Source organism: Chiloscyllium plagiosum, unplaced genomic scaffold (assembly GCF_037043375.1).
Source record: "Chiloscyllium plagiosum isolate Xiang-an unplaced genomic scaffold, Cpla_swu_hap1 HiC_scaffold_4, whole genome shotgun sequence".
NCBI lineage: Eukaryota > Metazoa > Chordata > Chondrichthyes > Orectolobiformes > Hemiscylliidae > Chiloscyllium > Chiloscyllium plagiosum.
This window is the reverse complement of record NW_028270142.1, coordinates 98,761,724-98,894,015: the sequence shown is the minus strand read 5'-3', so window position 1 is coordinate 98,894,015 and position 132,292 is coordinate 98,761,724. Positions and strand designations below refer to the sequence as shown.

Below are 132,292 nucleotides of genomic sequence, written 5' to 3'. Positions count from 1 at the left end.
TCTTAGTTCAAGCTTCTGCTTAGTAAATAGTAATTTAATTTTCATATTCAGACAGATCAATCAATATTTAATTAAATTAAAGTATTTAAGAATAGACTGAAAAATGACAGAAAATTATCTTAAAATACCGATTACCATGAAATAACACTCAGCAATTGTCAATTTTGAGTGGCTGACAGAACGTTGTTCTCATTGACAAAACAGTATCAAGTTATAATAAAACATAGAACTGTGGATGCTAAAAATCTGAAACAAAAACAGAAATTGCTGGAAAAGTTCAGCAGATCTGGGAGCATCTGTGGAGAAAGAAACTGAGTTAATATTTTGAGTCCAGTGACCTTTATCAGAACTGATAGTAGCTAGGGATATTTATGTTGATGACAGGATGTGGGAGCAGGGTAATGTCCCTAATAAAGTTTATATTTTGGAGGTTCGAGATTGGTTTGATTTTCTGTAAATATTGTAACTGAAGAACATTACGAAAGCTTTTCATGTCTACATTTAGACGTAAGATGGTAGCATTGCCACAGTGTGCTTTTAAAAATATAAAAAGCAATGATAATAAAAGATATTGGAAGAATTTTGTTGACATATCTATTGCAGTAGTTCGCTGGAGATCGAGCTTGGCCATCCCCAAAGTCATCCCGAAAGTTAAAGATTGTATAAAAGTATGAAAATTACACATCTGTAAGACCTGTTGGCAGATACCATGGACCAGGTTTCTGTACTTAACAAGATTTGCTGTTTACTGCAAATAAATAGACACTCTCTGCAGGTAAACCCTTACAAACATTAACATATAAACCCTGCTAAAATTATAACCCCCTCATGAAACTCCCCCTACACACAGACACATAAAATGGAGGGAAATACTGGGAAGGCAGGTACACTTGTTCACAGGATTCACGGAGATGATCCTTTGGCTTGTCAGATCTCACTGCTTGCCATTCTTCCTTCTCTAGTATCTTCACATGCTTGCGCGAGGCACAGGTCAATTAGTTCACACTTGTAATGTCTTACATTTGTTGGTTAAGAACCACAGCCTACAGAAACTAATGAGGGGAAATAAACTGGTCTTCTGCTGGCTGAGGTATCATTTACTGTAGAAGAAAGGACAGCTCCGTCCTTTTCAGAGGTTTAATGGCTTCCACTCATTCACATGTTTGTTGGCAGACATAGTGCTTAGGTGAACAATAACACCGGACATTCTGGTGCAAAATGCACAACTCAGTGGCTGGGGAAGTGTGCTTACTGAGTTTTTATGTGCTTATGTATTGAATTCAAAGTCAGTCGTGGTTTAACCTCCAGAATAACAGGAGCTCTGGGCTGAGTCGGCAGCCAGTCCTCCATTGCTGTCTCTCAGTTGCTGATATGCTTTCCATGCAAGAAATGACTGGGCCCAACTCACAGAGAAAATCACTACTGGATGCTGACATCCTTGAAATTGTAACTCACATTAACTGATCTTAATGCCTCTGGACCACCAAAATGTGTGATCTCCTCGCCTGTTCTTCCTTCCTTAATTTTCTAAGTGTTGATGTACATGGTTGGAGTAGTGAAGAAATTCCTACGTGGTCTGAACTTTTTTTTGATAAAGCATATCTTTGAGTTCAGTGTAAAAGATTTCACTGAGTTTATTTCAAAAAATGAAATCTCAAAACCAAAGTTTGGTGAACACACTTCCACTTATCTCAGTAAGGGATGGAAATAAAAGGAGGAAGAAAGGAAATCAAACAATGCCTCGCTAATTCAGGCTCAAGAGGGGAAAAATAATATAAATTCATCCGATATATCGATCACCCCTTTGTCAGTGACACCAGTCCATGTAGACATCAACAGCTTGGTGTGCTGCAAACTCACACTAATTCCACAAAGTCATTCAAAGTTAGTAAAATTCAACCAGCAACTCTCTTGAACATAGCTGATAATCTTTCTGAATTGCACTGGTGGGAGGAATCTTCCTGTTGCTGAATGAATCTTTAAGGGACAGGAGACAGAACTATGCTGGCCAGGCAGGAGAGCTGAAATCACATAGATAGGTTATACCCTAGAAACTGTAGCCAAATTGATCAGCCGAAGGCGTGGATGTGGGATCATAGAGGGCACATGGATGCCTGAATTCACAGATGATGTTTTCAACAGAGAAGTCAGAAAGTAACATTTAAAATCAAATTGTAAGATGGCCTTTTGTAGTGTTTTGCCCACTCCCTTGAAATTAGAAAGTTTCTGTGGGTGTAACTCCACATGGCTTTGTATTTTTGGATATAATTAATCTTTCTTTTAGTTTTCCGTAAGGTGTGATTGAACAAATAGAATGACTTATTTGATTCTTGATGGAGCATCTTTTCTTTCTTTGAAAGATATCCAGTAAGGAACATCAAGCATGCAAAAATAATGAATAATTCAAAAAATTACGTACAATTTATTTTAAAAATTCATTCATGGGATGTATGCATCACTGGCTGGGCCAGCATTTATTGACCATCACTAGTTGCCCGTGAGTCGTGAGCTGCCTTCTTGAACCGCAGCAGTTCATGTGCTGTAGATAGATCTACAATGCCTTTAGGCAGAGAATTCAAGAATTTTGACCTAATGGAGGAATAGTGATTAAATTTCCAAGTCAGAATAGTGAGTGGTCTGCAGGTGGTAGTGTTACCACATATCTGCTATCCTTAGCCTTGTGTATCCTTGGGTCAAAGGATCATTGGTGAATTTTTGCACTGCATCTTGAGGGTTTTACATGCTGCTGCCACTGAGCGCCAGTAGTGGAGAACCTACATTACATTTTGGTCTTTTTGTTCTTTTGGGCATTTTCCAGGCATTGTTGACAATATCTTGCTCTACACTATATTTGTCCTCCATCCCCCACCTGAGCTGATGTGTTGTCCTTGACTTCACATTAACACACAATCATGAACTGCTCGAAATGTGTAACCACTGTTGGTGCAGTTGTTAGTCCACTGAGTATAGTAGAACATTAACCCAAGGTTTCAATTTGTTGCTAGGATTCTATTTATTCACTCCCATCATTCCTGAAGATGTGGATAGTCACTATCTATCAGTAAAGGTTTTGCCTATCTTTACATTACCTCACTAAATAACATTTTCTTCTTAATTATCATAGATTTTCAATTACTAGCATCCAGGATAAATACTTTAACAAAGCAAATGGAATTAAAAGATCTTATAGCCTTTTCTTTGTTCTTAAACTGTATCCAAATTGTAAATATAGTTCCCAAACATTTAATTTATTTCCAATCAAAATTTTGTTCCATATATACTAGCCTCATCAGCACTTTCCTTTTGCTATTTAATCCTGACATTTGGTAATTCAATTAAATTATATAATGATAAATGACTACAAGTTTTAAAACCAACACAAATTAACCACTGCCATCACAAACAAAAACAAACTGCAGATGGAGCATCTTCAGGAAGAAAACAGAGTTAACATTTCAAGTCTGACGACTCTTCATCAGAATCATTTCCATCTTCTCTTCTGTCTGAGACATCTCATTATTACCATTCGTTCTCATTCCCGAGTCTTTGAGAAGCTACAATAAAATACACGTTCATTATTCTCAAAACAGAAATCAAACATTTCCATTTGATTCTAGGCATTAACATCTCCTGCATGTTTATTGTTTACACTTAGATATCACCCAGATTTTCAAATGTCCATTGCTAAATTCTTTTAGACATTTTACAACTTAAAAATTATTCCAAATTTAAATAATGGTGATTTTGAGTTAGCTGGTTTGCTTTCATTTTAAACGTCTTATTATTTAGCTTGAGGCATCATAGAGGGTGGCAACGATCAAAATGTACACTGGGTGGGAGATTTCAATTTTCAACACCAAGATTGATTTGGCAGCAGCACTACTGATTGAACTGGTTGGGTCCTAAAAGACATAGCTACTAGACTGGGTCTGCAGCAGATTGTGAGGGAATCAAAAGAAGGAATAACATTCTTAACTTGCAGTTTACCAAAAACCGGCCACAGTGCTCGTATCCATGACAGTATCAGTAAGAGTAACCATTGCACATTCTTTATGTAAATGAAGTTTGAGGAAATAAATTTCATTACCTTTATAGTATTTTCCATCACGTTTTGTGGCACTATCACGGTGATAAATGATATAAACTCTGAACAGATCTACCAACTAAAGACTGGGCATCCATGAGGTGTTGTGGGCCATCAGCAGTAGCAGAACTGTACTCGAACACAATCTTCAATCTTATGGCCTGGCACAGACCCAAACCTACCATTACAATCGACTCAAGGAATCAAACCTGGTTCAATGAAGAGAGTCAGATATGTCAGGAGGACACTGGACATATCTAAAATTGAGATGTCAACCTGGTGAAGCCCAAAACAGAATTACCTGCATTCTAAATAGCATAAGCAAAAACTAATAGACAGAGCTAAGTGATCCCACAAATAATCTGGATCATATTTAAGCTCTACAGTGCTGCCATATTATTTTGAATTGTGGTAAACAATTATACAACTCACCAGAGGACAAATATTCTTGTCCTCAATGATGAGAACCCAGCACATCAATGCAAAAGATAAAGCTGAAGCACTTGCAACAATCTTCGCTCTTCAAGGTTTGTGAGAAGATTTGTAGCTCGGGTGCTCGTTGCTGTGGTTCTGTTCGCCGAGCTGGAAGTTTTTGTTGCAAACGTTTCGTCCCCTGTCTAGGTGACATCCTCAGTGCTTGGGAGCCTTCTGTGAAGCGCTTCTGTGGTGTTTCCTCCGGCATTTATAGTGGCCTGTCCCTGCCACTTCCGGTTGTCAGTTTCAGCTGTCCGCTGTAGTGGCCAGTATATTGGGTCCAGGTCGATGTGTTTGTTGATGGCGTTTGTGGATGAGTGCCATGCTTCTAGGAATTCCCTGGCTGTTCTTTGTTTCGCTTGCCCTATAATGGTGGTGTTGTCCCAGTCAAATTCATGTTGCTTGTCGTCTACGTGTGTGGCTACTAGGGATAGCTGGTCGTGTCGTTTCGTGGCTAGTTGATGTTCGTGGATGCAGATCGTTAGCTGTCTTCCTGTTTGTCCTATATAGTGTTTTGTGCAGTCCTTGCATGGGATTTTGTACACTACATTAGTTTTGCTCATGCTGGGTATCGGGTCCTTCGTTCTGGTGAGTTGTTGAACTGAGGAATCTACAAAAAAACAGATAGAGAACCAGGTCGGACCTACAAAGAATGAAACCTGAAAGCAACAACACCCCCAGATTCTATGGACTACCTAAAGTGCACAAACCAGACATCCCACTCAGACCCATAGTATCACTACCAGGGACACCATCACACAAACTGGCTAAAGAACTACAGCAGAAACTGAAACACCTGATCAGCAGATCCAGACACTTTATACAATCAACACAGGAATTCTTGGACATCATCAGAAATATACACATAGATAAGGAAGAAACCATGGTCTCATTCGACGTAACGGCACTGTTCACCTCTATTGACAAAGCCCTAGCCAGAGAAACAATAGCCAACCTGCTGAACAGACATAACAGACAACAGGATGTTGAACCCATCAACAAAGACGGCATACTTAAACTACTGGACTTGTGCCTCACAACACACTTCACATTCAACAACCAGATATACGAACAAATCAACGGAACACCCATGGGCTCACCGATCTTGGGACTCATAGCAGAAGCAGTAATGCAAAGGTTAGAACAAACAGTCTTACCACAAAGTCAACCCAAACTCTGGGTCAGATACGTTGATGACACCTTTGTAATCATTAAAAACACGGAAATAGAGAAAACACACCGGATCATCAACTCCACACTAACAGGAATCCGATTCACGAGAGAGGAAGAAAAGGACAACCAACTCCCATTCCTAGACGTGATGGTACAGAGAACACCAAACGGAGAATTCACCACCAAGGTACACAGGAAAGCCACACACACAGACCAAGTCCTGAACTATGAAAGCAACTACCCCAATACACACAAACGAAGTTGCATCAAGACACTATTCAAAAGGGCCACAACACACTGCAGCACACCAGAACTGCAAAAAGAGGAAGAGGAACACCTATATAAGGTATTCGCCAAAAACGGATATCCTCGCAATTTCATCAACAGATGCCTAAGGGAAAGACAATGGAACGAGGACATGCCACAACCCAAAGGACTGGCCACACTACCATACATCAAGAACATCTCTGAAATGACTGCCAGATTACTGCGACCACTAGGACTTATAACAGCACACAAACCAACAGCCACACTCAGACAACAACTCACCAGAACGAAGGACCCGATACCCAGCATGAGCAAAACTAATGTAGTGTACAAAATCCCATGCAAGGACTGCACAAAACACTATATAGGACAAACAGGAAGACAGCTAACGATCTGCATCCACGAACATCAACTAGCCACGAAACGACACGACCAGCTATCCCTAGTAGCCACACACGTAGACGACAAGCAACATGAATTTGACTGGGACAACACTACCATTATAGGGCAAGCGAAACAAAGAATAGACAAGGAATTCCTAGAAGCATGGCACTCATCCACAAACGCCATCAACAAACACATCGACCTGGACCCAAAATACCGGCCTCTACAGCGGACAGCTGAAACTGACAACCGGAAGCGGCAGGGACAGGCCACTATAAATGCCGGAGGAATCACCACAGAAGCGCTTCACAGGAGGCTCCCAAGCACTGAGGATGTCACCTAGACAGGGGACGAAACGTTTGCAACAAAAACTTCCAGCTCGGCGAACAGAACCACAGCAATCTTCGCTCTCTTCAGAGGACTCCAGCATCACAGATGCCAGTCTTCAGCTAATTCAATTCACTTCACATGACAACAAGAAATGGCTGGAAGCACTGGATACTGCAAAGATATGATGGAAGATGTCATCAACAGTACTATCAAGCAGCACTTGCTCAGCCATAACCTGCTCACTGATACCCAGTTTGGGTTCTGCCAGAGCTACTCTGTTCCTGACTTCACTATAGTTTTGGTTCAAACATGGACAAAAGAGTTGAATCCCAGAAGTGAAGTAAGAGCTCTGGATGTAAGTTTGCTCACTGAGCTGGAAGGCTCGTTTTCAGACGTTTCATCACCATACTAGGTAACATCATCAGTGAGCCTCCGGTGAAGCACTGGTGGTATGGCCTGTTTTTTTATTTGTGTGTTTAGGTTTCCTTGGGTTAGCGATGTCATTTCCTGTGTTCCTTTTCTCAGCAACAAAATCGAACAAGCAGACAAAATGTGTCCAGAAACCCTAGCCACTCTCCCCTACATCAAAGACATCTCAGAAATGACTGCCAGACTACTTAGACCTCTTGGCAACATGGTAGCCCACAAATCCACCAATACACTAAACCAGCAGCTAATGAACTTGAAAGACCCTATACAGATAACAAATAAAACTAATGTCATTCACAAAATACCTTGCAAGAACTGTAACAAACATTACATTGGACAAACAGGCAGAAAACTAGCCACCAGAATACATGAACATCAACCAGCCACAAAAACAATGACTCACTCTCACTAGTATCTTTACATACAGATGAGGAAGTTCACTACTTCGACTGGGACAACACATCCATCCTAGGATGAACAGAGACACGCGCGAGAATTCCTAGAAGCATGGCATTCCAACTGGAACTCTATCAACAAACACATTCAGATCCCATTTACCACCCCCTGAGAAATAGGAAATGACATCACTAATCAAACAAAACCTAAAAACATAAATAAAAAAAGTGAGCCATGCCACCAGTGCTTCACTGGATGTTGCCTAGTATGGTGACAAAATGTCTGAAAACGCACCTTCCAGCTTACATCCAGAGCAAACTTCCATCCAGAACCTCAACCCAAGCTACAAATCTTCTCAAAACTCGTGAAGTGAGAGTTCTGGATGTAAGTTTGCTCACTGTGATAGCCTTGACAACAAAGTTGTTTTTGATGAAGTGCGGCATCCAGGAGTCCTAGTAAAACTGGAATCATTGGGTATCAGGGGACAAACTCTCCGATTAGTGTCTTATCTGGAACATAGGAAAGTGGCTGTGGTTGTAGGAAATCAGTCATCTCAGCTCCAGAACATTGCTACAAGTGTTCTTCAAGGTGGTGTCCTAGGCCCAACCATCTTCGGCTGCTTCATCGGTGACTTTCCTTCCATCATGATTGCATTCATGACTCCTCAGTTACTGAAGTGGTCAATGTCTCAAATGTAATTGGATATGAACAGTACCCAGGCTTGGGCTAACAAGTGGCAAGTAACATTCAGGCCACACAAATGCTAGGAATGACCATCACCAATTAGAGACGACCTAACAACTGCCCCTTGACATTCAATGATGGTACCATCACCAAGCCCCCCACCATCAACATCTTGGGGATTACCATCAACCAGAAATTGAACGGGACACATGAATACAGAGGCTATAAGAGCAGGTCAGAGGCTTGGAATACAGCAGCAAGTAATTCACTTCCTGAATCCCCAAAGCCTGTCCAGAAGTCAGGAATGTGATGGAATATTCTGTACTTGCCTGGATGGGTGCGGCTTCAACAACACTGAAGAAGCTTGACGCCACCCAGGACAAAACAGCCCACTTGACTGGCACGGCATCCACAAAATCCACTCCATCCATCACAAGTACTCAGTAACAGCAGTGAGTACCATCTATAAGATGCACTGCAGAAATTCACCATTAATCCTTAGACTGGTCATTTCAAACCTATAACCACTATCATCTAGAAGGACAAGGGCAGCAGATACATGGGAACACCATCATTTGCAAATTCCCTCCAAGCCACTCACCACTCTGATTTGGAAATAAATTACCCCTCCTTCAATGTCAATGGGTCAAAATCCTGGAATTCTCTCATTATTGACATTGTTGGTCTACCTGCAGCACATGAACCATAGCAGTTCAAGAAGGCAGCTCAACACCAACTTCTCAAGGGCAACTAGGGGTGAGCAATCCAGCATTACCACAGTCCCAACTGCGAAGTGTAAAAAAGTCAAAATCCACATGTCACACTAACCCTGGCTAAAGTAGCCATGGGAGTAGTTACAAATAGATTTCACTGGACCTGTCCACTAAGTCAGTGAAAGGTCGATGTTTGGACATTATGGATCACTTTATGAGGTGAATGGAAGTTTATCTCACAAGAGATAATTAACTACAACTATTGCTTGAAAAACAGTAAGTGAGGTAGTCCCTGATAATGAACATAAGTACAGATGGATTCAGATCTGGGAGAACATATTTTACAGGAAAAGCAATTAAAGACGGTTTCTAAGTTGCTGACAATAAGATCTCAGGGTTCTTAGAGGAATGAATAGGACATTAAAGGGATGGTTAGCTAAAGCCATCTAGGAGACAGAATGGGTCTAGACAGATCTGTTGCCTAGTATGTTAACAGGACTCAGGGCAAAAGCAGTACAACGATCAGATTAACTCCATATGAGCTAATAACCAGAAAAGTGATGATATTGTCAGAGCATGTTGTGACTGGTAGAGAGGAAGTTGGATCCCAAACAGCGAGAGTTAAACCTTTTGCGAGTGCTGTGAAATTAACTGCATGGACTGAGACAAGAAATTAGGAAGCAGTAGATCATGCATGACATGGAAGTAGAGGCAGAATGAGGTGGCGAAGTAGGGGATAAGGTGTGATACCTGGCAAAACAGGTTATGTGCCTAAGTGCTGAGGAGCTTACAAGGTAATAATGATTAGTTATACTTGCATCTGTGTGAATAGGAAAGAGACGTAGAAGCACTTGTCATGACTGAACAAATCACTAACTACTTTCCAAAGTAATTAGTCATGGAAATAATTGAACCATGTTAATTAGGATAGTTGCCAACCTATCTTTCCAGCCGGTCAGCAGTGATTTCAGAACTGGAAGTCAATGCAACATTGGTAACAGTAGCATTGTGGGAATACTAACTGTCTCCCCAATAACTCCAATAAATAATGCTTAAAATTCATGAACTATATTACAATAGTGCAAGGATCCTCCACAGGTTGACCAAAATTGTGACAGTGACAAGAAATTTCTGCAGCTTTCCAGCACTGCCACTATCCTCATTTACAACCGCACAGAAACATTTCAATACAACTCCAAGGATGGGTTATGTGCCAAAACAGTTCAGTAATAAGCTCAGCAAAACTGGGAATGTTTATAGGACAGAGGCAGGTCTCATCCACAGGAGAGCACCACAACAGTAACGATAACAACTGCAGAAACCATCCATGAAGGAGCAGGGGATAGAGAACCAAAGGCACAAACAACTGACCCAATTTGACTTGCTAGAAGTGTAGGACAAAATAATGGAATAGCGTTGATAAATCATGATAAAATTTTATATGATAATGTACACTATGAGCTGGTAAGCTATTATTGTAAATGTCTCCACTATTTCCTTGCTTGAGTGACATTCAGTTCAAACCTGGGCTTTGTGTACAGCTTTGGTCAACCAAATTACTACACAGGAAACTTGGACTAATGGTAAATTAAAATTAGTTCTTTGGAGTTGCTCAGTTTTACATTATTCCATTGCTGCAGTCATTTTTAAACCCAAATCGCACATGTATGTCAATGCCTCTAAAAGAGTACCCATGTGAATTTTACGTGAGCATGCACAATAAAGGCATCTTTTGCATTTAAAAGATGTGATTTATTAGTAAATAATGTTCAGTGTGTGTTTGTTCTACGATGACTACTCTGAAATGGGTAGAATACCTGAGATTGACTCCTGAATTATGAATTATGTTTAAAAGAACTGAAATAATTACATTCATACAAAACCTAATCCCGTTATCATAACATCTTCAAATATTTTAATTTGTAATATTTTACACAGTAATAATCATGTACATTTCAAAATTGTATTGAATTTGGAAACATTTAACTGAGCAGTTGAATTTATAAGGCAATAGGGATGGATAAATGCTGTGAAACTTATATTTAATTGAAACACAAATACATGATGATAACTTCAGCAATATACTTAAGAATGTTTGTTCGTTACTTCACGATTATTTTAAATTCAAGTTATAATTTTGTATTTATGTTCTGTTTCTAAACTGCTAAAGTTGAAGTGAACAACATAGTATACTTTATACTTCAAAAATATGCTATTTAAAGAGAGATTTGATCATTGCATTAAGTACACAGGCTGGATTTATCCTTGAACAGGTCTTTAAAGTCTTTATTCAACTTTTTTCACAATTAAATAATATGATGGTGCCTTAAAGTAAAAACACTAGCCATTCTCAATTACTTAGTAACAGCAGCTATTTCATATTTGAGTATTTGGCCCCAGTCTAACAATTCAAAATTGAACATTTCCCAACAGAAAATTATAAAATTTCAAAATAAAACATCTGCAGAATAATTCATAAATTTGTAGTACAATTTTAAAAAAACACTGCAATACTGGAGTATAAAATAACATCAGAAAGTCACCTTCAGTATTTATAAAATAGACTGATTTAACTTTTCAACAGAACAGGAACAACTCAAAGGACTGGGCATGTAAAGGACTAAGGATACAAGAGATGCCACAAACTAGGCACTTAATAGACTGTTATTTCATTGAGTGACAATATAATGTAGAATCATGCTAATTAATTAAACCTTGACAAATGTCATTATATTGTTTTATCAAGGTTATTCAAAATATTAACATGTTTAGATTCATAAATTTAGATTCATAAACATTTTTATATAAAATTTTTCATTAAAAAATCTTTAGTGGCTAACACTGGTAGTAATGAACATTTTTGCACTCCAGTGAACATATTTGTAGATCATGACTGAAATCAGATCAAACATTCAGATATTTAGGGACTTGGCTCATTCGGAGGACTGAGTTTGTAAGTGTTGAAGTAGGACATCACTTGCTGAGGTAATTCAGCCAGTACGCTTTGTGCAAGAACTTCTTTGGGTGCCTGTTGAATGAAATGAGAGCATTATCACCTAAAAGCCAACAACGATGTGAACAACAAACAGTAAATCATCATTAAAATGTATGTGTAATGTTGTTTAATCTGCAGTGTTTTTATAGAATCATACAACACAGATGTCATTCAGCCCATTGTGGTAGTTTGAAAGAACTGTGTAGTCCCACCCTGTGTTCTTCCAGTATAACCTTGCAATTTTTCTTCTTCAAGTATTCATTAAATTCATTCTTGAAAGTTTCTGTTGAAAGTTTTAGTTATGAAAAGGGGTTGGATAAACTTGGATTGTTTTCACTGGAAAGACGGTTGCTGAGGAGTGACCTGATAGAGGTCTACAAAATTATGAAAGGCATAGACAGGGTGGATAGTGAAAATCTTTTTCCACCCAGAGTGGAAAAGTCAACTACAAGAGGGCACAGGTTCAAGGTGAAATGGGAAAGTTTAGGGGCGTATTGCGGGGAATATGTTTCATCAGAGGGTGGTGGATGCCTGGAATGCACTGCCACTGGAGGTCGTGGAAGCAGGCACACTAGCAACAGTTAAAGTGTATCTTGATAGACACATGAACGTGAGGCAAACAGAGAGATAGATACCATGCATGGGCAATAAGTAGCAGGCGTAAATAAGCATTAGGAATCAGCACAGGCTTGGTGGGCTGAAGGGCCTGTTCCTGCGTTGCATTATATTGTGTTGTATAAATTACTTCCACAACCTTTCTAGGAAAGGCAGTCCAGCTGATAACTTGTTGCTTAAAAGAAAACTTGTTTCATCTCTAATCCTTTTGCTAATTATGTTAAATCTTCATCCTTTGGTTACTGATCCACTTACCAGTGATAACAATTTCTGTTTCTTTCATATATATGATGCTACACAATGAAGTACACCTCATCCCCGTCCTGTTTGGAATATACTACATTTGTGAGAATGGATGAATATTTTTGCTTTTTGCTCACCAACAAGTGATTTAACTGAACGGACAAGGAGTTATATTCTGATGAGCCTAGAAACAGAAACTCCTAGCTAATAACTTTCAGGACATTGTCTGGCTGAACTCAATTATCTTGACAAGTAGGCTTCTTTCATATTCAAAAGCATTCTACCAAATCAGAACAATACAAAAACACTGATTGGAGCTTCTTCATTCCATTATCATCTGGGTGAAACTGGAATAAATACAGAACATGAAATAGGGATGCCCACTCTAAATTGGAAATGTACAGCATAGAATTTCCAACTGGAACTGACAGAGGATGCTCATTATATAGACTCTTACACAAGTGAACTTATTGAATTTTTCAACCAAAACAATGCATCAACCAACATTCTTTCCATCAATGGGTTGTTTACCACGGCATCCAGCAATGCTACAGCATCAGAATGAAGAAGGTTTAATTTCAAAAACTGGTAATCCTGGATAGTTTCCTCATTCAAAACTGTCTTATTAATCTTCACTGCATTAGCTGTTAGGTGCATAATAGAAACCGGAGTGTCATCCAAAATTAATTCAATAGTCCATGTCCACAAGGTTAACTGAGGTCAGAGGATATCTTGTGGTGCTACTTTGGCTTTCCAGTATCAAAAATACACCTCAATTACATACAAGTGGAAACTTTGAGCCATACTGTTCTATTCTATGGTATTAAAAGAAATTTTATTTCAATGATTTGCTGCAGCAACAAAATTACATCTTTTCTGGTATTGTGTTTCATGCACGTTTTGCAGCCTCATACTAAATGTCTATTTTTGGACTTCTAACATACATAAACTGGCGCAATCAACTTATGGTGCCAACTTACTAAGAGCTATTCAAAGATGCCACAACATCAACAATTTTGGCCTGATAATATTTTGATGTCATCTTATACTAGCATTTAAGAATTACCAGCTGTATTCAATTCATGACTCAAACTTTACTACATTGCCGTGATATACCACAATTACACTATCCACACAAGGTAGAAGTAGTTAGAACAAAATCCTTCCCCATTACATAGACAGGCATGCTTAAATGGACTACTTAGATACAAGCAGTTCAGATGTTTGCATCTTATATCACATCATCTATTTGTTAGAGGCATTACAAAAAAAATTTTAAGATCTGCTTCTTTCTACATCCTAAGAAATCCCAGCAGCACAGTATAGTTTTCTCAATTCATCAATTTTCAATTTTAAAATCTTAAAACCTTTGTGAATGTCATTTAAGATTTTACAAAATTTTAAAAGATTTGTCTAGTCCAATACTTGCTTATTTCAAAGCTGTGAAGCAAGATTCATAAATATAATTGGTGTACACTATTACATACTTACATTTTGAAACTTTCTAAATGGCACAAACTGGACAATATCCCGGACTGCTACTTCTCCAGTAGGTGATCTGAGAACACCATTATCACCATCCAGAAATTCCATAGTACTAAAATCTGCTCCACCAACACCAATAATAATGATGGACATCGGCAACTTAGAAGCATTCACGATGGCCTGTCTTGTTTCATCTAAATCCGTTATCACACCATCCGTGATGATCAACAGGATGAAATATTGCTGCCAAGATAATAACCCTACAATAAGTAATTTATTAAAATCACACACAGCAAATTGATTTGCTTGTTAAGATCGAACACAAAGCATAGCTTAAGGAACAGCATGGTTACAAAGATCATAAAACAGCTCGATGGAGATTTCTTCACACACCAACCACCATGTTGAAACTGATTTTATCATCTTTGATGAGCTTTGTATTTCATTTCATTTAAAATCAGATGGCACTCAAGTAATATGCTAATAGGTTCATTAGGTAACTAAATGGTAAACCAAAAGTAAAGCAGATTTACATATAATCTTCAGCCACCAAAGTTCATTCTAAATATATAAATAGAACACTAGAATAGAATAGTGAGCACTTTCAGCGATTGTCAACTACCTCAGCAGTTATGTGATGTTTGTAAAAAGCATCAAAATTGTAAAGGAGGTCAAGAGTTATTCTGGCCTCACAAATAAATGTATTGTTCCTAATGCAGAACATAGTCTCACAGACTAAAGTAAGACTATCTGAAAAATTGATGATTGATATGTAAACACACATTAGTAATTTTAGAATAGACAAAATGTAGCTATGAATAGCTAACCTAAGCAAGATGATAAATGTAGCCAAGTCCATGTGCATGATGAGATATGTAGTCAGTTCTATGGGAACACAGCTAAGTATGAAAGTTAAACAACAACCTTCACAAAGTTGAGTAATACCCTTGATGTGATAAGGGAGCAGACAAGAAGGTAAAGTAGGTAGACTTAGACAGTGTGAACAATAATAACAAAATTTCACAGGGCTAATGAGAACACATAAGGGGCATCTGCTGTATAGGCCTAGTTATTGGCAAAGATATTTAATTCAAGTGCGAAGACAATTGAAGACAAATGAATTATAAAACATTTTAGTGAAAAGTGAGAGTTAAGATTTAAAATTGTCAAACTAACTGGGATGTGGGAGAGAGCTTGGTAGACTTTATAACAAAGTGTCTCTCAACATATAGTTAAATAATATCTCTAATGACTCTACCAGGAGTCAAAGTTGTTTTTAAATTATCACCGCACAGAGCAAAAGGTTTCAAGTTCAATATATCTGCACTGGAAATTAATCCAGAATTATCCTCCAAGAAATAAGGACAAAAGCAATCATCCATTTGTTAGAGGCATAAGGATCATTCTCCTAATCATCAAGAATTGTAGGAAAATGTGTAGCCATGGACGAATGAAAATTGACCATTAGTTATGAAATAAAATACAACAAAAAATGATGGAAACACTTTGTAGGTCAGAAAGCACCTGTAAATAAAAACAGAAACACCGGAGTTCTGAAGAAGAGTCTTGCCAGATTTGAAATATTAACTCTGTTTCGCTCTTCACAGATGCTGCAAGATCTGCTCAGTTTGTCTGGCATTCCTTGTGCTTGTTTCAGATTTCCAACATCTGCAGTACCTTGCTTTTATTTCAGGTATGGAGGCTATTCCCTGTTCATACACCAGTAAGAAGCCATGTCTTCAGCAAAAGAAAAATTTTATCTAGGACCATTTGCCTTCCCAAAATTGTAATACGGTTTCAAATTTCAATCAGTCCACCCATGTCCAAAAATTTTAATCCTTTGTTATCAACAGCTTTTTAAAACCTAAACAGTTGTGTTACCACTTACCATTCCAGTTTTGCATATATGATTCTCACTGGCATAATGGTATAACGAGCTACTTCCGTTCAAAGCTGCTTTATTTCAAGTGTATATGTAAAAGCACTTACTGAAGCTTTATGCTGCTGTGCTGCTGCAGCTGCAAATCTTCCCACGTGGTTTATTATTGGAGAAAAGTTTGTGGGTCCATACAACTGAACTTGAGGAAGACAGTTGCGGTAGGCATCAGCTATCCCTTGGACCCCTACAGAATCCAAGCAGTGACGAATTTTAAATAAAGTTATTATCACCCCATATAATGCTAGATTGAGGAGAGTTACTCCATCATGCTTTATCGTGAGAGATACATTATGAGCTGATAATTACTTAACCAAAGTAACTAATCACACAGTGAAAAATGAAACGGAATACAATAATATGGAGAACAATTGAGGCTGAATCACTGAAAATAGTCTCGGCTAAGTTTGACAGATAGTTGATCCATAAGGTGGTCAGGGATATGGAGAGGTTGGCATAAAAGTGGTATTAAGGCCTTAATCAGTTCAAACATGACTTTACTAAATGGCAAAGTAAGCTTGATGCTCAAATAGCCTACTCCTGCTTCTACTTATCAAGATCTCATAATAATATACAGCAGGCTATTTATAACTTATTAGGAATTGAGTTTGTAAAATACATCCTTTCATTAGGATGCAAACATTTTGATGTGGGGGTTGCCCTTAGTAAACTACATAATGTCACAAAACACTTAAAATCTTAACTGGAACCACAGTAACCGCACTATTCCCGACCACTTCAATGAAGTTATATTACTAAATGAACAGGTGTTTCATACCTGCACAAAATGGGTTTTCAGGGTTGAAGTTAAGGGGAAACTCATGTGATACCTACAGGAAAAATGTCACTGCATGAAATGATTTGTGTACACAAATAAGGTATTTGAATACATCTTTTTTTTAATGAATGGTCCTTTGTTACCTGCCAGGCTGGAGGTAGTTTTGCACCGAATCCAAATGCTGGGAATAATTTGTCTCTGTAAATATAAAACCATAATTAGATATCTACCTGTAAATTCCTAAAGGAAAAGGTGTGATTAAGGATAAATTATTGCAGCAGCAACACGTAATAAATACTCAAGCAATTAGAAAACAGATAACTAACGGTGGTATGCAAATGATTGTATGTTAGTTTCCAAGGCAATCCTGGCCTATATGGCCATTCTACAAACTGCCTACCATTATAGCCTATGCTTTACGGATGGCAAAGACAGAGTCTAACTTTTAATGGCAATAGAAAAAAAAACTATTTAACCAGATCTTACTACTATTACAAAAGCACAGACCAATATAAAATCTTGAGCCTCACAAAACTCTGGTTGAGTGTTATATTTCCACAAAAAAGACTTTCAAAATAAATCTGACTAGCATTAGATAGGTACTGGAGACACTATTATGCCTACAGTTAGGAATATATATCATAAAGCTTTTATTTTCACATGGAAATTGAGTTTTTTAATATGGTTTTGAGGACTCATTGAAATAGAACATTAAATTCACAAAATATAAATTAAAGCATTACGTATCATAGTCTTGAATGATTATCCCAATAGACCAGATGGCCATCAGGTATTCATTAAATCCATTAGGAGCTATAAAATGTAGAGAATTGGGTGTACGTGGATCACCATTTGATGCAGTAAAGTCAATTCCAACCTGCAAATCAGAAACATGAAAACATTTGTGGAATACTATTGGAGAGAAATGTGGCATGCAGACACTTGGATTAACATCTATCTAAACAAATTGGACTTAAGTAACACAAGAACATTTATAGTCAGAACTAAGGGTGCATTCACAAATATTTCTAATATTTAAAAAATATAGAAAATGATAAATGCTTTTCTATTTAACATTAACATTGAAGAAAAAAAATGGATGTTCATTTACCGTTTGTTTTGCTGGACCAACACTGCCGTAAATCAAGATTCATGCTATATTTATTACAGATAACCTACCTTCTCTGTAAGCTTCTTGCTTGGAAGATAGCTTTACTTACAGATTAATTTTTATGACATTGTATCATACAGAAAAGAAAGTCATGGCAGAATAATGAGCTGGTCCCCAAAAGTCAGGATACTCAGAAATAAAAGACCAAAAATATAAAAGAAATTTGAAAGAAATGTAAATGCTATTCTAATAGCAGCTCATATCCTTTCAAATATCAATTGGATTTGTATATAATACTTAAATAAATTTTATTTAGAGAACTAAAACAGCCAAAGCAGTGACCGACTTTACATGGATTGATTTAATCAAAGAGGATGTTTTACTCACAATAAAGTTCAGCTGACAGCCACCCATGATGTAATCTAGAAAAGTGTACTCTTTCACAATCTGCAAATTAAACACTGTTTTAGTTCTTTCAAAAATATTGTCTTATTTCAGATTTTCTAAAGGAAGTCAGCACCATTATCGACATTTTAAGCCCCACCTCTCCCATGCACTAACAGGCAAAAAACTTACGATTAAATTTTGAAATAAAACTGGGTTTTATTAAAGTGGACACATGTTTGTTCATGTTTCCAGAAAGACAAAAGACATTTATTTATTTATGCAGCTGTGACATCTATTCATCCAATTTTCCAGTTGCAAATAATCAATACAAACTTTCCATGTATCCATTTGAGATGTAGAAGCCTGTTGTGTTAAATCCAGGTCCTATCGTAAGAAAAACAGTTAAGTGTTGGAAAAGCTTAGGTGGTCTGTCAGCACTAATACTGGGAAAAACAGAATTAACATTTCGAGTCCAGTGACTCTTTGTCAGAACATTGCCAGGACTAACCCCTACTGCTGTTAGATGCTTCTCATTTCCCCATCCCTCAAATAATAGATCTCCAGGAATCCACAGTGGTTATGTCCAATCTGATGAGATTTTGGAATTAGATGAAGCAGGAAAAATACCGATACTAGCATCAATATTAAAATAATTTAGCCATAGCGAAATGACAAGAAACCTCAGCAGGGGTAGGAAAGAAATCAAAAGACAAGAGCAAGGTAGACAACAGTGGCATACTTAAAACTCATGAAAGCCAACAAAGGAGGACATAAACAAAAACACCAGCTTTGGGTCAAATATTGGCAGCAAAAATTAAAGACAGACAAATATTAAGTACAGGAGTTTATAAAAACAGCATGTAGAATTAGAAACTATATTGAGGATTACAGTAATCAAGATTGTCATTCTGCTTATCATGGCTCTACTAATTCTTTGTTAGAGCAATCAAAATATAATCCATTGATTAGCTCTTTCCCCACAGTGTTATAGCTGTCTCTGTTTTTCCCTATAAATGAAGCAAACGGTGGTAACACTAGTCACCTAGTACTATCAATATTTAAAGTTTGTGAGAAGATTTGTAGCTCGGGTGCTCGTTGCTGTGGTTCTGTTCGCCGAGCTGGAAGTTTTTGTTGCAAACGTTTCGTCCCCTGTCTAGGTGACATCCTCAGTGCTTGGGAGCCTCCTGTGAAGTGCTTCTGTGGTGTTTCCTCTGGCATTTATAGTGGCCTGTCCCTGCCACTTCCGGTTGTCAGTTTCAGCTGTCCGCTGTAGTGGCCGGTATATTGGGTCCAGGTCGATGTGTTTGTTGATGGAGTTTGTGGCTGAGTGCCATGCTTCTAGGAATTCCCTGGCTGTTCTTTGTTTTGCTTGCCCTATGTTGCCCTTTGTGTTGTCCCATCGAATTCATATTGCTTGTCGTCTGCGTGTGTGGCTACTAGGGATAGCTGGTCGTGTCGTTTCGTGGCTAGTTGATGTTCGTGGATGTGGATCGTTAGCTGTCTTCCTGTTTGTCCTATATAGTGTTTTGTGCAGTCCTTGCATGGGATTTTGTACACTACATTAGTTTTGCTCATGAATTTGACTGGGACAACACTACCATTATAGGGCAAGCCAAACAAAGAACAGCCAGGGAATTCCTAGAAGCATGGCACTCATCCACAAACTCCATCAACAAACACATCGACCTGGACCCAATATACCGGCCACTACAGCGGACAGCTGAAACTGACAACCGGAAGCGGCAGGGAGAGGCCACTATAAATGCCGGAGAAAACACCACAGAAGCGCTTCACAGGAGGCTCCCAAGCACCGAGGATGTCACCTAGACAGGGGACGAAAATGTTTGCAACAAAAACTTCCAGCTCGGCAAACAGAACCACAGCAACTATCAATATTTCACTGTTCACAAATTCTAACGTCCCAACTCCCAAGTGTAGGGATTGTAAAGAGGTCAGGCAGGTGGACCTAATAGAATATGGGCTCCCTGACTGAGGATGTTAATCTGGTCCAATCAGGGAGCCCTAGCTGACAGGTAAAAACAGGAGTATCAGACATCCTGCTCACTCTGAGGGAGCTGGATCAGTTTCAATGACTCTCCATGTGCAAATAAAGGGTGACTTGGTAATGAGATACTGGCTTCTCTGGAGTTAGTTCAGTGGTGATGAGAGAAAAGCACACTTCTAAAGGAATTTGCTTGCAACAGTTGCCTTTGTGTTGGGGTAAGCATTTCTGGCATCATGCTGTTACTTGGGAAGCTTGAACTCCTTCGAACCTGACAAAGATTAGGCTCAGTATGTGGAAAGAATGCATGTTTTTTTTCTGGGGCAGATGAAAAGCCACGAGTAACTTTCCTGACAGCTTGTGGACCAGCAGCTTTTCCAGTTATTAGGAGCCTAACATTCCTTGAGGCACCAAATACTAAAACCTTTCAAGAGTTGATGGACTTAGTTAAGGAATATTACAATCCCAAGCTTTCTCTAATTCTATGGTGCTATCACATAGTCTTAGAGATGTACAGCGTGGAAACAGACCCTTCAGTCCAACTCGCCTATGCCGACCAGAAAGTGTTACTCAGTAATTTGAGAACCAGGGAAGTCTGTACCTGGACTTTTAATGAGATAAGATGACTGGCAGAGGCAATGTGACTTTGGTTTAATCCTTAATGAGATGATGAGACACCATTTGGTGGGATTAATGATATAACCATGCAAAAGTGACTACTAGTTGAAGTGCAACTGGACTTCAAACAGGCACTACATTTATCATTGGAAAATGTGGCAAGGGGAGCAGGTGAGTTGTAGGAGATTCTGATGGAAGTGTACATCTTTACCCGTCTGAACTTAAGGAATACCACTTGAGTGAAGGCAATTACATAGGCTCACTCAGGATCTATCCTGAACGGAGGATTTATATGCAGGGGGCTGTCCTACATAAAGTGGACATGGGCCATGCGTACTTGCAATTGCGGTTAGATGAGAGTTCTCAGAAGCATGCTACAATTAATTCCCATTGGGGTTTATACCAGCATAAGAGATTCCCATTTGGAGGTATCATCCAAATGCCTTGGCATTTTTCAGTAAACGATGCAGAACAGTTTACAAGGTCTACCCAGATTGCCATTTATCTAGATGACATGCTAATTCCAGGGAAGAAATAAGGAACACTTGGAGAACTTGGGACATAATCCTTTGACCTTAGTTTCTCCCAGACAGGCATACAAGTGAAAAATGTGTGATCCAGGCAACCCAAGTGATTTACTTGGGCTATGGAATCAACAAGATTGGGTATATTTGTTGAAAGATAAGGTAAGGGCGATCAAAGATGCCCTGGTTCCCATTCTGTACCGATCTTAGGTCTTTATTTTGGCTAAGAAACGATATGGAAAGTTCATGCATAACCTTACATCTAACCTGGCACCTATGCATCGACTCTTAAAGGGGTCAACCTTGTAAATGGTTTTGCAACCACTTCTCTAAGAGCTCCGACTTGAAGAAACACTTATCATCTCTAAGATTATGGCACTGTGATCCCCAAGTGAAATCTGGTTTGGCATGTGATACCTCCCTATACAGCATCAAGATAACATTAGCTCAAAGGTGACCCAATGGAGAGGAAGGCCCAATAGCATATACATCCAGAACTCTGGCTAATGTAGAGTGTAAATACGCCCAGATAGAAAAGGAAGGTGTGGCGGTCATAGTCGGAGTCAGGAAGTTCCACCAATACCTTTAAAGACATAAATTTGTAATAATAATAAACCATTAACTACTGCTTGGCCTACTTAAAGAGGACAAGGTAGTGCCACTTATAGCTTCTGGCCGAATTCAGCGATGGGCTCTAATGCGGAGTACACATAATTACAGTTTGGAACACCATTCGGGAGACAAGTAGCAAATGCAGATGCATTGAGCCACCTCCCACTGGCAGATACACCATGGGTGGTACCACCACTGGAAGAGTCTGTAATGGTTTTAAATTTCCAGTCACAGCTGACAATGTCAGATTTCGGATGCAGAAAGATCTAGTCCTTGAAAAACTGAAACAGCTAGTGGTGCTGGGGCAAACCAAAGGCTGTCACAACCAGAATTGAAACCATTTTGGACCCAGAGAGATCAGATCATACAGCATACTATTATGAAGCATGATTGTCCTGAGCAAAGGTTGCTGCCAGACGCTGACTGAACTCCACCAGGGGTTTCCAAAATGAAGATGTGGGCGAGAAGTTATGTCTGGATTGGATGCAGACATAGCTGCGTTGGTGGGGCAGTGTCCAGAGTGTCAACAAGGGCCAGTTAAACCCTGGACTCGGTTACATGTCGACTATGCAGATCCTTTCATGGGCTCAATGTTCTTAGCCATTGTGGACACCCCTCAAAAGTTGATGGATGTGCATAGAACTCATTCATCAAACATGGGGAGGATGAAAAATCTAAGCAGATCTTTTGCAATACACGGACACGGAAGTGTCAGTCACAGATAATGGGCCATCGTTTACCAGCTGGGAATTTGAGTATTTTCTGAAGTCATATTGTATTCATCATACAAGGACAGCTCCTTACCATCCATCATCCAATGGTCGGGCAGAATGAGCAGTCCAAACTTTGAAGGCAAGCTTAAAGAAACAACTTAAAGCTTCACTAGATAACAAACTCTCCTGGTTCTTATTTGATTATAAGACTACCCTTTGTGCAACTCCAGCAGAGTTGCCAACGGGGAGAAGCCTCTGCACCAGATTAATGCTGAACTTGTCAAACCTTGGGGGAAAGGTGAATCAGCATCAGGAACACCGATGCTGAAAATAAGAATCTGCTAAATGAGAGTGTTTACTTCAAGGGATGCAGTTTGGTGTAGGAGAGAGTTATGGTTGATGTGAGGTCAGGTCCAGTGACATATAAAGTTCAGGTGGGTGCTTCAGTCCTGAACAAGCACATGGACCATATGAAAGCTGCAAACTTGCAAATGGTGTGGAAGCTAAATGTGCCTCTTTAGCTCATCTACTGCCTTTCCAAATGTTCCAGATCTGTGGGTTCTCCCCATCGGTTAGGCGTTGAGATACCTCGTAATCTGAGATGGACATAGATGTTGCTACCTTGATCCCTTCTGCCTGAAGAAGAGAATGAATTCCATTCGAAACGCTCCAGGTGCAGAAGGCGTGCTGCAGCGTGTTGCACATCATGTGTATCAGAGGCAATGTTGGATGAACCTGATCCGGTGCTAAAATGCCCCAGGAGAAGGTATATATTTACAAAAAAGAAGAACCAGCCTGTCTTTGACTCAGAGGGTTATAATGATTGTAACGAGATCAGCCAGGTATACCTCATAGAATGAGCTCCTGATTGGGGCTGTTAATCTGGTCCCATCAGAGAGCTCTGGCTGACAGATGTCAGTTATCCTGTTCACTCAGAGGTAGCTCTGAAGGAGCAGGATCAATGCTAAGGACTCTCTTACATGCAAATAAAGGATGACTTAATGATGGGATACTGGCCTTTGTATTTTAATTCTAGCCTTACATCATAGAATATTTCCCAAAATTTCAAATCTTTTTCTCTGATAATTTAGCAGCAAAACAAGTTATCAGTCTCTAAAATACTTTCTCTGTATTTGAAGTCAAACAACACAGAACAATTAGTTCATTAAATTCAGCACCATTTTCTCTGGCACAAACTGAAGTCACAAAGCAAACTGCTGCGTGGCAGGGATTGTCACTTTAACAGCTGCAGCATGAGAGGGGAAACTCTGTTTTCTCCAAGCATTTCATGCATTACTCCTGTCACTGCTACACACTGTCCTATTGTAAAACTCAGCTTCAAAAAGATGGAACTGTAAAACAAACTTTTAATTTCTTTTTAAACATCACAAAAATCTATTTCCAGAGTCATGTACCAGGAAGAATGGGGATGCAGTGGATGAGAAACTGAATGATTGGAGAATGAGCCACAGATTATAGATCGAGTTCTGAATAGGTGAGAGGCCTGACAGTAGTTGCAGATGTGTAGCCATTGGCTCAAAATTTTAACAGGGAAACAGTGACAGAAGTCAATGGTTAGGGAGGCAGGACAAAGTTCAAAAGATCAAAGGGGCAGAAATGAGCCTTGTCCCAAATCTGAACAGGACAGTCAACAGGAGAGCTCCACATTTAAACATCAGCAGTAGCTGAGCTTTTTGGGGACAATTTTTCTCATGTTTCTTAGAGCTATATCTAGGGACCCAGGTTGAACTGTATGGTGATTTTGGAGAGATCATCATGTAGAAAATGTTGGCATTTGCACATGTCCCCTCATGGTCCTTCAACTCATCATCTTGTTGTCATGCCACCTTTTGTCTTTCTTTTGATCTTACATTTTGTTCTCCACTCTTCTTGTCTCTTTCTTTCCTGTCTTCCCCTCTACTGGCAAATATTTTCTCCACTTCCCTTCTCTAGTCACTGTCGCAATCCAATATCTCCTTATAGCTCCTCGGCCCAACTCACTACTTGCATCAGTCAACCCTCACAACAGGCCTATGGCACCTGCTTCAGTGGTTTGTAGTTGTGAGACAGCAATTCAGTTTTTAAAACAGGGAACACATTGGTTTGGTGGAAATACCACTGGACTAGTAATCCACATGCCCAGACTAATGCACTGAGGTCCTGGGATCAATTGTTACCTTGGTAGCTGGTAGATTTTAAATTCAGTTAAAAATATCTGAAATTAAAAAGCTCAATAATAATGCCATGAAATTATCAGCAATTGTGATTTTAAAAATTGTTCACTAATGTTGTTTAGTGAAGGAACTCTGCCAAGCCTACCTGGTTTGGCCTGCATGTGACTCCAGATCCAATATGGGTGACTCTTAATTGCCCTCTGAACAAGCCACTCTATTCAAGAGTAATTCAGCATGGGCAACAGTGCTGGCCTTGCCAGCAATGCTCCACAACTTGGGAAAGAATAAAGAATAAAAGTGCATATAATGTATTTGCCAAATAGACTGGTTGCTGGCATAAAAAAATAAGCTGCTGACTCAATGCTGCAGAATTTATGAAGGTACAGCAACAAGAAACAGAGCTAGTGAGGTCAGTGGCACTGCTGGGATTAAAACTGGAAAGTAAGCAGCAGCTGAGACTTCAAGCATAAACTAGCAAACTGAGAATAATGGGAGTGACACAATAGAGTGTAAGAAAGGAGAGAGATAGCAAGAGAATGACAGAGACAATGAAACAAATTAATTGAACAGATGAGAAAGAAACTAAACTAAAACAAATCTTTATTATAGTCAGAATAAAACAACTCAATTAATTAAGGATCAATATTTCTTACCTGGCATAATTTAAAACTCACTATTCCTGAGTTTTTGTAATTTTTCTTTTTCTGTTTCTTCTTTGGATTAATACACTCAAATTCTGCCTATGAAAAAAACACCATGAGCTTTGTGACTGTAAATCATAACATGAAAATACAATGCATTATGATAAATTATAAAGCTTTATGATCAAACACTAAGTTCAAATTATCATTCAGTAAGACTACAACAGCAGCATTAGGCCATTCAGCCCATTGAATCTGTTCCACCTGTCAATCACGGCCAATATGTTTCTTAACTCCATTCCCCCTCTAACCCTTGGTCCCTTTTCTAATCAAGATTCTATTTACCTCTGTCTTAAATACTTCCAATGACTTGACCTCCACACCCTTCTGTAGAAATCAGTTCCACAGATTAACTGGCCTCTAGACGAAGGCATTCCTCTTCATCTCAGTTCTAAAGGGTCTTCTCACTCTGAGACTGTGCCCTTGGCTCCTCGTCTCTCCTATTTGTGAAAAAGTCTTCTCCATGTCTATTCAAACGTCTTGGTATTCTGTAAGTTTCAATCGGCTCTCCCTCATCCTAAATGCCATCGAGTACACACCCAGAGTCCTCAACTGTTCCTCATATGACAAACCCTTCATTTCCAAGATAATTCTTGTAAACCTTCTCTAGACGCCCTCCAATGTCTGCACATCCTTCCTTAGATATGGGGCTCAATATTGCTCACAATATTCCAAATGCGGCCCAACAGTGCCTCCAGCAGTACATCTTTACTCTAGATTTAGATTTTATTGTCACATGTACTTGAACACAGGAGCACATTCTCTGGCACCATCTTAGTATACAAAAGACAGGATTCCAAAACAGTAGCAGAAATAAAAGAAAAGGAAATATACCCCTCCTCCACCGTGACTTCTCACTGCCAGAAAGATCTCAACCTGCAAACACGCAGGTATCCTGAGTTCCCACACACGCCGCTACAACACCATTACCTCTGCCGTCAAGTACCTGGGGCCCAGCCACAGTCTGGAGCCGCACCCCTGCTGTTGTGTCACCATTCTTCAGCCTCCAGCAGCATCATTGTCATGAGTGCATGGGATAGTGCCTCCTTCTGGCTCACACTGTTGCTGATATCACCCCCTCCCCGCCACCTAACCCCCTCCCCCCCCGCCCCCTGCAACCCCCCCACGTACACCACCTTCTCTCCATTCCCATGTCCCCACTCCCCCCACCACCACCACCCAGGCCTACCCCTCTTGAAATGAATGCTAACATTACACCTTCCTTCCTAAGTGCCATCTGAAACTGCATGTTACCTTAAGAGCATCCTGAACTAGGACACCCTAGTCTCTTTGCGCTTCAGATTTCTGAAGCTTTTCCCCATTTTAAAAAATAATCTATGCCTCTAACCTGGATTATATAAGAACAGATCCAGGCAAATACAATGACAATCCTGAAAAACAGCGTAGTCTGTGGTCAACCATGTCAAACACTGCAGACCGGTTGATAACAATGAAGGATACTTTACCATGGCCACAGTTCCATGAGCAGTAATTTGTGACTTTTATAAAGTAAATTTCAGTCCTAGAAGCCTATTGAGGGAATTGAAATATAGAGCTGTAATAAAGTTGGGCACCAATTTGGTAATGAATGATACTTTCAAGCAAATCCAGCAAGGTCTCAGAGGTAGGAGTTGAGGCTGGGTTTTTTTTTTAAATGGGAGCCTTTGAGACTTTACACCAAATTTGAACATAAGTGAGACAGTGTCTGAGTAGAAGGATCTATTAACACTATTAGCTATGCCAGGGGCCAGTATGGGAAGATGGATGATCAGCAATTTAGTGGGAAGATAATCAAAGGAGCAGGTGGTGGGTGCTATGGACACAGGATGACCACTTGTTCTCGACTTTCCAGGATTGTTGCAGAATTTTCCTTGATGGGTGTGTCCAGGCTTGCCATGTGTCCTCAGATTCTGCCCAGTGTCTTCATTTGTGCACAGTGCACACAGCCACACATGAACAGCAGCAGTGATAGCATCATGTCTCCCCTGTCTAACTCTTACGAAAAACCCTCCAAACTTCCATCTGTCGACACCTCCCAACCCTCTCAAAACATCCCACCAGACCTAGCAGGACACAAACCTGCCTCCACTTCTTCGATTCTGCCAACAACCCTGCACCCCAGCCCTCCAGTTTTACCTGCAGCCTTGCAAAATGTACCTATTCTTTCCCCTCCAGAGTTGGTCACCCTGTATGTATGAGAGGAAATACACAGAGAATGAAGCAAGTTCAGGGGCAACCTTAGGAGAAGCTTGGATCAGCGACCAAGGAGAAGAAAGAAAATGAAGAAATCAAACAGCTTCTGTAGAGGATATGCACATTTACATGAATGCATTTCTTACTCATCTTGCTCACTAATATACCAGCAGCTAATTCAACAATGTTAATAATGGCAGTGAAGAATATGTAGTCAAAATTCTGGTGTTATTCTTTTCCACACAACATACAGAACTAATTGCCACATCTACAGTATATCATCAACCGTAAATAAAAATCAGATCTGATCAACAGAATGATTACAGTTACATATAATGCCATTTGTGGCTATAATAATGTAGAACTATCAGAGTAAATTACTAAAATACTAGATCAATGTACAGACAGTATCAGCAGGACAGATTTCTCACCCACAATTTCACAGTCCACACTCACAGCAGTCGAGCTAAATCACATGCAAGTACTCAAAAAAACATTGTTATTGAAATACTTCACTGAATGCACCATTATTTCTTTTGTCCTTTAACCTGCCACTATTTGACTGCATCTACTAAGAACTACATTTATACTGATGCTGTTCAGATGTATACTGTCTTTACTTTCAGAGAACAAATTGCATCGTTGATGTTTACAATTCTCAATGTTTACAATCAATCTCTTGGCTTTTAGCTGAGGCATCAGTGGGGCCCAATTACTGAATGGACCCCGTTATTCTTCAACTCAAGGACCTTACATGATGGTCTTGCCCCACCACACTTTGGCGGCAGCTGCCCAAGCTTCAGCGCATCCCTCAGCACACCTAGACCTTGAAATGTGTCAGTCTGAACACTCAGGCAGGCTCAATTCCTTCAACTGGAAGACCAGCAAGTTTTGGGCAGATCAAAGAGCGCCTTTCACCGAGTGGATGGTCCTGCAGGCATAGTTGATGTTCATCTCAGTGTGCTTCCTGGGGAACAGACCGTAGAGCAAGGCGTCCCACGTCATGGAGCTTCTCAGAACGAACCTCGACACAAACCACTGCATCTTTCTCCAGACATCCTTTGCGTAGGCACATTCCAGAAGGAGATGTGTAACAGTCTAGTCCCCTCCACGGCCGCTTTGAGGACAGTTTATGGTGGCGCAGCGAGTCCAGGCATGCATAAAGGATCTCTCAGTGAGGGGCCCTTCTCACCACCAGCCAAGCGATGTCCAGGTGCTTGTTTGAAAGTTTTGGCGAGGAGGCATTTTGCCAAATGGCTTTGACAGTCTGCCCAGGGAACCGTTAGACAGGGTACCTCTCCTTTTCGTGAAGGGTCTCAAGGACACTGTGCTGACCTCTTCCTGATGAACTTGTGGTCAAAAGGTGTTTTTCTTCACAAGTTTCTCCATGAAGCACAGGTGATATGGAACAGTCCAACTACTTGGAGCGTTCCGCAGCAGGGAGGGAAGGCCCATTTTTCGCAAGACCTGGGATAGGTAGAACTTCAGTACCTAATGACACTTGGTGTTTACATACTGGGCATCGCGCATGCAAACAAATTAGCAACTTTGTGAAAATTTAAACATTTATCAAAAATGTGATTTTGTTACATGTTGCAACAAATTTCATCAGCTATAATTCAGGGTAGCACAGTGGTTAGCACTGTTGTGCCATTGCTTTGGATGACTGTCTGCGTAGAGTTTGCACACTCTTCCCATATCTGCTTGGGTTTCTGCTGAGTGCTCTGGTTTCCTTCCACTGTCCAAAGATGTGCAGGCAAAGTGAATTGGCCATGCTAAATTGCCCTATGCAGGGATGTGCAGGCTAGGCGGATTAGCAACAGTAAATGCAGGGGTTACAGGGGTAGGGGTGGGATGCTCTTCAGAGGGCCTATCTGTTCCATAGGGATTCTACGAATTCCATAAAATCATAGTCAACATGGGTATATTCAACATTTAAAATTATTTGGGAATTTAGGCACTATTAAAATATAAGCATTAGAGCAAAATAGAATGTGTCTAACATCTTTATGTATCTAGTGGAAATCCCTACTTGCAAACAGAAACTGTGCCAGTATATCTAATTTTCTTGACTTAATCTTGAAAAATGGGATGTACTTCAATATTTAAATTACATTCCTGATTGGAAAAGTTCTCTGGTAAATGTACCAAGTCTTAAAGTTACTCCTTTAGGGCGTTATAGTTTCAAATGTATCTACAGAGATATTGCAATTTTATAGCTGAACAGAAATAACAAAAATAAATGGACCTCAACTACAAGATATTTACTAATAAATCTAGAATACTTCAGAAAAAATGTATTTACTTCAGGGGTGGTTAGAACACGGAAACTCACGACTACAGGAAGTGGTTGAGGTAAATGCAGATTAATGCTTTCAAAAGGAAATCAGACGAGTATGTGTGAGAAAAGGAATGTAAAATGTTGAGATTAACTAGATGGACTGGGAGGAGACAAATGGTGAGCAGAGGCTTGTGGTTGAGTGAATGCTATTTCTAATGCTATACATTCTTACAATTTTATTCACAAACCTACCGGTGAATAGTAGGATGCTCCCAGTAGTTTAGTCATATTAGTCTCAAATATACCAATTAGATCATGTGAGCCATCATTGTCATAGTCATAACAATCCACCTGAAAAAGATTAAAATCACATTTTGTTGAAAGCCGTAAAATTGCTATTTTCAAGTTACCACACTCTGCTATCTTTTAATTGTTAGTATTAAACAGCCTATCGCCATTGATAAGTGCAACTTTCCTCCATGCATTCCCCTCTTGTTGAAGCATTGGTTTTGTATAATTCTCAGTGCAAAATTGCAAAAGCTTTGAGCAACTTGGCAAGCTGCAGGATAAATCATTATTGTTAAGTATTGAAACTATCAGATAGGTAAAAGCTGGTATCTTAGGTGCAACTTCATTCAAATGATAAGTTTTTCAGAAGTAATAGATTTGATCTATTGGTTAGATTTTATGCAAATTGGTCACGAAGTGTCATCAGCATTTGGAACTTGAGCACCTAAAACAATCTTATTCACATGTATCAGTATTGCTGATGTATTAAGAATGATAAGAATAGATGGCTGTACCAGTATTCACTTGGACACATTTGTTAATGTGTTTTCTTTTATTTAATTTTGAGGCATCACTAGCCAGGCCAGCATTTATTATCTGCCCCTAGTTGCTCTTAAAGTGATGGTGAGCTATCTTCTTGAATCATTGCAGTCCACGGGCTGTTGGTATACATCCAAGTCAAGACTGTAAGTGGGTTTGAGAGGAACTTGCAGGTATTGGTGTTCTGCCGCCCTTTCCTTCTAGCTGAAAGTAGTTGTGGGCTTGGAAAGTATTGCCTAAGGATCTTTGGTGAATTTCTGCAGTGCACTGTGTAGACAGTATCAGTGATGTAAGGAGTGGATGTTTGCAATGCCAATTAAGCAGGCCGTTTTGTTCCCGCTGGTGTCAAGCTTCGAGTGTTGTTGGAGCTGTGCCCATTCAGTGGCGACTATTCCATCATACTCCTGACTTGTATCTTGTAGATGGTGAACAGGATGTGGGGAGGCAGATGGTGAGATACTTGCTGCAATATTCCTAGCCTCTAACCTTCCGGTCTTCTAAGCTGTATTTATAGAGCGAGTCAAATTGAGTTTCTGGTCAATGGCAACTTGCAGGATGTTGCTAGTGGGGAACTCAGTGACGATAACACCATTGAATGTCAAGAAGTGGTAGTTAAATTGTCTCTTTTGGAGTTGGTCATTGCCTGTCATTTGTATGGCATGATGTTACTTGCCACTTGTCAGTCCAAATCTGGACATTGTCCAGATCTTGTTGCATCTGAACATGGACTGCTTTAGTATCCGAGAATTCAGGAATGATGCTCATTGGCGAACATCCTCACTTCTGACCTTATGATGGAGAGAAGGTTAATCAAGAAGCAGCTGAAGATGGTTGGATCTAGATACTATCCTGAGGAAATTATCACTTATATAAGACAATTAAATATACTAATTTTTTTTTAGAAGAAGTCAATATTCTTAAGAAAATGTGGCAAGTTTTTATTTCCGCTTCAATATACAGAAAAATGTAAAGTACCTTGATAGACCTCTCTAAGTCCCCATTACACAGAGACCGCAGAGGAATTCTAAAAGGTTTCCAACTTGGATTCAGGTTATTCTTTATTACCTGAAAAATAAGGTAGAAAATACAATAAGATAATATCACAAAAGTATTGCTTTAATTTTTTTAAAAAATCTCTCATAATCTCTTGTGGGATTCACATTACAGAAAAGACGCAAACACATTGAAGACAGTGCGGAAGCGATTTACAAGATCAGTTCCAGAATTGAGAAACTTCAATGAAGAGAATAGCTTGAAGAAGTAGGGGCTGTTCTCCCCGGAGAGAAGACAATTAACAGAAGATCTGATAAAGGTTTTCAAAGTATGGATAGGGCTAGATAGAGTAGATAGGGAGAAGCTGTTCCCACTCTTAAAAGAGAAGAAGAATGACAGGGAATAGATTTAAAGTGATGTGCAAACAAAGCAATGGTAATGTGAGGAAAAACCTTTTTCACATTGAGAGTACTCAAGGTGTGGAATGCACTGTCTGTACATATGGAGGGAGCAAGTTCAATTGAGGCCTTTGAGAGGGCATTGGATGATCATTTAGATAGAAGTGGTGTGCAGGGATATGGGAAGAGGCAGGTGATCAGTACTAGGTAATCAAATCCATGCTGTAACAATGGGCTGAATGGCTTCCTTCTATGCCATTACAATTCTGAGAGATTTGTACAGGAGTTCAATCAGATTTCTTCATTGATTTTGTGCAAACAGGTTTACACACACTGGTGTATGATCTATCCCTGGAATAAAGCTTATTAAAGAATATATTTTATCTGAAATAATGTTATCACATTTATTGCTATCATGAATATGATTTCTGGTTGAAAAGTGAAATGCTAAAAACATGAAACTACAATTTTCTTTTAAAGTCTTAAACTACCACTTGAAATGATCAACTCTAGTTTTGCATTGTCACAGTTCACGAATACTAACAATGAACACAGGTGTTTGGTTTGACTGGTCTCATGTTTCAGTAAATTTATAGATTTGAGGAGCAGAATCCTAATTTGTCAGAGATATTACCACAATAATTGAAAAATAATATTTGATCTTTATACAATAGCTATCACTTGATTTTAAAAGCTGTATTTTTTCCAATACAACGTGCTGTTTTATTGAATGACACTATTGCAGTTTCATTTGAAAAGATCAGTGAATTTGTTTAAGTGAGTGACCTCTTACTTTTAAGCAGTAACCACAAGTTCTTGATCCTCCCATCCTCTCCAGATTCAACAAGTTAGTTAAAATGACTTGCTTGTAGACAATAGTTCATTAGAAACAAGAGCTAACATGTTTGCATTAGCTCTTCAAATTGTAACTCTCACCTCTGTTCGATGCACCATTTGCCATCTTCCATCTTCAGTTTGTTTGTAGAATTCTAAATATGGATCTGACTTCCCGAAGAAATCCTAATCACCACCAGCACAAGTGTTATACAATGGAACAAATGTTATTACCAAATTGAAGATCTGAACTGACAATCACTGAACAAATAATACTCTTCATAAATCCCAGAAGTAAAAAGCTAAACTTATAATAGTGCTAATCTGAAACAAATGACGGAAAGAGTGTCAATAGAAGGGTTCTACCAATATCATTGGTGAATCTTCTGTCTTTCCTTAAAGGACCAAGTGCTTATTTTTAATTTCTACATATATATAAAAAACCAACCTTATTATCCAGAGACCGTGCTTGAGCTTCAAAGTTTACCACCCGGCTATCTTTCACTTCTTCTGCAAAAATCTTAGGTATGAAAATAAAGAACAGAATGCAAACCAATTAACAACAAAATGATCAGATAGAAGCGATGAGGAATTTGCAACAGCAACAGTATGTGATGGATGGCAGTTACAGGAAGGGGGGAAAGTCTCAGATACAGTCACATAGATGGGTTAACTCCAGGAAGGGTGAGAGAGGTAGGCAGCTAGTGCAGGAGTCTTTTGTGGATATACCCATTGTTTTGGAAAATGTAGGGGGTGATGGATTCTCAGGGAAACGTAGCACAAACAGCCAAGTTTCTGGTATTGAGACTGGCTCTAATGCAGCGAGGGGTACGTCGGGTTCCAAGAGATCAATTGTGTTAGGGGATTCTGTAGTCAGAGGTACAGACAGACGTTTCTGTGGCCAGCTGAGAAAAAGCAGAATGGTGTGTTGTTCCCCTGGTGCCAGGATCAAGGATGTCTCAGAGAGGGTGCAGAATGTTCTCACTGGGGAGAGGGGCCAGTAGGAGGTCATTGTCCACATTGGAACCAATGGCATTGGAAGGGAAAAGGTTGAGATTCTGAAGGAGATTACAGAGAGTTAGGCAGAAATTTAAAAAGGAGGTCCTCAAGGGTAGTAATATTTGGTTTACTCACAGTGCTAAGAGCTAGTGAGGGCAGGAATAGGAGGAGAGAGCAGATGAATGCATGGCCGAGGAGCTGATGTATGGGAGAAGGATTCACATTTTTGGATCATTGGAATCTCTTTTGGGGTAGAAGTGACCTGTACAAGAAGGACGGATTGCACCTAAATTGGAAGGGGACTAATATACTGGCAGGGAAATTTGCTAGAACTGCTTGGGAGGATTTAAACTAGTAAGGTGGGGTGGGGGGTGGGACCCTGGGAGATAGTGAGGAAAGAGATCAGTCTGAGACGGGTACAGCTGAGAACAGAAGTGAGTCAAACAGTCAGGGCAGGCAGGGACAAGGTAGGACTAAAAAATTAAACTGCATTTATTTCAATGCAAGGGGCCTAACAGGGAAGGCAGATGAACTCGGGGCATGGTTAGGAACATGGGACTGGGATATCATAGCAATTATGGAAACATGGCTCAGGGATGGGCAGGATTGGCAGCTTAATGTTCCAGGATACAAATGCTACAGGAAGGATAGAAAGGGAGGCAAGAGAGGAGGGGGAGTGGCATTTTTGATAAGGGATAGCATTACAGCTGTCCTGAGGGAGGATATTCCTGGAAATACATCCAGAGAAGTTATTTGGGTGGAACTGAGAAATAAGAAAGGGATGATCACATTATTGGGATTGTATTATAGACCCCCCAATAGTCAGAGCTGACAGATCTCAGCTATCTGTAAGAATAATAGGGTAGTTATGGCAGGGGATTTTAACTTTCCAAACATAGACTGGGACGGCCATAGTGTTAAAGGTTTAGATGGAGAGGAATTTCTTAAGTGTGTACAAGACCATTTTCTGATTCATTATGTGGATGTACCTACTAGAGAAGGTGCTAAACCTGACCTACTCTTGGGAAATAAGGCAGGGCAGGTGACTGAGGTGTCAGTGGGGGAGCACTTTGAGGCCAGCGACCATAATTCTATTCGTTTTAAAATAGTGATGGAAAAGGATAGACCAGATCTAAAAGTTGAAGTTCTAAATTGGAGAAAGGCCAATTTTGACGGTATTAGGCAAGAAATTTCAAAAGTTGATTGGAGGCAGATGTTCGCAGGTAAAGGGATGGCTGGAAAATGGGAAGCCTTCAGAAATAAGATAACAAGAATCCAGAGAAAGTATATTCGTGTTAGGCTGAAAAGAAAGGCTGGTAAATATAGGGAATGCTGGGTGGCGAAAGAAATTGAGGGTTTGGTTAAGAAAAAGAAGGAAGCATATGTCAGGTGTACAGGATAGATCGAGTGAATCCTTAGAAGAGTATAAAGTAGGAGTATACTTAAGAGGGAAATCAGGAGGGCAAAACGGGGACATTAGATAGCTTTGGCAAATAGAATTAAGGAGAATCCAAAGGGATTTTACAAATATACTAAGGACAAAAGGGTAACTAGGGAGAGAATAGGGCCCCTCAAAGATCAGCAAGGCGGCCTTTGTGTGGAGCCACAAAAAATGGGGGAGATACTAAATGAATATTTTGCATCAGTATTTACTGTGGAAAAGGATATGGAAGATATAGACAGTAGGGAAATAGACGGTGACACCTTGCAAAATGTCCAGATTACAGAGGAGGAAGTGCTGGATGTCTTGAAACAGTTAAAGGTGGATAAATCCCCAGGACCTCATCAGGTGTACCCGAGAACTCTGTGGGAAGCTAGAGAAGTGATTGCTGGGCCTCTTGCTGAGATATTTGTATCATCGATAGTCACAGGTGTGGTGACGGAAGACTGGAGGTTGACAAACGTGGTGCCATCGTTTAAGAAGGGCGGTAAAGACAAGCGAGGGAACCATAGACCGGTGAGCCTGACCTCAGTGGTGGCCAAGTTGTTGGAGGGAGTCCTGAGGGACTGGATGTACATGTATTTGGAAAGGCAAGGACTGATTCAGGATAGTCAACATGGCTTTGTGCATGGGAAATCATGTCTCACAAACTTGATTGAGTTTTTTGAAGAAGTAACAAAGAAGACTGGTGAGGACAGAGCAGTAGATGTGATCTATATGGACTTCAGTAAGGCGTTCAACAAGGTTCCCCATGGGAGACTGATTAGCACGGTTAGATCTCATGGAATACAGGGAGAACTAGCCATTTGGATACACATCATCTACTGCATCCGCTGCAGCCGGTGTGGCCTCCTCTATATTGGGGAGACAGGCCGCCTACTTGCGGAGCGATTCAGAGAGCACCTCTGGGCCACCCGGACGAACCAACCCAACCAACCTGTGGCACAGCATTTCAACTCCCCCTCCCACTCCACCGAGGATATGCAGGTCATTGGACTCATCCACCGCCAAACCACAACAACCCGACGGTCGGAGGAGGAGCGTCTTATCTTCCGACTGGGAACCCTCCAACCGCAGGGGATGAACTTGGACTTCACCAGTTTCTTCATCCCCCCTCCCCCCACCTTGTCTCAGCCGGATCCCTCCAGCCCGGCACCGCCTTCCTGACCTGCAGTCTCCTTCTTGACCTCTCCGCCTCCATCCTACTCCGACCTATCACCCTCACCTTGACCTCTTTCCACCTATCACATTTCCAACTCCCCTCCTCCAAGTCCCTCCTCCCTACCTTTTATCTTCTCCTGCTGAACACTCTCTGCTCATTCCTGAAGAAGGGCCTGTGCCCGAAACGTCGAATCTCCTGTTCCCTGGATGCTGCCTGACCTGCTGTGCTGTTCCAGCAAAAAAGTTTCAACTTTGATCTCCAGCATCTGCAGACCTCACTTTCTCCTCCATTTGGATACAGAACAGGCTGAAAGGTAGAAGACAGAGGGTGGTGGTGGAGGGTTGTTTTTCAGATTGGAGGCCTGTGATCACTGGAGTGCCACAAGGATCGGTGCTGGGCCCTCTACTTTTTGTCATTTACATAAATGATTTGGATGCAAGCATAAGAGGTACAGTTAGTAAGTTTGCAGATGACACCAAAATTGGAGGTGTAGTGGACAGCGAAGAGGGTTACCTCGGATTACAACAGGATCTGGACCAGATAGGGCCAATGGGCTGAGAAGTGGCAGATGGAGCTTAATTCAGATAAATGCGAGGTGCTGCATTTTGGGAAAGCAAATCTAAGCAGGACTAGGTAATGTCCTAGGGAGTGTTGCTGAACAAAGAGACCTTGGAGTGCAGGTTCATAGCTCCTTGAAAGTGGAGTCACAGGTAGATAGGATAGTGAAGGTGGTGTTTAGTATGCTTTCCTTTATTGGTCAGAGTATCGAGTACAGGAGTTGGGAGGTCATGTTGCGGCTGTACAGGACATTGGTTAGGCCACTGTTGGAATATTGTATGCAATTCTGGTCTCCTTCCTATTGGAAAGATGTTGTGAAACTTGAAAGAGTTCAGAAAAGATTTACAAGGATGTTACCAGGGTTGGAGGATCTGAACTACAGGGAGAGGCTGAATAGGCTGGGGCTGCTTTCTCTAGAGCATCGGAGGCTGAGGGGTGACCTTATAGAGGTTACAAAATTATGAGGGGCATGGATAGGATAAATAGACAAAGTCTTTTCCCTGGGGTCAGGGAGTCCAGAACTAGAGTGCATAGGTTTAGGATGAGAGGGGAAAGATATAAAAGAGACCTAAAGGGCAACTTATTCACGCAGAGGGTGGTATGTGTATGGAATGAGCTGCCAGAGGATGTGGTGGGGGCTGGTACAATTGCAGCATTTAAGAGGCATTTGGATGGGTATATGAATAGGAAGGGTTTAGAGGGATATGGGCTGGAAGGTGGGACTAGATTGGATTGGGATATCTGGTCGGCATGGACGAGTTGGACCGAAGGGTCTGTTTCCATGCTGTACATCTCTATGACTCTAACTTATGCCACAAATATCTGAACCAGAAGCCTTGCTCCAAAAATCAGGAAAAGTTCAGGATCAACCATTCCTATAGGTGTAGGGAGCACAGGGCAAATGCTCGGACCCACAGTGATGAGGTCAAAAATCGCTTTGGTGTTGAGCACTGGATAATGTTGCAATGGTACAATGGAACAGCAGGACAGTCTGCTCATGAAGAATGGAAAAGCTGGTAAGAAATGAGCTACTGTAAGCATGGAATGGCTTCCGTAAAGTGGATTTGAGAGACTGATTGAGAATAGAGCATGTGGGCCTAAGAACTTTAAAGAACAGAAGTTTGTGCTGTCTGTGCCTGGGATGTACAGGGATAGTAGTGGCCATAAAGAGGGTCCTTTAATGTGCAGAAGGGAGGTGCATTGCTGCTGCTTTCAGATACACATTCACTTAAATACTCAATTAGTTAAAAAAAATCTGGAATGGCTGATACTTTCCCTTTTAGAGACTGTGTGGGAAACAGTGTGTTAGGTGTCAACTAACTCTCTGCACCCAGATGGTGAAAGCTCACTGTATCATATGTTAATCAACTCAACAGCTGGCAGGTGAGTTTTGCAAGCATTTTGGACTATCACAGGCCGTGATCGCAGCATCCACCAGTAGGTGGCAGCTTCCAGCTGAAGATAGTTGGTCAAGGTCTAATCTTCAGGAAATCAGACAGTGGGAGAAGATAGGTCATTTTTCTTCATTACTAAAAACTATTTCCCCACCCCCTCATCTGTGCTCCCAATTGTCCCCAGATTGGAACAAATGGAGTTACCCCGTCTCCAGCCGAAACTCAGCAGGCAATCAGGAAGTGACAAGTTGAGCAGCTAGTTAGCCACCTTGAAGGGCCTTGGTTGTTGGCAAGCTGAGAAAGGTCCCAGTGGATCATCTTGCCCAACTCTTAGTTGGTGAGGTGGCAAAAAGGGGGCTAGAATCATTCCGGGCCAACTCGCTTAATGATCTTCTCTTTTGTCATATCGCTTACCACCTTCCAGGAGGAAAAAAACCTGTGGCCATAGACTCAGTGGTGAAACTACAATCATTTCATTGTTAAACCCATTTGGTTAAATAATGTCTTTTTAGGGAAGGAGATATGCCATACATTGCAGTCAGGCCTACTTGTGACTCAAGCTCCACAGCAGTGTTGGGGTGGTTGTGGTGCCCAGTCTGTGGACTCATGGCAGTAGGGGGTTGGCTGCAGCAGTGTCAGTATCCAGAGCGGTGACTCCTGGCTAGAGTGGATTTGAAGCCTGGACTCTTGGCAGTGTCAATGCTCACAGCTGGGCCTCCTGGATTTGGTAGGCCCGGAGCCTGGACTCTTGGTGTTGGCTGCAGTGATGGCAGAGAGTGGACTCAGGCATGTGTGCAAGGTGTCAGACAGCTGCAGCACAAGACACGAATGTTTAGTAGAGAAGAATTAAAAAAACACTGAAGACAGTTTGTATGATTCACTTATTACTTTTCCTAAAGTTGTTGGCATAATGCTAAAACTACATTCTAGCTGCATTTGCCGATTGTACACTAAACAACCAAATAAGAAAAGAACATTGATCTCTGTACCGTGATAGTTCCTTTTCCTGCTGGTCTTCTATTTCGCAGCATGAGGGGTCTGGTCAGTTTTTTGCTGGAAACAATCTGTAAAAATAACTTCATTATAGTGCGCAGTTTCCAACAAAAACAACTACCAGAGGCATAAATCAGTGTACAGAAATGCTAATGTTTTCTCACACTTAAATCTAAACATACCTTGAATTATACAACGACACAGTCTAAACAGTAGAATACTACCTCAACTCTGATTCATGTGTTGCATTGTTGAGATCAAGACAAAACATACAAAAATAAATAAGATAAAATAGATTAGATTACTTTTACTTACTTACAGTGTGGAAACAGGCCCTTCGGCCCAACAAGTCCACACCGACCCGCCGAAGCGTAACCCAACTAGACCCATTCCCCTACATTTACCCCTTCACCTAACACTACGGGCAATTTAGCCTGGCCAATTCACCTGACCTGCACATCTTTGGACTGTGGGAGGAAACCGGAGCACCCGGAGGAAACCCACGCAGACACGGGGAGAATGTGCAAACTCCACACAGACAGTCACCTGAGGCAGGAATTGAACCAGGGTCTCTGGCGCTGTGAGGCAGCAGTGCTAACCACTGTGCCACCGTGCCGCCCAAACAAACAAGAAAAATAAACAAACAAGAAAAAAACATAATTGGCTAGGTAATGAAATTGTGCATTTTGACTCCGAAATCCATTGTAAAAGTAGAAAATCATACTAGGAATTTACGACCTCTGAGCTGTCTTTTGATAGCAGACTGCTACTGCTCAATGCATTGTTCACCAGAACTTTCATCATAAAATTTAGTGAAAGAACAGAACATAACTTTCTTATTAATATTAAATATCTTACATCTGCATGCACTAAGCCTATTTTGCCATTACATATTTCTTTGTCCTTACATATAATGAAAGATGCCTCTATAGATTTCTTATGCTGTACTTTGGTTATTACTTAGCTGGAAGTACTGATGTATCACAATGAACAGGAAGCGATAGTTCCAGTGTAACATGTATAAATAGGCAATTTCCATTATAAATATAGATGTAGGAATTTGTAAGGGAAATATTTAAAGCTCAAATTTTAAAATTTTAGCTGAAGCACACTAAACATTTTGAACTGATTGTTCCCACACTTGATCACTACTTCATTTGAAGACGACACTTGGTTTTCACTCCACTGGGTAATGCGTAAGAAGATTGCTTTGCCAAAACGTTTTGACAGCTAGAAGACTGACATTGCAATATGCACTGTACAAAATAATTGCATGCCAGTACCTGAAACTGTAAAGGCCAGATTTTGAGATAATAGTGAAACAGCCAGCTTTCAGCATCACCACTCAAAAATTACAGTAATTTCATAAGACTGCACACAAGCAGAATAAACTGGAATTTCATAAGTTCCTGTCAGTTATTTTATGTATTTCCAAAGGATGCGCTGTTTAGGTACCCTCTTACATTAGAGAGAGCTTTGAAAAGGTTGTGCCATGTTTGATCAGATGTAACTGGGTTTTTAACGGCATACTAATATCATACCTCCTGCCAAATACCCTTGCTAGCCTGAAATATTTTGCTTAAAATTTGTACAATGCCAAAATTCTTACCTTAAGAAAATAATATTTGCACAATTCTTAATCATTTTTAAATAATATTTTAGCTTTTGCAGTTTATCTCCCTATTTTAAATATTAAATCAAAAGTGAAGACATTCAGTGTGTATTTAACTTCCTAGTTTCTAAGAACTCTTCACTATAATTGATTGCTTATCCTGCTTGCTGACAATAGTGCTACTATACAACTATAAACCCTCTCAATCGGACATCAGGTTGAAATTGCTATTGGCAAAGGGAAGTTCTGCATCACACTGATCACAGATCATTGTGGAGCAGCTTCCTTGGAGAATGCTTACTACTGATCTCAAACAAAAGAAGAATGAAGCAAGTTTTCCCTATTCATCCCCTCAAACCGTGTCTGAATGTTAAAAGCCTCCACTGAATATTCTCTCAAAATTTAGGCCAGAATGGTTTTTTTTAATTTAAAAGAGTTGTTCAACTATTGGGGGAGGCCATAGTGTAGTGGTAATATAACATGCCAAGCTAATGTTCTGGGACATAGGTTCAAATCCCACCATTACATATTTACTGTTGAACATAGGATCATGAAATAAAAAGCCAGCCTAACATAGCCATTGCCAATTGTAAAGACCCATCTAGTTCATTAATGTGCTATTCTTATGTGGCCTGGCTTACATTTAAATCCAGACTTTCAGCAATTTGCCTGATATTTTAACTGCATCCAGGCAATTAAAAATAGACTATAAATGCTGGCTTAGCCAGTATTGCCCATATCCAATAAGCAAATAAAAACAATGCTGAATGTAACAGAAATAACCTAAGGTGTTCAGTATTGTAAAAAGTCTGCAAAATATCATTCAATGGCAACTAAAAATTAAAGTTTTTATTTGTACTTACCTGTCCCAGAGTACACTCAAGTTCTCCCAAAAAGTCATCATCACTCAAATCAATGGTTCTATTGTCTATATCGTAAATTCCGAACTTCAGCTTCTGGACCTGCTCAAAGCAGTAGTCTATCAGGAACTTCTTTGCAAACTTTGGAGAAAGGCAGTTGTTAACTCTCTCTGTGCGACCGATCTAGAAAAAGTAGAATCCCCAAATTAAAACCATTGGAGTGAAATGAATCAACTACAGCTCATTGCCAATAGTACATTTCAAATCTAAACTACATTGTTAGCTTGCAACAAGGCTGAAAATACCTAGCTTTATTTACATTGCTTTGTAGACATTGTTTTAAATTTATTCAATGATTGACTTGAAGCGGAACTGCTTTTATAAAATATTGAATTAGACCACTAGAAAAAGGTAAACCACAATGACCTTACTGCAGATACAGGAGTCTAGTGGACAATTTACTCTGATCTGAAATCCAACAGAACCAAGGATGACAATGATGCTTAATGCTGAATTAGAAAAGGGCAAGAAACATTGATGAAAGCTCCTTGTAAGTCGGCAAACAATGAAGCAGTTTATGCATCAAATTTTACAGCACTATTCCTGCAGACCTTTACAATCAAAATTGATCATTATTCCATCTGGGACAAGAGACACTGAGGAGTGTGCAAGGTGTCAATATCACTGTGAAGCGAATTATGAAAAGCATCCAGCACTCCATCATCATAGAGAGGCAGATTGGGAGAAGTCTGCAGCAAATCTGCATTACTGTGAAACAGATTGGGAGGAGTGGGTTTGTGAAAGAACAGCAGTGATGGTGAGAGATAGACTCTGGCAGCACATATCCTCTGGCAGCACATAGCCTCTTCAGCCTGCTTTTACCTACTGGAGCTGAAGTGTGACATCAGAGGGAAGCAGGTAGGTATTTTTTCCATTTCTCTCTCTATTGGCAAAGTGGTTTAAGTTAGGAGATATTATTACAGCTGAAGAGCACAGTTAAGAAATTCACTATCAAAATACTTAACATTCAAAATAATTAATTAACTAGAATAAAGATGGTTGAGCAGATAATGTATTGCAATTGTTATATGTGAGAGCTGGTTGACACCAGCAATGATCCACATCTGCAAGAGTTGGTCCATTGAGGAACATCACCTCAAAGTTGATGCGCTGGAGTCCAAGCTGTGTTCCCAAGCTGGTGCACATCAGGAAGGGGAAGAGGCACCTGGATACACCCTTCCAGGAGACAGTTAAATCCCTTAGAGTAATTACATCAAATTTGGTCCATGATCGTGGCCAGAGGGTGTGATGACCATTGAGGCAGGCATTGGTATTCAAAATTTAGGAGGAGCCTCAGCCAGTGTATGAAATTCTTGCACCTGCTATGATTGAAGACACAGACTGCAGAGAGGATGAAAGAACTGACTGTAGTGCAGAGTGCCATTCAAGTAGGGGCTGAGAAGAGAAATAGAGTAATAATAGGCATTATCATAGTTAGGGAACACAAATGGTTCTCTGTAGCAAAAACAGGGAATCCCAAAAGCTATGTTACCCATCCAGTGCCATGGTTAAAAACACGTTTCTGGGGAAGAACTTGGAGTGGGAGGAGAACCACCCAGTTTTAATGGTCCACATATGTATAAATGACATAGGTAGGTCTAGATAAGAGGTTCTGCTGATGGATCCTGAACAGCTCCAGGCTAAATTACAAAGTAGAACTACAAAGATAATAATCTCAAGATTACTACCTGAATTATGTGCAAATAAATAAGATTAGAGAGCTAAATACATGGCTCAAGGACTAATGTTGAAGAGACGTGTTTTGAGCCATGGGACACTAACACCAGTATTAAAAGAAAGAGGTATTCTATTAGAATGAACTTTATTTGAACCACACTGGGATGTGGAAAGCTGTTAAAATAATTAATGGGCACTGCCGACTATGTTTAATTGAAGGTTATTTTAAAAGTCAAAAAGAAAGAAGACAGTAGTTGTGCAAGTTAGTGTAAAGGTGAACAATAATCAAAATGTGTCAGGAAGGGGTAAGAAACATAGACAGAAGAATGCAGCAGAACTTAGAGCCAGAATAAATGACTACAGTAAAATGTCTAACCGAAAGGCTCTTTATCTGAATGCACACGGTATTTGTAACAATAGAGATGAGTTGACAACACAAACAATAATAAATGAATATGATTTGATAGCTATTACAGAGATGTGGGTACAAAAAGAAAGCGGCTGGTAACTTAATAGTAAGGGTATTTGACATTCTGGAAAAAATAAAGGACAGGAGGTGAGTAGCATTATTAATAAAGGAGATTAGCAGTGTAAGGGCGGCATGATGGCTCAGTGATTAACACTGCTGCCTCACAACACCAGGGTCCTGGGTTCGATTCCCGCCCGTCTATGTGGAGTTTGCACATTCTCCCAGTGTCTGCGTGGGTTTTGTCCGGGTACTCCGGTTTCCTCCCACAATCCAAAGATGTGCAGGTCAGGTGAATTGGCCATGGTAAATTGCCCACAGGTGTGTTAGTCAGGGGTAAATATAGGGTAGGGGAATGGGTTTAGGTGGGTTTCTCTTCGGAGGGGTGGTGTGGACTTGTTGGGCCGAAGGGCCTGTTTCCACACTGTAGAGAATCTAATCTAATCTAATCTAATCTAGTGCTGGGTAGCAATACAGGTGCATTCGATGGTGATGTGTCAGCAGTTTAGGTGGAAATCAAGAACAGCAAGGAAAAGACGCCCATTATCTACAGGCCCCCAAACATTTGCATTGCTGTAGGACAAAATATAAATCAGGAAACAATAGTGGTGTTTTAAAAGGGCACTACAATTTTCATGGGTGATTTGAATCTGCATATTGACTAGATATGGAGATAGGTTACATGGTGTCATCGAGACATATAGCATGGAAACAGACTCTTTGGTCTAACTCATCCACACCAACCAGATATTTAATATAAATTTAGTCCCGTTTGTTAGCATTTTGCCCATACCCCTCTAAATCCTTCCTATTCAGATGCCCATCTAGCTGCCTTTTAAATGTTGTAATTGTACCAGCCTCCACCACTTCCTCTAGCAGTTCATTCCATACACACACCACCCTCTGCGTGAAAAAGTTGTCTTTTAGGTCCCATGGATGATGAATTTGTGGGGTGGCCCAATGCTTTCTTTTGACTTGTTGGTCTCACTTGCACCTGTAAACCAATATTTTGCATCACACTTCACGCTGGAGGATATTATAAACGTCCCAAAGGTAACAGATAAACAAGGTGTTAACAGAAGGAAAGATCTTGTAGCAGTTTCTATCATGAGAGACAACGTATTTGACAAACTAATGGGCCTGAAGAAAGAAAAATCACCCGGACCTGATGATCCACATTTAAAGGAAATGACTTCAAAAGACAGTGGAACCAATGACCAAAGTAGTCCAGAACTCACTGGATTCTGCAATTTGGAAAACTGTGAATGTGATGCCCCTGGCTAAGGAGGAAAAGAGGTAGAAGGCAGGAAACTATGGGCCACTTAACCTAACAATAGTAAAATGTCAGACTCCATCACTATGGAGGAAATAGCAAGACATTTAGAAAAGTTTAACAAACTCGAACAGATTCAACATGGTTTTGTGAAAGGAAAATTATTATTGACAAATCTGCTGGGGTTTTAGAGTCATAGAGATATAAAGCACAGAAACAGACACTTCAGTGCAACCAGTCCATGCTGCACATATCCCAAACTGAACTAGTCCCACTTGCCTGTTCCTCATCTATATCTTTCCAAACCTTTCCTATTCATGTACTTAACTAAATGTTCTTTAAACTTCGTATTTGTACCCACATCCAGCACTTCCTCAGGAAATTCATTCTACTCATGATCCACCCTCTGTGTAAAGAATTTGTCCCTAATTTTAAAAATCTTTCTCCTCTCACCTTAATTCGTGCTCTCTATCCTTGAAATTTCACATCCTAAGGAAAAAACAACTACCATTAACCCTATCTATACCCCTCATTATTTTATAAACTTTTATAAGATCACCTCTCAACGTCCTATGCTCCAGTGAAAAATGTCCCAGCCTTTCTTTATAACTCAAACCTTCTGCATCTGGCAACATCCTAGTAAATCTCTTCTGAACCTTCTCTGGCTTAATGATATCTTCCCTATAACTAGGGGGCCAGAACTCAGAATATAACTGGAAGAGTTGATAAAGGGGAACCCATAGATATAGCACATTCAGACTTCCAGAAAGTATTCAATAAGAACATAAGAAATAGGAGCAGGCCATCTAGCCCCTCAAGCCTACTCCACCATTCAATAAGGTCATGGCTCATCCTTTCGTGGACTCAGCTCCACTTTCCCACCCTCTCACCATAACCTTTTATTCATTTACTGTTCAAAAAACTATTTGTGCCTTAAAAATAGATTCACAACCCTTTGGGAGAAGAAGTTCCTCCTCAAATCAGTCCTAAATCTGCTCCCCCTTATTTTGAGGCCATGCCCCCGGTTCTAGTTTCACCCACCAGTGGAAACAATCTATTCACTTCATAATTTTATATGTCTCTATAAGATCTCTGTTTATTCTTCTAAATTCCAATAAATATAGTCCCAATCTACTCAATTTCTCCTCATAAGTTAACTCTCTCAACTCTGGAATCAACCTAGTGAACCTCCTCTGCATCCCCTCCAGTATAAGTACATCCTTTCTCAAGTAAGGAGACCAAAATTATACACAATACTCCGAATGTGGTATTACCAGTACCCTATACAGCTGCAGCATAACATTCTTATTTTTAAGTGTTATCCCTCTAACAACACAGGGCAATATTCTATTTGCCTTCTCAATTACTTGCTGCATCTGCAAACCAAGAGTTTGTGATTCGTGCACAAAGATACCCTGGTCCCTCGACACAACAGCATGCTGCAATGTTAACCAAATGAAAATGTGGTGATATCATATGTATCACCACTTGATACATAAAAGATGATTTTCTTGAAACCAACAATATCCTGTGGGAGTTTGACAGGGTAGATTTTGAGATGATGATTCACTATTGGAGAATCTCCCAGATGGGCATAGTTCCCTTAAGGGAAATGGAGAAATAAAGGAATTTCTTCTCCCAGAAAGTAGTGAATGCCTGGAATTCGCTACCCCAGAGAGCTGTAGAGGCTAAATGAAAGTATTTAAATGTAATGAATACATTAACGAAATAGAAGTTGAGGGCTACGAGGTGCTGGCATACAAGAGAAGTTGAGGCCTGGGGCAGATTTACTATGATTTTCTGGGGTAGGCTTGGGAGGAGGATTGAATGGCCAATTCCTGCCTCTATTTCTTATGTAATTTATCAAAGCAAGTAACATTCAAGGTCAATTATAAAACATTGACTACTGAAACAAAATCTAAGGATCTTGTTAGCAGTGTACATTATGTAAACTGAATCCCCACTGAAGATTAACTGACCTGAGGAACTGTGAAATAACAAAGTTTGGGGATAAAAAAAAACTCATGCTCCACAAGGTAAAAAGGGAAGCATATAAAAATGAAAGACAAGTTAGTAAAACATATTAGAAAAATTCATTCTCAGCTGAACAGAAGGAAAAGTAAAGCATCACTATTATAAACTTGTTCTTTCATGATGCAAGATTGAACAAATCATCTGAAGAAAATTACTTACTTCAACCCACTGATTTCCACCAACATTCATAAGCAGGGCACACAGTGGATCGGATTTGGAAGTAACATCTCTATCCAGTAAATTCTCACAACTGACACTCAGTTCAACCTTCGTCACACAATCTGCCATCTGCTGCCCTGTGAAATAAACAGAGCAAAATTACACGTAGTCCATGCAGCCAGAGTGAACCATTACATTGCCCCCTTGCTTTCTTTGCAGTTTTAATTCCCAAAACCAAAAACAATATGGCTAAGAATCATTTACCCAGGATGCTCAATTTTCAAACCAGCACATGACAAAACGTCATCGGTCTCAAACTTTAACAGCTGCCCACACCACACATTCTTCTAGACCACTGAATATTTCCAACATTCTCTCTTTCTAATACATGAAAGATTTCATTGTTAAAGTTCAGGGTTTTTTACATTACGCTCTACACAGTATTAAGAAAAATAGCAGATGAGCCAATTATTTGAATATGGATAGTAAAGAAGGCAACATTATTACAAAACTCCAGGAGGCAAAACTGAATGAGAACATTCTGAATCAACAACTTACTCATCTTGTATTTTATTTTTTCATGGAAATCAGGTGTCGCTAGTATGGTCAGCATTTCTTGTTCATGCCTAAATGCCTTTGACTTGCAGGACCATTTCAGAGGGCAGTTGGGGTCTGCAAGCACAACTAGATTATAGCAGAAGAGGATGGCAGATTTCTTTCCCTAAGGGACAGTAGTGAACCGATAATCAATGTTATATTCATGGCACAGAATATTTATATTCCAGATTTACTAAATGAATTTAAATTCCATTAGTCAATGTGGAGGGACTGAACCCATGTCCTTATAGTATTAGCCTGGGCCTCTGGATTACCATTCGAATGGTACCATCACTATGTCATCATTTTCCCCTTTAATCTGGATGGTTAAATCAGAAGAAATGAAAACTGGGGTAATAAAGAAAGACAAAACTAAGTGCAATTTTAAAGCACTGCTGCACGTTTTTAAAATTCATTCATAGGATGAGGGCGTCACTGGCCATTTATTGCCCATCTCTATTTATCCAGAGGGCAGTTATGAGTCAACCACATTGCTGTGGGTCTGGAGTCACACTAGGCCAGACCCCAGGTAAGGATGGCAGATTTCTTCCCTGAAGGATATTAGTGAACCAGATGGGTTTTTCCAAAAATTGACAAGGGATTCACAGTTATCATTAGACTCTTATTTCCAGATTTTACTGAGTTCCAATTACACTATCTGCCATGGTGGGATTCGAACCTAGGTCCCCAGAACGTGACCTGGGTCTCTGGATTAACAGCCAAGCGATAATTCCACTAGGTCATTGCATCACCCGTGATTAAGGAAAAGTCATTTCCTCCTATTTACAGGAATACATATTGTTTCAATCCATATGGGAGAAACCATAAACCAAAATAACCAAATTTACTAATCACCTTAAAATGAAGAAATCATAATGATTTTCCTTTTTGCAACATTATTTTAATGTTTCCACCAGGTGCTCCGGTTTCCTCCCACACTCCAAAGATGTGCAGGTCAGGTGATTTGGCCATGCTAAATTACTCACTGTGTTAGGTGCATTAGTCAGAGGGAAATGGGTTTGGGTGGGTTACTCTTCAAAGGGTCAGTGTGGACTTGTTGGGCCAAAGGGTCTGTTTACACACTGTAGGGAATCTAATCTAATCAACTGGAACCAATGTAAATTAACAATGTAAATCAACAGACAAATTATAGTTCAAAATAAAGAGGTTCATTCGCTTCAAACAGCTAATGTTTTATACATAATCTCAATGACCTAAATCACTCCCCATAGACATGTGGAAATACAAAGCCACATAGTTCCACATTATGTTGTTCTTTATATGTACGATGGGTCAGGAGTCCAAATGCAACTTTCGTCCTAGAGTTTTACAAGTACAATTATCAACAGAAAACACAGATCTACGAACCGTCTCCATAACGGTCATGAAGTTCCGATGGCGTAGATATCTAGAGTATCTTTTCAACTGACCAACCATTGAACATTCCAGTTCATAATTTTGCCACTTCTGGAAAAAAACACCCACTTCTCTCGCATCTCCAATTAGTTACAAAGCTTTCCAGGTAACAGACCTGTTTCGGCAGCTGGAGCATTGCCTTCTGTCTTCATCTGATCTCTTCTACATACAGATCTGTCTCTTTTTCCTTGCCAAAATACTGAGCAAACATCTTTACGGGTTTCTCTTTTTGTTAGGAAAACTTTAAAGACTACTTTGACAGCAGGAAGGCATGGATTTGACAGCAAGGGATCTGACTGGGAGAACCTACAATGTAAGCTTTTAATCTAGCAGCTGTTCTTTCTCTGAGCTCTCTGTGGCTGCCAGACACACACACACACACAATAATTAAATCCCTCTCCCCCCCTAGTATTTTTAATCCACCTGTTCAGATGTGTTAATAATAACTTAAATAACACTACCACTGCACCCACAACTCTCCCATTCTCTTTCTCCCATTTTCCACCCTCCCACCTCCATAATACACAGTAATTGACTCCTTCTCCCTCATACACAATGGGTGGGCAAAAGCACTATAATATTACAAAAAGATGTTATTTGCCACAAAACTTTGTCACAGTATTTAATTATATTATTTAGATCTTGCACATTAAAAGGCCACAATTAAAGCCACAATTGCTTAGCTGAGTTTCCCCTTAGTGATTTACATCCCTCACATAAAAATTATACAATATTTTAATTTAATACCATCCTCATTACTGCAACAAGATAATTTCATATATTAAATACATAAGAAAAAACAAACATTTCAAAATTTGGAAGACAGATGTACCACAAGTGTAAAACCCTTTGGGTTTTAGAATACAATTATTTAATGCTTAGAAGATCTGTATTTACCTATATGTTTGTTATCTATGTATTTGTTATGGGACAACACAGAAATTACTGTAACATTTTTTTAAATCCCAAAACTTGACAAGCTCTGATCAACCCAGAGGTCAATTTGTTTATTTTTTGCACCTTGTTTATTTTTTCACGAGAGGGTGACATTACTGCCAGCATCCCGTTCTAGTGATCCCTGGAATCCCACCCAATTTGCACGTTGTGTAGTATTTTGTGTATAAATGCAGAGTGTAGATTGGTGCAAGAAAAGGTCTTTCTTCCATCCTTAAACTCTTCACACAGAGAAATCATCTTCAGATGGTCACAAGCAAGTTATTTTGTGCTGTATGAGCATGTCGGTTCACTATAATATGTGAAGGCTGTTCCTGTCAGCCTCTAAGTTTAAATTAACAGGATGCTTAGTCTGGCATGGCAAACAAAACCTTACTGCCTAACTAAAAGAATCTCTTGTAGTTAACAAGATATAATTTATTGCATATTAGCAACTAGTTACAGGTTACATTGATAAGGTGCATTGTTACAAAGATGTTGAGAAGGACCAGATGCTAGGTTAGAATCATTGAATCCCGACACTGAGGAAGCAGGCTATTCGGCTCGTCAAGTCCACACCGACACTCCAAACAGCATCCCATCCCACTACCCTGCAACCCTGCATTCCCCATGGCTAACCCACCTAGCCTGCACATCCCTGGACACTATGTGCAATTTAGCATAGCCAATCTATCTAACCTGCACATCTTTGAACTGTGAGGGGAAACCAGAGCACCAGGGAAACCTACGCAGACACAGGGAGAATGTGCAGCAGGCTCCACACAGACAGTTTGCCTGAGGCTGGAATTGAACTGGGTCCCTGGCACTGTGAGCCACCGTGCTGCCTTCTGATTCCTTCAAAATCCTTTCCTGTTCTGCCCAATGTCTGTACCGACATCATGATTGGAGGTGGTGCTTATGACTGAAAGTATTATTCCTTTCAGTCCCACATACAGCATCTCCCCCAAGCTATATTTTAATATTTAATGTAATAGTAGACAATCATATGATAAATACCAGGGGCGGGGAGAGGAGTTAATTAATGGGGTCTGTGTGGTGACATAGTGGGCTCTTTCTGGCAGCCACAGAGTGTTTGAAGAGAAAGATTGTTCGATTAACAGTTACATACAGGTTCACCCTGTCCATATAAAATTAAAGTTAACACTACTTTAATTATCTGTGGAATTCACTCCACCAAAAAGTGCAGCGGATGCTGGGACGGTCAGTAATTTTAAGGAGGAGTTAGACAGATTTTTAATTGGTAGTGGGTTGAAGCGACATGGGGAGAAAGTAGGAAAATGAGGGTGAGGAGCATATCAGCCATGATTGAATGGCAGAGCAGACTCGATGAGCCAAATGGCCTAATTCTGCTCCTATATTTTATGAACTTACGAATTTCCTGCAACTCTGATTTTATGAATTCAGGTGATCTGGAGCTTTGCCTATTCTCCTGGAATACATCCTCTTCTCTCTTGCAACACTAATACTTTTCCAGGTTGAAGGCTGTTGTCTTTCATTCTCTTCTTGCCAGACTAGATTCGATTTTGTTTTAAGACCAGATTCCCTACAGTATGGAAACAGGCCTTTCGGCCCAACAAGTCCACACTGATCCTCCAAAGAGTAACCTACCCAGACCGATTCCCCTGCCCTGCATTTATCCCTGACTAATGCACCTAACGCTATGGGCAATTTAGGACAGCCAATTCACCTGACCTGCACATCTTTGGATTGTGGGAGGAAACCGGAGCACCCGGAGAAAACCCACGCAGACACAGGGAGAATGTGCAAACTCCATAGGTCTGCTTAAATGGAGGATCTTTAATCTCCTGGATTTTCTTACTGCAGGACTTTTGTTCCCTGCTGAAACAGCAATTCCTCCCTTGCAGTATCTTGTATCATTGGACAATGGCTGGCCATTCTCAGTGGTGACTTCCATGGAGTTGTGCACACAATATCATTGTTCTGTGTTGGCAGCTCTTTATTTTCAATATGCCTATAGATACACAAGGCAAAAGGGATGTATTCCAGGAGAATAGTGAAAGGTCCAGATCACCTGAATTTATAAAGTCAAAAACTTGCAGGAAATAGAGTACCTGCAGTGAGAAATTTAATTTTGTATGTTGTGATAAAAACTAGGTACATAAGAGGTTGCAGAGTAGTTTTTTTTCAAATTTAGAATCAGATTGGTAATCATCTTTGCCAGATATTTCCGAGTACAGTGCTTGATAAAGACAAGTTAGAGAACACTTCTCTAACAGAAAACACTATAAAGCCTCTTTTACGACCCAGGACATCTCAAAATACATTAGATCCAACTAATTAAATTGTGAAGAGTAGTCATTGTTGTAATGTTGGAAATTATAAATCTCATATTAGGTGTAAATTATTTCCAATTTAATTACAAAGGATTATGTTCAATTTTGAAAGTATGAAAATGTGCTACATGAGGATGTCTAAGTTGAGAAGACAATGGTTTCCCACTGAGTTGAGATATTCTGAGGTAAACTCTAAAGTTATGATTTTCAATAAGGAAAACATTTAAATTTAAATAAAATACCACAGTGGTTTATTTATATAGTTCTTTTAGAACTTACAATGTAACAGCAATAGGTTCTAGTATCTTTTATGTAATTAAATACCCCAAGATGTTTCACAAGAATGTTATATAGCAAAATTGGAGTCAGATAAGGAAATATTCTGGCAGGTCACCAACATTTGGTCAAGAGATAGATTTTAAGGAAAAAGAAAAGTAGGACGTGGTTAAAGAGACTGAATCCCAGACCTTAGAGCCTTGAAAACTAAAAACAGTTACTAATGGAAGAGCAGCATCATCTGAGGATATTGAAGACACCAGAATTAGAAAAACACAGATATCTGTCTGGAGAAGAGTACAGGGACAGGGAAAGGTAACTCTGCAGTGGAATTTGAAAATGAGGATGAGCATTTTAAAATTGAGCCATTGCTTAAGCAAGGGCCAATGCAGCAAGTCCAGAGATGATGAGTGAAGGGGACACAGGCAGCACAGATTTGGATGATTTTAAGATTCCCATGGGTAGAATACAAGCGACCGGTACTGGAACTGACAAACACAGAGATACCAAAGGCATAAATAAGGATTTCAGCAGTATGCACAGGTGAAAGAAGCTGCTCCTTTGATGGTGCAGATACATAGTTAGAAGCTCAGCCTGTGGGTCAACACTAATATTGCAAATATACTGGTTCAACCGCAGACAGTTAATACAGAGGATGTCATTGGCGAAGGAATGGAGTTTGGCATGGATACCAGACAATGGCTTCAGTTTGTCAATGTTTAATGGAGGACAGTTTTGTTCCTCTAACATCCGATAGTGGACAAGCAGTGTGATATTTTAGAGATAATTAAGGGATCAAAAGGAGTGGCGGTGAAGTAGAGCTAAGTGTCTCTAATGTGCATGTGAAAAGTGATATTGTTCAGATATTGCTGTGAAGGGACAGCACTTAATTAAGAAACAACATGTCAGCTGCAGGACACCAGATGGAATAATGCAGAAGTAGAGTCGTCGAGATATTCAGCACGGAAACAGACCTTCGGTCATATCGTCCATGTCGATCAGATGTCCGAAATTAATCTTGTCCTATTTGCCAGAACTTGGCCCATATACCTCCAAATCTTTCCTATTCATATATCCATCCAACGCCTTTTAAATGTTGTAAATGTATCAGTCTCCACCAATTCCCCTAGCAGGTCATTCCCTACATGCGCCACCCTCTGCATGAAAAGTTGCTGCTTAGTTTCCTTTTAAATCTTTCCCATCTCATCTTAAACCTATGCCCTCTAGTTTTGGACTCCTCCAACCCAGAGAAAAAGACCTTGGTTATTCACCCTCTCCATGCCCCTCATGATTTTATAAACGTCTAAGGTCACCCCTTAGCCTCCGAAGCTCCAGGGAAAACAGCCGCAGCCTATTCGGCCTTTCCCTATGGCTCAAACCCTCCAACTCTGGCAACATTCTTGTAAATATTTTTGCAACCTTTTCAAGTTTCACAACATCCTTCCTTTGGCAGGGAGACAAGAATTGAATGCAGTATTCCAAAAGTGGCCTAACCAACATCCTGTACAGCCGCAATATGACCTCCCAACTCCTATACTCAATGCACTGACCAAAGACAAGCATACCAAACGCCTTCTTCATGATACTATCTACCTGCAACTCCACTTTCAAGAAACTATGAAACATTCCAACATCACAAGCTGCAACATTTCCATTAAAAATTAGGTAGTTTGTACATCACAAGATGTTATTCAGATGTGGGCATAAGAAATCTTGTAAACTCCATATATCCGTGTTCTTTTATTACTGGATCAAGATCTTGAAACTCACTACCAAGTAATTGCAGTATCACCACCGTAACACCTACAAGAGCTTCAAGAGCAGATACAAAATCACCACCTCAGGGAAACTGGTGAATATAGTCAACAATAAATGTGACCTTGCCAGTGTTCCTAGAAATCACAAACAAGTATTAATTAAAAAGGGCCAATGATAGGAAACTTTAATGAAACAACGACAGAACATAACAGAGAAGATATTAACATTTCAGGATTTTAAGTTTGTCAGAACGGAACCAAGCTGAGTTGCAATGACTCTAAATAAACTGAGAGGAAATACTAGGGGGAAGCCAACAGGGATGGTCTGTGATAAAGGTAGAAGGCAGAAGTGATTAAAGGCCAAGGCAAAAAATGAGTTGGCAATTGGGCAAGTGAAGAATCAAGAGGTGGAAATTGGGGCAAAAGCAGGCCAATCATCTCAACTCCCAGCATATATCTGGAGATATGAGGGGTTGGGCAGTCCCCATGTCATCTTCAGTAGTGCTCCTCCATCATAAGGTAGAAAGTTGGGATATTCGCAGTATTCAGTTCCTCAAAACCCCTTAGATGGAGAAGCAGTCTGAAATAATTCCACAGCCACTCATTAGTTACATGTAAAGAATTGTTGACATTGATCCAGCTTTCAAAGCGACCAGGATGTATGACACTCCTGTCTCATCTGTCAGCCAGGGCTCCCTGATTGGACCAGATTAACAGGGAACTCATTCTATGGGGTCCACTTGGCTGACCTCGCTCCAATCACAACAGTCCATGCTGAAAGACCTGGGTAACAGGCAGGCTTAGGGTGACAACTGGCATAAAGCATTCACACCTTCCCAGGCGATGACCATCTCCAAAAGGATTCCACACATTCTCTTGATATTCACAGTCATTACCATCATCACGGGGGGGGGGGGGGGGGGGGTCAATATAACTTAAGATCAGTTCACATATACAACTTAATCAACAATGTTATTCTCACAACGACAGCCTCCAGCTTTTAAATAGAAGACATTGAAATTCCATAGCAGGGGTTCAATTAAGTAGCAGAGAGCAATGAAAACCCAGATTTCGCAAGAATATGACAACACAAACATAGCGCTTGAGGTTTGATTCCTCCTCTGACGACGCCCTATAACGTAAGACGGGTAATTCCTATCTCCGAGAACAAATCATACATTAACACACACAAGTGAAAACTAGCCTAGAAGGAGCCACACCTCTTCGCCCTCGCACTGAAATTAGTTCTACCAGGATTCCCGAGAAAACAGAACTTAAAGAAATAGCATGTCAAATGCACACATCCTCAGCATGTCTAGAGGATAATAAAGTTTTCATTACCACCGAAAGTTGCGCTCATCTCACACAGCAGCTCGCGCACTAACCCAACTCCAGCCGACACAAGGTTCGATCACACTGCGCATGCCTTGTGCCAGGCGGAGCTGCAGGAGACGTCATTGGTGTTGACAGTGTTACAGCACAGTAAGCGGGGCTGTGCAAGGGCGGCATTTAAACGGGGGCGTTCAAACCAGGGATTTCAGTCAGTTCACAGCCATAAAGAGATGTCAAAGTGTAGATCAGAGAGGTTTCATTAAAAATAAAAACAACATGCACAACATTACCCGTCTTACGTCTTAGGTTGCACAACAAATCACTCACAGACTAACATATCACAGCAGTCTAACTCTAAGTGGGCATTGACCAGAGGAGTAAAGTGTTTATTTTCCGCCACTGAACAAATGAGGGGTTCCTATACGTGAATGCATAATTTAAATTAATTCAGTTAGTTCCGCAAACATTTGCCAGGTTTTTTTTCATGGCGATGAAGTCCCTTTTTGATCCGGGAAAACACGAACAAAAATGAAAAAGTCAGTGAACTGAGAAAATGAAAGCCCATTTTTGACATCACACAAAAAAGTTATGCTATTCTGGCTGCCTTTTGTACATTTCCTCAATTTTCTCTTTGAAAGATTCCAAAATCGATAATTGTTAAGATCATACTTGAATTAAGAATTCTTCGGCACGCTTTCATTCCTAACCTACGCCATTACAACATACTTCTAAACCAGAAAAGCAACGGTCAGTATTTATATTATAAAATGTCTGCCTCATTCATACCAAATTAAATCTCAGTCAACCAGCTACAAGGTTGCGGATCTGTACAGCTAATATTATATGGTTAGACGTGCTGACAGACTGGCCTCTTTCCCGTATATAATGAAGTAAAAACGTCATTGAATTGCACGACCTGTGAAGCAACATTGGAAGTAGGTTGGACAAAAAAAAAGTCACGAAAATTACAAAAATGTTACAACACTGTTCAGCCTATCATTTCTGCGCCGGCTATCTGACCAAGCATTGAGAGGTAAAAACAATGACTGCAGATGCTGAAAACCAGAGTCTAGATTAGAGTGATGCTGGAAAAGCATAGCAGTTCAGGCAGCATCAGAGGAGCAGGAAAATCGACGTTTCGGGCAAAAGCCCTTCATCAGGAACACAGGCAGAGCGCCTGAAGGGTGGAGAGATAAATGAGAGGAAGGTGGGGGTGGGGAGAAAGTAGCATAAAGTACAATAGGTGAGTGGAAATGAAACTGATAGGTGGGGGGGTTTGGGGGGGATTGGGGGGGGGGTGGAGTGAATAGGTAGAAAAGAATATAGGCAGCTAGGACAAGTCACGGGGACAGTGCTGAGCTGGAAGTTTGGAACTGGGGTGAGGTGGGGGAAGGGAAAATGAGGAAACTGTTGAAGTCCACATTGATGCCCTGGGGTTGAAGTGTTCAGAGGCGGAAGATGAGGCGTACTTCCTCCAGGCATCTGGTGGTGAGGGAGCGACGGTGAAGGAGGCCCAGGTCCTCCATGTCCTCGGCAGAGTGGGAGGGGGAGTTAAAATGTTGGGCCACAGGGCGGTGTGGTTGACTGGTGCCGGTGTCCCAGAGATGTTCCCTAAAGCGCTCTGCTAGGAGGCGTCCAGTCTCCCCAATGTAGAGGAGACCACATCGGGAGCAACGGATACAATAAATGATATTGGTGGATGTGCAGGTAAAACTTTGATGGATGTGGAAGCCTCCTTTAGGGCCTTGGATAGAGTTGAGGGAGGAGGTGTGGGTGCAGGTTTTGCAATTCCTGTGTGGCAGGGGAAGGTGCCAGGATGGGAGGGTGGGTTGTAGGGGGGCGTAGACCTGACCAGGTAGTCACGGAGGGAACGGTCTTTGCGGAAGACGGAAAGGGGTGGGGAAGGAAATATATCCCTGGTGGTGGGGTCCGTTTGGAGGTGGTGGAAATGTCGGCGGATAAATTGGTTTATGCGAAGGTTGGTAGGATGGAAGGTGAGTACCAGGGGTGTTCTGTCCTTGTTACGGTTGGAGGGGTGGGGTATGAGGGCGGAGGTGCGGGATGTAGACGAGATGCGTTGGAGGGCATCTTTAACCACGTGGGAAGGGAAATTGCGGTCTCTAAAGAAGGAGGCCATCTGGTGTGTTCTGTGGTGGAACTCCTGGGAGCAGATACGGTGGAGGCAGAGGAATTGGGAATACGGGATGGCACTTTTGCAGGAGATAGGGTGGGAAGAGGTGTAATCCAGGTAGCTGTGGGAGTTGGTGGGTTTGTAAGTCAAGTCAGTCGTCATTAATGGAGATGTAGAGGTCCAGGAAGGGGAGGGAGGTGTCAGAGATGGTCCAGGTAAATTTAAGGTCAGGGTGGAATGTGTTGATGAAGTTGATGAATTGCTCAACCTCCTCATGGGAGCACGAGCTGGTGACAATGCAGTCATCAATGTAGCGGAGGAAGAGGTGGGGTGTGGTGCCAGTGTAATTACAGAAAATGGACTGTTCTACGTAGCCAACAAAAAGACAGGCATAGGTGGGGCCCATACAGGTGCCCATGGCTACCCCTTTGGTCTGGAGGAAGTGGGAGGATTCGAAGGAGAAGGGCGAGGACCAGTTCAGCCAAACGAGTATCGGTAGAAGGGTACTGTTGGGGACATCGGGAGAGGAAGAAACGGAGGGCTTGGAGGCCCTGGTCATGGTGGATGGAGGTGTAGAGGGATTGGATATCCATGGTGAAGATGAGGCGTTGGGGGCCGGGGAAACGGAAGTCTTGGACGAGGTGGACGGCGTGGGTGGTGTCTCGATCGTATGTGGGGAGTTCCTGGACCAGGGGGGATAGGACAGTGTCAAGGTAGGTAGAGATGAGTTCAGTGGGGCAGGAGCATGCTGAGACAATGGGTCGGCCAGGGTGGTCAGGCTTGTGGATCTTGGGAAGGAGGTAGAACCGGGCAGTGAGGGGTTCCCAGACCATGAGGTTGGAAGCTGTGGGTGGGAGATCTCCTGAGGTGATGAGGTTCTGCATGGTCTGGGAGATGATGGAGGGGGGGGAGGGGGGGGTCATGTTCGAGGGGGCGGTAAGAGGAGGTGTCCTTGAGTTGGCGTTTGGCTTCAGCGGTGTAGAGGTCAGTGTGCCAGACTACCACTGCGCCCCCTTTATCTGCTGGCTTGATGGCAAGGTCAGGATTGGAGCAGAGGGATTGAGAGTGAATGCCATTGTCCTAATTTCCCGAGTGACTGGAAAAAAGGAAGAAATGTATTACATTGTCATGTGGATTTTAAAAAAAATGTATTCCAAAATTATAAATGTTATGGTGTGTGAAACTCAGAATATAGTCACATCAACAGCATATAATCGAAGGGCAAAAGTCAAAACTCCGGGCAATATAAGTGGCTAGGATATGCTAAATTGGATAGGTTGTAAAACGAAACAGACACTGGCTAGCAATGCTTAAATATGCTGCCCTCAACATAGAGTCCTCCAGTTTCAAAACAACATCCCTTCCCATCCTCCGACTCCCTTCCAATGCTCCCTGCCACCAACCAAATTCATTCCTCCCACTGACCAACCAGGTCGTACCCTCTACCTGTCTTCACTTATCCCCACTTCACCACCCTGCCCCCGCTACCCCCACACCCACCCCAGTCCTGAAGAAGGGTTACACCGGAAATGCCAACTTCTCCACCTCCTGGTGCTGCCTGGATTGCTATGTTCTTCCAGCCTCCTGCCTATTATAATACAACCAGTATGACAACCTCAGGCCAAATTCACATTTGTGAGATAGACAATAGACAAATGGTGCAGGAGACGGCCATTCTGCCCTTTGAGCCAGCACCACCATTCATTATGATCATGGCTGATCATCCTCAATCAGTATCCTGTTCCTGCCTTATCCCCATAACCGTTGATTCCACTATCTTTAAGAGCTCTATCCAACTCTTTCCTGAAAGTATCCAGAGACTTGGCCTCCACAGCCTTCTGGGGCAGAGCATTCCATACACCCACCACTCTCTGGGTGAATAAGTTTCTCCTCAACTCTGTTCTAAGTGGCCTCTGGTTCGGGACTCACCCCATCAACGGAAACATGCTTCCTGCCTCCAGAGTGTCCTCTCAGCCTTCTAAACTCAAGGGTATACAAGCCCAGTCGCTCCAATCTTTCAGCATAAGATAGTCCCGCCTTTCCAGGAATTGACCTCGTGAATCTACGCTGCACTCCCTCAATAGCCAGAATGTCTTTCCTCAAATTTGGAGACCAAAACTGCACACAATATTCCAGGTGCCGTCTCACCAGGGCCCTGTACAGCTGCAGAAGGACCTCTTTGCTTCTATACTCAATTCCTCTTGTTATGAAGGCCAGCATGCTATTAGCCTTCTTCACTGCCTGCTGTCCCTGCATGCTTGCTTTCATTGACTGATGTACAAGAACACTGAGATCTCGTTGTACTGCTCCTTTACCTAACTAGACTCCATTTAGGTAGCAATCTGCCTTCCTGTTCTTGCCACCAAAGATTTGTGCCCTGTCAGCATTACATTGTTGTTTATCAAAATTAACCTGCACCTCTAAAGGAAAGATGCAGCAGATAGCCATGGAAGTCAATGGAGGGAGTCAAGCCTGGAAGACATAACAGGTCGTACTGAGATGTTCAATGACTAATCAAGACAGAAAATGCTTTCAGATGCTTTACGTGTAGCATTCAGTAATTGGGTGTTTGATTGTGTACCTCTATTGGTTGTTCTGTGCTGATGGTAATACAATTCCAGCTTTTCAGTTCAGTTTGTGTATCTGCAGATATTTTAGAAGCACTAGTAAATAAAATTCCTGTTCAGACATAAAACCTGGGTGTCAACTCAGCATTCTTCAGATGCATAAGCACAACAAATCCTACCACTGTGCCAGTAGCCTCTGGTATAAATTACCACAACACAATTACTCCATTACCATCAATCTGGCCTCTAACCTAACATTCCAGTGCTTCACCTTATTTTCACCTATTGAACAGTGTTGCAAGACTGACTGCACAATTCCCAAGTGACACAGAGTTGACTATTCAATCATGACAGCCACATCAGCCAAACAAATTGCATAACACTCATGATTACAATTCCCCTTATTGCATAGCAAGCTAGTGCACAGTTAACACAGCAGTAGCCAATTAATTGAAAGGAAAATAACATGCAGGTATGTCTAAGCCTATAGTTCTAGGAAACAGCTAAATAATACTGACCTGATACTGCTTGACCTACTGTGCAATTCCAGAACTTTGTTTTTTTTTGTCAGTTTTCTAAGATCTGTATAGTGTTTTACCTTTGCACAAAATAAGTGCTGTTCTGATATGACACATTGGCTTGTAAGACATGGTTTACAATACAATTTTTCCTTTGGTTAACCTTTTCCATGATGTGCTAAAATAGTGCGTTCTGAAAGTTGTGTTGTGTTGCCATAGTCTTACCTGACAATTGGGGCTGCTCTCAGAGAGAGAAATGACTGGTCATGATTTAACCTGAGAACCACCAGAGCTTAGGCAAGGGAAGAGGTTGAGAATGAGAGTCCTTCATGGTAACCTCAAACCAGAGTTGGGAATTGAACCTACACTGTTGGCATCACACTGCTCTGCAAACCAAAAATCCAGCCACACGAGCTAAACCAATTTCTGAAAGTAAGTACATGTTCAAGCATTATATGTGGGCTTCGTGTTCTTAAGTTAATGGAATACAGAGTTTGCTGGCTGTCAGGGAGCAACAAACATCAGGATGGTTTTGGAATGAAATGAGAAGATCTCGGCTCTACATTGGAAGTTTAGCTACATGAGATCCAGAGGAGGCAAAATGCATTGTAGCCGAAAGAAAACAAGACTCTCCCCTCAATCTTAAGCTGTCTCTCCAGCAACAGAAGGTCAATGTAGCAGATACACAGAAAAATACCATCACAGGCAAGTTCCCTTTCAAGCTAATATGATCTGAACTGGAAGCATATCGCTATTCCTTCATTATAGCTGGGTCAAAATCTTGGGATTCCCTTCCTAATAGTACAATGGGTGTTGCTACACTCAAAGGTCTGCAGCAATTCAAGGTGGCAATTCAGTCAACGTCTCCAGGGTAATTAGGGATGAGCAATAAATGCTGGCCTACCCAGCAATGCCCAAATACTAATAACTGGTTCTGCTTTGGTTGGCCTTATATCTTGTCTAATTTCTCAGGGGCTAAGGGGAACCCCAGCAAGGCTCCAATGACCTAAGCCCTCAATCCTCCTCGTGAATCTTAAGATTCCTTAACTCCTAGTAAGTTTGAATAGTACAGTATTCAGTATTTCCATGCAAAGCTAGATAATTAAGAATACTGATAAACACTGATGAAATCTTGACAAAATGTCTAAGGGTTTCAAAAGTCTTCAGCAAGTGGAGTTTTTTGTTTGTGCTCACCTCTTCCAATAAGATTTCAAACAGTCGACCTCCAGAGATCACAGCCATCAGCAATTACCTGCCAGATGTCATGTCAATGAGCAACATCAGACAATTAGAATAACAAATCAGTCTGGGTTATCAAAGTGGCATCCTACATTGAATGCAAGTGAAATCAGCAGGTTAGTTCAGACCCTCGCCTTCGGTCACTTCTCTGACTCATTTGGATATTCAAGAGATGTTCAAAAATCATCCCTCCATTATGTGGAGAATACAAATGAACAACTGAGTATTTCCAGTCTTTCCAAGTTATTACAAATAGATTCAATATTTATTTCTCAACATTCCATCTTTTACCCAACACACCCAATAAAATTACATTAGTTAATATTAAGATGTGTTTGTGGAATTGAAGCATGCAATTGTGTGGCAATCACTTTTGTTATCTGACAATTCTTTAGAGCACACACTTTATAATCTTCATATTGAGAATGTAGCCCAGAACATCAGTTAACTGTTGACAATATAAAGATGCAATAAAACAATCTTGTCAAATCAACAGCAATGAAACAGTTGGATTCCTTTCAGAGTGATATTAACAGATGATTAAAGTATAGAACTTATAGTTAAACAAATTCATCTCTAAAACAAACAGCATAGGAAAGTGATATCTTCATGATTTCTTTATTGTGGAAAGTGCATTGTTCATAGATTTTTCCATGGCAAATATGTTTTTGAACAAAAAAAAACAGCCTTAAAAACAGCTTTCCTGAATTCATTTTTAATCTTTGGTAATGTTGGCTAAGTATTTGATGATTTCAACATAATGTAGTGCACATAATACTATATGATAAACATAATAGATAAGTCATTTTCCAATTCAGTGTTACAATTGATGCTTTACCAAAATGTGTGAATTTGACCAAAACTGGGTTCAGTAAACAAGACTGCTATGTAAACACTCCAAGCCTACTAATTGAAAGAAAAGTTAACTCAAACAAATTTTTATAGTTTCAACAGAAAAACCATATGATTCATTCTAAATATCATTCCAAAATAATAATATGTACTAAGCAGTAAATTTTGCAAAAGATTTTTTAAGTTTAGATGTGAAGCATGTTTCTGGGAAGAGAGTTATGCGGGGGTGTCTCAATGACAAACAACATGAAATGGAAAATAAAGGAAATGCCAACCTCTAGTATAAAAGGTGCTTTCATTTTGGTTCCACTTTTATCCTTCTACACACACAGCAAATCACCATTTCATGTCTACATGGAGCAATTATACAGTTCCACAGGAACAAAGTGCCTGCCAGTTTCTCATCCAATTGGCTACTTACACATGCAAGATTTTATTTCAATAGTCTTAGTGAACTGCTCAAAACAGGGTTGCTTCTCAGCTTTATAAAATGGCTCTGATAATTCTAGCAGTCAAGAGCAAGAACTCTTGAGTTTTCCTCAACAACCTGGAAATGCTGAAGCTAATTTTGCTGGTTATAACTCAGTGCTGCAACATACAGCTGAACATGAAAGGCTGCTAAACTAGTATTTTCATTTCCCAATTCAAGCACCCTTGGATTACTTTTGAGCAAAGCAATAGAATTACATACAAAAAGGCACAGCTTGCATCATTACGGTTGATAAATGAAACAATTCATTTTGGAAACAGGTTCAATCTTCCAAGGACTTAAATCAAGAAAATAATTCCTGACATTACACAAAAGGGGTGAGAACAATTATCCTTAATATCTTTCATTTATAAGATTAACCATTGATTTTACAAGAGCTAAACAAGTGAAATGGCACAAACAAATTAAGTTTGAAAAGCTCAGCCTTTCAACTAGAAATCCAGAAAATCTTCAGGTTTTTCCTCCTTTGAGGGACTTATTTTGTGTGTGTTGAAATAGCAGACTACTTGTTGAGGCACTTCGGCGAGTACACTTTGTGCAAGAGCTTCTTTTGGAGCCTGTAGAAAGGTAAAATCCATATAAGCTTAATTTTTAAATCATTGTTGTGGTTCTGTTCGCCGAGCTGGAAGTTTTTGTTGCAAACGTTTCGTCCCCTGGCTAGGCGACATCATCAGTGCTTGGGAGCCTCCTGCGAAGCGCTTCTTTGATGTTTCCTCCCGTGTTTATAGTGGTCTGTCCCTGCCGCTTCAGGTTGTTAGTTTCAGCTGTCCCCTGTAGTGGTTGGTATATTGGGTCCAGGTCGATGTGTTTGTTGATGGAGTAGCCACACACGCAGACAACAAGCACCATGAATTCGACTGGGACAACACTACTATCATATGGTAAGCCAGACAGAGAACAGCCAGGGAATTCCTAGAGGCATGGCATTCATCCACAAACTCCATCAACAAACACATCGACCTGGACCCAATATACCAACCACTACACCGTACAGCTGAAACTGACAACCGGAAGCGGCACGGACAGACCACTATAAACACCGGAGGAAACATCAAAGAAGCGCTTCGCAGGAGGCTCCCAAGCACTGATGATGTCGCCTAGCCAGGGGACAAAACGTTTGCAACAAAAACTTCCAGCTCGGCGAACAGAACCACAACAACGAGCACCCGAGCTACAAATCTTCGCACAAACTTTTAAAGTCATATTAAACAGATCTGGATAATTTATTTCACAATTATATTTTAGTATATACAAATAATTATAAATTATCCAGTCACCAGAATCAAGTATTTACTTAAAACTAACCTCAACCTAACCTTAAATTACAGTTGTCACCATTTTACATTTTTTTTTGTTCTTTCTTCACTGTGTAAAAAATGTAAATGTATAATTTGAAGAAATATTGACTACAGCACAGAGCAATTCTTAGTTCTCCTGAACACCTATAATAAAAAGTTCAATTTAAACATAATTATCCATTCTGATAGATTTAGTCGATGTTTATGATGTGAAGGTGGGTTTTATTCTTCTCTTTTGGATTGTTTTGAATATATATTTGAAATTAGAAAGATAATTGAAAAACTGTATTGGTCCTTGAAAAGACTTTGGAGCAGATTAGGTGTGTGGATTAAAACATTATTAAGAGGTAACCACGTCCATTGGCATTAATGACCACATTGAAGAAGAACGTCTAAGCTTGAACTCACCAAAATCTCTTGCAAACAAAGGTTTAAAAAAGTAAAATAAAAAATTTAAGACTGGTATTAGAAGGCTCTGTTCTGAAAACATTTAAAAAAAAGGACTCCCAAAATGGACTACTGCAATTTAATATGCTAGAATTACAGAATGATACTGAATCAAGGGAAGATTATTTAAATAATGTCTGTATTGATTGAACAGCAATCAATAAATGCGACTCGAGCTTTTTCATCCATCCTTCTGCTTTGTCAATCTTGTCTTCATGTTCTCACTATTCATTTCACACTATTGGGTTTAGTTTTGGTCATAAGACGAATATGTGCCATTTTGACAATGCCACTCAAAAATCAAAACTCACATCAACAACATGATGATCATAAAACTTTACCTTAGACTAAATTGAAGTAATTGAGGCTAACATGATTTGCTTTTTAGCAAATCCATAATAACATTCATTTATTAACTCACTTCTTCAAATGAGATTTAATTTTGTCCAAATAACTTCCAAATTTTCCCTAATAGTAACTATAGTAGTCAAGTTTATCATTCTTCCCTTTTAAAATACATGAAATGTTTGCAATCTTTCAGGCCTCTAGAATTTTCCCTAAGGAGGACAGTATTTTATTTACAGTTATAATCATAAGAAAGACTACTATAAATGGTTAATGCCAAACATTTAATTCAAATGAAATGCTTTCAAATCAGCATTATCGTAACTAAGTTCATATAACCCGTGAAGTAGACGTCAAATATTAATATTTACAATAACATACTTACATTTTGAAATTTCCGAAATGGCACAAACTGGACAATATCCCGCACAGCTACTTCCCCAGTAGGTGATCTCAGTACACCATCATCACCATCCAGAAATTCCATGGCACTAAAATCTGCTCCACCAACACCAATAATGATAATGGACATCGGCAACTTAGAAGCATTAACAATGGCCTGCTTGGTGTTATCTAGATCGGTGATCACTCCATCCGTAATGATCAGCAGGACAAAATATTGCTATTAAGACAAAAATTTTCACAGGTCAAAGATAAGTTGCCAAATGGGGTCACATCAATGGTGCACCTAAATCTAATTCTTTTCCACCAGCATCGACTGAGAACATGGTAAATAAATAAAAACTAAACATTAGTTTATCTTCTTTGGAAAAACAAATCTACAAATTGAGACATTCTGATATCTTTGAGAGAAAGTGAGGGCTGCAGATGCTGGAGATCAGAGCTGAAAATGTGTTGCTGGAAAAGCGCAGCAGGTCAGGCAGCATCCAAGGAACAGGAGAATCGACGTTTCGGGCATAAGCCCTTCTTCAGGAATGAGGAAAGTTTGTCCAGCAGGCTAAGACAAAAGGTAGGGAGGAGGGACTTGGGGGAGGGGCTTTGGAAATGCGATAGGTGGAGGGAGGTCAAGGTGAGGGTGATAGGACGGAGTGGGGTGGGGGCGGAGAGGTCAGGAAGAAGATTGCAGGTTAGGAAGGCGGTGCTGAGTTCGAGGGATTTGACTGAGATAAGGTGGGGGGAGGGGAAATGAGGAAACTGGTGAAATCCAAGTTCATCCCTTGTGGTTGGAGTGTTCCTAGGCGGAAGATGAGGCGCTCTTCCTCCAACCGTCGTGTTGCCATGGTCTGGCGATGGAGGAGTCCAAGGACCTGCATGTCCTTGGTGGAGTGGGAGGGGGAGTTAAAGTGTTGGGCGACGGGGTGGTTGGGTTGGTTGATCCGGGTGTCCCAGAGGTGTTCTCTGAAACGTTCCGCAAGTAGGCGGCCTGTCTCCCCAATATAGAGGAGGCCACATCGGGTGCAGCGGCTGCAATAGATAGTGTGTGTGGAGGTGCAGGTGAATTTGTGGCGGATATGGAAGTGTCTCTTTTCCATCCCCTCCCCTATCAGCGTTCCGAAAAGACACTCCCTCCGTGACTCCCTCGTCAGGTCCACACCCACCCACCAACCCAACCTCCACTCCTGGCACCTTCCCCTGCAACCGCAAGAAATGCAAAACTTGCGCCCACACCTCCCCCCTTACTTCCCTCCAAGGCCCCCAAGGGACACTTCCATATCCGCCACAAATTCACCTGCACCTCCACACACATCATCTATTGCATCCGCTGCACCCGATGTGGCCTCCTCTATACTGGGGAGACAGGCCGCCTACTTGCGGAACGTTTCAGAGAACACCTCTGGGACACCCGGACCAACCAACCCAACCACCCCGTCGCCCAACACTTTAACTCCCCCTCCCACTCCACCAAGGACATGCAGGTCCTTGGACTCCTCCATTGCCAGACCATGGCAACACAACGGTTGGAGGAAGAGCGCCTCATCTTCCGCTTAGGAACCCTCCAACCACAAGGGATGAACTCAGATTTCTCCAGTTTCCTCATTTCCCCTCCCCCCACCTTGTCTCAGTCAAATCCCTCGAACTCAGCACCGCCTTTCTAACCTGCAATCATCTTTCTGACCTCTCCTCCCCCACCCCAGTCTGACCTATCACCCTCACCTTGACCTCTTTCCACCTATCACATTTCCGACGCCCCTCCCCCAAGTCCCTCCTCCCTACCTTTTATCTTAGCCTGCTGGACACACTTTCCTCATTCCTGAAGAAGGGCTTATGCCCGAAACGTCGATTCTCCTGTTCCTTGGATGCTGCCTGACCTGCTGCGCTTTTCCAGCAACACATTTTCAGCCCACATTCTGATATCTCTCAAACTTCTGCTGGACTTCACTAAGTTAAACAAGCAGATGTTGATGCCACTTCTGATGCTGTTGATGCCACTTCTGGGATTTTCTATTTGAAATCATGTAGGATGAACAACACAGCACATAAACATCAGCAGATGTATTATCAGAAGATGGATAAAAACAGGATGACATCAGTTGTGTCTTGGCAGTGTTACTCACAGAAGCATGGCATTTTTATTTACATTCTGGAGTGCAAATAACAAAATGGCAACCTTGTAGTGTAGGTTGCATTGATATTTCATGATCATTTGCTTTCCAGTGTTTGAGCAGCTTCTGGATGGAAAGTTTACTGGAGACTGGTGTGGAGCAAACTGATGTCAACAGTACAGGATTCCATCCCCATTCTGGCTGGGGTAGATTCAGGGGCTGTTGTTTCTCTACCCTAACCACAGTGGATGTCAAGGTGCTGTAGGTCAGACCGGGCTCCAGACAGAGAACCCAAGATGATGATTTGGGAAAAGATATGATACACCCAATTCTACCCTGGTGAAAATAGGGTAGCACATTGAACATCAAATTAATATTTATCATGTGACCTCCTGTTTATAAAAGAACAGAGTAGACAAGCTGGGTGTGTGGTGGTGGTGGATTATGGGTGGAGAGAGGAAAAGTAGTGAGATAGTGATAGGTCAATACAGGTGGTGGGTATAACCTGCTTGGTCAATGGGAGGAATGAATCTGGTTGGTAGCTGGAAGGAAGGGTCAGTTGGAGGGATGGATGGGTGAGAAGGTTATTTGAAATTGGAGAACTCACTGTTGAGTCCTCTGGCTGTAGGCTGCCCAGGCAGATGATGAAGTATCATTCCTTCAATTTGCAGTCTGATTCACTGTGGCAATGGAGGAGACCGAGGATGGTCATGTCAGAAAGGGAGTGAGAAGGAGAATTAAAATGGACAGTGACTGGGAGATCAAGTTGGCCTCTGCAGGCCTGGCTAAGATGCCCAGTGAAACATGCCTTGAGTTTACATTTAGTCTCACCGATGTAGAGAAGACCACATTGGGAGCACCGGTTACAGTGAACTAGGTTGGAGGAGAGGCAGGTAAATAAGAGAAACATGGAATGAGGTGTCAGACAGTGATCACACTTGTAAAATCATACTTCTTACTAAGCTTTTGAGAATTGCCAACCGGAAAAAAAAGGGGAAAAAAATTGAAAAGCTCTCGTTAATAAATGGCATTAGAATCCCCGAGGAAATAAACATGAAACTGAAATGCATGAACTATAAAGCATAACCCATAATAGCAGTTTATCATTTAAAAAAGAAGTCTGTAACAGGTTACATGATAGACATCAACACAAAGTTTGAAATAATTTTATCTACGTTGTATAATTCACCTCAGCTTACCAGAGTAGCACTAAGTAAACTTTTCATGTTGTGTACATATTTTTGGTTCTGCCTCAGTATCTTTATATACAAAACATAGTTCAATAATGGAGAAGTAAACAATCTCTTATCACACTATTATCATGATTAACATTTACAATTGAAATTGAACTATTTACAAATTGAATTTTGCAGTCAATCTTTTATCATACTTTATCTAATATGCAAACATTGCAGATGTATACTTTGTGAATTTTGAATTAATCTCAGGAGAAAGCACTGACTTTAGGGACAGCTACTCTTTCTAAATAGCAGACTTTGCAGGTGTGTTTTGAACGTCAACTCTCTACTGTCCCCAGGGTAGGAATGTTTCCATTGTGGCCATTGAACAAGACTGAAAAAAACGGAAGTACCATGATCTCTCTTGCCACCAATGACTCATTTAGTACTTATGACAGAGGAAGGCATTTAAATGATACAGGAACCAAGATTATTAGAAAGATTATAAGAACTATCCAAACCTTTTAGACATAGACATAGACATAACCAGCTGGACTGGTTACAGCTTGTAAAATTAGGTGCAATATTGAAACTATGATCCAATTAAGGTCTTCTACACATTTAGCAATCTTTTCCGATTACTGTATGCTCTGCATTAAATCCAAAATTAAGGATTCTGCTTTCCCTCAGAATTGTGGTCCGAATTTTAAGTGAGTCATATGTCAGAATAATATCACACTGCTTCTATATATCATTTGAAACCATAACATCTATTAAAAAGTATGGCATTTCCACATCCTTATTTTCAATATGATACTATACATTTTACTATGAAAAAAATGAACACTGACAAACATAAGATTCTCACTGTAGCTAGAAAATGTTGGAAGATTAAGAAAAGGAGCCCATCAAAATCATTAACTTATCCTTAATATTTTTCCCTGCAGATAGTGACATTTTCTGCATTTTCAGTTTCTGGGGTTCTCTTTATACTTACAGAAGCTGTTGGCTGTTGAATTGCTGCAGCTGCAAATCTTGCCACATGGTTTATAATGGGAGCAAAGTTTGTTGGTCCATACAGTTTGACTTGGGGAAGACAGTTGCGGTAGGCATCCACAATTCCTTGCACTCCTGATAAGCAAATAGGTAGAGCATTTTTTTATTGCAGACAATCTAGCTTGGTTGCAATTTTAGCTTTCATCTATTTAATTTGTTTACAAAGCTAAAAGGCTATTCCTGTGCAAATCACAATGCAACTTTAGGCTCACAATATCTAGCAATGTAACCATGTATAAGGTTGAACAGCAATACTAGGAACTCAGGCTAAATTGAGGAGTTTCTGGCATTCTACTTTCCAAAAGAGCACATGCAGCAAAATAACAATTACAGTCCAAATCAAATGTCTAGACTTCAATGAACTATTTCTACCTCAGAATAATTGAAGAAAGTTTGAAACTATGTACATGCATTTTGTAAATGCAAAAATGACAAAATTGCATTGTGCAGATTTAAGACCTGATGCAGAAATAAATTCTTCTAGTCTTGATATTTTTGAAGATACACTTTTTGTTTCCCTCCCAATGAGACTTAAAACATTCAAAATTTAGCTGTCAGCCTTGACACATTAGTTGATCTCCCAAAACAGAAGCTGTGGATTCAAGACCCACTCCAAGAACTTCAACAACCTCATCAACTGACATTTCAGCACGGTGCTGACAACTTGCTGGACAGAAAGCAGGTGATTTTTTTTTCATTTAAACAGACTGGAGGTCATAGCATACACTACTAGATTTAATGACTGAAGCCAAAGACAATGGTATAGATCTTCTGGTCAGCAGAGGAGCTGAAGCACATGCCACTGATCCAGTTTAAAACTGCTTATCTATATATGATGGACCCTTTGGACAACTGGTCTCAGCTCCAGCAATGAGCAAAGTGGAGGCCTTGTGCCACTATGTAATATAATAGTAAAGCCATGTGTGCTTTCTCATCATATGGAAAGGACATGTCCATTAAGATGTATTTTCAGTTCACTGACTTGAGTTTTTAAAATGTCCCTGGCTTTATCACGTTACCCCCTAAACCGCACAGTTAACTGGCCCCCACTCATATGAACATCTTCATAATAATTACCTTAAAGAACATATAAAGCATCAAAAATGTTCCCTTTTTAAAATATTTACTTAATTAAACCTATGAAAAACTAACTTCAAAAATGCAAATCTGAAAAATAAGGGAAAATCTTAATAATCAGTAAATGAGTAATGCAGTTCTCCAAATGTCAAAATCCAACAATTACTTTGAATCAACTGCTGAAATTTGAAACTCTGATTCAATACATCTTATTGTAAGCATATTCTCCCTCTTTTCATCTTCAAAAGTGAAGATGACTGTGTTGATCACTTGGGGGTTTTTGGTAGGGTTCAGGTGGGTACATAGCTAACTGATGATGCCAATCTGCTCCCAGAAAGTTCTGCTGCAAATAGGACAGCTACTGCAGTCTCTTATGTGTACTTTGTCTTTAAGAGAATTCACCTTTAAGAATTCTATGAGCTGTGGGGATGTAATTTTGAGACTCTACCTGACAGTCTGTCTGCTCTTAGTTTGGAAGCTGCAAGCACAAATCAATTGGTTTGCTATAATTCCAGCTTCATAATATAAGTACTACAGTTTTAAATAAACTAACCAAGTTACTTAATCTCTAATAAGTGATTAGATCATTAACATTGTAAAAGCTGATGAAAAACATCACACTGATAGGGCATATCGTGCTTCAACACAGTCAACAAGCAAATTCATTTATAGGTCGAACACAGTCTCAAATCTTGCTAAAGTGCATGAGACAACCCTCAACGTTGTTAATTGCTTCTACACCAGATTGTGAGAAAAACACAGTTTTACTGGTAAACAGACAAACCCATATTGAAGCAATTTAGTTCACTTCAGAAAGTGACCAGGGTGTGTACCAGATTGATAGTGAGCAAGGCAAGGTCAAAGTCAAAACGTGTGGCGCTGCAAAATGCACAGCAGCTGAGAAGGAAATTGGACAGGTAGGTCAGGTCAAGAGGGCAGTGCCAAATTGGAGGGTTGCATCTGGGATGAGGTGGGGGGCGTTTGGAAGAAATGTGGAAACTGGTGAAGTCGGTGTTGATGCAGTGTGTTTGGAGGGTCCCGAGGCAGAAGAGGAGGCGATCTTCCTCCAGCTGATATGGTCAAAGGCATGTGTCAGAATGGCTGTTGCAGTGTAACAGGTAAATGTGAATTTATAAATATTGGTGTGAGAAACAGGAAAAAAATGTATGATTTAAATAGTGATATACTGGGATGTGTGAATGTATGATAGGACTAGGAGTCCTTGTACACCAATGAAAATAGACAGTACGTGCAGGAAGCAATTAGGAAGGTAAATGGCACATTGGATTTCCTTGCAGGGGGATTTGAGATCAGACATTGGTATATCTTACCTCAGTTAAAAAGGGCCTTGGTGAGAACACACCTGGAATATTAAATGCAGTTTTGGTCTTCCCACTTAAGAAACGATACTTTCCACATAGTGAGTGCAGAGGAGATTAACTAGGTCGATAATGGGCATGAAAGGACTGTCAAATAAAGAGAGATTGGTTCAATTGGGCCTGTATTTACCAGAGTTTAGAAGGAATTGATTGAGAAATATAACGTTCTGACAGAGCTGGACATGCTTGATGCAGGGAAGATTTTCTGGCTGTGGAGTCTAAGACCAGGGAACAGTGTCAGGATATGAAGTCGATCATTTAGGACTGAGATGAGAAAAAATTGCTTCACCCCAAGAGTAGTGAGCTTGTGGATTCCTGCACCAACAAAAGGCTTTGGAGACCATTTCACTGAATATATTCAAGAGATAGATACATTTTTAGATATTAAAGACATCAAGGGGCATGGGGAGAAATTGGGAATATGGCTTTGAGAAAAGCATCAGCTATGAATGGGTCCTTGATTTACGAACATGCAACTTAACGAACATCATCCCATACAGGGATATAATTTTGAAGACTGAACATATGAACATTTCTTGTACTTCTGACCAGCTGCTTTGTATTGTCCTGTGTTCAGGAACAGAACCCATTCGGAACCTGCGAACTGCCTGAATCAAATGGTGGAGCCAGCTCGAAGGATCGAATGGCCTACTCCTAGTTTCTATACTTGAACTACCAAAGTTTTTGCACACTTGCTTAATTTGACTATATCACTTTACAGGCTCCTTGGGTCCTTTATACAATTTACTTTCCCACCTACTTTTGTGTTAGCAGCAGAATTTATCAATTGTACATTTGGCCCTTCACCAAAGTCAATGCCATACACTGTAAATAGTTAAAGCCCCTGACTGGATTCCTTTGGTTCTCCATTTATTACATCATGTCAATGTGAAAACAACCATTTATGACAACTGTTTTGTTAGCTCACTTATCTTCGATCCAAACTAACGTGCCCCAACAATAACTGTTATTGTTTGTCATGTCGTCAAGTCTTCTCTGGAAATCTACATACAACATGTCCACATGTTGCTACTTCTGAAAATAACTATTATACATTCGTCAAACAAAATTTCCCTTTCACAAAGCCATGTTGACTCTGCCTGATTGCACTTGGATTTTAAGTACCTTGTTACAACATCCTTAGCAAAAGATTTCAGCTTTTTATACAGATATTAAGCTTAATAGCTTGTAGTTGTTCTTTTAAACTTTTCAGTCTCTCTCTCCTTTTTTGAATAGAGATACATTTTATTTTTCTACTAGATTTCAGAAATAAAGTAATACATTCTGAACATTTGAAAAAGGCGAAGAGTATTTTTGGAGTTTTCTATGCACAAAAATCTTTGAAAATGAATTTATTATTTGTATTTGTTATTGAAATTAACATCCCTCCCTTTATGAGATGAATACTTGTCAACTTGAAGAAGTCCAGATTGAAAAGATAGTGAAGTTTGAGACTGTAGACATTTTTACAAATGTATGGGATGTCAGCATTGCAGGCTAGCCAGCATTTGTTGGTAATCCCTAAATGATCAGAGGGCAGTTCAGAGTCAATCACGATGCTGGTTTATCCATAGGTTGAACCATGTAAGAGTGGCAGAATCCAGTAACTAAAAAAAAGATATTCGGAGCTCAAAAGAGTTTTTGGACAACCAACAATGGTTAACAATTGCAATTTGGCTCTCTTTGAAATAGATGACACAATGTGCAAATATTCCAGGTTTAAGACCAAAGATGTTTTCAATTCTGAATGACCACTATTCCCAACATCCATGATTGACTGTTTTCAACCCAATAGTGCATATTTTTGTCCAATTCCATACCTGCACAGTATGGGTTGTCAGGTTTGAAGTTAATGGAAAATTCATGTGACACCTGAAAGGAGACAAAAAATTGTATAAGATTTGATAACTACAGTTTAAATGATTTTTATTATAACTGGTCTAAATTTACCTGCCAGTTAGGGGGTATCTGTGCACCAAATCCCAATGCTGGGAACATCTTGTCTCTACAAAAAGGAGTAAGAAGCATCATCAAAATGGTCATGTGGTAGGAGATCAATTAGAAGTATTCCCCAGTTTATACTATAGGCTGGACTTTTCCTCTCCAGTGAAGGCAAGAGCAAGATCGGTTCAGTAAAAATTTTAGAATTTTTGGCTGCAAATTCTACCCTGTAGTGCCTTTCCAACCGTGAGTTACTTTTATGTGGACTTTTTAAATTGATCTGGAAGGCTTCAAGTGCGAACCCTCATCAGAAGTTGGATTAGATTGCGAATCCCACAGGAAATTTAAAGTTCCTTGACCTCACGTTTTCTTTGTGGTAATGCAGGCTTTTTCAAAAGAAAGGAAAAATAGTCAGTCATGTTTCAGAGCTTGTGACTGCTGATTAAAGGCTCCTGAGGAGCTGAAAATAGTCTGATCGATTAATGTTAAATATTTTGATACCTTCAAATGTTACCACTACAGGCTGCAATGTGGACATGTTTTTAATGGAGTAATTAATCATAGGGCTCTGTCCTGCAAAGGCAAGTTGAGTGTTAACATTGACCAACTTTGTCTAAGTGTTGAAATGTATTACCGTACCTTTACTATTCAAAAAATGCCAATATATATTCAAAACTGTGGAAAATGTGCTGAGAAATCCTTCCATCATGTCTTGGACTCAATTATTAACTTTAAAAAAGTGTAGTTCTGCCATTGAAAGTTCAAGTATAATAAGAATAGATGATGACAAACACTTCAACGTGACAATAGTGATACTTCACAAAATGCTGCAAATCCAATGACAGAATAGATACTCCAATATCAGTCTCCTCGCTCAGTCCAACATCCATACTATTCAGGCATTGGTTATAGTCATTCAGCAATATTGACCAGGCCAAATCTTCCACAGGTCTGACACAAGACTTCCAGAACAAACTCTCTAGTCTGAGCTCTGTAGTAGCAAATGGTAAAGATGAAGGCAGAGAAAATGCTTCAAGGGCATCCTTAAAGACTATGAGGAAAACTCATTATCTCCACTGATTCGTGGAAGTCTGGAGCCCAACACTATTCAGATTAGAAAAGATACATTCACAAAGGTGTCGTATACATACAAAAATGGCTCAATGGCAGGCATTGCCATTGCCATGACAGGTCCAGATAGAGTTAAATGTAAACATTTGAAGGAGTGTGCACAAAAGCCCAGAGTATCATCTTCAATTTGGAGGGTCTATCTAATAAGAAGAAATTTTAACTGACTTTAGATAAGTTCTGAGATTAATCAATCATAAGAAATGCGGATGATCTAACTGGACGTTTCTTTTAAATAGTGTTTCAAAAAAAAACAAAATACAGAAATTAGTAAGTCTGGTAAAGTGTGGCTTAAAATGCATGTACTGCCCAACAAATTGTTGAGTCATAAAAAGCAACTCAAAATAAAGGATGGTGTAGATTTTCCGTAGCCCTTGCAAAACCAGGTTGGGTGAGATTATCTTCTTGACAAACTCTCAGAACATACCAACACCTGATATGCTAACACATCAGCAACCCCATTCTCTAATTACATTTGTGTTTGTCAGTTGGTGGCACACATATTCTATTTCACACAATCTTAGAAATTGCAGCATCAACTAGCAGGAGATAATAATCCTTCATGCACTGTGTATTTAACTATTTCAAATCACAATATTAATTTACTGCAATTTGAAGTGGATTTCTTTAGACAAGGTGAAAATGACAAGGCATATCTTAAAATTGCTGCAAGTTGTTTGTAAACATCGTAAGTGTGCAAGTGTAGATCTTGGGTAAAAATGGTTTTAACTAAATGAGAAAACAATTTTTATTGGTATCTTTAGGAAATGTTAGATAGCAATGGCTAATAATGAAAAATTAGTCATGAAAAAGAATATGTATTTATTAGTTTGTTAATGGGTCAAAATCCTCATTTGCAGCATCCTATTTTATCTCAACAATGCTATTAATAAAGTAGATAGGAATACATTACGTATCGTAGTCTTGAACAACCATTCCAACAGACCAGATTGCCATCAAATATTCATTAAATCCATTAGGATTTATATAATGTAAAGAGTCAGGTGAACGAGGATCCCCATTGGAGCCTGTAAAATCGATACCAACCTGAGAATGAAGAGATAAAATAAAATTGGTAATGTATACACTCCATTTCCAGTAATTGCTCAGGGAGGCAAGTAAAATAATTTTATTACAATTTATGAGTCTATTCCTTTTGCGTTTTTGCTTTGTAAAACCACGACCTTAACTAAGGTGCTCACTTCGGATTGAAAAAAAAAGAAAATGACTTGTTTAATATTCTCCAAGTTTAATATATGAATAATTTACCACGAGACAGTGTCAGTATACTTTGCAAACATACAAAATCTGATAAAAGGTTTATGACCTGAAACATTTGGGAAAACTTTGATATGTGTTCAAGCTTGCATGTTTGTGTGCACAAAAGGAGGCAGTGGTCAATCCCTGACAAAAACCCCCAAGTGCATTGGGAACATTGTTCCCAAGAGCCAACTTCCACATTACACTTCAGTGCATTAGGTTACACTTCCCTCAGGCCAGATGGGTTGTCAATAACAGTAGCTTTATTAACATGACTTTTAGGAGAAAGTGAGGTCTGCAGACGCTGGAGATCAAAGCTGAAACTTTATTGCTGGAACAGCACAGCAGGTCAGGCAGCATCTAGGGAACAGAAGATTCGACGTTTCGGGCACATGCCCTTCTTCAGGAATGAGCTCATTCCTGAAGAAGGGCATGTGCCCGAAACGTCGAATCTTCTGTTCCCTAGATGCTGCCTGACCTGCTGTGCTGTTCCAGCAATAAAGTTTCAGCTAACATGACTTTTACAATTGTAGGCCTGCATTTCCCAGTTTTTGTTTTAAAAGAATGAGAGACTGAGGACACTAACAACATGGCAGTGAAATATGTCAATAGTGTTATATTATGGTATCTCAGGCAGGATATTTTCATCACTATCTCACTAAATGTTATAGGGATAATGTAGGCATTGCCGAAGTACATATCCTTAGCTGGAGGCAAATGCACATCAAATAGGTACTGCTAACTCAGCTGCTTTATTGCCTGCTTGTGTGAAAGCCTAAATTCATATCACTTGTGATTGAAGGTTAGTTTTACAACATACAGGTTTATAACTTTGATCTGCTTTTTGGAGCTCTGATTTATTACATCATCATGGCACTACTATAAACCTCAGAGGCCCAACACACTGTAACCAGCACCTGAAGCTGGAATATTAGCAGCCTGCTGCTCACAGAATCAGAATGGTTATCAATGGAGAACTATGGATCACTGCAGAATATACTAGGCACACTCTAGATACAAGATACACTTTCTCAGGTGCCTCAAGTTGTTAAACTGTTGATTGGTTTCACATTCACCAACTACCCGAGTCAAGATTCATTCAGCTTAGATTGAATCATTACAAGAATATACGACCCAACCCAATCTGCACCCCAGTGTTAGTAAGTATGTATTTCTTTGCATGTGCTCAAGTAATACTTCAATCAATGCCCTCCAACTAAATTGTAGTGAATAGTGAACTGTGTTGGATAACAGAGTGGTAGACATTTGCAGTTGTGAAGCAATCCAATGTAAACCTTGAGAAAGTGCCACAGAGAAAGCCATCAACCTGAAAACATAGCAGATGCGTGGACAGAGCTGGGAGGTACCCTCCATCCAATCAGTCAGATTCCTGAGAATGATGTCACTGTGCTAGAATCTGCACAAGCCCGTACAACAAAAAGGTTCAGGCCCTCAGACAGCAATGTCCTATGCCCAAACACCTTAGATTTATCAGTGACCTTCCTCCATCACAGGATCAGAAGTTGGGATATTCACTGATGATTGCCAAAGTTCAGCATCATTCACAAGTCATCAGATACTGAAGTATTCAAATGATGTTGTTATCACCACCATGTCTTCCAATATCAATATCTGAGAAGTTATCATTGACCAGAAACTTAACTGGACTAACTATATAAGTATAGATGCTACAGGAGCAGGTCAGAGATTAGAAATCTTGGAGCAAGTCACTCACTTCCTGTCTTCGCAAAGCCATCCTACCTCTAAAAGACACCACCCAAAAGTGTGGTGGAACACTCCTCACTTGCTTGGATTATTGCAGCAGCAGAAACACTCAAAAATGTCAATATTATCCAGAACAAAGAAGATCAGTTGATTGTTTTTCGCTGTGGTGCCATTCAGCCTCCCCACTACTGAAGCTCAGAAGCAGCAAGGTGTACCATCTATATTTACCAAGGTTCCTTCCAAACCAATGAACACTTCCACTTCTTCTAGAAGAACAAGACCAGCTGATATAGAAGATCACCACCACCAAGCATGTTCCACCCAAGCAACTCACCATCTACCCTTGGAAATATATTGCTGAGTCAAAACCCTGGAAATCCCTGCCTAGCAGTATTGTGGGGATACTTACGACAAATAGATGCATCAGTTTAAGAAGGCAGTTCACCACCACCATCTCAAGGGGAACTAGAGATAAATGCTGGTGACACCCACATCCCATGAATGAACTAAAGTAAAACGACGATTACTAGGTAGTGAACCTGATGCAGTCAATACACTAATGACAATCATTGCTAGCTTAAACTCCTTCATATCATGCATTTGACAAGGTCTGAAAAGGGAATTCTTCCCTTCTCCATTCTCTCTCATTGCTAAAACAAGGAAAGCCTTAGCACATTTGGACTTCATTCTGTCGTTCTCTCAACTGCAAAATAATTGTTTAATATTATTGAGATCTTCATTATCTTAATTTTTTTTGTTTGGAGCAGTGAACTGGGAGCTGACAGTTGAAGATGATCTATGAGCTGAGAGCAGCAGCTCATTTCTTAAAAAAAATTGATATAGGTTTATGAAGTCAGGCCTGTAAGTTAATTGCAGATTTGATTCTTGCTCAAAGTACTCTATAGATATGGAGAGGCATTATACCCAAACAAATGGCAAATCTTTCCACATTAACAGCGTTCTCAAATGGTGCTTGATGCCAAAAGAATGTTGAAAGAAAAACCAAGAAACCAAAGTTTGCACTGGTTTTGGATTATGTTTTTTGTCAGAATGATTGGGGCTTCCAAAGCTATAGAATGGAAGACTGATTGCTCCCTGGTTATCCTCCCATTATTAACTTATTGAAGGTTTTGAGAATTAAATTCAGTTATAAGTATTAATTGAATATTCTTTGGAGCCTGCTGGAAGTTGCTTGCACTGATCGGTATCTTCAAAAACCAAAGGAAAATATAATCCCATGTGCCTATGATTTTATGGATTGTGGAGACTATATAAGTGAATATCTCATTTCTCTTTCTTTTGATTTATCCCTTAAGTTATCTGTTCTGTCAGGAGATATAATCAAAAAAGATTAGGTTTAAATCACAGGTATTAATTCGACCACTTTGTTTAAATTTCTCCTTGCTAAATCTACTGTATTATTAATACATCGTTAATTGCTTCATTTAACCTATAAAACTTGCTGATATTGATTATTCACAAAGTCTGGTACTGATCCCTCAAAATATCTTACTAGGTACTGCTGGGGTGAATTTTGAGGGTCATTAAATGTTTTAATTTTACTGTGATGTGAATATAGGAATGGGGCACTGATTTTATTTGGCTCTGTTTTCATGTCATAATAATATTGGAGCTAAGTTCACCACATGCAGGTTGACACTTTTCCTCATTTAGGTTAATTAGCCAAGAAACCCAGAAATAATCTGCTGATGCAATAGCCACTTTAAAAAAAAAGTCTTACTACCCTGTTTCCCCCCCCACACTCCCATCACTCTGCTTCCAGCACATTGTGGAGTTAAAATCAAATGTATTAACTCTTTCCAAAGATTCTGCCTGGCCTGCTGAGTGTTTCCACAGGCTTCCCTTTCCATTTGAAAACACATTCTTGCGCTGATTGAATTCACAACTAATGCAAAGATCAATGGTTAATTAGTTGACTGAGATCTTGACAGATGCATATTATCCAACAATTTCAGATTATCTAAGTGAAGACATAAAATATCCAGTTGATATTTAGAGAGAAAAATATAGTAAAAACTCAATGTACATGTTTCTGACAAAGGTTAATTGGGCCTGAAACTTAAAGCCTGTCTCCATCTCTCCATAGACACTGCCTGATCTTTTTTTTTCCTGCATTTCTGACCATTGAAATAAAAAACAATTTTGCTAAAGCAAAAAAAAACAAGTGTCACATACTTGCCCAACATGACAATTCATTACCAAAACTAACTTCAAGTCCCACTGATACATTACTCATTGAAAATAAAAATTTACTTACAGTGAAGTTCATCTGGCAGCCACCCATAATATAGTTCAAGAAAGAGTATTCTTTCACAATCTGGTGATTAAATATTTAATTGGATTAATTGTATTGCAAAGTATGTAATTTTATTTAACATTTATTTTACAAATTAGTTGCAATTTAATAATCTCAACATGATGTATACTGTAATTCAGAAAATACAGTCAATTGCTTGCCTATCTTGATGTTTTCATTTTTCTAGCCATCATCCTATGTCTGTCTCTTCTCTTTCCCTTTCTGGAGAAGTTGTGGATGATGTGGAAATGATACAGATGGCACCAAAGGCTGTACTTTGGGATGGAGTTGGAAGGAATATATGGTCACTCAAGAGATCCTCTTCCCACCTCCTTTGCAATTCTTGATCTCTTTAGTCCTAATCAAATCTATTTTCTCACTATTACCATATTCTCTTCTCCTGCCTCTATGACCATTGTTACCCCCAACTCTAATTTTCCAATTTCTCTTTCCCTGCTCCCTGGTTACTCGAGTTATTCAACCCTCCATAGTGCAATGATGAGACATTATAGATATCCTCACTTTCAGCTTGCTTTGATGAATCTCTCTGCTTATCAAACTTATAGAAGCATTCAACATGTAATTTAACTGCTTAATTTGAAAACAATTCCTTCAAATGAGGAAATGGCAATGGGTGTAGAATAGGCCTCTTTGCAGTAGAATCAGAGGAGATTTCACAGAAACCTATAAAATTCTAATAGGACTACACTACAGAGTGGACCCAGGAAGGATGTTCCAATAGCAGGGGAGTTCAGAAGGGGATAAAGCATAAACTGTTTAGGACTGAGATGAGGAGACATTTCTTCAATCAGTAAGTGATGAATTCCTCACCACAGAAATCAGTTGAGGCCAAAATACTGTACAATTTCATGCAGTTGGATATAGCACAGGGGGCTAAAGGGGCTGAAGCATATCTGGGGGACAAAGAGGAACATAATTTTGTTTTGATGAACAGCCATGATCATAATGATTGGACTAGGCTCGAAGGGCTGAATGGCCTACTCCTGCTCCAATCACCCTTTCATGTATTTCATTCCAAATATTGATCAACTTTCATGTGAAGCAATCAATCACTCTCTGTTCATTCTTTTGAAATCTAAAGTAGAATCTAAAAGTGTAATGAACAACAAGCGCAGCAAACATGAGAGCAAATGAACTTATGACTGGTAGAGCATCTCTTCAGGGAGCATGCCCATTCTATGCACGGGATGATTCTTCTGTGATTGGATTCCCCCATGCTGACTGAAATTTGATGGCCATTAGGGGGTGTGGAGGACAGTGAATTAGCCCACTAGCATGTACTTTGAATGATATACACTTAGATGCTGCATATTGTTTAAAAACTGCACATACATAACCCACACACCGAACAAAATCAAGGTACCATGCATTTAAAAGAAAACCCTGACTGCCCACAAAGCATGGAACATTAGGAAATGTTATGTGCCATGTATCTGCCAGTTGATGAATTTATATCCTTGATTAAAAATCACACAACGTTGAAACTTTATTGCTGGAACAGCACAGCAGGTCAGGCAGCATCCAGGGAACAGGAGATTCGACGTTTCGGGCACAGGCCCTTCTTCAGGGCCTGTGCCCGAAACGTCGAATCTCCTGTTCCCTGGATGCTGCCTGACCTGCTGTGCTGTTCCAGCAATAAAGTTTCAACTTTGATCTCCAGCATCTGCAGACCTCACTTTCTCCTTAAAAATCACACAACACCAGGTTATAGTCCAACAGGTTTAATTGGAAGCACACTAGTTTTCGGAGCGACGGTCCTTCATCATCCTTCATCACCTGATGAAGGAGCGTTGCTCCGAAAACTAGTGTGCTTTTTAACTTTGTACACCCCAGTCCAACAGCGGCATCTCGGAATCATGACTTATATCCTTGAGCCTGTTACTATCCTACTCTCTATTTACTACATTGTCAAAAATGTTCTATCTGCCAATTTAAAATTTGTACTCCCTTTACTCAATTTGAAGCTAAGAAAGGAAGTGGTTTTGAGAATCAACCTCAATGAATTCCTCGTTCCAGAGAGATAAACATCTACTTACTGTCCATTAGCTAATTTTATACCCAAGTTGCTTCCATTCTTTAACACCATGTGCTTCTACCTTTTGAATATGTCCCTAACATGACACAAACTTTCATCGCCCTTTGCCAGACTACAGGGTTCTCATGCTCAGTCTTAAATGTTAAATAATTGCATGGTAGTACAGAAATTAAACATCGCAAAGAAGTAGGGACAAAGTCGAAGCTTTTCATCTTGCACGTATCAGAACTAAGGTTGCAAGAAACCGGACTTGGGAAAGGAACATCAGTTTACATAGAATGACAAAAGGATACAGATTCGTTGGGCCAACACTGACACAGAAATGCAGCAAGAACAGTTAATTATCAATTGTTGTTCTGATCTGTCAGCAGAGACTGGCAGTCCCCATAACTTGTTTCCTAATGAAAAAGCTGCAATCTTCAGAAAAGTATACAAACAACACATCCAATTAACCATTCAGAGTAGCAGCCGATCAAGCTCAAACAATTGGGTTTGCAAGCCTCAGAACATCATGTCCAACATGAGATGTGATTTTGCCGCTGGACCCTTAACTAAATGATGCAGATTTTCTAAGAAATGTGCTAGAAAACAATTTAAGATCACGAGTCCAGATCGCAATGTGATGCATTTGCATATTCTAGAAATAATATATACTAATGCATGGAATTATGTTTTACATACACTGCAGCATTTTCATTGCAAAAGGGATCATAGAGACTGCTAATCTCTGCTGAAATCTCCATATCAATATTCTGACCAATTACAATCAATCTGCCCAGGCTGAGAAAGAAGATGGATAGTTAACTGCTCCTGCTTCATATCCATGCCAACAATGGCCCAACCGATCAGCACCCTCTTCAGGTTGTTTAAATGAAGTCTTCATTTTTCCTATGTTGGTTTCTTGTATCATCATCCTTATAAGTGCAAGGTGAAAGACTTTTGACAACTCTGACTCATTAATACTAAATGTTGTTTTTTGCAATCTGGCTCAGATATACGTATACCCTTACCAAACATCAGCAATACACAAGACAATCACTTATAAACTTCAGAATTCTATTGCTTGAGCATGTGAAAATTGAAAAATATTAGTATGGAATACTTTTGTTCCTTTCACCACTTTTCCCTTCCAGCTAAATGCACTCAAACTACAACTTTAACAGATGCGTACGTGGAGTAAAAGCAATAGGGTCTTCAAGTGTAAATTGTATTTTTAATGCTTCTACCAAAAAGATGGGGCGGCTATTGTAAAATATGAATGAAGCTTTTTTTTTAAAAAATCTAAATAATTATTTTAGGCATTAGAAATTGGAATTCACTGGCAGATTCTAAAATTCTGATAACAGTTTTGACAATCTCACTGTTCTTTCATTTTCCTTTCCTGAATCTGAAGCTGCTGCACTGCTGAGGGCTACAGAGGTAGTGGTTGCTATAAGATTCTGGATAATTTTACCTTTGATATCCCAAGTTAAATGCAGTCTTTTATTTAAGACATGTCCAGTGCCCTTCAGTGTAGGTCACCCAGGCCACTGTGGCCAACTCGGGACACACTGGGTAAAACGGAGGACTACTTGTTCGAGATTTTATCACTACTATGAAATTAATTTGAGATAAATTGGAGAGTTTCAGTCCCACTATAGCCTCAAGGGTATGAGCTAGACTGACATTTTACAGCACTATTGAATGAGGGTGACATTCTTGAAAGTGCTGTTTTCAAAGTGAGATCGTCTAATTTTAGATGCACTTTCCAGGAGAATGCATTTTTAAAAAAAATAAACTGGGGTCACACTGAACACTGACCCCAGAGTCTAAGCATAAAAAGAGATTATTCAATTCACTATGTGACCTCGCTATACATAAATTGACTGCATCAGTTCTATATGAAGCTGTGCAGTTCTTTGTTTACTTTGAGACTTCATAACTTTGTCAAAAACGTGAAAAACAGGACATAAATGCAAATTCATCGCATCTTTAAACACTGGACAAGAGAGGAGTTGTACACCCACCAGTTTCTGTCTTTGTAACAAAACTAATCCATGATCCCAACATCACGCAAAGGATATATTCCCATGATATTATGCTTAATTTCAAAACAAACACTTCACAAAAAAAGAGAAATCTAACAGAACACACCTGACATGTTTGAACAAGCACAGTCCCTGAATTTTTGTAGCTCTTTTTTTTCTGCTTTTTCTTTGGATTAATACATTCAAACTCCGTCTGTGAAGGAAGCATCAATATCAGAATCCGAGTACAATATCTCAGAATGATATTAGTGTAATTATACCACTGAACCCAATAGCTGAGCAAAACAGATAAATATTTCCTTTCGATGTTAAAATACACAAATGTTTATTATTTAAAAATATAATTTAACATGATTGGCTACTATACTGACTCTGGGGTAAAAATTGATTCGCAATGACTCCTTTTTATGCTCAAGAAAGCATGTAAATCCAGCATCAGGTGAGCTGCACACAATTTATACTGGCTTTAGTCCCACTGTTATATATTCAAGTACCATATAGCAAAGAGTGAATGACCTTTGAAAGGTCCCTTTACAAAATTAGTTAATAAGCAGCAGGACAGGACTCACTCCGGCTTTATGAGCAGGGCCAGAAATGACCAACTGAAGACAATTTATAAAACAATCTCAGTGTTAGGTGGTTCGTTTTGAGCTCCAGAGTGCAAGAATTACTCATCTGTCCTAACAGAGACCACTCCATTCTCTATTTGGGTACCTGCACGGGCCCCAGTTAGGTCTGCTTCTTATGGCAGGCGGAACATTCCTTATTCCATGCACAACTCTTTCGCCAGTATATTGATGATATACTGATGATATACATCAGTGCTCCTTCCCTTTCTTGTTCAGAATTTGAAAGGTTTAATCAATTTCACTTCCAATTTCCACCCTGCTCTCACCTGCACATGGTCCATCTCTGACTTCCCTTCCTTGACATGTGTTTCCATTTCTGGGCATGGGTTGGCCACCCATATCCACTACAAACTAACCAACTCCCAGAGTTACCTGGACTATACATCCTCACATTGCTTCCTGTAAAGGCTATTCCATTCTTCCAGTTTCTCCACCTCTGTCATATCTGTTCTGATTGCCAACTTCGACAAGGGAGCCGCCAAAATGTCTACCTTCTTCCACTGGGGATTCCCCAGCACCTTCGTTGATCAGAACCCTCAGCCAGTTCTGATCAATCACCTGCACTTCAGCCCTCACCCTCTGTCTTCCCTCCTACAACAGCAATAAGGTTCCCCTTGTCCTCATCTACCATCCCACCAGCATCCATATCCAGAGAACCTGTAGCTGCTATTTCTACCCATTCCAATAGGATGCCACCACCAGACATATTTCCCTCCCCTCTCCTGTCAGCCTTCCACAAGGACCCTCCTTCACTCCCAACATCACCACTCCCATGGCACCTCCCCTGCAACTGCAGAAGATGTAACACTTGCCCATTTACTTCCGCTCTCCTCAGTATCCAAGAGCCCAAACAAACCTGCTTCACATGCACTTCACTCAGCCTAGTCTGCTATATTCGCTGTGCACAATGTGATCTCCTTGACATTGGGGAAATGAAGCATAACATCTCAGAACACCTATGTTTTGTCTGTAAATGTGCCCGAGCTTCCCATTGCCAGCTACGTCAACACGCCATCATGTTTCCTGGCCAATATCTGTCTCAGACTTGATGCAGTATTTCAGCAAAGCTCAGCACAAGCTGGAAGAAGAGCACCTCATTTTGCACTTGGGAATTTTAAGGCCTCTGGACTCAATATAGAGTTCAACAATTTTAGGGCTTAAAGCACCTTCTCCCATGTCCAATCCCCACACATCAGACCTCATTATCATATAGTCTGCTATCCATTATCCCCATTAGCAGCTATTCATTCTCCTAGGCTGATTGTTATCCACTCCCTTACCTGTTCAACTGTTTTCTCTCACTTTTGGCTCAATCTTCATGTATCATTGACTCCTTATCCCTCCCCCTACTCTATCTTCTACATAAAATCAGATCCTTTCCTAGCTATCATCAGTTCTGAAGAAGGGTCACTGGGCCTTTCTGATTTATCTCCACAAATCATTGCTGAGGTTTTCCAGCAATTCCTGTTTTTGTTTCACTCTATTCTCCTCTAGCAGCAAAATGCTTGCCCCCATTCAGTAAGTTACCTGTGAAAACACATCCAGTGCTGGCGGCTCACAGAATGTGCAAATAAAGCAAAGAACATTCGATGCTATTAAGACCAGAAGACATAGGAGTGGAAATAAGGCCATTCAACCCATCGAGTCCATTCCACCATTCAATCATGGCTGATGAGCATTTTAACTCCATTTACCCACATTCTCCCTGTAGCCATTAATTCCTTGAGAGATTGCACTATGGACAATAGCACCTTTGGACAGGACCACAAAAATATTGATACAATCTCACCAAAATGTATCACAACTGCCAAGGTAGAAGTTCAACTCTTCCAAATGTGCAAGAGCAGGTTTCACCAAATTTCCTTGTTCAAGATTTAGTGACCTAGTGTTTTGGGGCAGCACAGCAAGTTTGTGCAAAATGAATGCACTGATTATGGCAGCATCAAGAGTGTCAAATGGCTGGAGATGAACTTGTGCCCTCACGCCAGAGGATATTCTGGCTCAATGGGTTGCTGGCCAATCTGACTGGCTGGCATTCCTGTAATTGAGGTAGCATTAGAACTCATAACAAAGACTACAGGCATCTGTCAGATGCTAAATACCAGAGTCCAGGGTAAGATAAGTTTGGGATTCTCATGGTAGGGGTGCACAGGAGTCCTGTGGGTGGGATGTGGGAAGAGGGTCACTTAGTTCTTAATAGAGGGTCTGGGGAAGGAGCATTCATGGAGAGCGCTCCTGCTAAGGAAACAGGGCTTCCGAGGGAGGCAACTACATTCCATCATCAGAACTCTTTCCCTAACAGCATTGGCGGTGCTCAATCAATACATGAACTGCAGCAAATCAAGTAGGTAGCTCATCACCACCTTCAAGGGCAATTAATCCTGGCCCAAGACTGAAATACAGTGACCTGCCAAATGACTCCAGTCCTGTCATCCTCACACCCCTGCATTTCTCCAAACAGCCTGATTCAAATCCACCTTTACATGATAGTAATTGAGCAGAGAGAGGGCAGGTCATCCCGAGACATTGTAAAATTGCAAAAAAGGGCATGAGTGGATAGTGGTACCAGTTGAGGAATGCTAGACACATCATACCCTTGCTCCCTAAGAAACAAATAGCCAAATATAAATGGTAAGCTACACAAAAACTCTAGACTTCTGCATTATACACATCTTGATTGACTAGAGAGCAAGTGAAACTAAATTCAATAGATAATCTTACTCCGTTCTGTGATGCTTCTTGAAGTTTGGCAACATTGGTCTCAAATGTGCCTATTAGATCATGTGATCCATCGTTATCATAGTCATAGCATTCCACCTGATGAAGGAAGTTGAGAGGTTTGTTAGCTGACAAATCAAAGCGATAAGTACATATTCCTTCCCCATTCCAACCCTGAGGAAATGGCTACATCTTTCTGTAAAATGTCAATGACGTTTGGTTTAAACTGAAAGCCACATAACTCTGCATTCCACTAAAGGAAGCTACTGACAGCATTGGAAATGAATGCATTTGTCATAAATAAATGTAACACAACAATTACAATTTATGTGACTGAATAACAAACGACAGTCTCTGAAAAACTTGAGTCACTTCTGTTTTCTAGATGTTTTGCAAAAATCAATAACAATATCCTCTAAACTATGATGCCATTCCATTTGTTCTGACAGCTTAAGAACTGCACTATAATTCATCTCCAAATATGTAACTACCACATAGTGCTTGTAAAAGTATATTCATTGCTGGATCCGGGTCTGCAGAATAAAGTAAGCCAAGTGTTTTAACTATGGGTAATAGATTTTAAGAGTGATCATCACATCATAAAAAGCTTTAGATTATCAATGAAGTTTAAAAATTTTTATATAAACTAAATGTCTGTATTGGATGACTAATTTCAATGAGAGAGGTGGTCCTGGAAAGGAACGCAATTAGTTTGTGTAGATGTGTCATCTGTTCTGAATGCCTTGCATCAAAGTTGATGAAGGAAATGAAAGTGGAGAAATTGGAAGGGCTTGCTATAATCTTTCAATCCAGGGGAATGACAGTGGCAAAGATGCTACCCTTAATCAATAAAGGATGTAACAACAGATTTGTTGGCTTACTATCAAATATTGGTTAGATTTTAGAAACAATAATCAGGAGGAAAATGAACTCAAGTGCCTGTTGATTAAGGAGAACCAGCACAGATTTATAAAAAGCAGACTGTATTTGACTAACTGAATTTTTGATGAATTAATCGAGAAAGTGAATGACGTGAATGTGGTGGATGTTGTATATATGGATTTTAAGAAAAGTAGTTGTGGTGACAAGGCACTCCAAAGTCCGGATTTCACAGAACAGAAAAATCCTTAGGCCAGTGGACTAACAAAAAAGGTTTAGACAGAAAATAAACAGTTGGGGGAAGTAGTTAATTTTCAGACTGAAGGGTAAATTTGGTTCTTACCAAAAGACAAATGCTGGACAATTATCTTGTGTTACAGATAAATAATTTGGATTTGAGAAATATAGAACAGAATTTCAAAATTTGCTGATATCAAATGTTGGAGTGACAAATGGTGAATCCGACACAAAATGACACAGATAAGCCAGTGGAATGTCAGAAGGAGAACAGCACAATAACAGGCAACATATTTTGGCAGAAGTGATCAGAAGAAGTAAATACAGAATGGCAGAGAACATGCAGGAACAGAGAGGTACCAGGAGTGACCATTCAGTTGCAAAGATCAATGAAGGGACACATTGAAAGAGTGATTCAGAAAGCACAGGATCTTTAATAAATACAAGCACCATGTAGGAATAAAATTGAAGTCAGAAAAGTTCTAATTAGGCCACAATGGAAATACTGCACCCAGTTCTGTCAGCTGTGATAAAATGTGCATGATTCATTATACACATGTATATACCATTGTCAGAGTTTGGATTTGACATAAGTGGTATGTGTGCGTTGGTTACTTTTGTGAAGGATATATTTTTTGGAAATCTTCCAGAAACTTTCAGAACAGTGACCTAAACCAACACGTGGCAAAGACCAACACATTGTGAATTCAATGGACAACTATGTGAATCATGGTGGTTTATGGCAAATACAGTAAACAATAAAGGCCAATAATTACTCTGAGCTGAAAATAAGTTAAGGTTTAAATGTCTGATTTAGAAAACCCAGAGACAGGGTTTTTAGGCAGTTTGGAAGACCCTGACTCGCGTCAGAAGTTTCTCTTGTGGAACAAGGCTTTTTATTTTTAAAAAAAAGTGGTTAAGGGATTACATTACCACAGTAGAAAAACTTAGTTTCTACAACTTTCAGATCAAGAGTGTTTTGTTAGAAATCTGTTAGCAATTAGAAATTGAGAAAGTCTAAGGTATCAGTTTTGAGAGTATTCATGCAAGATTTCACAGTTCACAAGAAATAAACTGGGGAGAATCAGATAAGATGGTATTGGTGTAATATCTCTGGATTTGAAATCACTGTAAAAAGTATTGGTGTTGGGAAGTAGGTTGAAAAATTGTGTTTTGAGGATTTTCAGAACTGTCTTTTAATACTAGAAAGCTTGGTTTACTTTTTAAAAAATCTTTATCTAAGGAATTCCTGTTCTGTTAGTAAAGAAACTATGCAGCCTCCATGTGATCATGTTTCGGTGACTGATCACCATGACAACTAAAGAAGAGCACAAAATTATGATCAATTAACCCAGATTTTTGAGATCCAACTTGTCCAGTTGTACCATCAGCTGGAATCATAACTGACCAGGATGGGGATTTTGAGTTACACAGTTTGTTTGGAAAAGTTGGAGTTTTCCTCTTGGAGTAAAGGAAATTGAGGCAAGAATCAATAGAATTGTACAGAATTTGCAGGTTTAGTTAGAGGTAGACAAGAAATACTATTTCCATTAGCTGACAGGGCAAGGACTAGGGGAACATAGATTTTAAGATTTTGAGCAGGAGATGCATATAGAATGTGAGGAGGAACTATTCATGCAATAAGCAGTAAGGACCTGGAATCCCCTGCCCTACAGGGGAGGTGAAACTAGAAAGTGTAATGGAAAATTAACAACATTAACATTTACTCTGAAATCCATTTACTCTGAAATCTGAAAGACAATGCTTTACTAAATTTAAGACTTTCTGACACTTTGCAACTTTGCTGAAGTCTGCAGTCGAGGGACAGTTTGTCCCTGCAGAACTTTATAAACATTCAACGAGAAAAATATAAGAACAGTATGTCCACAACAAGGGAATGAAAAGAATAACAACTCAAATCTTTACAGTCTTTGTCCTTGAGAGTGTGATAAGAAACAGTATAAGACGAATATCTGAATTATGCTCAAGCCCTTGCACAAGGCATTTTTGCCAAGTGCATGTGGTCCCTCTGCAATGCAGAGGTTAAAAAAAATAAATAAAACTTTTTTGGTTGCTCTCGATAATAGCTGAATCGAGACCATTTAATTTCCTCGACAAAAAGGACAATAATTTCAAAAGCAAGCTGAAAGAACTTAACCTATATGACTCCAAAGTTTGTGGGGTACAGTGGGACTGACTGGATTGTTCAAAGGAGAGTCACCAGAGATTCGATAGGCTGAAGAGTCTCCACCTGCACCATAAAATCACACATTTGTAGAAAAGGAAATCTTCCAATTTCACATATTTTAGTCAGTTATTTTAAACTTTTCCAAGATAAATTCTCAGGGGAAAGGGAGGTGATCTTTATAAAACAGAACTGCCACATTGAAAATAATTTGATTGCCATATATACTGCAAAAGAATCAAAGCAATTGCAGACAATAAAAGCTGCATAATATTATTTTACATGACACTTAAAACAAATTGTTTCTTTTGCAGAGGGTCTTTCCAATTTTACTTTTATTTACAGCAGTGTCATAGTGACTGGTTTTTATTAATTTGAATTGATTTTATACTTGAAAATTGATGGTATCAGTTCACCAAAACCTTTAAAAAATTAAGTTTTGATCATGAACATTTCAATATCCTAGTAGAAACAACCTTCAACAATGTCTCCCTACTAAAATACCACTTTAAAATCCCATCATCATGAAGTATATGACCCGTAACTTGAAAGTAAGCAAATGAAAGGAAATGACAACTAAATGTATTGCAACATGTTTTCAAAAAGATTGCCTGACATACTGATGCATAATTCACAATCGCAAAATGAACTAGTGCAGGGTTAAGCTAAAATATAAAAACAAGTGGCCACATTTTGGCGGTGCTCTTCACAATGCGCATTTGTTTTTAATTTTATTCACCACATGGTCTGTTACACTGGGATAAACTCAAACTCATGGAAAATTTATACTTATTGAAATTTACATATGGAAGAGTAAACACAGGCAAGATAAAAAATGAGTGGGAGCTAGACTGGATGATTAGAATGTCAAATTAAGCAGACCAAAGACATAGAAAGAAGGCTGGATTAGGAGAGAATTGAAGGTAATAAAGTAACAATAAAATTCCAAATACCATATTATTTAAGCTGTTAATTATTCATCTTAAACCTCTTTGGCAAGTTTAATGAGTGGTGAATGAGCAAACATAGCAACTTCATGAAATTAGTGGTCAGTTTGATGTGAGATGCTGTTTTGCAAAGCAAATGGTTGACTGTTTATTGACCTATAATTTGTGGGAATTCGCAATTCAGCAGGGTATCACTTCTTAATTCTGGGTTTCTGGCTAATAGCGTAGTTCCAGTGTGTGTCATTCAAACCTCGATTTCTTTTCTCCAGCAAAATCTGGCCCAATTGTCAATTATAGTTAAGCATCGCAGAAGAAGGTCAGCATTTTCGCGTATGGAAAACTGCTAACTTTCTTTAAAAACTCTACTTTCAATATAAACAAATGTCCCACCCACATATTCATAGAACAGTGTAATCACAAACTTTATTCACAAGGGGAAACATCATGCCCAGAATTACTTGCACACATTTAAACATTAACCAATAGTTAGCAAGGGAAACAGATGCCAGTCCCTCAAAGATCAAATTTCTTGTCAAGCTGAAAGCAATTAAAACCTGCTCTGTAACTAAACAATCAGGTTAGTAAACTTTAGCAAATATTCTCTCATCTTCTAAATTAGTGAAAACTGATCTTTTGAACATGTGAAGTACAATGTTTTTTAAAGCAACAGTGAATACCTTGACTGGCTTCTGTAAGTCACCACCACAGAGTGAATGCAAAGAGATTTTGAATGCTTTCCAACTGGGATTTAAGTTGTTCTTAATTACCTGAAAAGAGAGACAGAGAGAGAAAGAAACTGAAAGAACAAAATTAAAAACATACTTTTTCTCCAATGATTCTATATATGACCTATTCTAATAAACTCCTATTGGGAAGGAGAAATTGAGATTATAATTAATCCTCTACCTATTTCAATTTTATACGTGCTGGAACAGCAAGTATTTGCAGATTTCTTTCAATACAAAGAATTATCACTTAGCTCTATCCTCTTCCCTTAGGGATACAGTATAATGCTAATAACGGGAGGGATTTATTTTCTTTTTACTTTCCAACACGCGAGAAATAAAGCTTTGAAAACCAGGCACCATGAGAAAGTTGAAGTATGCCTGTTCCTGGAGTTTTCCATTACAGTTTATTGTCAGGGGATGTTTAGCCATGTCCCCCTTTTTTTAATGACACTGTTCTGTATTCTGAGCTTTAAAAGTTCCAAAGGTATTTTGACAGAGGGAAGGCAAGTCTGAGTGTATAGGTCATGTCTATGCTGGCTCTTTGTAAGAACTATTCACGTTTGTCCCATTTACCTGCCTTTTCCTTGTAGCCCTTCCAACCTCTCACTTCAATTACTTTATCCAATTCTCTATCAAATACCATAATTGAATCTGCTTTCACCACACTCTCAGTCAGTGCATTCTGGATTGAAACCCCTTGATACACAAAAAATAGCACCTCTGGTTCTTTTACCAATCTCCTTAAATTGATATCTTCTGTCTTCTGACCCTTCTACCAATAAGACTATGCCCCCTCTGGACACCTCAAGGCATTGAACCCATTATCAAGTCTTTTCTAACAAGAAAAATCCCAGTTTCTCCAATCTCTCCATGCAGTTGAACTGTCTCATTCCTGCAACTATCCTTGTAGACCTTCAAAGTACTTTCTTCAACCCCTTCATTCACTAAAATGCAATGTTAAGAACTGGACACAATACTCTAGTCGAGACTGACCAGTGTTTCATCATAATTTCTTTTTTTGTACACTAATTATAAAGATCAGAATCCTGTGTACTTAGTCATACAGCACAGAAACACAAGCTTTGGTCTAACTCATCCACGCCAATCAGACATCCCAAACTGACCTACTCATATGCGCCAGCATTTGGCCTATATCCCTCTAAACCCTTTCTATTCATATAGCCATCCAGATGCCTTTAAAATGTTGTAATTATACCCACCTCCCCTATATCCTCTGGCAGATCATTGCATACACACACTATCCTCTGCATGAGGAAATTACCGCTCAGGGCCTTTTTAAAAGCTTCCCCTATCACCTTAAACTAAATGTCTTCTAGCTTTGACCTCCCCCACCCGTCCTGAGACTTTGATCAATAACAAATAGTAAAAACACCACTATATTTGAAAATTCCAAATAAGCTATTAGAAATCTTACAAAAGAAAGATTTAAGTAAAATGATCAGTGTATTGTTATGTTCTAGGCCAGATCACTCAAAATATTCTTGAGCAGACTACCCAGACCATAACTTTGCAATTTGTTTCAGTAAGTGTACAGTGAAAATTACCTGGATTAAGTTAGCGAAGTTGACTACTAGGTTTTAAAACAGACAAATTTATTCACAAAATTAAACAATGAAACACAAAGCACAGAATAAAGAACCCCCTACAGAACTCAGTCTATCCATATTAAACTTAATTATGCTGTTCTGAATATACACCACAGTTCTAATAAGCAAACCATCTTAGAAACCAATGGAACAGATGCTTACAGGTTCAAGTTAGAAGGGCAGAAGGAGAGAGAGTGAACCCTGTTTTCTCACAGCTGACTACTGAGCTCCCAACTAGTTCTGGACCTGAACTGCTCAGCTAGAGAGCTGACCTCTCCCCTTCTATTATACAGGTCACTTCTAAAACATGACCACTTTGATCTGAAGTCTCATCTGTTTACATATGAACAAAAGGCCACTCAAAATCCTTTTCATCTCTCTTTCCAACTAGACTAATCAGAGGGCCCATTTACGACCCCTCTGAAAAAAGTCAAAGACACAGTATCCGTGAGAAAACGAACAGCTTTTAGAAAAAAGGGACCAACTTTGAGAGAGTGTAAATATTTGATGAAAGCAAATTGCTAGCAGTTCTCCCTTAGGACAGGTATCTTACCTCTGTTCTGTGTGCTATTTGCCACTTCCCATCCTCAGTCTGTTTGTGTAACTCCAAATAAGGATCAGATTTGCCAAATAGATCCTGACCAGCATCAAGAAGAGTTATAAATAATGAAATAATTATTGTTTCAACAGAAATAATAAATTGTAGAACACCAACATTATTAATTACTGATATAACACAGTGTTCCAAAATGTTGAGCTGCAAAATAGTAGCAAATGGGATATCAATAAAACATCTAGATGTTCCTAGATTGGTAACCCATATCTTAATAATATAAAGAACAGAAATTCAAATCTTAACAGTTTAAAAATTTAAATTCCTTTATTTTGATATCTGGAGTTTAGGAGCTGGTACCTGAGTGTGTGTTCTGGAGCTGTCGGGATATTTTTTAAAAATCTCAGTTGGGTTCTTGAAGGAAGAAGTGATATTGTTTAGTAGGGTCTGGCAGAAATGCCTGAACCCAAATCGAACTAGGGAACAGATAATGGTTATTGTTATCTAAATGTAATTGGGTGAAAACAGTGGGGTCTGAGAGTTGGAATAAAACTGACTGGAAAAAATATATGTTTGGACTCCATCAAACCAAAGTTTAACCTTGTGTTTAACATCCACTACCTCCGGTCACCTTACGCAAACTGGATGACTCCAGTCTTACATCTTAATATATTGTCCCAATCCACTACAGCCAATTTGTGCTTTTTGCCTTCATCATTTCCCTCATTCCTAATAGTTAGTTGTTGTGGTTCTGTTTGCCGAGCTGGAAGTTTTTGTTGCAAACGTTTCGTCCTCTGGCTAGGCGACATGATCAGTACTTGGATTGTTAGCTGTCTTCCTGTTTGTCCTATATAGTGTTTTGTGCAGTCCTTGCGTGGTATTTTGTACACTACATTAGTTTTGCTCATGTTGGGTATCGGATTCTTCATTCTGGTGAGTTGTTGTCTGAGCGTGGCTGTTGGTTTGTGTGCCGTTATGAGTCCTAGGGGTCGCAGTAGTCTGGCTGTCAGTTCTGAGATGCTCCTGATGTATGGTAGTGTGGCTAGTCCTTTTGGTTGTGGTATGTCCTCGTTTCGTGGTCTTTCTCTTAGGCATCTGTTGATGAAGTTGCGCGGGTATCCGTTTTTGGCGAATACCTTGTATAGGTGTTCCTCCTCTTCTTTTTGCAGTTCTGGTGTACTGCAGACAACAACTCACCAGAATGAAGGACCCGATACCCAACATGAGCAAAACTAATGTAGTGTACAAAATACCATGCAAGGACTGCACAAAACACTATATAGGACAAACAGGAAGACAGCTAACAATCCGCATACATGAACATCAACTAGCCACGAAACGACACAACCAGCTATCCTTAGTAGCCACACACGCAGACAACAAGCAACATGAATTCGACTGGGACAACACTACTATCATAGGGCAAGCCAGACAGAGAACAGCCAGGGAATTCCTAGAGGCATGGCATTCATCCACAAACTCCATCAACAAACACATCGACCTGGACCCAATATACCAACCACTACAGCGGACAGCTGAAACTGACAACCGGAAGCGGCAGGGACAGACCACTATAAACACCGGAGGAAACATCAAAGAAGCGCTTCGCAGGAGGCTCCCAAGCACTGATGATGTTGCCTAGCCAGGGGACGAAACGTTTGCAACAAAAACTTCCAGCTCGGCGAACAGAACCACAACAACGAGCACCCGAGCTACAGATCTTCGCACAAACTTTGAACCTAATAGTTAGTGTATGGAAGGTACTACCTAGAAGGATAGGGGAGGCACTTTCAATTGGGTATTGGATGACTTTTAAATAAAAATAAAATGCGATGGTATTGGGGAAAGCTGGTAATTGGCATGCGGGAACAATGCAAATTTTACTGAGTTGGTGGAGGCACGATGGGCAGATGGTTTCCCTCTGTGATTCAAACTTAACACGCTTGCTTCAAATTGAACTAATTCACTTTTTAACATAATGCAAAGTTTGACGATATTGATGTCAGTCATTCCTCAAGGTTCTTTCACAACAAAATTGTTAATTAGCCCTTTTTTATTACATAATACTGGATCTAAAACAATTTATTATCTCGTTGGGTCCTCAACATTTCTTTCTCTAGAAAACAACCTCTAAACATATTCCAGAAACTCTTCAATAGCAATAGTGCTCAGTTAGTTTATATGATTTACATGCACATGGTCTCAGGGCACAGAGATGGTCAATAAATCCCAAGGCAGTGGCGCAATACAGGAATTTGTTTTTTAAAATTTGGAATTTTTGGAAAAACAAAGGACTACCTTATTATCCAGATTCCGTGCTTGAATTTGAAGGTTAACCATTCTGTTGTCTTTCACTTCTTCTGCAAAAATCTAAGAGCCAAGAATTACATAAAATTCATGATTGTATAATTTACTTCCATGGCCTGCTCGTTCTGGAAACTTGATAAAAGTAGAAATCATTCAAACATCATAATGAATCTAATTTCAATATTTCTATCTCACAGGATTATATGAAAAATGTTTGAGCAGTCTATTTACTTCCTTGTTATTAGGTTTACTGACAGCCTGATTTAATTTAATTTGATACATATTATTATTATACTTGCTATTAATGTAGGTTTTTTTAAAATTTAAACAAACATTCCAGGCCACTAATCTTCAAAGATATAACAGTAGTGGAATTTGACCTATGACCTACAGCAGGTGGAAAAATTCAATTCCTGGCACCATATAAAGTCATAATCAGAGATAGACAGCACAGAAACAGACCCTTCAGTCCAACTCGTCCATGCCAACCAGATATCCTCACTTAATGTAATCCCATTTGCCAGCAGTTGGCTTATATCCCTCTAAATCCTTCCTATTCATATACCCATCCAGATGCCTTTTAAAATGTTGTAATTGTACCAGCCTACACCACTCCTTCTGGCATTCCATACATGCACCACCCTCTGTTTGAAGAGGTTGCCCCTTCGGTCCCTTTTAAACTTTTCCCTCTTTCACCCTAAACCTATGCCCTCTGGTTCTGGACTCCCCCCATCCAAAAGGAAAAGGCTTTGTCTATTTACCCTATCCATGCCCCTCACGATTTTATAAACCTCTATAAGGTCACCCCTCAGCCTCCAACGCTAAAAGGAAGACAGTCCCAGCCTAGTCAGCCTCTCCCAGTAGCTCAAATCCTCCAACCCTGACAACATCCTTGTAAATCTTTTCTGAACCCTTTCAAGTTTCACAACATCCTTTCAATAGGAGGGAGACCAGAATTTCACACAATATTCCAAATATGGCCTAACCAATATTCTGTACAGCCGCAACATGACTTCCCAACTCCTATCTTAAACATGCTGGAGATGTTGAGACAATGCTAGTGAGACCATAAGACATTCAGCTCATCAAGTCTGCTCCGCCATTCAATCATGATTGATAAGTTTCTAAAATCCATTCTCCTGCTTCCTCCCTGTAACCCTTGATACTCAATGACCTGGCCTCCACAACCTTCTGAGGAAATGAATTCCATAGATTCACTACTCTCTGGCTGAAGAAGTTTCTCATTATCTCCATTCTAAAAGGTCTTCTCTTTACGCAAAGGTTGTGCCCTCAGGTCCTCGTCTCTCCTACCAATGGGAACATCTACTCTGTCCAGACCATTCAGTATTCTGTATGTTGCGTCCTTCTAAACTCTATTGAGTGTGGACCCAGAGTCCTCAAATGTTCCTCATATGTTAAGCTTTTAATTCCTGGGACCAGTTGGTTTAGTTGCCTTGACACATGTGTGTGGATCACATTACCAACAACAGCATGGGGTTCAATCCCCATTGTAGCTTAAGAAGACTTGCAGCTTGCTTCATCACCATTCACTAGCATGAAAAGCACAGAACTATCAGTAAGGACCTGCCTTTGGCAAGCGAACTGTAAAACATGATATTGTAACAGTGTTGGAATTAAAAATGACTCAGGTGGGTTACATTTGACTAAGATTCTCAGTTTCAAGAGTACACTAAAGTACACTCCAACAGATGAACAATAGTGCTTTTTTTTCCCTTAGAGTGAATTGCAAAGCGATTTGTGCTTGTATACTCATCGAGTTTTCAAGTACATTTAAAGCTTTTCAACAAATGCAGCTTCCTGAAACACTGGTTAAGCGACTAAAGATATTTCTAAAACATTCAAGCAGTTACATAATTAAAGATTGCATGAAACACTACCACAACACTTTATATAACTTAAACATTAATACACATCTTATTTGGAGCATACAGAACATCTAAACCAGATTAGATCTTTACCGAGATTACTCCTTTGCCTGCAAGCTTTCCAGTTTTCAGCATTAGCGGTCTCATCAGTTTCTTACTCGAGACAATCTGTCAAAACAATTGAACCATTATCAGAATTATGACAAGCTAAGATTGCACTTGGTATAATAGTTTACAAAGGAAGATTTCACAATAGCAACTAAACATATTAAATGAAATGAAACTAGCTACCACTATGACGGCAAAGAAAAGAGAGACAGCACAATGCACCAGCACACTCCAGATCAGTTCACACCATTATTTCCTTACCACAATACAGACTGATCAGGCCACCAGGAAAGATCAAAACATTCCCTGTAGGAAGGGGCCACATAAAAATGTTGTGTCAGACAAGATGTGAAGAATTATTCTTGCACAAAATCCTTCAAATACTGTTCTGTCAAGAAGTCTAGAGACAAACAAACTGCAGATGCTGGAATCCGAAATAGACAGGCCGGAGGCTGGAAGAAGATAGCGAGCCAGGCAGCATCAGGAGGTGAAGAAGTTACACCCGACGCGTTGACTTCTGCACCCGCATCTGCGGTTTGTGTCTCTATGATTGCTGCGTTTTTCTAGCTTCCTGCCCGTCTACTGTCAAGAAGTCTGACATACTCGTTAAGCACAGCAGCTCAAAGCTTCAGTCAATTGCTATAATTTCACAAACTGTTTGCATCCTTCCATCTGCAAAATAGGATCGGGATCTAGTCTCAGAGCTCAAGAGGTCAGTTGGGATCATCTGATGCATTTGTTTTATTGGCAGAACAAATGGATTCTGGAAAGGCAAAGTCTGCCACTTGTACCAAAAATGAAACTCTCTCTTCCTGCTGGTGTGAGTTGATCTTTCTTCAAGGGCTTGCTTCTGCTTGGAGGTTTTTGGCAATATCTGTCATTGCAGTGACAAATTCATGTCTATTTGACTCAATCATCAACTGGAGTTTCCTGATTGCTGCAGTTACGTTGAGGATTTTCATGTTTCTTTCACCATTACCAGTATCCTGCTGGTATTTTTTTTTTAAAAAAAGCCATCAATTGACAAAATCTGGAATTGAAAATCAGTCCAAGTAATGGTGTCCATGAAATTGTCATCAATTGTTGTTAACAAGCCACCTGGTTCACCAATGACCATTCCTTCATACATCCGCCATCATTACCTGGTCTGGCCTACATGTGATTGCGATTGATTTGTAACTGCCTTCTGAAATGTCCAAACAAGCTACTCAGTTCAAGGGCAATTAATGGTGGGTAATGCACATTGGCCTCACCAGTGAAGGAACAACAAACAGTATTTTTATATTGGTCCATCCTTTCAATTCTGTTTGACATCTCTTAATACAACAAAGTCCAAATGAAGGTACTGTTTACCAGAGAAAATTGAGAGATAATCACCAACGTAAATTTGAATCAAAGATGGGAAGGCATAGCTGTCATTGAACAATGAACTGCCTTCAAAAGAAAAGATAGCTCGAGTACAGTTTAAGTAGATCACCACAAACAATGAGTGATGAAGAGTAAGGAGAATGAAGAACAAGTCTGACTGTGGAATGTTCAGGAGGAGATTCTTCAATTCCACAAGCTAAACTCTTTTACACAGATATAAAATGACACAAGGTCATCCCTTTAAGGCCCAATATGAATCAGATCATTTGCCTTTTAATGAGATGCTTTGTACTGTAGACATATTACTCCTTAATCAAAAAATCAGCCGCAATAAAAAAGTGCAGTGATTAAAATGTTAAAATCTGAAGAAGAATAAATTCTTGTGCTTAATAGATGCAAAACCAAATAGTTATGTATCTGATTTCCTAAAAGGCATGTTCCAGTGTGCACCACAGCCTGATGAAAGATCTAAAATGTTTGGGCAGAGTCTGCTTCACGAGGTAATGGTGTCTCACCTGCCAGATAGAGAACCCATGAGAGATCTCCACTGCCTCACTTAGGGGAGGCCCACAGACCAATCAGACAATGTGAGGCCAGCAGCCCTGTCGATTGAATATGGCAGGGGAACGAAATCTCACACTGAGAACTACCAACCTCTCATGATCAGCTATGACAGAGGAGAGATAAGGATTCACAGTCTCAGGACTTTAGAGCCCAGGCCAAAAGGTAACTCATGAAAGAAGAGGTTTTACAGGAATGGGAAGTGGGGAATGGGAAGTGGGGGCATGGGAGGTGGTGTTATAGGGAGAAGAGCACGAGGCCAAGCAGCAAAGGCAGGACAGGGCCAGGCCTCTGCCATGCTCCCCACTTCACCCTGATCCCCTCCCCCATCAAATGTTGTTTTTCTCAATAAGATGCTGATCACCTTTGATCAAAGCAAACTCCTCCTCAACCCCAATGGAGGACTTGACAAGAAAGGCACAGAGGTAGCTGCTGCACATATTGCATGGCAACATGCCCAGCTGCAAATGGGTTTGAGGTATTGCAGATATTTTCAAATCAACCTGTTCAGAGATGTTATTACACACCTTTGTTGCCGATGTGACTTAAACATGGGCCTCCTGGCTCAGAGGTAGGAACACTACCATTGCCAACAAGGCCCCCTACATTGGAGTTTAAAAAAAGTGATGGCAAATGAGGCCTTTAAATGGTCTATAAGCAGTCACTTAATGGCAGTTATTAAGTGCAGTGACAAAGTCATTTCTGCATCTTTCCACAACCCACACAAAACCTAACTGTGGTAGAGGGGAAAAATGGATTACAGTGGCTGGGGTTGGGGGTTGGGGGTGGGAAAGTGTGGTTTGGGTACCATCCAGATCCTGAATTTCTTCATCCAAATCTGATCTTTAAAGCACCCTTCTTACTGACTACTTTAACTCCACCCTGAACCAACTCCAATTTAAAACCATTTGATTCTCCACCTGAAAAATTATCTAAACATAAGTCTGTTTCTCATTTGATGCTCAAGGATGAAAACGATTCATTGTTAGGGCCAGATCATTTATTCAAAGACAGGGAAAGGAGTTTGGCAGTAAAGACAATTGATGAACAATGGGAGACATTTAAAAAAAATGTAGTCATGACTCAAAGATATATTCCAATTAGGAAGGAGGATTTTAGGAAGGGGATAAACAAACCACGGTACATGAAGGAAGTTGAAGATAATAACAAACTGAAAGATTTTTAAAAACCATACCATTAATCTTTACCACATTGTAAGCCAAGGGAATAGCAAAGTTTTGCAAATAAACAATATCCAATTTAAAACAGGAGAATGTATACTTGTAGTTAAACTAGCAAATAGCATCCAAATGCAAAGTAACATCTACTTTAAATAGTAAGGTAAAAGAGAGAGGCCAAAGTGAACATAGGCCCTTGAAAAAGGAAGCTGGGGAAAAAAATGCAGAACCAGGAAGTGGCTGTGCAACTGAATAAATACATTGCATTAGTTTCAAAGTAGATGACACTAGTAGCATTCCAAATATACAAATTTGCAAGAGGCAAAAGGTGGGATTAGGAAATAATACAATGATCACAAGAGAAAAGTTATTACGGAAGCTAATGGTGCTAATGCCATTAGATTCCCTGGGTCAAATAGATTTTAAGGCCTGAACCCTGAATTAGTTAGCACCGCTCCCTCACAATCTGGGTACAATTCCAGCCTTGACTGTTCGTTTGCTCTATTTATCCTGCTCAAATACATTCCTTTATATTTTTCCAATTAGAATTTCATTTGTAACATTATTTCCTTACAATGAAAGGTTATATAACTGTCTAGCATTCGAGGTTACAGATCAATCATCTTCGGTAAAATTTTAAGGCAGAACCAGTTTTGCAGAGAATGAAGTAAATTTTAGTTGCTTTATTTATTGAAAGTATGGCCAATCCACCAAATCCGTACATTTTTGGACTGTGGGAGGAAACTAGAGCACCTGGTGGAAACCAATGTGGACAGGAGGAGAATGTGTAAACTCCACATAGAATCTTCAGAGGGATAAATATAGGCTCAGAGATTAGAGTGATGCTGGAAAAGCACAGCAGGTCAGGCAGCATCCGAGGAGCAGGAAAACTGACGTTTCAGGCAAAAGCCCTTCATCAGGAATGAATGCTCAGATGTACAGTACGGAAACAGACTCTTTTGGTCCAACTGGCCCATGCCAACCAAATATCCTAAATTAATCTATTCCCACTTGCCAGCACTTGGCCCATATCCCTCGAAATCCTTCCTACTCACATAACCATCCAGATGCCTTTTAAATGTTGTAATTGTACCAACCTTCATCACTTCCTTTGGCAGCTCATTCCATGCACACACTATCCTCTGCGGGAAAAACTGCCCCTTGGGCGCCTTTTAAATCTTTTCCCTCTCACCCGAAACCTCTGCCCTCTATGCTGGTCTCTCCCAACACAAGGAAAACACCCTGTCCACCCAGACAGTGGGAAAGCACTTAATTTTAACTTACCATCTCTCAAAGAGCAGATTGTTATGAAGAGAAATTATTGTTACTCTCAGAAAAAAAGTAAAGGAACTAAAATTTATTTCATTCTATGCAAAAACTGGTTCTGCCTTAAAATTTTACAGAAGAAAATAGATCTGTAACTTCTAATGCTAGACAGTTCTGCAACCTTTCACTGTAAGGCAATATGTTGCAAATGGAATTCAAATTGGAGAAATATGAAGGAACGTAGTCAAAGAGGACACATAAGTCAATAAAAATATATATATAATAAATTGCACGATATTCAGAAGGGACCTGCTCTTGTAGCCACTGTACTTATATGGCTAGTCCAGTTCAGTTTCTGATTAATGGTAACCCCAAGAATTAGTGGGGATTCAGTGATGGTAACAAAAGAATGTCATTTTTTTTGTTGGAGATGGTCATTGCCTGGCACAAGTGTTACTTGCCAAATTGTCATCTAAAATTTGGATATTTTGCAGGTCTTGCTATTGTTGGATTCTGGACTGCTTCAGGAATGGTGCTGAACCTTATTTGCTGATAATTGCACACCCACACTTCAACTTTATGATGGAGGGAAGGACATTGCTATGACCTGAGATTATCTGGGCCTGGGACATTTCTCTGAGAAATTCCTGTTGAGAGAGCCTGGAGCTGAGTCAACTGACCTTTAATAACTATAAGCATCTTCCTTTTTGCCAGGTAAGACTTCGCTGGGGTTTAGGAAAGGAATAGAGCTTAAACTTGCAGACTTCTATGTTGATAATTCATATTTTCAGAGTCATCAGCAAGGAAACAGACCCTTCGGTCCAACTCGTCCATGCCGACCAGATATCCTAAAATAATCTAGTCCAATTTGCCAGCACTTGGTCCATATCCTTCCAAACCCTTCCTATTCATATACCCATCCAGATGCCTTTTAAATGTTGCAATGGTACCAGCCTCTATCACTTCCTCTAACAGTTCATACCATACACGCACCACCCTCTGCATGAAAAAGTTACCCATTAGGTCCCTTTTAAATCTTTCCCCTAATTCTGGACTCCCCTATTCCAGGGAAAAGACTTGGTCTATTTATCCTATCTATGCCCTTCATGATTTTATAAACCTCTATAAGGTCACCCTTCAGCTTCCGACACTCCAGGGAAAACAACCCCAGCCTATTCAGCTCTCTCTATAGCTTAAATCCTCAAACCCTGGTAACATCCTTGTAAATCCTTTCTGAACCCTTTCAAGTTTCACAACATCCTTCTAATAGGAAGGAGACCAGAATTGCACGCAATAATCCAAAAGTGGCCTAACATGTCCTGGACAACCGCAACATGACCTCCTAACTCCTATACTCAGTGCTCTGTCCTATAAAGGAAAGCATACCAAATGCCACCTTCTACTTGCGACTCCATTTTCAAAGAACTATGAACCTGCACACCAAGATCTTTGTTCAGCTATACTCCCCTATTAAGTGCATAAGTCTTGCCCTGATTTTCCTTTCCAAAATGCAGCAACTTGCATATTTTGTTTAGAATATTTGATGAGAACTGATAAATAGCAGCTCATGTTACATACAGAAACCTAAGCCAGGCTTTTTTTATCATGAGTCCAACTCATGGAGAATTTTGAATACTTTGGATTAAGTCTTTTAACTTTTATGACAACCCCAGGAATTGTGGAATTCAAATATCATCACAACTTGCCGAGTGGGTTGCAACCCATTATTATTCTTTCTTAGCCACAATGGGGAATACAAAAGCAGGGAGATCCTACTAGAACTGTATCAGCTTGAGTACTGATCACTGCAATAGAGCAAGGACATGACCATACCAGACAGACGGTACAGAAGAAATTTGAAGATGTACCTTAAATAAAGTTTTAGCAGAGGAATGATTGAATAGGCTCTGGTTATTTTCTTTGTAACAGAACAGGCTGTGGTAAGATGAGGTGATGGTGGTGATGTATAAATTCAGGGCCCTGGATACAGTGGTTAGGAAGCACATATTTCCTATAGTAGGGAGGTCAATAACCAGGGTAATTAGGAGAGTTAAAGGAGAAATACTTCCACCCACATCCAGAACTCACAACCCAAATAGAAAACTTCATCAAGTACGGTATTCAGATGACTGGATACTTGGATAGTTGTTTGGCCAGCATGGACAGGACAAGCTCAATAGCCTTCCTCTAAGTTGTGTTTTTCTATATTTCTATACCTAAGATACACAGTTCAATTTCAGGACAATTAATTGCGAATTCCTTGGGTTGTTAATATTTTAAATTTAAATCTGGGATGCTAATAAACATAAAACTTACATTTTACAAACAAATATTGAAAAAAACAGGTAGATTTGAAATAAAATAGCAAAGAAAACAATTTAATATTTATTTTCATACATTTAAATTTCAAAATAATTGAGAATTACTAAGAATAGAATCGGACATGGATTGAAAAGCATTCTTGGCTTTAAACCAAATCAGCTTTGAACTATGTCACAGCAGACATATTAAAGTTTTATGATCGAGATGATTGATAATGCAAAGCAAGTAGTCTAATCTTAAAAAGAGATCAAATTGATCAAATACTTTTTTGACACTGCCAGAGAGTCAAGTTGCTTTCAAGATAGAAAAGTATCAAAACTTGGATTAAAACAGCAACTCACCCAAATCAGTTCACACAGGATTATACAGACAGCAAAACAGCTGGGTGAATATGAGGCCTAGTTCATTGAATACAGTGACATATTACCCAATCAATCAGAAACATAGAGCCAGAGGTTTTTTTTTCCTTTCTTGAGATGGGAAAGATTTAAAAAAGGGACCCAAGGGGCAACTTTTTCACACAGAGGGTGATGCATACATTACATCTCTATGACTGTGTGTGGTGTGCGTGTATATCACCAGTAAGGTTAAAATTTGTTGCTGATCCGTAAATACAAAAACGGAGTGGCTTGGTACATCATTCCAGAGGTCATGTGAGCATTGCAATCACAACCACATTGCTGTGATCTAGAGTCTCACACAAGCCAGATTGGGCAAATTTGACAGATTTACTTCCCTAAAAGGGCATGAGTGAAAAAGAGGAGGTTGGACAATGATTGATGATGGCTTTTTGACTCGTGCAAGCCGGACAGGTTGCACCTGGTTAGGACCACAACAGATATCCTGGAGGAATATTTGCGAGTGCAGTTGGGAGGTTGGGATGTCTTCAACTAAAATGACAGGGAGATGGGTCCTGTACAGGGAGGCAGAAGTAATGGAAACAAGGGAGAAAATAAAAAGACAAGAGAAAATCAAAGAGATAGGCAGATAAATTTATGAGCAAGGACCAAACAGGGTCACAGCGCAAAATTTGTGAACAGGACTCAAAATGTTAAGACGACAAGTTTTAAGGTCTTGTGACTTAAATGTGTTGGAGCATTAGCACTAAATCTGCAAGATCATGATCTGTGAATTCACCTATCCGCGCCAAAAAGTATTAAACAAAATTCAACAATAGTGCAAGAAAAACTTGCATAAGCATTATTTTTAAACTTTGTCAACCAGCTCCACAGTCACGAATTTCTTTATGCACAGGGGTTCACAAGAACAGAACCCCCGTATTATGGAGGAATAACTGTAGTTGCGCAAATAGATATAAACAGGTATGATATGGTTTGGGATTACAGAGTTGTGGCTGCTGAGTAACCAGGGATATAAACTGAAAATCCAGGGGTATTGAGTTTTAAAGAAAGGACAGACAAAAAGGAAAAGGTGGTGGGATAGCTTAAAGCAGTCTTCAGTGTAATAGTGAGGAAGGATATTAGCTCAGGTGAAGTAGAATCCCAAAGTAAGTAGGGCTTAGAAACACAAAGGGGCAGAAAATAATAGTGGAAGTCGTATATAGACCCTTAAACTTCAGCAGTAATGTTGGGAAGATATTAAACAAGAAAACAGAAATGCAAGTAATAAAGGTAAAGCTGTAATTGTGGATCAGCTTAATATGCATATAGATTGGCACTTCAGTGGCAACGCTGCAATAGGAGAATTCCAGAATGAGGTAGTTTTCTAGATCAATACGCCAAGGAACCAACAAGAGAAGAGGCCATTTTAGATTGGGTATTATGTAATGAGAAAGACATAATTGGCAATCTAATGGTGTGATGCCCCTTGGGGAATAGTGCTACAATATATAATAGAATGAAGAGTGACATGCTTTATTTAGGGTCAGAAATTTTACAATCAAGTAAACTATGATGGTAAGAGGTGTGAACTCGTCATAATAAATTGGGGAATATTTCTTAAAAGGAATGTGTGGTGGATAGGCAGTGGCAAACATTTCAAAGAGTGCAGGGATGAACTTCAATAATTGTTCATATTTGTTTGGCACAAAAATGAAACAGGTCAGGTAGCCTGACCACGGTGAGCAAGGGAAATTAGAGAGATTAGTAGTTCCAAGAGAGGGCATACAACTTGACCATAAAAAAAAGTAGCAGACCCCAAGTATGGGAGCAGTTTGTATTTCAAGAAAGGAGGCAAAAGGATTTTATCAAGAGTGGAAAAACCAGTAAACTTGCATGGAACACAAACTAGAAAAAGGTTCTGTAGGTGTGTGAAGAGAAAAAGATTGGTTAAGACAATGTGGGTCTCTTACGGCCAGAAACAGGGTAAAGAGAGAAAGCAAGAACAGGATTTGGGATCATCAGCCACGATTATATTGAAGGAGCAGGTTCAAAGGGTGAATGCCTACTTCTGCTTCTATTACTGAGAATAGATTTCACTTCCACACTTAAATTACAACTTGAATTTACATTTCTCCAGCTATCATGGTAGGATATAGACCTATGACACTGTAAACTTCAAAACTTTGACTGTTCAGGGATCAAAAGAATCAGCAATATCTCTTTCTGGCATAAACCATTTCCTGACATGAAAGGAACAAAGAGCAACTATTACAAGTGAATTAAAAGCAACATGCTAACTAACCATCACTGGAAAAAAGGAGTTGAAGCAACATAAATAAGCTGTTTCATGGGAGAGAAAAAAGACAGTTAATACTGAATGCAGCAAGAAACAAGGAAATTGTTGTGTAAAGGTAATGTCCCTGCTCTGGGCCAGGAGGCCTAAGTTCAAGTCCCACATGCTCCTTAAGTGTGTAACAACATCTCTGAACAAATGAATTAGAAAAATTAGGTGAACTAAAAAAAAAACAAGCTACAGACTTGATGACCCCAGAAACACAATCAACATTGCAGATGAATCAACTTAAAGAATCATCAGTAATGTCACAACAGAAAATTTTCTAGACAGAAAATCCGAAAAGATTTAAACTTCAGGATTCTTTGGTAGCAGAACTTAAGAACAACAAACACACCGATTGAACCTTGGACATCCAGAAACAGGCGCTGCTGGTTGGAATCATAGCTAGTAAACCGGGCAATAGCCAAGTTGAGTTGTGAGGCTTAACATGCTTACTTGAAGGATCTTATTTTTGTTGCTGCTTGCAATAAAAGTTTAAAGAATTGTTTCAGTATTTGATTGAGAGATTTCTTAATAAGTGGCCAAATTACATCCTGAAGGGCATGTGCCCGAAACGTCGAATCTTCTGTTCCCTAGATGCTGCCTGACCTGCTGTGCTGTTCCAGCAATAAAGTTTCAGCCAAATTACAAACAGCTTGTGCAACAATAGATTTTGGATAACTAGTCTTGAGAGGTACAGTTCATCACAGCCCAGTTGAAAAATGACTGTGTAATTCAACTAGAATCCTAAATTACATTATGCTTGTACAATTAAAAAGATCTGAGACCATGATAATAATACTGAATATATATGTTATATATACTGCATGCTCAATACGGCATGAAACAAGTTATCATAGTGTTTGTAACTATTACTTCAATAATTGGCCCTTGTATGTGCAGAGTTAGGAAAGTATAACATGGTATGTGATCATTTCTTTCTTGGGTTTTGACATGTAAATAGGTAAATGATGTTCAACCAATGCTGCATTTTCATTTTATTCATATTTGTTTAACTTAGGGCAAAAATGGGTAAAAGTCTGGTTACATCAAAAGGTAAATTGAGAATTTACTTCGAAAATAAAAATTTGTGAATATCAACAATTTCTAATCACTGAATGACCCAGACTAATGAAGTTCCCAAAATATTTGAGAAAAAGTAACTACAACAAAAACATTTTGTTCACCTGTCCCAGGGTGCATTCAAAATGTCCCAGGAAGTCATCATCCTTCAAGTCAATTGTTTTGTTGTCAATATCATAAATTCCAAACTTCAATTTCTGAACCTGCTCAAAATAGTAATCCACTAGGAATCTCTTTGAGAATTTTGGGGCAAGGCAGTTTTTAACTCTCTCTGTCCGATCAATCTGTAAAATAATAATTTCAAGTTAACAAACAAAATTAAATCAAAAACAATAAAACAAATATATGCAGATACGAGATAGTTGCAAATTATACAAAGTAATTAACAACAGGGTTGCTAAGGCAAATAGGCCACACCTCACTGGAAAAATTGGTTTTCATGATGTATATTATTGTTAATGCATATGTCAGAACCCTAGTTCAGGGTTAAAAACTTAGTTATGAATCTTCAAATCCTGTTAATTGATGCAGGTCATACACCCATTTGCCACAGAACAGTATTAAAAATTGCTAAGGGAGTGTCAATCCATCATCCTGGCCTGGAAAGGGAATATTTTAAACAACCAAGACTCATTCTAATATGGGAGGTGGGGGGATGCATTTGAAAATTTTAGAACTTCCAAGTTTCATATTTAATGTTATTACTTCTTACTTCATCAGTGCAATAAATATTTTCCTCTCTATGTCTCTTTCCACGCAAAATTGTCTAATTCACCCTCCTTCGTGATCATTTCTCTTATTTCCTTCTCAATCCATGGTTAAGGGTTACAATGTTGGACCTGTTTGTCACTGAGATCCCCTTTCTCTTATTCTTCAAATCCAAAATTCTTAACAGATAACATCCCATTCACTTTTGAATTCTACCAGAGTGCGCTTGGTTGGATGACCGATGAATGGACTTTCTAATGTCAAATAATGTTGATTTTGCCTCACATACGTCCTGTGTAGTATAACTTGTATGCCCTACTCTGTTCAAGTTTTTTCTTCACCCTATGATCGGTATGTCCTTGCTTACTATGATCTGCCTGTACTGCGCACAAAGTTTTTCACTGTACTTAGGTACACGTGACAACAAATCCTATCAATTAAATCAAATTAGATTACCTACAGTATGGAAATAGGCTCTTTGGCTCAACAAGTCCATACCGGCTCTCCGAAGAGTAAGTCACCCAGACCCATTCCCCTATGTTTACCCCTGACTAATGCACCGAACACAATGGGCAATTTAGCATGGCCAATTCACTTGACCTGCACATCTTTGGATTGTGGGAGGAAACTAGAGCACCCGCAGAAAACCCACACAGACACAGGGAGAACGTGCAAACTCCACACATAGTTGCCTGAAGTTGGAATCAAACGCGGGTCTCTGGCGCTGAGAGGCAACAGTGCTAACCATTGAGCTACCATGTCGCCTTGAGAGTTTCTTCACTTCTCTTACAGGCAAAGGAAGATGTGCTCTAGCTCTTAGGAATTCACCTCCATGTTGCTATTGTCCAAGGTGCAAGATTTTTGGCATCTGTCTGCTAACATTTGGCTAGAAGACCCTCCTCTCAATACTTCCTGGCTCACTTACTCCAGAATCAGATAACAGCCTGGTTTCCAGTAGGCCTTTGCTACTAGCCTCAACTGCTTCCATGCACAAAACTTTAAAACTTTTTCTTCCGCTGCTTCAGACATTTAATTAACATGCTTCTTCTGGTGAGAAAACAGATGGATAACTCTAATACAAAACGGCATGTCCACTAAAATCCATCCTCTCAGTAATGCATCACAGCTGGGATGTCCCAGAAATTCAAAACAGTTTTTCAATACTTCAAAGACCTTCCATTGTGTACTCATCGAAGAAAATTTTGAAAGCAATCTATGTGAATATTTTCAACCCCTTATAATGATTTCCATAGTCATTGACTCACCACCAAGCCTCAAAAGGATCAATCCACTGCTCAGTGTTTTCCCAATTACAACTCTGACCTTTTCACATAACCATGGGCTATCCTATGAACTGCAATTACTTCACATTTGTTTACCAGACTCTCAAATGCCAATTCTTTCCATTAATCTTTTAGAAATTAAATTCATAAACTATATAAATCATTAGATTCAACACTGTAACATGATCTCTAATAGAATCAATCTAAACATCATGGCATAGACAGAGAACACAGGGGGCTAACACCTTCAACATATTTTCTAGCTAACACCAATTGTTATAGCTAACCTGGGAATGCAACTTTTACGGTTTTGTGATTTACACATGAAAGAAGTGAAACTATCATGGTATTCAAACAGATGAAAGACTCAACAGTCTTTCAAGGTATTTTCAGTTTCAACTGAATAATTTTAGTTACATCACACTGTAAATTTTTGCTATAAATTCTGTGCCTTACAATTGTGCCCTCCACAATCACCTGATGAAGGAGCGGCACTCCGAAAGCTAGTGTGCTTCCAATTAAACCTGTTGGATTATAACCTGGTGTTGTGTGATTTTTAACTTATTTCAATGCATTTCTTGCTGCTCTCTTACCTTTTACTCTCCTATAGAAGTCAATCAAACTGTCCTTAACTTATTCCAAATCCTATTACCCCATCACATACAGTTGTTGCTGAGCTACATTGACTCCTGATCAATTAATACGCTGATTTTAAAATTCTCTCTTCTACAAATCCCTTGACAGCCTTCCTTTTCCACAACTCTAATTGCCACTGGCTCCATAATCCTCCGAAATATCTGCGCCTCTTGAATCGCAATACTTGGTAATCGCACCTTACCTACCTAAGTTCAAAACTCTGAAATCATAGAAAACTGGCCTGGTGACAGTATAGAAGGCCATTCAACCACATTTGTCCATACTTGGAAGAACCTATAGCCACTCACTGCCTTCTCCCTGTAGGTCTGCACTTTCTTTCGGATAACAATGTATTTCGCTCATTAATTCCTCAATTGAATCTGCCTCCAGCACATACACAAAGCATATGCGAGGTCCAAATCACTTACTCCATGAAAGAGATTTCTACTTGTCATCATAGCTTTTGAAATTTAAGCATGTGCTTACAGTAGTTGAAGCTGACTAGGTTTCTGGCTGGCATTAAAAGAATCAAAACCACTCAGCAAGTCTCGACATCCAGACTTTAATATGAATCAATTACACAGAATTTACAGTGTAGAAAAAAGGTTTTAAAAAGGTTTAACTCTATCAGCAGGTCCTCTTAAAACTGCAACAAATTGTATCTGTAAAGCATTTTTTTCATAAAATGCCCAAGGCTCTTTACAGGAGCATTATAAAGCAAAACCAGACATCTACCCACAAAAGGTGCAATTAGAGAAGAGAGGTCATTAAGCTTAGTCAAAAGGAATATCTCAAGACACCGGCTACAATATGCACATTTGGCCTTCTTGCCAAGACTGGCTCTGACAAGCCAAACAGAACTGAATTATCCAGAGTATTAAAATAGAAAGATAACTGAAGAACATTAGGTCAACAACTTGATATCCTATAGATTCAGTTCTTTGCAGAGATCCATTGATGAGATTCAATTTAATCTTGTCCCAATATAAAAAAATGGATCTACTCCACAGAAGCCTGACAACAAACAATTTGTTTTTGCATTTACTAAAATGAACTGAAGCATAAACATTTGCATGATCTAGTCACGATAACTGGCCTGTTTCTGACCCCTTCCATCCTATGTACCTTCCAGGACCTGCTCCCAAAATATTCATGTGATAGGATCTGTACACACAAATGATTTGATTGGGCCACCTTCTCCCCGTATCTGCATTGGTTTCCACTGAGTGCAGGTTTTTTCCACATTTGGTCCAAAGATGTACAAGTTAGGTGTACTGGTCATGCTCTAATTGGTCCAGGGATGTGCTGGCTAGGTGGACTAGACAAGGTAAGTGGGCGATTATGGGGATAGGGTGGGATACCCTTCAGAGGGTCAGTGTAGACTTGATGTAGACTTGATGTAGACATTAGATTAGAATAGATTAGATTACATTACAGTGTGGAAATAGGCCCTTCGGCCCAACAAGTCCACACCGACCCGCCGAAGCGCAACCCACCCATACCCCTACATTTACCCCTTACCTAACACTACGGGCAATTTAGCATGGCCAATTCACCTGACCTGCACATCTTTGGATTGTGGGAGGAAACCAGACCACCCGGGGGAAACCCACGCAGACACGGGGAGAATGTGCAAACTCCACACAGTCAGTCGCCTGAGGCGGGAATTGAACCCGGGTCTCTGGCGCTGTGAGGCAGCAGTGCTAACCACTGTGCCACCCATGACATCTACCTGCACTGTAGGGACTCTTTGATCCTCGGAGCTTGATGCACAATTAGCACCACCAAGCATTGTCTGGAGACAGGAGCTGCCTTCAGAGTATAAGAGAAAAAACAGACAGCAGATATGATGTGCTTGCTGCTGCCTTAGTGGAGAGGAAGCAGTACATCAGAATATCAGCAACCTCAACACACAAAAATAGACAAAGGTACAAAGGAAAGACAATCCTTTTGATCTGTCACAAGATCTTTCAGCATAAATAAAACTAACTTTTGTCTGAACCTGAGAGCTATGCACTAACGATCACCAGACTGCTTCAGTTTGGCAATTTGATTATTGCATTCTTGCATTTCATGACCTGTTAACAAGATCCTCGAGGAGCTCAAGAGCTTGTTAATCGAAGGCAAGCCAGTCTTGACTATAGCTCTATCAGCTTAAAGCATTTAAAAAAAGGCATTGGACACTGTCATTCTATTCTGGGACACTACTTTTCAAAGCATACCCATTCTTCCCTTGAAGGTCAAGAATAATTGAAAGACCTGGCTGTAAACTCCAACCAATAACTCCCTGAAATGCAATGTGAGAACATGATCCAACTTGGTTCTGATGCCTTGTTCCCATCCAAATTTTAAGTGCACTAATACATTGATGTTTTAGATTTACAGAATGGCTGCAGTGGCAAGATAAAGGACAGCAAAAGTTTTAAACAATCACCAAGCATGTGTCTTTTAATAATTTTGAAAAGTTCATGTTTACAGACCCCTTCCAATTATATACACAAATCCTTACAGATGCAAGGCAAATCGACCAGGGGATTTAAATACAAAATTGGATTACTTGGCACTCAACGTAAAAGTAGGAAACAAAAGTACAGACGTCATGCTAGAACTTTATAGATCACAAGTATGACCTCAGCTGTAAACATTTCTGGGCACTGCACTTCAGAGAAGATGTAAAATTATGATAAAAGGGTACAAAGGGCATTTGTCAGGATATTCGTGGGTACGAGGTACTTTAGTTGCAAAAATTAGTGTATAATAACCCCTGTAGCAAGGCAAATTAAGAGGTGACTGATGAGGTTCTTAAGAGGAGGAGAAATTTTGATATTAAAAAGGCTACCTCTGATGAGTGGGTCAAAAATTAGAGCTCTCAAATTCAAAACTCAAATTACAGAGATCTCAAAAGGAAGATTTAAATGGTGCTTATTCAGAACTGTCAAGACCAGAAATGTTCCAGTAAAAAAAGGTGTTGGAAAGTAACTCCTTAAAATACTTTTTAAGGAAGGACCGTTTAGAAAAGCATTCAAGGGCAAGGGATTTGATGGTTTACAGGCAAAAGAGAGGAATGTGAATTTCAGCACAACTGTTCTGATCCAAAAAGGAAAAAGAAACTAAGGAATATTTGGAATTTATCTAAATTGCCTGTGGAATCTAATTGTTTTTATGAAAAGGTGTAAAAGGACTGGAGTTTTCAGCTGTTTTAAAGGAGTCAATTGTAATTTTCTTGGCTATGAAATGCTGGTCCTGAGGATGTGCATTTGCTGGAAGCAATATCAACAAGAAGGAAGTTAACAAATAAAGTAACTTGCAAAGGCAAAGAGAATTGCAAGACAAATGACGACTAAAATTACAAGCTGATCAGATAACAGGTCATACACAAAAAGCAAAGACAGAATGGAACATGCAGAATTTGTGAGGTGAAAATAGCAAAGCTCTCTATATGCTCTGTTTTCTATTTTACTTCTTGCCGCTGAACCGAACTCAAAAAAGGAAATTACAAGCAATCTAAAAGAAACTGAAATTGTCTTTTCTTTTAAAACAAAAGGCAATGCAAATAGCTGAGGCGTCCAAAAAGAGCTCAGTTTGCATCAGAGGATGTGATCATGAACTGGGTATGTTCACTTGATTGATTATAAAGGAATTGTCAAAAAGCGTGGTGCTGGAAAAAGCACAGCCTAAGCTCCATCTCCTGATGAAGAGCTTATGCTCGAAACATCGACTCTCCTGCTCCTCAGATGCTGCCTACTGGCTGTTCTTTTCCAGCACCACACTTTTTGACTAATCTCCGGCATCTGCAATCCTTACTTTCTCCTGATTACGAAGGAACTCTAGAAAGCTACGCAATTAGGCTGTTTGTGACCTGAGAAGGTGACAAAAAAAGGGTTTGTTGATGACAATTATTCCAGTAAAAGCTTATGTTAGATTGGACTCCTGACCTACTCTATGGGAGTAAAGAACAGCATGTAGTATAGTGCTACATGCATAGAGAATAATGCATTTATGCATATGTGTAAAATGTATCTTTTTTGTATTGACTATTCCAAGTATTATTTATCTTTTTATTTGAATTATCATTGATATTTAATCCATGTTAAAAGTTACAAAAAGTGAAACTTTGTTGGTTAAAAAAAAGTCTTAATTTGGGGGAGGTTAGCAAATTTACAGCTTAATTTACAGTTCCCCCATAGGGATTTTAACATTTCAAGAAGGTAACACAGGCAAGAGAGACTTTACAGCCTCTATCCATGCTGCAAGTTTCTACAATTGGGAATCAACAGTTTGAGGTGACTATGACAAGAAACTGAACCAGGAGAAGAAAGAGGTGAAGAACAATGTTAAAAGACTGTCATTCCTTTTGGACAAACTTGCTTCAGCACTTTTGAGAGTCAATGGAAACAGCGTACATAGCAATAATTCTCATCATTACTTCCATTTACAATAAAAGGCAAACGTCAAAAACCTTCCCACATACAGATGTAGAAAATGGAAAATGATTTTGGAAAAGAGAACAAAATCCAGAAGCTAACAGTGTTGATGAAATTAGATTACAATATCTTGAACTAGATTACTATTGAAAATAAATACTTTCATGACAAGCTTGAAGAAAAATACATTGAGGAAACATGCTTACCTCAGCCCATTGATTCTCACCAGTACTTACGAATAACACACACAATGGATCAGACTTGGAACCAACATCTTTATCTAATAGATTCTCGCAGGAGACATTCAACTCAACTTTAGTCACACACTGTGCCATTTGTAAACTTGCAAAAATGCTGATGAGAGTATCTGTAGATCAATTAAATTGAGCAAATTGTCAACTTTTAAAGCAAGAATTAAATATTTATGCAAAACACTATTTGCTTTAACAGTTCCCTAACCATTTCACATATTACTAAGACAGGAATACAAGCTTCTCAACTGCTCCCAATTTTACACATGTGTAAGAGTCACTTAGCCTTCACTTGACACCTTCCTGGTCACTCAGCCAAAGTTGAAATCCACTTGTATGAATTAGGAATAAGCTGTAATTCTACAAGTCTATGTATTAGTCTTTGGTGCACCTCTCTTGTGCTACAGGATAGCATGATGTGTAACTCAACACACAGCTAAGCATTACTTACAGAGCTTGTATTTAATTAGGTACAACATGAAGGCAAGGCATACTGATACTGTAACATCCATTATTTAAGATAAGCCAAAGCTCTTAATGTATAGTTTAGCAGTCAACAAAATAATTCTGGTAGATAGGAAAAATAAGAGAAATTAAAAAGTTTAAAGCAAAATTCTAATGATTTTTAATCCGTGTTTAAGATAAATAATGGTTTTATTCATTAAAATAAGCCACTGAAAAAACTGTTGTCCAATTTAGTTTGAAATTGCAACAAATGTTGGATGAGAAAAGTTATCCATTTGGCTCTCTTGGCCAATACACCAATATGAAATCAAATTGTTGTTGCAATCTAACCATGTTACTTTCTGAAATATGTATTACATGTCACACTACAATTCCAAGCATCCATAAAATAAGGGGGACAGTTTAAGTACTGGGAATTCTAGTCAAGTGCTAAAAGGGTAGGCAAATATTAATCATTACCTATTGATTGGGACAGACCAAACTAAAAGCAACACCACCCTTATCCCTTTGTGGTCTTTTAGAAAATCTATGTAAGGCCATAAATTTAGTTATATATCAGAGAGAGTGTTATTGCCGAATGCATGGCACACAAACACTAAACCAATTTGAAGACTGTAGGAGCTTAAGGTGAAGGAACTCTTAGGAAGCAGTGATCATAACCTGATCAAATTTAATCAGCAATTTGAGAGAGAAGATAGAATCAGAGCTAACGGTATTACAGCAGAATTAAAGCAACTGTAGAGGCATGAGGAAGGAGCTGGGCAGAACTGACTGGGAGAGGGACCTAGCAGGCAAGACAGTGGGACAGTAATGGCAGGAGTTTCTGGGAGTAATTCAGGAGACACAGCAGAGATTCATCCTGAGGAAAGGGAAGCATGGTACAAGGAGGATGAGGAAACATGACTGACTAGGGAAGTCAGGGATAGCATAAAAGCAAAAGATAGTGGGAAACCGGAGGATTGGGAAGCTTACAAACACCAATAGAGGGCAAAAAAAAAAATAAGGAGGAAGAAAATTAAATGTGAAGATAATATTGGCTAACCAGTTATATGAAGGAAGACTAAGAGTTTCTTGAGATACATAAAGGACAAAAGAGAGACAAATCACCATCACATTCTCTGGGTCAACTAGGGACAGGTAACAAATGCTGGCCTTGCCAGTGACACCCACATCCTGTAAAGGAATTTTGAAACAACACAGGCAGAGGGCATGTTCTCTGAAAAGGCAACTTGCATTGTGGTTGTAGTCTGTTTAAATGTTTTAAAACATTTCAATGCACTTCATAAGTGTGTTATCAGATAAATTGCAACACTGAGCTACAGAAGGAGATAAAAGAACCGATAATCAAAACTTGATAACAGAGAAAGTCAAGGATACCCAATCACTGGGGCGGAATAACAGACAGATGCAAAGAATGTTAAGGAAGGAATTCCACATTTTGCAGAACTAATGCTTTGCTACCAAATACGTGGCAAAGGAACTGAAGGATACAAAAAGAAGGCAGAATTAAAATAATACAGAGATCTTAAGTATATAGGGCTACAGCAGACGATGATAACGTCCTACAGGGTCTATTTCTGGTTTGGAAACACAACTGAGTAGGTTCAAACACAAAATTTGGAAATGATGAGCACAGATTTGGAATTAAGAAAACTCTCAATGATTTGATAAGAACAACCTGAACATAAGTTGACAGTGTGCAAGGACAAATAAAAACAACTGGGTGAAAGAAACCAAGTTATTTTTGAAGTTAGATGAAATGTAATTTTGGCACCACTAACATGAGACGGCGCACTTTAAGTACACACTGTTTACATAACCCTGTATAATTCATATTTTGACAACATAAGACTACTATCTTGTTAATCAGATTGAGACAAGCTGCCTGTTTTCTCGCCGCTGTGAAATATACTTTTATGTTTCCTCAGCAGTATTGTACATATATTTCAATGTTGACTCTTCATGCTCTTTGCTTTTAGAGCATTGAATCTACTTCACTCAAACCCTTTTCAGACAAATGAATGCAGCCTGGTCATATCCCAAGAGAAAATACTGACAGTAATGCCAGGAATATTAAAACAATGAATGAATTTATACAACATCCATTGTTTACTATCCACAACTTGATGTGAGACAGAATAGGGTAATGATATTTTGCCAGTAGTTTGCACAATACAATGTGCTATGACTAAAATAAGTCTACCTCAAGATTCTAAACAGATAATTATTTATAAATATAGCTTTAATGGCAAATCTGATTACTCTAACGCCATATAACTTCCATATTTTGGTGGGTGGTTTCAGACAAGAGTCGCAAAACCCTTTGTAGCAGATATTGGTATAGAAACTATAGAAATGGTAACTGATTTGGTCATTGAGTCTGGAGTTACATACAAACATCAGTTTACAGGATTTGAAAATGTGATTGCATTCAAAATTTTTTTAAGTTACAGAATGCCTGCAATCGATTGTAGTTTCATCAAATGCCATTGCATCAGCAGATAGAGTGCCAACAAAAGCGTAATCATTTTCTGTCAATTGTATTTGCATTCTGCTTAGCTGGCTGCTGACAGAATCAATATCTTGTTACATACATAGAGGTTAGATTGAGCATTAATTTTATTTTCCTCAATTTATAACAGAGCCCTACACTGAAGAATGTTCCAGATCCTCAGACATTAGCTGAAAAATGTGTTGCTGGAAAGCACAGCAGGTCAGGCAGCATCCAAGGAGCAGGAGAATCGACGTTTCGGACATAAGCCCTTCTTCAGGAATGAGGAAGGTGTGCCAAGCAGGCTAAGATAAAAGGTAGGGAGGACGGACTTGGAGGAGGAGCGTTGGGAATGCGATAGGTGGAAGGAGGTTAAGGTGAGGGTGATAGGCCGGAGAGGGGGTGGGGTGGAGAGGTCGGGAAGAAGATTGCAGGTCAAGAAGGTGGTGCTGAGTCTGAGGGTTGGGACTGAGATAAGGTGGGGGGAGGGGAAATGAGGAAACTGGAGAAATCTGTATTCATCCCTTGTGGTTGGAGGGTTCCTAGGCGGAAGATGAGGCGCTCTTCCTCCAGGCGTTGTGTTGCCATGGTCTGGCGATCGAGGCGGCCAAGGACCTGCACGTCCTTGGTGGAGTGGGAGCGGGAGTTAAAGTGTTCAGCCACGGGGCAGTTGGGTTGGTTGGTGCAGGTGTCCCTCAGACATTACACTACAAGTGTAATTGTGCTCATCGGAGGATGTGTATATAAGTTATCAGAAATCCTCTAACACTGTAATGACTGGAAATTTAACTGATACAAATGCAGACCACATATCACTGTTTACTACAGTTATGAATCTAAGAAACCCTCCTTCACACATTCTGGCTAAAAAGCTTCAAGTCAGAGGATTGCTACACTTTAGACCATCAAATATAGAGGAATTGATTTTTGTATACATCTATTCCTTGCTTACCACAAAACAGCATGTTAAATGATATAAAATGCCAAAGGCAAAAAAGGCCCTGAAGGGAGTTGTGTACTGATGGGAGTACACATTCAGTAGCAGTAGTCAGGATATGGGGAAGAAAGTAAACCAGGATATAGAAAAGGCATTAAGAAAGGCATGATTACAATAACCTTGAGGAACTTCAATATGCAGGTGGACTGGGAAAATCAGTCTGGTAGCGGATTTCAACAAAAGGAATTTGTGGGATTTCTACAAGATGGATTTTTGGAGCAAGGGAAGTCTGGGACAGCATAAAAGCAAAAGCATACAACATGGTGAAGATTTATGGGAAGCAACAGGATTGGGAAGCCCTTTAAAAAGCAGCAAAGGACGGGGGGGATTGAAATATTATAGTATGCTAGCTCGTAATATAAGTGAGTATTTTAGATAGGTAAATGGCAAGAGAGAGGCAGGAGTAGACATTGGACCACTGGAAAATAAGGCTGAAGTAGTATTAATAGGGAACAAAGAAATGGCAGAGGAACTGAATAGGTTTTCACTGTGAAAAACACCAGCACATATCAGAACTTCAAGAGAGTGTCTGGGCAGGAGTGAGTGTAGCAGTCATCACTAAGGAGGTGGTGTTGGGGAAGCTAAAAGATCTGAAGGTGGATAAAGCCCATGGACCAGATGGACAACAAGTCCCAGAGCTCTGAAGGAGATAGTTGAGGAGATTGTAGAGGCATTGGTGGTGATCTATCAGAAACCGCTGGAGTCAGGGAGGGTCTCAGGTCTGGAAAACGGCTAATGTAGCACCCTTGTTTAAGAATGGAGAAAGGAAGAACACATGAAACTATAGTCTGGTTAGCCTGTCCTTGGTCATTACTAAGATTTTGGAGTCCATTATGAAGGGTGAGATTATAGAGTATTGGAACTCCATTGTAAAATAGGACTGGGTCAGCACAGCTTTGTCCAGGGGATGTAGTTGATGATCACTTGCCTCCAATCAATTCATTGGGTTCAGAAATGGCTGAAGGTCCAATGCATGTTCTCCAGACACTGCCATTTAAAGGCCAGGTGCTGTTTAGAGGGTCAGACAGACAGATGCTTGGAGTCTTGTGCACTCTCTTCAACACCTAAAGATTTGCCTTGCAAACATTCTCTCTTTGTTTAGTACCATCCTAAATAAAGCTTCATTTTAGCCATTAGAAATCAGGAACTCTAATGAATTAGAGCACATTGGATGCTTTGAGGACATCCCAAAAGATGTTCTTGTTTGTTGTTCTCCTGAGGTGATATGAGAAAAACTTTCGAGTAGATATGTGGATAAGGTCACTCTCTTGTCAGAGGCATTGACAGGCATTTCTGCAGCCGCAAGTGAGGATGGTATTTCTCCTCCTTGGTGCTAGGTCAAGGATATCCCAGGACAGTTCAAGCAAATTCTCAAAGGGGAGTGTGAGCAGCTGAAGGTCATTGTACACATTGGTGCCAATGACATAGATAGAAAAAAAGGAGGAGGTCCTGCAGAGTTAATATAAGGAGATAGGCAGAAGGTTAAAAAGCAGCATTTCAAGGTAGTCACCTCTGTATTACTTCAGCCACCACATGCTAGTGAGATTAGGAATTGGAGGATACGGCAGGTGAATGTGTGGGAAAAAGTGAGGACTGCAGATGCTAGAGATCAGAGTCAAAACGTGTGGTGGTGGAAAAGCACAGCTGGTCAGGCAGCATCCGAAGAGCAGGAGAGTCGATGTTTTCAGCATAAGCTCTTTATCAGGAATGGGGGATGGGGGGGGTTGGGGGGGGGTTTGGGGGGGGGGGGGGGGGGAATCTGACAGATAAATGGAATGGGATAGGGATGGGATGGGGCTAGGTGGGGGGGGGAAGGTAGCTAGGAATGTGATAGGTGGATGGTGATGATGATACGTCAGAGCAGAGGGTGGAGCGGATAGGTGGGAAGGAAGATGGACAGGGAGGGTGGTGCCAAGTTGGAGACTTGGATCTGGGATAAGGTAGGGGAAGAGATGAGGAAACTGGTGAAATCGACATTGATCTTGTGTAGTTGGAGGGTCCCAAGGTGGAGGAGGAGGTGTTCTTCCTCCAGGCATCGGGTGGCTAGAATTTGGCGGTGGAGGCAGCTGAGAACTTTGGTAGAGTGGAGGGGGAATTGAAGAGTTTGGCCACAGAGCAGTGGAGTTGTTTAGTGCGTGTATCCCAGAAAAGTTCTTTGAAACGTGCCGCAAGTTGGCATCCTGTCTCCCCAACATAGAAAAAAGAGCACATCGAGAGCAACAGACATTTAGTGTAAAATGTAATGCTGAATTATAGAACACATTTGCTGCACACTACAAAATAGACAGGCAGGAAGGCTCAGAAAAAGGGGGGAACTCAAGGAATGCAGAAGATAGGGACATCTGTGTTCACCAAGTATTAACAAGATGCTCTAAGGCAATTAAGGACATTTGCCTCAGCATCGGTGAATCTGTGCGAACAGGACGCCAAATAATAATATTCATGGCTCTTCCCTTGTGAAATTAATGACAGTGTTTGATTCTGACCCTGAAACAAAACTCAGTACTATCAAAAGCCTTGTAATTGACAGTCAGATCCTGTCAATTATAATGGATTCTTATTACCCCCTGCAAGCGGGGCAGACACAGAGAGAAAAACATCTTTGCTGTTACAAGACCCTGACTTGCGTGAGAGCGCGCGGGAGCATTTTAGTGCTGAGGCTGAAGCCAGTAGAAAATCAACTCTTAGCGCTTACCTGCTATGGACTGAATTTAATTCCATTTTGGGATTTTATAATGATATTGAGTAGCCATTACTGGTTATTAAATACAAATTCTGTAAAAGATAATACTGATGAAGCATTAACTTACTTGCTATTCTTGCAGACTACTTGGCAGATCTTACAGACTGCCCCACTGTCAATTTTAAGTAATCAGATCTTATGTCTTATTTGAATTTGAATCACAAAAAAGTGAAAAGAAAGCATGTTTAATTCGAAGACTAATAAATCAGTTTAAATGCAATCTTACGGTAACATCTCAGCCTCAGGTACAGAATGATTCAGTGCTTAAAAAGCAGGAGTCTGCTCCTAGCTTAGAAATTATTCTAAGCCTAACATTGAAGAGATTCTGGCACAATGTGTCAGGAAGCCATTTTATGGTCAAAAGTTTGCTCTCCTTGCTAAGAAGCCATTTTGTAAAACAATTGTATCTGACATGAGCTGTGCAAGGTTACCTTATGAACTCTTCAATTAGCTCAGACTGGTACCTCTTATGATAGGAGTTTATCTCGCTAGCAGGCACCTAACTCAACTGGTTATGTTTTTCCCACCTAATGAATGGCTTTGGGCCTGTAAGAGTGATTAGTCAAGCGTACACAGACCTGTCAATTAACTTTTCTTCCTTATGAATTATTGACTTTCATGGTTATCTGTCTAATTAAGAACATGCAATGTTTTGTAAACTTTTGTATAAAAAAAAGCCACTTTGTATCAGTACATCGGAGTAGACTGCTAAGGCACTTGAAGAGCTGGTACCCTTTTTCAAAGGCATAGACACGCATTTCTTCTTCAGGAGGGTTACAGCCAAAACGTTGACTTCTCCACCTCCTGATGCTGCCTGGCTTGCTGTATTCTTCCAGCCTCCTGCTTGTCTATGAGACAAGGGGCAAAACCCGATGACCTCTTGGGAAATAAGACAAAGCAATGACTGAGCACTCAGTGGGGGAGCACTTTGAGATCAGTGACCACAATTCTATTAGTTTTAAAATAGCTATAGAAAGGATAGGCCTGGTCCAAAAGTTAAAGTTTAAATTGGGCATGCCAATTTTGATGGTCTTGGACAGGAACTTTCAAAAGTTGTTTGGGGGATGATGTACCCAATAAAGGGACATCTGGAATGAAGGAGGATTTCAAAAGCAAGATAACAAGAGTTCAGGGACAGCATGTTCCTGTTGGTGGGAAGGGCAAGGTTGGCCAGAGTAGGTAACACTGGATGACTAGAGAAAATCCTGACGCTCTGGTCAAGTAAAAGGAAGCCATGTTGGATATAGACAGCTAGGATTAAGTGATTCTCTTGAGGAATAGAGGAGGTGTAGGAGTATACATAAGAGGAAAATCAGAAGACAAAAAGGGGGCATGAGTTCATTTTGGCAGATAAAATTAAGGAGAATCCAAACAGATTCTACAAGTATATTAAGGGCAAAAGAATAACTATGGAGAAAATAGGCCCCTTGAAGATCAACAAGACCATCCATGTGTGGAACCACAGGAGAAGAGGGAGATCCTAAATGAGTATTTCATAGCAGTATTTACTGTGAAGATAGATATGGAAGCTAGGGAACTTGGGGAAATAAATAGGGATGTCTTGAAAAGAGTTCACATTGCAGAAGAGGGTGTGCTGAAGGTCTTAAAATACATAAGTAGATAAATCCCTGGGACATGATCAAGTGCATCCCAGGACTTTGTGGGAAACTAGGGAAGAAATTGTGAGGCCCCTAGCAGTGATATTTGTACTATCAATAGCCATGGGTGGGGTGCCGGAAGATTGGAGAGTGACTAATGTGATGCCAATATTTAAGAAAGGCTGCAAGGAAAAGCCAGGGAGCTACAGAACAGTGAGCCTGATATCAATGGTGGCTAAGTTGTTGAAGGGATTGAGAGACAGTATCTATGTGCATTTAGATTAGGGATAGTCAGCATAGCTTTGTGAGATACTATTTCCCACGCACAAATTTGATTGAGATTTTCAAAGAGATGACCAAGAAGATAGATGAAGACAGAGCAGTAGACGTTGTCTACATAGACTTTAGCAAAGCTTTCAAAAAGGTTCACATGGTAGACTAATTAGTGAGCTTGACAGTAGGAGATAGAGGATTGAGGGTTGTTGTTCAAACTGGACGCCTGTGACCAGGGGTGTGCTTTATTTACATAAATGATTTGGATGAGAATATAGGAGACACGGTTAGTAAGTTTGCAGATGACACCAAAGTAGGTGGTAGGAGGAGGTTATCTAAGAGTACAATAGCGTCATGATCGTGTGGACCAAGGAATGGCAGATGGAGTTTAATTTAGATAAATATGAGGTGTTGGCATTTTAGTAAGATAAACACAGGGCAGGACTTACACAGTTAATGATAGGGCCCTGAGGAATGGTCTATCTATCTGTCCGACAACTAGGTGTGCAAATACAAAAGTCATTGAAAGTGGCAATGCAGGTAGACAGGATGGTGGAGAAGCTGTTTAGTACACTCGCCTTCATCAATCAGAGCAGTGAGTGCAGGAGTTGGGAAGTTATGTTATGGCTGTACAAGACATTGGTAAGGCCACATTTGGAGTACTGAGTGCAATTCCAGTTGGTCTACTACAGGAAGGACATTATTAAACTAGAAAGGCTGCAAAAAGGTTTTACTAGGATGTCACCAACACTGGAGAGTTGCGTTATAAGGAGAGGCTGGAAGGCTAGGAGGCTGAGAGGTGGTCATATAACTGTTTATAAAATCATCAGAGCCATAGATAACATGAATAGCTAAGGTCTTTTCCCCAGAGTAGGGGAGTCCAAAACTAGAAGACATAAGTTTAAGGTGATGGGGAAAGATTTAAAAAAGGATCTGAGGGACAACTTTTCCACACAGGTGATGGGTTTATGGAAGCTGCTACCAGAAGTACAATTACAACATTTAAAAGATGTTTGGACAGTACATGGATAGGAAAGGTTTCGAGGAGTATGGGCCAAATGCATGCAAATAGGACTAATTCATACAGTTTAGGAAACCTAGTCAATATGGACCAGTTGGGCTGAAGATTCTGTTTCCGGCTATATAACTAGTTCAGATAGAGAATGCACTGCCTGGAATCGTGCAGAGGCAAGTTAAATTGAAGCATTCAAGACGGCATTGGATGGTTCTTTAGATAGAAATAGTGTTTGTGGATATGGGTAAAAGGCAGGAGATTGGGATAAGGAATTAGGACAGTGGGCCGAATGGCCTTTCTCTGTGTAACAATTCTGCAAAAAAATTCCCTGGCTACTGCTGCTTTGAATCCAGCTGATATCATGAGACAAGTCAATCCGAGGAGGAGACCTTGCTTAATGACCACATGTTTTACCTGAAGAACTGCAAATGCTGGAAATCATAGTCTGAGGAAGGGTGATTGAACCAGAAACTTTAACTCTGATTTCTCAGATGCTGCCAGACCTGTGAACCTTTCTAGCAATTTCAGTTTTTGTCACAATGTTGACTTTTTTTTATCATTGTGGAGGTCAGTCACTGAATAAGAGTCTGTCAATGTACATTTACATTATTTTGTTAAACATTTTTGATAAAAGAATAAATATGAATATTACACAATACAAGGACCATTTTAAATTTAAAATACATCAAGATAAGATTCAACTCTAACTATTCGACAACCTTACAGACATAACCCTCAGTAAGGGTTAACCCTGTCTCCATGCCAAGAGGGCATTGCTCAGCTCACACAGCTGTAATCAGTTTCTTTTCATCCAATCTCTACATTCAGTTGATGCCACTTCAGTTAACAATCTTGCTCTGAGATAATTAAAAAAAAAAGAGCTGACTCAGCTCATAAACAGGAATTCCTTAATCTCATGTTGGCAACAGCTTTGCAGGAAGTCATCCTGTCCAATCTCCATAGCCTTCTGTTTCTGGCTTTCTTCCAAACAGATCAGGACATTTCCAATCAGACCCAATTAGCTGGACTGCTAACAACAGTTCCCTCTTCTGTCTGATTTATCCCACTTCTGGGCCTTTTTTTATTTCCTCTCTCTGGACTGTAAACCCAAGTCAGCAAATACCCTAGCACTTATCTCCCTAGGTGACTAGCTGTTCATTCACCTAAAACCATATTCTTTCCTGAAACTGCTTTTTTTTTAAAACTCACACTGGAAAATGATTTTCTGACCTTTACCGGACTGAAAGCCTATATTTATTCATTCATCCACTTTAGAACCATAGTTCTCAAATGATAATATATTATGAGCATTCGTCACATTACAGTTACATAGATAACACAGAGTGAGAGCAGTATGGCCCTGCTGGATAACAGTGGACAGGTGTTGGAGGAGAAGAGGGGAATGCAACTTTGTTACCACCACACAGGGTGCCATTTATCATGTTGGCATGAGCCATTCCTGAAAAATGGGAACGAGTTCAGGAGAAAGAGAACACATTCTTGGGCCTTGGAGATCAAAAGAAGGTGAGGCCAGGTAAAACAAATGACTGCAGATGCTGGAAACCAGATTTTGGATTAGTGGTGCTGGAAGAGCACAGCAGTTCAGGCAGTATCCGAGGAGCAGCAAAATCGATGTTTCAGGCAAAAGCCTTTCGGTGAGGAGCAGACTTAAAAGGACAACAAGTCAACACCTGCAGAGAGAGAGATGTTTAAAGGGAAATTGGAAGGGTGTGGTTGAATGATTAGCATTTCAATGGGAATATGATTAAGAGAACCTGGACAAGGTGAGCTCAGGAGGGGTACGAGGGGAGATAGGAGAAAGGTATAAACTTAGTATATGTTTAAAAATGTGGGAATTGGAAAGCGCTGGGGGGATGGGTTGGTCAGTGCTACTGTCAGGACACGTACTGAGAGTGCAGCATTACCCTTCACATAAAACTAATCATGGTTCCTGCAAGTTTCCAAGTGAAATATCTTTCCCTCTGAGTAGCAGATATATAGATATTAATTCCAAATGCCGAATATGCTACCAATAAACCCCTCTGAATGAGAAACTCAAACACCTAGTCATGATCAGGACTGAACTTTCTCCAGATGCTATAGAGACACTCAAGCGTTTCCGATATAAACATAGAACAAACTTCATATAACCACAATTTCAAAGTAAATGTTCAGTCCTTGTATTGCTGCGATTCGCAGAAACTGTTACAAATTGTGAAAGGGCGTGAATTCCATAAAATTTCAGTGCTCCCAGCAGACGCCCCACCACTGTCACTAGGCAATGGGGGAGGAGCTTGTTAGTTACCTCCACATCCGAGAATGAATGAAAAATATTTGCTAACTCAAGCATCCCAGCACAGTTCGTCGATGCAAATGGGCTGCTGGACTTAAAATGTGCTTGCTTTCTGGTCCAAATACAGAGGGAATACAATGCGCCACTATATACAGAAGTTACCAGCAACTCTCAATTTGTTCAGCAACCAATTTGTGTTTGTACAACACCTCAGTATTCTTGAAAAGAAGCTAATGTTAAAATTCTCCTGTAGCTTCACAACATTATTAAATAACGCCCAGCCTCCAACAACAGTCCCACAGTTTGCTGAGCCACGGCTCAATCGTTTACTACTGACGCAATGGCCATTTCTCACTATAATTTTTTGTTTAAAATACAACCTTAACCGTTAAATAATGTCACTAATTGTGAAATCGATGAAAATCTTACGCTTTTTTCCCACCCCATGAAGCAGTGGATTTCTGACCGTATTTCGACATTAACTCCACCCCGAGCACTGCAAGGGTCAGGACGCTCGCTGCTTTCAGTAAGATATTGCGAATTCTTTACAAACCGTGAAATAAGCAACAGCGTTAAAGTCTCATTTCCCGAACTAAGACAAGAGGAATTTGCACTTACTCGGGTGACAAGTTTTAAAATCTGAACAGGATTGCGAATGGTCTGGACTGCTGTCACTACCGCTTCGCCCAGTGCTGTACTTCCTGTGGCAGGAGTTAGCAGCGCGGAGCCACCTCCCTTCCCACTGCACACACTGAGATAGAAGGAGAGGAAGAGAAAAATGTGCGAATCCAACAGGGAGCCGCTATAATCAAGGCCCTCACATTTATGGATCAGATAGTCATCACACCCAGAACAAGGCTCATTTACGAAAAATGTCATTCAATTTTTTTTTAAAAAAGTTTAATACTACTAACATTTCAGATTAATTATGCAGAAGTTTATTTCTGTTGCTCCCTCCGGACGCCTTCGGGGCGGTTTCTATCCCAGGACTGACTCTTTCCAACATCATTCTTTGACCAAAACCAAAATCTGATAGAATTGAAACTTATCTCAACTGGTGTGTGGCAAAACAAAACTGTCCAACTCGAGAGGCGGCGTTGATTTCGAAGGATGACATTAACTAGTGGATAGATAGGATATTTAAACATGGCGCTGTGTTCATTTTTAGACGGGTATACACCCTAACAGATACCTCTGATACAGAAATGAGTTTACGCCTGTACATGAGAACTAAGCGTCTGATACAATTGACCCCACCCCTCCGAGAACGTAGTTTGCAGAGTTCACAGATTCAATTCGGTTATGATTCGGAGGTGTCGGTGTTGGATTGGGGTGGACAAAGTTAAAAATCCCACTACACCGAGTTATAGTCCCAACGGTGTTATTTGGAAGCACTAGCTTTCGGAGCGCTGCTCCTTGAGAACCACCTGATGAAGGAGTAGCGAGCTAGTGGTTCCAAATTAAACTGTTGGACTATAACCTGGAGGTTCGGAGGTTCCAGACATCCTCAAAGACTGCTCAAACCTTGCTTATATTTAGTGTCCAAATCTTCCTGACCTAAGCCTTCTGCCAAAAAGTGGTTGATAGTACAGTCCAAAATTGGATAGGTACAGTGTAAAAGTATATTTGCAAATATCTTGCAATCTGTAATCTACTAGAATCAAAGCAAAATG

The 132,292-nt window shown here is 39.9% G+C and overlaps 2 protein-coding genes across 4 annotated transcripts; both read right to left on the bottom strand.

The window, feature by feature from the left end:
- Positions 1 to 10,821: 10,821 nt before the first annotated feature.
- LOC122549014 (copine-3) lies at positions 10,822 to 56,755 on the bottom strand. 2 transcript variants are annotated; one of them, XM_043688135.2, is made up of 16 exons: positions 56,679 to 56,755; positions 48,044 to 48,180; positions 42,378 to 42,557; positions 39,899 to 39,973; positions 33,804 to 33,875; positions 33,458 to 33,541; positions 32,106 to 32,195; positions 30,555 to 30,653; positions 25,781 to 25,867; positions 18,485 to 18,544; positions 17,730 to 17,863; positions 17,130 to 17,184; positions 16,987 to 17,038; positions 16,262 to 16,395; positions 14,279 to 14,515; positions 10,822 to 11,962 (listed from the first exon to the last, which is right to left on the bottom strand). In XM_043688135.2, the coding sequence occupies exons 1-16, from the start codon at positions 56,695 to 56,697 to the stop codon at positions 11,855 to 11,857; spliced, it is 1,623 nt and encodes a 540-aa protein (XP_043544070.1). In that variant the 5' UTR covers positions 56,698 to 56,755; the 3' UTR covers positions 10,822 to 11,854. The 2 variants fall into 2 exon arrangements, with proteins under 2 accessions (XP_043544070.1, XP_043544069.2); XM_043688134.2 differs by lacking the exon at positions 56,679 to 56,755 and adding an exon at positions 48,602 to 48,735.
- Positions 56,756 to 63,726: 6,971 nt separating this feature from the next.
- On the bottom strand, positions 63,727 to 131,753 carry LOC122549015 (copine-3-like). Of its 2 annotated transcripts, none has more exons than XM_043688137.2 (16): positions 131,534 to 131,753; positions 118,700 to 118,860; positions 111,547 to 111,726; positions 100,974 to 101,048; positions 98,986 to 99,057; positions 96,688 to 96,771; positions 94,477 to 94,566; positions 89,555 to 89,650; positions 86,311 to 86,397; positions 82,083 to 82,142; positions 77,733 to 77,866; positions 75,701 to 75,755; positions 75,571 to 75,622; positions 71,236 to 71,369; positions 66,942 to 67,178; positions 63,727 to 65,023 (listed from the first exon to the last, which is right to left on the bottom strand). In XM_043688137.2, exons 2-16 carry the CDS (start codon positions 118,826 to 118,828, stop codon positions 64,898 to 64,900), a joined length of 1,611 nt encoding a protein of 536 aa, XP_043544072.1. In that variant the 5' UTR covers positions 118,829 to 118,860; positions 131,534 to 131,753; the 3' UTR covers positions 63,727 to 64,897. The 2 variants fall into 2 exon arrangements, with proteins under 2 accessions (XP_043544072.1, XP_043544071.1); XM_043688136.2 differs by lacking the exon at positions 131,534 to 131,753 and adding an exon at positions 131,238 to 131,380.
- Between the last annotated feature and the right edge of the window lie 539 nt (positions 131,754 to 132,292).

Bases quoted from the DNA above. Each gene is read 5' to 3' on its own strand.
- LOC122549014 (XM_043688134.2), bottom strand. From the start codon at position 48,656: ATGCTGACCATACTAGCGACACCTGATTTCCATGAAAAAATAAAATAC. The intron at 39,974-42,377 runs GTAAGTACAAAT...TTATTTTTACAG, and splicing joins TTGAGTGTACTCTGGGACAG to ATTGTTTCCAGCAAAAAACT. The intron at 32,196-33,457 runs GTGAGAGTTACA...CTTATTTTTCAG, and splicing joins AAATGGTGCATCGAACAGAG to GTAATAAAGAATAACCTGAA.
- LOC122549015 (XM_043688137.2), bottom strand. From the start codon at position 118,828: ATGGCACAGTGTGTGACTAAAGTTGAGTTGAATGTCTCCTGCGAGAAT. The intron at 94,567-96,687 runs GTAAGATACCTG...CTCTCTTTTCAG, and splicing joins AAATAGCACACAGAACAGAG to GTAATTAAGAACAACTTAAA. The intron at 86,398-89,554 runs GTAAGATTATCT...CTTCCTTCACAG, and splicing joins AAGAAGCATCACAGAACGGA to ACGGAGTTTGAATGTATTAA.